The sequence below is a fragment of the Watersipora subatra genome, chromosome 8 (genome assembly GCF_963576615.1).
Source record: "Watersipora subatra chromosome 8, tzWatSuba1.1, whole genome shotgun sequence".
In the NCBI taxonomy this organism is placed as follows: Eukaryota; Metazoa; Bryozoa; class Gymnolaemata; order Cheilostomatida; family Watersiporidae; genus Watersipora; species Watersipora subatra.
In genome coordinates, this window is record NC_088715.1 from 45773176 (window position 1) to 45875975 (window position 102800).

General features: G+C 36.6%; 6 protein-coding genes across 7 annotated transcripts; 2 read left to right on the forward strand and 4 right to left on the reverse strand.

Moving 5' to 3' along the window:
- Positions 1-2181: 2181 nt before the first annotated feature.
- On the forward strand, positions 2182-5322 carry LOC137401713 (uncharacterized). Its single transcript, XM_068088170.1, has 6 exons — positions 2182-2402; positions 2642-2927; positions 3121-3340; positions 3718-3819; positions 4262-4475; positions 4943-5322. Exons 2-6 carry the CDS (start codon positions 2643-2645, stop codon positions 4977-4979), a joined length of 858 nt encoding a protein of 285 aa, XP_067944271.1. The 5' UTR covers positions 2182-2402; position 2642; the 3' UTR covers positions 4980-5322.
- Positions 5323-7912: 2590 nt separating this feature from the next.
- On the reverse strand, positions 7913-24145 carry LOC137402010 (coiled-coil domain-containing protein 160 homolog). The gene is made up of 7 exons (XM_068088478.1): positions 24050-24145; positions 17886-18060; positions 17610-17763; positions 16603-16706; positions 15853-16011; positions 14835-14937; positions 7913-8690 (listed from the first exon to the last, which is right to left on the reverse strand). Exons 1-7 carry the CDS (start codon positions 24113-24115, stop codon positions 8528-8530), a joined length of 924 nt encoding a protein of 307 aa, XP_067944579.1. The 5' UTR covers positions 24116-24145; the 3' UTR covers positions 7913-8527.
- A 1424-nt stretch (positions 24146-25569) lies between these two features.
- LOC137401462 (arfaptin-2-like) lies at positions 25570-49419 on the reverse strand. 2 transcript variants are annotated; one of them, XM_068087811.1, is made up of 10 exons: positions 49405-49419; positions 43642-43873; positions 40830-40859; positions 39417-39499; positions 36478-36610; positions 33556-33656; positions 32400-32517; positions 29731-29824; positions 28650-28818; positions 25570-26539 (listed from the first exon to the last, which is right to left on the reverse strand). In XM_068087811.1, exons 2-10 carry the CDS (start codon positions 43865-43867, stop codon positions 26387-26389), a joined length of 1107 nt encoding a protein of 368 aa, XP_067943912.1. In that variant the 5' UTR covers positions 43868-43873; positions 49405-49419; the 3' UTR covers positions 25570-26386. The 2 variants fall into 2 exon arrangements, with proteins under 2 accessions (XP_067943912.1, XP_067943913.1); XM_068087812.1 differs by lacking the exon at positions 40830-40859 and having other exon boundaries at positions 25573-26539.
- A 1247-nt stretch (positions 49420-50666) lies between these two features.
- LOC137401854 (uncharacterized) lies at positions 50667-66684 on the forward strand. Its single transcript, XM_068088328.1, has 12 exons — positions 50667-50770; positions 52209-52431; positions 52657-52764; positions 52860-53082; positions 53411-53794; positions 53951-54082; positions 56859-57024; positions 58525-58859; positions 61430-61596; positions 61967-62178; positions 63772-63921; positions 66220-66684. The coding sequence occupies exons 2-12, from the start codon at positions 52218-52220 to the stop codon at positions 66556-66558; spliced, it is 2430 nt and encodes an 809-aa protein (XP_067944429.1). The 5' UTR covers positions 50667-50770; positions 52209-52217; the 3' UTR covers positions 66559-66684.
- A 2731-nt stretch (positions 66685-69415) lies between these two features.
- LOC137401687 (uncharacterized) lies at positions 69416-76408 on the reverse strand. The gene is made up of 14 exons (XM_068088146.1): positions 76262-76408; positions 75850-76144; positions 75516-75738; positions 75289-75384; positions 74976-75198; positions 74435-74818; positions 74093-74224; positions 73819-73975; positions 73246-73592; positions 72930-73096; positions 72358-72566; positions 71498-71635; positions 70054-70350; positions 69416-69637 (listed from the first exon to the last, which is right to left on the reverse strand). The coding sequence occupies exons 2-14, from the start codon at positions 76135-76137 to the stop codon at positions 69602-69604; spliced, it is 2697 nt and encodes an 898-aa protein (XP_067944247.1). The 5' UTR covers positions 76138-76144; positions 76262-76408; the 3' UTR covers positions 69416-69601.
- A 15895-nt stretch (positions 76409-92303) lies between these two features.
- Positions 92304-99736, reverse strand: LOC137401730 (uncharacterized). Its single transcript, XM_068088190.1, has 13 exons — positions 99605-99736; positions 99193-99487; positions 98859-99081; positions 98632-98736; positions 98319-98541; positions 97778-98161; positions 97382-97513; positions 97103-97259; positions 96530-96876; positions 96214-96380; positions 95677-95885; positions 94824-94961; positions 92304-92730 (listed from the first exon to the last, which is right to left on the reverse strand). The coding sequence occupies exons 2-13, from the start codon at positions 99478-99480 to the stop codon at positions 92398-92400; spliced, it is 2706 nt and encodes a 901-aa protein (XP_067944291.1). The 5' UTR covers positions 99481-99487; positions 99605-99736; the 3' UTR covers positions 92304-92397.
- Positions 99737-102800: the final 3064 nt, after the last annotated feature.

The following is a 102800-nucleotide window of genomic DNA, read 5'->3' on the forward strand; positions in this document are numbered from 1 at the left end:
TGACTTGTTGGGACCATTGCCAAATGGCGACTACCTGTTTGTTTTAGTTGACTATTATAGCCGCTGGTACGAAATAGAGTACATAAAAACAATCACTAGCACCAAAATCATTGAGATCATGTCCAAGATATTTGATGTGCATGGCCTGCCAGTATACATCAAAAGTGACAATGGTCCTCAATTCGTCTCGCATGAGTTTAAGCAGTACATGACTTCCATGGGTATCCACCACCATCTGGTGACTCCTAGGTGGCCTGAGGCAAACGGAGAAGTGGAAAGACAAAACAGGTCAATAATGAAGCGCATAAAAATTGCGTATGCTGAAGGAGCAGATTATAAAGTCGAGGTACAAAAGTATTTAGTGGCATACCGCAACACACCCCACAGCATTACAGGTAAATCCCCGGCTGAGATGTTATTTGGTAGAAAACTGCGTACTAAATTGCCACATATTAATGACATTCACAACGCTGAACTGCAATGCAGAGATAATGATGCTGAGCGTAAGCACAGCATGGTAGAAGAGAAAAACAATGGGAGACATTTTCATGAAACAAAATGTGGGGATCTAGTGTTGTTAAGGAGGGAAAACCCTAATAAAATCCAGGCTCCATTTCATAGTGATCCATTTAGGGTTCGTGAAGTCTGTGGGCCTGTACTAGTTCTTGAGTCCAGGGATGGTAGAATCTTTAGGCGCAATATCCATCATACCAAACCGTATCTGCCGCCTGCTACTGTTGATGTTTTAGATAGAGGCAGAAGACAAGTCCCGCAGAATAGGAATGAGCAGATACCCATTACGAGGACAAACGTGATGCCAGTGATGTCACCAGGTTCGCAAGACCCTAGGCCACAACCTTACCAGATGACACATGTTGATGATGAGCCAATTGATGGGGCAGAGGGATCTAATGCTAACACTGATATTGATACGCCACCTAATGCAGACTATCCTAATCCTGGGGCAAATGAACCCAGGAGATCCAGTCGTCACTCCCAGCCCCCGCATTACTTGAAAGATTATGTGACAGGTTAACAGAGATGCGGACAGCAGTCTAATTGTAACATGAAACTAAGTGGTCTGGTTGATCACTATTTTATACAGCTGCGTTCTATTTGTTTGATAAATGTTTTGTTACGAATGAACTATTCGTCTATAAACGAAAGGAAGGATGTAATGTCGGAGTTGTCTACTCAATATGTATATTGACATTGCATCATCATTTCATCAGACTATGTATTGCATCATCTTTTCATCAGACTATGTGTGATGATGACAGTGGTAATAAGGAGTTGAATCACTTAGAATTGGATTGTGTATGCGTATAGACATAGTTACATACAGAGAATAAACTGTACTTTAAACTGCAAACTTCTACACTTATATATATATACACGCAAGAGACATTACAATGACACCGCTTACTAACATAACAAATGACTCATACTCACTGGACTCATTAATCACAACATATTCACACAAAAACTGACACTTAACTGACATCAAATCACATACCAATTCATCTGACAATCATTATTTTAGGCTTTGCCATTTTGAGTCCGTGCAAGAAAAAACTATAATTATACGCAAATTCGTTAGGAAAGTAAAAATCCAACAGGTGATTACTTGCCATAATTTTAGTTTAGGGTTTCCAATTTAATTGCATCACAACCAGCAAATTAACTTAATAGGACGTGACACTTTTGTAAGAAAATGAAGCTATTTCCAAAAAAATGTTTTAGTATAGCAATCAGAAAGTTCTGTAAGTTATATTACGATGACTAAATGTCCTGAAAATAGCATAATTAAAAAGATCTCACTGTCGACAAGCATTACATTTTTTAACATCAAATCCTATTTATGGTAGAACAAATGTTACGTTGTATCGCCTTTGTACTAGATGCGTTCAAATTGCGTAGGGATTTTCCATTTTCGCAGCCGATATTGATTACGCAATCAGGAGAAATTTAACATTTATCTCGGCCAATTAAATCAAGCGAAACAATTAACAGTATTTAACAACACAGCAAGCACTAATCGCTGTGTGCCGTGTTTTTACAACGTTGAAGGTGTGCTCATTACAAACACACTTCAACTCCAAAAAAGACCTTAGGTTTTGTTGGAAACTTCGTGGTGCAATCGGAAAGGCGGAGCTTAGTACTGGAGACCCCCGTTGTAAACGGTTGCGTTCCAGTATTATCAACTGGTGGTGCAACTACGCTTAATCGTTCATCAATATGAATATAAAGCGTACAGCTGATAGTTATTAGCAGACTAGTAGTTTAGAGTCGAGCAGAATATCATCTTCGAGTGAAAACAAATCACTACCAAGGTTCAAATATCTACTTTTTTGTCTAACAAGTTTTAGCCAAGGCCGCACAAGCTTCTTGACAATTAAAAAGTAAGTGGCGTAAGTGATATTATGTCACTACTTTCATTATTCTTTTGTTTTATAATTAAACGTGAAATTTTGTTAATGTATTTTTGTGTGCAAGTCTGACGAGTTTGACCAATGTATATATCCTCAAATATATACTTCGGCTATTAAAGTTTAAACATTTTGCTTGAAATATGTTTGAATTTTGTTTACTGATTTGTTTGTTGGTAAAATGCAACAAATACTTGTGATCTGTGTTTTAGAATGGTGAAGAAAGGGTCTAAGAGAATGCTGAACACCGGCAACACTATTCGACAGTATCATAGAGGTCCAGTCCTCCGACAGTACCAAAGGTATGGATGTCTGGTGGTGGGTAACAGCATTGAAAGAACAGACACGCGAGCTGCAAAGGTCATGAAGGAAGTCATGAATGTGCTACCTAACAATACCACTGGTGTAGAGCTGTCACTTAACAAGCAGCGTCGTTGGGAGCTTCCATCTTATATGAAAAACAAAACTGAAATCGAATCAGATAACAAAGATGTACAGGTACATTTGCCATGTTAGCTTTCGACTACTAACTGTTTTACTGTATTATGACAATGATTTCTAGAGATAGTACCGGTGTGCTAAGTTTGCTCTCTCGCTTTACTTTTTTTAATATTCGAACTAAACTGTTAACAAGTTTGTTTATAATTGGCACTGTGATGACCTTATATGACATACAGTTTTCATTTTTCAGATCACCGTAATGGAGCATCGAATGAGTGTGCCAGTTTTCCGACCCATTGATGAGTGGGATAAGTGCACATCGTACTACAGTAACCATGGTGCTGTTCGTCAGTGTGTGTCTAGTACGGAAATGAATGTCAAATCCGCCAAACAAGGCCACAGGGATGAAGATCACCTCTGTAAACTTGAGAGGCGAGAATTCAAAAAAGCTAAACAACGAGCTGGATTTGGTAACTCATTTATACTTTCTAGAAAAAAATTAGGCTGATTAGCTGAAAAAAGTGAGGTTTTTGTATTTTACATTCTATAAGCTAGATGAATTTATGAAAAAATACTTCTGTCTATTTTATTGATCTCAATTAGTGATGAGCTGTTTTTATTGTTTAGCAGTTCATCAATAGTATCAAAAGCATTTGCTTTATGGAAATCAGCTTTTGCAACATTTTTTGTTGGATTTTCCCATTATGAAGTTTATTGCATCATGTTCAAAATTTCCTTGTGCTGACATGACTGTTGCAAGACCAAATGTATTTTCCGTTTGACATTTAATAGGCTGGTTTTGAGTGCTTGTTATGTATTCTTATCTTTATTTGTTTGTATTTGTTAGACTCGGAGGTGGTGCAACAGGCCTCACGCCCATCATATGAGTGTCGTATAGCTTATGGTGCTAAGACTAACGGACAGTTCTATATGGAACTTGGCACCAAGGGTAAGTTACACATAATATTTTGGAATAATCTGTATGGGTTACGTAAAATCACTTATGCTTGAAAACGGTTCTATGATGCATTCAACTTGGGTTGCATAGTGGAGGCGTCTGAACAATCAAAAAGGGCTTCCATTCACCTTGCCTACACTTTTATTCTACTTGTCCACTAACCTCCGTGACCTCTTGTAACACATGACTTTTGAAAACTTCCCAAGTTCCAACAACTTCAATTATGCAGTAAAAAAATTAAACTTCGCTAGATTTAGCATCATAATAGTTGAACTTCAAAAACAGAAAAAGTTTTCAAAACAAAAGACAGCCTTTTGAAATGAAACCAAAGTGGAATTTTACTGAAATATTTTGGTTAAAAACTCTTAAGGGTTTGCGTTTATAATTCATAATGTATGCCCTAGTTGAACTGACTCAGTTGCATGTACTGCAGGGTTTGCTCAAACATCAAAGAAGAACCGAAGTCATACATCAGGTTGCTCTAAGAGATATCTATCTCGCACTCACTTCTCAGACGATGACCTCTCGATGCATTCAGATGCTGACTCATTCGGAGACTTTGATGATTATGATGATGTCATCACAGAAATTCCATCCGTTTCTCTCTCAGACTACATAGTTCCCAGTAGGAGAAAAATCAAACAAAGGTTTGTATTTGAGGCACTTTTTTTATTCTAAATATGTGATATGATGTCTCCTCTCTGTTTTGTCGTGGGCAAAGAATGTGCACGTCCTTGAAGGTTTTGCTTTGTGGCTGATTCATCAAGGTCATACTTGAGTTGAAAACATAAAAACTGTTGAAAACAGAACTATTAGCAACTGTTTTAATTATCAACATCACAATTCAACAGCTTCGTTTACTATTATAGTTTATATCTTGAATATTTATCATTTTCCTTGCGATCAGTAAATGTAGGTATTTACACTATGTTTACTTCATATAATTTTGAAAAGTAGACGATTAACATTTTATTTGTCGGTTCATTAGCTGATTCGATGATCGCTGAATCTGTAACAGTGTGTTGTTTCTCTTGTTTGTACAGTATTGTTTGAAGGAGTAATTGCTGGTAATCAAACCATTGTATTCCAAAGAACCTTTAAATTTACATTGTAGGAAATCTGAACTAAAGGATTTTGTCTTCATACAGTGATACAGATTGAAGAAGCCTCAGGAATTCTCTATCAATATTGACAGTATCAGTTTATTCTTCATTAGGTCTCAGTCTATTTTTAACATTCTTAAATATTGTTTATGGCATATTGAAGTTTTATTTTTGTACTACTGTACTTACGGATCAGCAATATGTTCCTCTAATATGCTCCGATTTTCCATTTTTTGTAATGTTATGTTTTCATCTTGACATTTTCAATTACTGTTAAAATCTTCAAAACACAAGGTTATACATGCTTTTGTACTGATATTTTGATATTTGTTATTGTTTAAAAATTATATTGCAGTCTCCTTTGCAAGAATATACAGCCAATGCAAAAAGTTTAAAATACCAGCTGGTTATAATTTAGTACGTAAATGCAAGCTCAAAGAATATTCTGAACAGTTATGGAAATGAAGGACCGAGGACTCACACTACTCAGGAGAAGGCAACTCTAGACGGATCATAGAAATAGAAAATTGAGCTACAAACTAATTTTTGAGATTCATGAACATAGCAAACATTAATTAATTGTTCAAATTGCTACCCATAGTTCATTGCATAAAATCAAATTATAAAAATGGCATCATCAGATCTGTCAACGCAATGGAAAAATGATACCATTTTATTTGGGGTTGTTTCAAAAGTTTACACCTGCTCACTATACATTATAAATAAACCATTATAAAAAAGAATTGTATTTCTAATTATTATAAAAAATTTCATCAATTTTCATATTGAAGAATGCAGTGAATTAGTCAAGATATTTCACTTCTGGTCTACAGTAGATCGTGTATTGAGGCGCAACTTACATGCATAGAGCAAAAAAATTGAATTAATAATCCAGCTTTTTTGCGATTATAAAATTATTAGATCGGCAACATATACGACAACTTAAATGTAAAGAAAGAATTTGCTCTCAAAAGAATTATAATCATCACTATAATAAGACTTGTGTCCATCCAAGCATTCGGGAAAGGATTGCTGTATTAAACAATGGATATTAGAATTCAAAGCCCAGTACCTACCACTGCACCACTTGACCACATTTCCGCATCAAATAATATGTGTGTGCATACCTATTACGCATGACGATCTCGCACGGGGCTGCCAATGTACTTGTGAATATTAACCAGGATCTAATATTTGCCTTTTCTCTCCGATTCTCTTCTGTTCAGATAAAGTCAGAATTATGAGTTCAAAACCGACCAGGTGTAGTGAGTCACCAATGGTGATAGTCACCCAGACCCATTGGTGATAATATGTACTACTATATGCAACATCAACCTTCCGGATGAAATTATGCAAACATATAGAGCCAAGATTATAGTCCACATTTATATTAAGAAAAACAGTGTATTTGCAATCAATAAGGAATAAATCAATAAGGAAGATATGTTACTATATATGCGAATCTCAAACATTTGAATTGCTATTGAGGATCACCATTAATCCTAAAAAAAATTTCAATATTTGCTGATTAGAATTTCCAAGAGCAGTACAAGGAATATTTTGATAACTTTACAATTATCATACTAATTAATACATCATTAATCGCTCAAAATGCTATATAAAATGCAAAAAGAAAAAGTAGCTACATCTGGTTGGACGGATGAATTGGAAGGTCAAAACAATGAAAAATTCCATCATCACATGTAAAGCAGCTCTATCAGAGTGAATTATCAAATGATGTCATACACTAGCGACAATATTATTAAAATAAATATATGGAAGATTTACCAAAAAACAACAACAAGTCTTCAAACTATTGAATCATGCATATGTTAAAGCTATCCATGTACCCAACCATGAATTATTCCAAGACTATGCAGAATTTTAGAGTACAATTGCAATGATGAAAAGTTAGCTTTCTTTAAAGGAAGTCAAGAAAGATAAATACTTAGGCCCTAGAGATATGTTTTGCAGCAAGGCGAGTAATGTTATGACAATTGATATAGCATCTAATTTAAGCTACTATCAGCAATTAGGTAACTCATCAGACTACTGATTGTGCTTTGGACGACTAAGAGAGGCGATACTGCCAAACATATTATATGAAAAAACTACAATTTGAACATCAGAAAATCAAAAGTATGTTCAACGATTGTCTCGAATAGTTCATTCGGTTTGCCATAAAAGTGACAAAGAATGGTGTGTGACAGAGAGAGGACAACTACCAATTTAACAAAAGATGTGGACTTACATGTTTTTTATGTGAGACCCCAATCTTTTTATAGAATTGAAAGCATGACTTTTACACAACCAAAATGTTGACTTTTGACATGCGGTTTTAAACATCAATCCGACTAGAAACTCAAGAATGCGCATACACATGCATTGAAGACAATTGCCCTGCGCATACACATGCATTGAAGACAATTGCCCTGCGCATACACATGCATTGAAGACAATTGCCCTGCGCATACACATGCATTGAAGACAATTGCCCTGCGCATACACATGCATTGAAGACAATTGCCCTGCGCATACACATGCATTGAAGACAATTGCCCTGCGCATACACATGCATTGAAGACAATTGCCCTGCGCATACACATGCATTGAAGACAATTGCCCTGCGCATACACATGCATTGAAGACAATTGCCCTGCGCATACACATGCATTGAAGACAATTGCCCTGCGCATACACATGCATTGAAGACAATTGCCCTGCGCATACACATGCATTGAAGACAATTGCCCTGCGCATACACATGCATTGAAGACAATTGCCCTGCGCATACACATGCATTGAAGACAATTGCCCTGCGCATACACATGCATTGAAGACAATTGCCCTGCGCATACACATGCATTGAAGACAATTGCCCTGCGCATACACATGCATTGAAGACAATTGCCCTGCGCATACACATGCATTGAAGACAATTGCCCTGCGCATACACATGCATTGAAGACAATTGCCCTTCGCATACACATGCATTGAAGACAATTGCCCTGCGCATACACATGCATTGAAGACAATTGCCCTCGACGAAAGCGTTCATAAAATGTTGTCTTGAAAGCAAATTAGTGTAAAGTGTAGCATTTTGCATTGAAAATTTACAGGCGAGCTGTCTGATTGAAAATCAAGGAAATTCTGGGCAGCACCAGGCTTAATGCTAGCAATCAGTAAAAGGAGGGTTTGTTAGTATTCTACGTCCACAATAAAACAGCTGAAATAAACGAAAAACTGTCTATTTAGTTTATAGAGCAATATGCTTCATGGTTTAACAATAGGCATCGGTAGGTTTGTAACTCGACTAACGTTGTGTTACAAACCTACCGACGCCTCTATCAGACTATATCATAAATTATGGAAAATTTGTTTACATGTAAACCTTAATGGCAAGATCAAAAAAAGTTTAATAAAACGAATTTTAATCAAAAAAAGCAGTTCTATCTGCTCGAAAAAAAGAACAGGAAGCACACCACATCCAGAGTAGTTAGCCTCACTCCCCAGTTTTCGCCAACCCAAACCTCGTCTAAGAACAATACTAAATAAACCAATACTGAACAAGTACTCCATCTACCTAAAACCTTAGCCTATTTCTTATTAACTAACGCTTGAACTGCGTTAGAATGTGAATAGTGTAGCCTCAGAACTTCTAGACCTTGCTTGCACCGACTGTGTAACTCTCGTTCAACGTCCAAACTTTCTGTTAAATTGTTTATTCGGTCAGTCAAATCTGCGACTTCCTTGTCACATCTACAAAATGGCAGAGAAAACTCTTAAGCCGGCATCACTAACATCCATTTGAAACTGCACGGATAAGAACTAGTCGAACAAGTAACAGCAGTAGCACTCAAACTGTTACGACTCAACTTCCTAAAAAAATGGTTGTTCAAGGTTTGCTTTATTGCATGATGACGAGTAATGAATCATTCCAATCCAAATAATGAGTATTGTGAGGTTTTTATGATACATACTGTCGAAAAATCATAGAAATAGCTGATAGCAGTATCGCCTTCAAAGGAAAGGCAGACTCCTTACTCTGCCTATGCTAAATGTTTATTTTAAAACAGTTACAAGTTTCAAGTACATTCATATTTGGTATCCTTATGTTTGACTTGGCCTAACAGCTACAGGTTTTCAACTTGAATAGTATGAATGATGTACAGCATCTAACATATATTTTGAAAATATCATTGCTAGCTCCTTTAACAACCTTCCAAATAATATCCATTCTCTTAACAGAAAAAGGTGGTTAAAATGTCTTTTACTATTCTTGTATGGCATAATTTGGAAAACATTTCTGTTTGAAGTACAAGTGTTTACATTAAAGTGATATAAATATAATATATGTTGACTATAATATATTTCACATGATAAAAGGCACTTGTGGATTCCTAAGTCTGGAATGAGCCTGATAAAATCTATTGCTGGCAGAGAATACACTAGCCTGTCTTGACAAGCTGTTGTTTTTGCGTAGTTGTCCCCCCCCCCCCCCCCCCCCGTCGAGCGGCGAGCAACAACAGCTTGTCACAAGACGTACTGCACCTGATGCATCAGCTGCACTTATAGGGAGTTGTTCTCTTCCGTCTACGCGACTGGGCCGCGATGTTATGTCGGTCGCTCCATTGGTAATCATAACGGATTTCACGCAAAAATTTATGTAGAAAAAAACAAGATTACAACGTTTAACCAAAGACCAGTTTTTGCAATAAACTTTAGTAGAACTTAAGAATAAAATAAACTCAAAATAAACTCAAAATAAAATCCATAAGAACAAATAAAACTGACTGATACAAAAATAGAAATAAAACTGACTGAGCGCACAAATAACGACTTGTTTAGTCGCTGTTGTTGCCTAAGTTCTCAAATTCTAATAAAGTTTACTGGAGAGAGGGGTCGCCAGTTAAACGTTCTTATCTTAATTTTTCTACATAAATTTTTGCGTGAAATCCGTTATGATTACCAATGGAGCGACCTGAATAACATCGCACCCAAGCCGCGTAGACGGAAGAGAACAACTCCTTATAAGTGCAGCTGATGCATCAGGTGCAGTACACCTTGTGACAAGCTGTTGTTGCTCGCCGCTCGACGGGGGGACAACTACGCAAAAACAACAGCTTGTCAAGACAGGCTAAGAATACACATAAAACAATGGTAGAGGTTTATGCATGTCCATACAATTGGAGTTGTCCTCTACTTGCAACTTTCAACAATATGCATTTGACACAGCTGTTACAGCCATCAAACTTCAACATACGAAGTTAGTCCATTTTGATACGAATGTCAAAACATTGTATTCTCATAAGAATACAATGTTTTGTGTTTATTTTATTCCATGACTTAAAAAATTAGTAATAAATAAAGAATTAGAAAGCATCACGTCAAAGCTAGATGTAAAAGGAAAGATTTTTGTAAACAAAGATAAAAATTTAGATTAATTAAGCCCACTTTGTCATTGAGTCTGTCTGTCTGAGTAAATGCTATACATTTCCACATTGTTTTGAATAATTTCGTACAAACTTCTCACACTTATGCTCTGTGCCGTCAGTAAGAACGCCTTCTCACACTTATGCTCTGTGCCGTCAGTAAGAACGCTAAAAGTATTTAGTTTTAAAGGTCTGTCTGGTTCCTGAAAACCTGGCTTTTAAAGACACATCTGATTAAAAACTGGAGAAGGGCCCTTTGCATGTTTTATGGACAATTCCTTTCAATGAATGCGTTCATGGATTGTTGCCGTAAAAGCGGTATAGCAATTTCCATTGATAATATGCATGCTGCGTGCTATCTGATTGACATTGAAAGAAATTCTGGGCAACACCAGAATCAATGTCTGTAAGGTCTGTAAGCAATATTGCCTTCACACTAAATGCAGGGCAAATAAATATGCAGAATTTACAGTGGGGTAGTAAAAGGCAGAAGTGACCATAGAGATACAGACCACAGACTTATATGTGATTGGTGTAGTAAAAGGCAGAAGTGACCATAGAGATACAGACCACAGACTTAAATGTGATTGGTGTAGTAAAAGGCAGAAGTGACCATAGAGATACAGACCACAGACTTATATGTGATTGGTGTAGTAAAAGGCAGAAGTGGCCATAGAGATACAGAGACCCCAAACTTATATGTGATTGGTGTAGTAAAAGGCAGAAGTGACCATAGAGATACAGACCACAGACTTATATGTGATTGGTGTAGTAAAAGGCAGAAGTGACCATAGAGATACAGACCACAGACTTATACGTGATTGGTGTAGTGAAAGGCAGAAGTGACCATAGAGATACAGACCACAGACTTATACGTGATTGGTGTAGTAAAAGGCAGAAGTGACCATAGAGATACAGACCACAGACTTATACGTGATTGGTGTAGTAAAAGGCAGAAGTGGCCATAGAGATACAGACCACAGACTTATATGTGATTGGTGTAGTAAAAGGCAGAAGTGATCATAGAGATACAGACCACAGACTTATATGTGATTGGTGTAGTAAAAGGCAGAAGTGACCATAGAGATACAGACCACAGACTTATATGTGATTGGTGTAGTAAAAGGCAGAAGTGACCATAGAGATACAGACCACAGACTTATATGTGATTGGTGTAGTAAAAGGCAGAAGTGGCCATAGAGATACAGACCACAGACTTATATGTGATCTAACTTAGACTACATAAACTTTAAAGTAATCTAATTTGTGTTTTGGGGTTTCTATATGAAATATTGTTTCAATTTAATCATTAATAACCATGGCAAGCCCGTCCACATTCAGTAGTTTCCAGCTTTCTTTGCGTCTCATTATTTTAATTTTTTTCTCATGTAGACTACCGGATGCTTTCAGAGATGTTCTAAAGAAATTATTATCTACCAATGTTTGCTCATGTCTTTCCATTATTGTGTTTTTTTATTTAAAAAAAAGCATTGCGGTTTGCTTTTTTCCCATCACAACTAGGACTCGCGTTAATTGTCTGGAAATTCAAAATTTTAAAAATAAAAAAGAAGTACAAGTCTTGTTTACTATTATGCATACCAGTATTCATAATACTAGTGCCCTAGTACTAGTGTACCATGAGTGATCGACAGGTGTAATAACTATATGTACAATTATTCAGAAATGTGGGAGGGCAGTTGATTGGTGCAAGTGGTAGTGAGTCAGTCTACCAAGCTGAAAGTCAAGAGTTTGAATCCCGTTAAAGGCAATACTTTTTCCTAACATCTAAGCGTGGGTACAGACAGATGGACACAGATTTTATTATAGCAAAGACTAGTTTAATGTCGGGCATTGCACAAGTAATAAGAGAGCAGATTATTAATGGTGACAGGTAGCGAGTTGATAATTTGGCAAATGGTTGAGTTGGCTGATAGTAACTTAGCCATTGGCTAAGTTTGAACAGGTCGCAGTTGCCATTGGCTAAGTTGACAAATTTGCCAATATAAAAAATAGCAAATTGGCTAATTTAAGTAACTTAAGCTAGTAACTTAAGCTAGTCTAAATCTCTACATTGATAAGAGTTGTGAATCAAGCTTGTAATCGTTACATATGATGCTATGCGTTACACAAAGCCATTATGAGTATTTTAATCGATGCAATGAATATGACGATTATCACGTTGTATAAAAATGCACCCGTTTGGCCTAGTAGAGAAAATGACTGCCTGAAGACTTGGGGAATCGAAGTTCAAATCTAGTGCGAAGGAAATTTTTTTCATCCTAAATTGTTATCGCTGTAACTGGACACACGGACAAACAGACAAATGACAAACACTGAGATTTATACATATAGATTATTATTATTCGATCACCATAAAGTCACATGATGGGATAAAGAGATGCACACTGATCTCTTAAACTTCAATTTTAAGAATAACCTCGATGTCTAATGCTGAAAATTATTTTAGATGTTAAAGCAAATTATTAGCCAACTTTTATGATAAACATAAAAAATTGTTTGCTTAAGTGGTCATAAGCTTAGCCATGTAGTGTAAAGCAAAATGTGTGCTATCACGAGTGTGCGCTATTACACGAGCCTGTGACAAGTTTTTCATTTAGTCCAGATGAATCTGTCTACCTCATCACTGACATATTTGCCTAATTGGAAAGTACAACATAAACATAGGCCATAAAAAACGATATTTCAGCAAGGCTTTTGTCTGACAGTTAATAAGTGTGATTTGCTTTCTCAGCACACCTTAAAGTTCTGTAGCAGTGAATAAACTGGTATTCAAGGGTTACTCACAAAAATATTTTGAAAAAAACATGAGAAAATTTAGATATTTTTCTACCATATGAGATAATGGTTACTGTTTTATGTGATCTGCTGCCAGAATGGTCAAGATTAAAAAACTTGATCGACAAAACATGGTCGCGGTTAAAACGCTCGAAAAAACACGTCATCAAAAATTATGTGAAATGATGTCAGTAGACGTGTTTATGGTTTTTTCATCTCGTTATGACATCGACTATCGACAAAACTTGATTGCAGTTAAGACGCTCAGAAGATGAAAACTTCTTCAAACTACATCAATAGTTGTGCTTCCTGTTTTTTCCTGTAGTTATGACATCAGCTATTGCGATCAAGTTGCAGCGTTACACATCTCTATTGTCATGTATTTTATGTCGTATTTGATCATAATTATTAAAATAAAGATTCAGATACAACTTTGGATACATTAGTATGAATGTTTCAAATAATTTAAAGTAGATTAGAAATCGTCCCATTTTTGTTCTCTAAATGCTCTGTAAACATATAGGCAGCTGATACGGATGAGACCATAAATCTATCACTTGTAAATAGTATACACTACTACTGACATCATTTTCAAAGAAGTCTGAGCATGTCTTTCTATTCTGAGCATGTCTTTCTATTCTGAGCATTTTTCAATTTATGTCAATACAGACGGTTCCCAACCTACGAACGAGTTACATTCCGAACGATTGTTCGTAAGGTAAAATTGTTCGTAAGTTGCTTCAGTGCTATATTTTGTATTATAATTTATGTTTAAGGCCTATATAAGTATATTGAAGGTTGATATAAGTATGTTTAAGACTTGTATAAGTAACCTGTATTGGTTTGTACTGAAAAAAAAATTTAATAAAATGGAGATAATACTTCGGTGGACGCGGGCCATGACACTGCATTTCTTATAATTATGTCTTGTCCTTTTTATTATATTGTTGTTTTAATCGTTATGCTATCACTTATCGTTGTTGTCTTATTTTTTGTATGTGTTGTCCGTTTATTATATTGTTGTTTCACTCGTTATGCTATTGTTATATCTAATATACCGTCATAACACTATCACTTATCGTCACTTAGACTGTTGCCATACCAACGCGCTAGCAGTCCTATTTATTCACCTTGTTAGCCGGTGTTCTTACCGTTTGCCTTTAGCCGGAACGGTTGATATTATTGTATATAAATGAGTGCACTCATTTAGTTGAGCAGAGCAGATAGCCGTACGCTCCTCGGCTAGTGAAATTTCCTTCGCTAATTAAAAGCTGAATGAAACTACACGCACTCTCTTCTCTTTATTTATTAGTAGAGATCGTGCCAAGTAAAGGCCGGCAAATCCCTTTACAATACGTATGTAAAGTTCAAACAAAGTTCAAACAAATAATTCGAAAGTTATTCGAGTTACGAACAACGGTACATACGTTCGTATGTACCGTTGTTCGTAACTCGAATGTTCGTAAGTAGGGAACCGTCTGTATTCTGAGCGTTTTTCTGAGCAATTTCAATTTTCAAAAGATCTTGGCAGTCAGATCAACTAAAACAACAACAAAATCTCAAATGATAGAAAAATATCTACTTTCTGAAAAAAAATTTTAAACTTTGACGTGAATTAACTTTTAATGACGAAGAGATAGTATGATCAAACACAAAGTACTCTACTCTCACATACTGGAGTTTTATAGCGGTGATTTTCCTATCAGCCTCAACAGCAGCCTCCTCATGCACGCTGTCCAGCTTGACCTTAAGTAGCTTATGCTTGATGGAGAGGTCATCTACATCACAAATAATCATCATTTAGATTAATCAGAACAGAGACAAAGGCCTCCCAGAGCAGAAGTGACCAGATTTATAGTAACCAGCGTGAGATAACTAACAGGTGTATGCAAGTATTCAACCTGGTGGAGTGAAATATCATGTACATCACTTATCTGCCAACGAAAGCTGAATTAGCAAATAGGTCATTCAGTTGCTTTCCACGAAGCAAACTTACGCAGACAAAGATGAACAAAGATGCATTACCTACTTTGATCCATGTTTAGTCAGCTAGGATTTGGTATTTTTGACTTGATTTTTAACACTCAAGCTGTTTGGGTGTCAAGAGACATGTTAAAAGGCATACGATATTTTGTGAATTGTGATCCAAAACACTCGGAGTGCAACATATGCAATATAAATCAACATAGCTTGAGGATACACTCAAGTCAAATCGCGCAACATTTGTACCATATAATACAATTGTACTACATGTATATTTCCCTGTATTGACTAATGGAGCCTTTGCTGGAATGTCAACACCTAGAACCTTAGGAATAAATTAAACAATGTACTAACAAAAAGTGGTTTATATAATTTAATTTAAATTGCTAGCTGTACCTTAAGAAAAGAAATATAAAATAATAAAACTTAAGTTCTATTTCCACTAATTCATAAACGGCTCTGATTGGTGAGTGGCCAGCAATCTGGAGTGTTTTTTTCTACGTTCCATCTGCTTACTCCTTACATATAATCTATAGAACAACAAAATTCGAGGCCCACAAATAATAGTCGTAGAAGTTGCTAGCCTGACCAAAAACTAGACCTGATTTGCATTTGTTAAATTTAACCACAAACTCTGAAGAGTTTAAAGAGCAGGATTATTGACAGTGCCAAAGAGATAATCCCTCAAAGATAAAGAGATAATCCCTCACTGATTTCAGCGGAAGTCTTTGCTGCTTCCGATGCTTTGAGATTATACCTCTGTGTGAGGTCTTTCAGTTCAGCCTGTCTGTCCTTTAGTTGTCTCATAATACGTACTATTTCATCTCTAAGGCTGGCATTGACAGCACGCAGTCGACTGAGGTCAGCATCTACATAGACCATTATAGAGAATAAATGGCTTTTATAAATGTCGCTGCCACGGTGATGCAACGACAGATTTGAACATGTACTTTATTCACTGTATAAGATACAGAACAACCACATTTTTGCGGTTAATTCGCCCCAAAATTGCGTCATCCACACACAATAAAAAATCTTAAAATAGAAACTGATAGAATTATATCTAATAAAGCCACTTTATGATTAATCATGAGCATTTTTTTTTCTAGTTCATTAGACAATGTTGACGGTCGGGGCGTTTCAAGAGACATGATGAAAACAGCGAACCACAACAACTGCTATCACATTGAGGCTCGCAGAGGGTGTCACTAGGTAAAAGAATGAGAGAGATTATGTATTGTAGTATTTTTATTTATTTGCTTTAATTATTTAATGAACATTTTGACCGCACCATGTAGTACTGAAGGCACTAAACCAGAACCACTAAGCAACAAAGAATTACTGAACTGATATTTGATGAGTTCAGTAGGTGGGATGGTATTATTAAAAAAGTACCAGAATGAAAATTCCTTCTAAGATTTTATTACGATGTCAGCATAACTAGATACTAAAAAGCAGACCTTTTGATGACAGCTGATCTTCCTTCTTTGCAAGGTCAGAGCAAGCCTGTTGACATTTCTCCTCAAATCTGGCCTCATCAGCTCGAGTAGCGAGAAGCTCTGTTCTGGGAAAAGGTGAGAGGCCAAAGGAACTTTTTGTGTTTGTAGTCAACAATGTGAACTGAGAAGTGAAGATGTGAAAGACAAACCAAAGCATGTGAAACAAATTTAGGTAAAAGAAAGCATGTGATTTGATATTATTGACTAGATCTAAGGTTTACAAGGAGTGCATAGGCTAGTAAACCTACTAAAAATAAGAAAATAGAAAAATGTAAAATTGTAGTTTATACCTAAACCTATATATATAAAAAAATGTTTACGATCTTACATCTGCTCACCATGAATAATCTTAGGACTTATATGAGCTGTAAGAAGCAGCAAGCTTGTACATTCGACACCTCATGAATAATAAACTATGCGTTATAAAGCAAAAATAAAGTGTACATGTCTTATAGGAGACAGATGCATAAATAAAATAGTTTTAGTTCTAGCCTAAATAGCCTAACATTTAGTTTCAGCATGAACAAAATATGAAAGTAGCTTATGCAAAAATTGTATTCTCTAAATATTATAACATTATGTTTATTGAGATCAGCAAGTTTTGTTTCAATTAATTGTTGCATTTGTGTTGCAACTGACAGAGGTATTTCAAATATGGCATGGCATTCAAATAGAGGTTTTACGGTATACTGGCGTTAATAATTGACAACCTTGATGCAATGGTAAACATTCAACAAATGACAGTAAGTTAGACGCTTACATGTTAGAGATTGTAACAGTTTTCTTGATTTTTAGAGACAAAGTTATGAAAAGAAACCAAAGTAATTGTACATAAGCCTTTGGGCACATCTTCCAACTGAGACCAAAGAAATGTCTGCTATTCATATTGCCGAGAAATAAGGTAGGAATGAGCAATATTTGAAACAATTAAGAATTTTTCCAAGTTTCAACCCAGTTTAGTCTCTAACCTGGTCGCCAAATACTCTTCATGTTGTTTCACATAATGATCTCTCAGCATCTCATGCTCCATTGAGGTCCAAAGGCTTTTCCCTTTGAGATCTTCAGCGCCAGACGTCTGAGCCGTGACAGAGAGGGATTTAGTCATGAGTGCACTAATGTCAGCTATAAATAGATATATATATGTATGCTGTGACAAATTGTAATGCCGCAGCATCACTGAAGGTTTATTTAACTGCAAGCAACAAAATGGAATGTCAAAAATTTTTTATCAAATGTGGACTCACTCTGTGTTGAACTGTTGACCATTCGAGTAATGGGATTGGAGCTGGCCCGTTCCTGAGCAGTTACCATGGCTAGCACGTTTATATAAATGTCACGAATAGAATCGGTGTCTACTCTAGTTACACGGTCCAATAACTTGTCTAGCATTGTTCTAACTTCTCCAATCGGCTGAGTCAACTGTATGATATAATAATAATAATAATAATTTTATCGCAAAACAAGGGTGAATTCACAGCGAAGTGACAATTCTTTAATTAGCTACGAAATCAATTTTAAAGGTTGACTTGCAACAAAATTCACATTACCGTTGTTTGATATCAAAAGATTCACCATGTCTTAGTCTGTTGTGTTGCAGGTGCAAAATATGTGGAAAGGTGATTACAAGCTCTTAAAAGCTAAAAAACGAACAGAAAATCGCAGCCACACGAGACCGCCGTAGTTTGGATTCTCTTTTCAAAACAGCTCAAATGTGATGTAGTTGTGAGAGATGGTTTCTGTTTACACTTTCTTGCAACCTTATTCGTGGAAATATTTTCACAAATATGCTTCACGCATTCAATAAAACTATGTCTATTGTTTTTACGAGTCTGTTTTATCGTCATTGTAATGCTGTCACTTTTAGCACTGATATCGTATAACTTACCGTAAAAATTCGTTTAATTTTTTAGCCTTAGCTTGAAGGAGTACATATCATTGTCTGTTAATCATGACGAACCTTTTGGTCACTTGTGATAATCGAAAAGTGCTGCAGAAATTATTTGTGAAGTATTGGGTCACATGATCAGATTACGACTTGTCAATTAGACAAGGCCGAAATAAAACTGTAAAGTAGCGAGCATCTATATTTGATATGGGGTCTCCGGTAAAACCCGAAGTATTTGTCATAAACTAGTACTATGATAAGTTTTATACTGAGCTTTGTATTGGCCTTTCAATTCACGTGAGAACATACGTGACAAGACGATAACCAAATTTCGTAGTTGCGTCATTAAAATGAAGAGATTCCAATCTACGGCGGCTTTTCATTTTTGAGCTTTTAAGAGCTTATAATCACATTTCCACATATTTGGCACTTACTACACAACAGAGTAAGACATGGTGAATCTTTCGATACTAAATAACTGTAATGTGAATTTTGTTGCAAGTCAAACTTTAATATTTAAAACGTCAGAACAAGAAAGTAATTGGGTCAAGAATACATATTTTTACTGAGAAATGCATAGTTTGTTGGTAGTTGGCTTGTCAGACAAGTTGAGCGAATAGATTGCTTTATGGAGATAGATGAGAAAAAAGTTGTATCATGCATTGATAACTACAGCTGAGCTGCAACGTGGTGTTCAGTTTACATACAAAATGACCTACTGTTGTTTAGATATAGAGACCAACTCTTGGTGGTGAGGTAGATAATCTCATTATTCCAAATGGTCGATCACAAACATCGTCACAACATCGTAAGATTTGTAGAATTATGAATTCTAGTTATGCAAAATAATAAATTGTGTTTATCATCAGTGCATCTAAATTTTCGACAACATTGTATCTCCACATAGAAAGGAAGCGCTCTTGGCAGAAACAAAAAGATAAAAAATTTACTGATTGAATATTAACCTTTGACTCAATGCTGAAGATACAGGTGTTTAGTTAATTTGACAATTAGTTAATATAGTGACAATCAGTTAGTTAGACAATTCAATAAGCTAGGTGTGTGAGCTAACTCAAACCTGATGGCTCTAAATCTGGACATAGCTGTTGAGGTAGACCATACAGGTTTTGTCTAGAATATGCGAGGTTACTAATATTATAGGCGTAGGCCTACCTATTTCCATACTTTGTAGGTTGTATTACAATGTTATATCTGTTCTATCTTTACTTCAAAGGTTAAAAAGTAAGCTAAGCTATTGTTGTATAGAAATATTAGCAAAAGCAGATAGCATAATGGAGAAACACCTAAACCACCAGAGATATGCACAATATTACAATGAACATGACACCAGATGACCAGGAAAGACAGTCATCATGAACCCATCTACAAGCAGATTAGAAACCTCCAGTGGAAGTAAGCCATGAGGAAAAAAACATCAACTCGCCTACCAAAAAAACCATCAAAAGAAAATAGACCTCTGCCAGACATGACCAAAACAATTGGAGTTAGTAATCATTTCCAACCACTACATTTCCGTGATGTACTTAAGACAAGTCCACACAATTGCTAACCCTCTGCAACATAAAGAACAGAACCTGAGGGCTTGAACACCTTCCCACAGGCTTACAGAGATATTTATAAAACAGAATAGGTCCAATGGTTTGACCTCTCTTTTCCCTTTGCCTGCTGATGATCTTTCCTCTGTCTATGGAGCCTTTTTCTCCCCCCTGCCTGTGGAGCTTTTTTCCCCACCACCTGCTGAGCTCCCTTCTCCTTGCGCCTGAGGAGCTTCTTTCCCCTGCATTTGAAACCTCTTCCCCCATCAATAGCCGAGTCTCTTCTCTTTCACTATCTCAATTGCTGAGCCTCTATATCTATGGACTGGCACGACACTCGTTAGACTGTTGAGAATCACAGTCGTAGGGGGCTGAGCAACAAAGATGAACGACCATTCGAGTACAACTTTTATTGGCTATTTTAACCTTTTATCATTTTAGAATTGTTTCAGTGGTGTATTTTAATTGTTTGACTTGTAGATTAAAGCATCTTTTACCGGTAAATACAAGTATTGCGTACAATAGCGTAACACTTTCACTAGTACCTGTAACAGTAATAATCTAATTAGCTCACACAAGCTAAGCAAAAATGCACAAAACAGTCAAAAAATTCAAGAACAAAGCAAACTCAAAACTGCTGTGTGTGGCTTTGGATTAGGCTAAATATACATAACATAATTTCTCCCCATTCCACCATAACACTATGTATGAGTTACGTAACTATTTCAGTTGAATGCAAAATATTTCTTTGTTGTTGCTCAATCTACCCTACAGGATGAATTTATTTGCGGAGTTAATTTTCGCGCAAATTGCCATTTCATGCATATTCGCGGATTAATTTATTCGCGGCTGAAAACTGTCACTCTCTATGAAGAGTTAGCTCTATTACGTCTAGCAATAGAGTTAACCCTATGCATGCGCGCATTGCGTGTTTCATTTTCTATTTAGCTTACAACTACGGGTCAATCGTGCTAAGCTATAAATTCTTTGCTGCGTTCAGAGGTTTTCACGATTATTCATAGATTTGGAGGCCTTTGATGAAACAACAACTTGTGGTAAGTAATGAGTTTTTTCAAAACCATTTACTAAATTAGTTGAATTTTACTTTGGTTCTTCGGTAAAACGCAATATTTATTTTTTCCATCCTTACCGCTTCATTATCTGTTTTAGTGTGAGAGAGATTTTTCATCATACACGCAATCACAATGACTGCAAGGGTGGTATATGTCATTCTTAGAAGATCACCAATCATTCAGGGAGGTCTGGAAATCGAGGTAGAAGTGACCGCAGCTACTTACGAGGAGAATATATCTGTTTTAAAAAAGGAACAAAAACGCCTTCACGAGCACAAATCTTTGGCCAACCGGCAGAACTTTGCAATAGTAAGCCACGAGGAGAGTTCTGATGATAACTTCCTAACCAGCCATGTAGTAGCGAGAGAATCGCCTTTAACATCTACCCAAGACAGTGACAGCGATATAGAGCTGCTATTACCAAAATAACTAGTCAGAGAGCACCATTACACACTAGTATTCACTTACTAAGAGTATCAGTTTAATTTTATTGCTCTAGACAACCGCCACATAGACTAAACTGTTTATATTTACTCCATTCATCATTTGTAAAATTTTATTTGTATTTGAAATATTTTATTTGTACACTCAAGTTTGTAATAAATTATAATATATCTATACATGAAATAAAATATATAATTTAATCATGTTTGCTGCAGCGATATCAAGGAGTTGTTGTCATTGAAGGGGTCTAGGTTGACTGGTTGCTTCTCTGCCAATATTCCTGCCTTGATGAATATTACTACTTGTCTCTAGTTTCCGTAATCGGAGTAGGTTGTTTCATTCTCAATCTGCAGTAAACACAAAAAAGAAAAAATATTAATAAGTGTTAAGGAAGTACGAAAACAATAGCTGAAGTATTTAATGAAAGCGATCAGTTTTTAAACAAAATAATTAACTAATTCAGTTAATTATGGAAAAACGTATCTGCACTGCAAATCAAATACATACCATAATGTCCAGATCAGAATCATGATCGTCCTCAACTTCGGTATTAGAGATTGATGGAGTTGATTTCAATGTAAAAAGACTAGGAGAGATTTTTTTGCGATGACGAAGCCATGCCGAATGACTTGTGAAAACCTTGAATAATTTTGTAGAGTTTGATACAATGGCAATAAAACCCGAAGCCCGGCGATGATTTTAAAGAAGTTTTGGAACTCGGCTACGTTTAGTACTTCTGCCTAGCGGTTATTTTTGCGATGACGCCATTCTGCATATCTTGTGACAACCTTGAATAATTTTGTAAAGAAATGTGATGCATTGGCAATGGTGTTAGCTCAAAGCCCTGGCAAAGATTTTAAAAATGTTTTGGAACTCAACTACGTTTAGTATTTATATTAAAAACTAGCCTAGCAGCTAGTTTTTAATTTGATGCAGTAGTTATTCTCCCTTGTGATTAAAAATAGAACTATTTTTTCACGCCTTTAATAATTCGCAGAATTGACTGTTCACGAAATCGCGAATTTTTATAACCAACGAATATTTTCATCCTGTAGGGTACTTTGAAGTTTGAGTCGCTATAGATGTAACTAACAGTACCCTAACAAAACAATTTACTTCTAAACTACCTGGCTTAATCATCAACGACTCTTTATCATGGCTAGACCACATCTCATTCATTTCAAATAAAATATCCTCTAACTTACGTTTATTTTATAACATTCGTCATCCTATGAACTTTGATACTGCCAGACTATATTACTATAATTTTATCCATTCCTATCGTATATATGGCCTACATGTGTTCTACTCTACAACACCTGTAAAATATACAAACACTATTTATGTTACAAAAAAAAGCTTTACGACATATGCAAAGACCTAAACATACCCCATAAAAACCATCACTTACCACCTACCAACTTAATAACAAGCACTACTGGTATTCTTCCCATACCTAAGCTATCACAGTACTTTACCTGCCTCACTGCTCATTCAATACTCCATGATAACTGCCCTAAATATCTCAGCTATAGCTTTCAAACCGTAAACCATGGTCACAAAACCAGGACCAGAATTAAATCACCTAGTGCCATAAACCACAACAAACGCAACAGTAACCTGCTAAATTCATTTAATAACCTTTGCCCTCATTTAAGAACTCTTCCTCTGCAATCTTTTAAAACAAAACTCAAACTACACCTACTATTCTCTGACCAATAGTACCATTCACCATATAGCCTTTCCCATTTTAACATTTTTATATTACACTTTGTTTTTATAACTTGAAATTTGTTGTCATAGATAGGCCTAGGCATAACTATCTTTACAGAGCTTTTATCTGTCCACTTTTTGTTTAAACAATACTCATATCAATCCTCAAGCTTGTGCTTTACATATTTTATGCATTCAGTTCCAACATTATTATATTAGTTAGACTATTCACTAGCCTTTTAGTTAGACTATAGTTTTTTGTGCTCTTTTTAAGTTTTTATTGTAGCCTGCCTTCTAGTTAGTTTACCTGCTGTGGTACCTTGTGAAAAACATATATATTGTAAAATATGACTATTGATTACCACAATAAAGATTGCTCATATATAACTAAATGAGCGCTCTGTTGTATGATGGGATTTGTTAGGCTCAGGCTATATTGGTGTCTGAGCTCAAGGCAGTACAGGTGGTCTTGGTAATTACGGTGAGTGCATAAAGCTGGATAAAGCTAGTGGGTAAAGCTAGTAGATTAGCTAGTGTAAGGCAGTATGGGGGAGGATATAAGGAAGTGTAACGAAAGACAGAGGCTCTTCTTCATCTTCACATCAGTACATGTGAGTACATTGATTTATACAACACGCTCCTTTAGTATCAAACTTCAAATCTCATATACATAGGTGGAGTTTTTATCATCAAGCGTTATGTGAACAAGCTCGTAATAAAACATCCTTGTCATTTACCTGATCATAATCCTTATAAGTAAAATGAGCAGGGTATAGATCTTCTACCCAATGCGAATCTGACATTTTCGTTAACAGTCGCCTTTTACGGTGTTCAAAGCGTTTTTCAAACATTCCCGTCTTCAACCTCGCAGTTGGACGAGTTAGCCTAGCAGCTAAGGTTAATCTTGCGCTTGAAAAGTAACGAATAAAAATACCTGTCTCGTGTATCGAACCAATCAGATGAAGGAAAATTGAAATAGCCTCTAATTCTCTCAAGATAAATAGACTAATAAATAGACAAAAATAATGCAACAAATAAAGAGGACAACTTCAACTGACTGTTGATGAACTTTTGAAACCGTTTATTAGTTCTTAACTCTTGTTGAATTCAAGCTATAGCCTCCTTTTTAGAATTTACTGTGTTTATGCTGTCATTTTTCCTATCTTTAGTAAAGCGTTACAATTCAACAACGTAATGAAATACGTATATAAACAGGCTGCAAACTACACAAGATGATCATTCAGAAAATCTAATAGCTGATCGATCATAGATGGACGCTGTTGTAGCTTATTTTGTTGTAAATGAGCTATCTACCTTCAGTATTAGTATGAGTCCAAATCTCCTTATATATGGATCGTCTTCAATTCAGTTGTGTTTGTCGTTAGGTGCAGAGGACTCTGGTTAGCTGGTGATATAGTGTTATTCACCGTCTATGTGAGTGTCGATGCCGATAGGTGGAAGGTAGTCTAGTGATGGTCAGGTTACGGTTCTGCAACAAGGCTAATCCAATGCTATAGTTCATGTAACGATGCCTCATATATACTACTGTACGTACACCTCCAACCAACCCTCTAAAGACTGGGTTGGGGTTAGATTATCAGTCTAGACATAAGATATTATGATAAAATATACATGTTGATCAATCAACTATTAGTATATAATTAAATGATGTTGCTTCCTTAGTTGCTAGACATGGAATGAATATACACTGTAACTATAAAGCTACTTCTATATACATGTAAATGGATAGACTGAATAGGAGTTGTGTTCATACTATAGTGTTGCTATGGACCGAGTAAATAATTCCCAACTCCACAATCAAATGGTAAGAATATTGTACACGTATGCAGCATGTAAGCAATGGTTGTTGATGCATACTTGTTTCCGTTAGTGGGAGATAATATATGCTGTAGGAATGTATTGTAACTGCTAAGTTTCCTACCTATTAACTAATCTCTTGACATTTACGTTTGTGGGAACATTGCTAATATACAGCTATTTCAAAAACATGATTTTCAGCTATAACAACGCTAGACGAGCTTTTGAAGCGTTGTGGAACGTTTTAACCTGAGCTAACTTATTCACCAACCAATTTATAAAAACCAAAAACAAGTGATTGCGCTTCATTACAGGACCTCCAAAAATAATGTTCACCTCACACCTCAGAGATTTTTTACGAACAAATGCAAGTTAATTGTTTTGTTGTTCTACGGAGTTAAACCTTAAGCAAATAATTCCATGTAGTCATCACTAAAGAAAAATGGAGCTCTTACCATCATCTAGGTCATGTCACAAGAAAATAAAAAATACATGGGGTAACAACTCTAAACAGAGCCCCGTTAGATTTGACAAAATTTATTACAACTGATTATCTTTAAACAAGCACAAACAAAGAATAAATATGACAAATATTTTGTACTTAAAAGAATTTATATGCATTTCGGAGAACCAATAATATAAAGAGACAATGCTAAGCTACCGAACAGCCTGATATTTCAAATGCACCGGTTAAAACACCAATAAATACACCAACAAGAACTATGGTTGATACAAATCAATCTATAACCAATCAGTCTACGTCTATAGAAATGATTTTACAAATGTCTAAAGGAAGATTAGACGAAAAACAGTCAGGTATATGAGCTAGGACAGTCAACCAGTATGGTGTAACAGTTTGCCATAACTGCAGAATAATGAGATTTGTATTTACAAAATTCGAGCAATTCAAACACAGAAACAGATGACGAATATAATGAAACAGAATTTGGCGATCTGAAAGGAGGACAGATCACCTCCCAACAAAACATCCCCTTCCACATGAGGAGACAATTCTAAAATCGAGAAGTTTTGCAAATGACTTAGAATAATACATCTTACTACTGCTAAAGGATGCCTTGCCCCAAATGCTTGCAACAGTGGTCTTCAAGTACATCATATTCTGTTATTGACTACAATCTGGCAAATGCATATTTTTAGTTTGCACTTTACAACCCACCAAAAAAAAACCACTTAGAATATCAATTCAGATCAATCAATCAGATCAATTGATGAAGCATTTATTGATTGTCAAGAGCTCATTTTTCGAGCCATGATGGTGGTTCCGAGTTGGGTCTCCGCAAGCTGACACTGAACTGACCGAGGACTGTCTCGAGTTGCTTCTGATTACCAGAGAAGTAGGCAGCAATTGCGTTGTGTAGCAGCATCATCTGCCGGTGCACCACTTTACTCTGCAAAGTATGTCAAGGATGAAATTTCACTCATTACCCTACTAAAAAGATCAATGGTACAACCTCGATTTTACTGATGCATTCTACTGATTTTACTTTTCAGTGGTCAAAAACTACCTTGACCTATTAAAGATGTCAAGTTTCTGTCACATTATAGAGCACAATGTGTTATGCCTCTTCGCTGTATGGACCATTATTCCAGCAAACCTTTTTTTAAACACCAACATAGCATAACTCAGTCGGCAACAATTTAACGTCGAGAATAAGAATGAGATAATAACTCCAGCTCTTTCCTAAAGTATCACTTTTAAAGAGAGGCAAGCTATTAAATACTTCAAATGATGGATGGTGTAACAAAGATGGTCATCACTTGACAGGTCAAATGGTACATGCATCAAATCTTTGAAACCTGCTCCTGAGATAACTCAGGGAAACATTCTCTGACCAGATCTTACGCCTGAGTAAACTCGGTTTCATAGTTTCGCTTTGCTTTTTTTGTAACTTCCAGTTTATGTGGAATTACGAAGTTTTTGTCACTTCAGTCGGTATACATTTTCAGTACAATTCTGAAGTTTCAAGTTGATTGAACTTTTTGAGATATTGCCGGAATACCAAGAACCCTTCCAACCAAGTGAGAAATGAAAAATCGCTACCCTTCAGAACTTGAGTTTCTAAGAAAATACTGACTGGACTTCTTAGTAATGAAGTTAAAAAATAGAAAAAACTAGAACACTTCTTTCTCTCAGCAACAAGAGCTTTACACTAAAGCCATTTGTTTTTCTATTCTTGAAGAATCCACACACTCTATTAGGCTCGCCGTACATCAACCATTAGGTTGCTCCAGTTACCTATAAAACATCCCATTTTTGAAAAATGTGAAAGAAAACTATTTATGACATAGTAGGTGCACCTACAACATAAATACAGGTTGACCCTCGCCATACGATTTTAATTCATTCTAGTGTTGGCATTGTAAGGCGAAAATGTTGTATAGAGGGTTTCAGAAACTTATAGTAATTATTTAATGCAAACCCCCCTGGTGAAATTCCTCAAAATTATCTATGCGTTCTGTACATATTGAAACTTGTTAACAAAATAGTATGTTAACCGTAGTAACTATAGTTACCTACAGTAACTTTAGTGTCGAAATTGGAGGTTATGATCTGCAATAAAATGTAACGTTACAATGTACTAGATGTGCAGTATATACCGTAAGAAACTCTTACCTTCGAGGCAGATGTATAATATAAACATTGAATTTAACTTAAGTGAATTTAGCTTACTAAACACATACTTAAAGCTAAGTTTTAGTATGTCTTTTTTGTTATTTTACTGAACTTCAAATTTTCAGCTAAAATTTTATCACCTGTTTCTGGTTTCGTTTTCACTAAAGCTAATAACGAATAATGCCAAACGGAGAGAGATCGAGCATCGTATCTCTTTCATGTGTTGTGGGAGGGATTTCGGCGAATAGCATATTGGCATATTCATTATTCCGATGTAATCAGCGCACCAACTGCCAAATTTGAATTTTGAGACCAATTTTTGTTGATGGCATATGCCGAAAAATATTTTGTATGAAAAGGGCAAAAAACCATTGTATTCTACATCGCAAGGCTACATGGCAAAAAAATCGTATAACAGGGTCATCGTAATTCAAGGGCGCGCTGTAATCCGTTCAAAGAACATTTACGTTTATAGGGATTTTATGCAATACGAACAGTAAAATACATGTTAATTGCCTAACCCCTGCCAAAATCATTTCAAACACACCCATTTCATTTCCAGTTACCTCCAAAGCATCACATCTTTAAAAACATGTGAAAAAAACTATTCACTATATTTAATTTCTATCTTTTTCATTGAGTTCTACTTGGAGCTTCAATATGATCTTCAGTTCAAAAGGAATTGTGTTATTCTAAGTTCAATCGGAGTCGATGGAAAGGGGTTAATATGAACCAAGGGTCTTGCTCGTGTATACAAGGTTAGGCTTCCAGTGTTAGGAGGAACAATAGAATATGATGATGTAACTAATATAGCCATCAGATAAAAGCACACAGTCAATAATGATAACGCTAGACTAACACTACCTATAAATACAAAATATTACCTTGTTCTCTTCTAAGAACTGCAATTTTATGACCATGTCATCTTTTAGTTGATCGTATTTCTTCTTTCGTTCTTCAAACTTCTGTCTAATTTCTGCAGCTTTGGTTGATCCTGTCCCACCAGAATGAATCGTCTGCTCATGTTCGGAGCGGTATGTGTCGTATTGTAACCTGATATTGAAATGATACACCATCTCAGCATAAAACCTGACACACAGGTATGCGTGTGATGAAAAGGACAGGAAGACCTAGCTCAAGTCTAAGTCTAGGTAGGCACAGTCTAGGTCCAATATAAACTCAACTTATTCATTGCAGACAGCAAACAGTTCAGCAATATTGATACCAAAATCCAATCAGATCCAATTAAATATGTACAAACACACATACTGACACATTCACATATTCCCATATGCGAATACGTACATGCCTACATATATATCTACACATATACAGGTAATATATATATATACATGTACAGACGCTCCCCAACTTACAAACGCGTTACGTTCCGAACGATCGTTCGTAAGGGGTATTCGTTCGTAAGTAGCTTCAGTGCTATATTTTTTATAATAATTTATGTTTAGCCTATATAAGTATATTGAAGGTTTATATAAGTATGTTTAAGGCTTGTATAAGTAACCTGTATTGGTTTGTACTGAAATTTTTTTTTTAATAAAATGGAGAGAATACTGTGGTGGACGCCGGGCCATGACAGTGAATTTCTTATTTATTGTATGTCTTGTCCTTTTTTTGACTGCCACTTGCTATTAGCCTGGCACATTGTCAATGGCTAATTTGAGTAAGCTTACTAATAAGAGCTAACTACTTGCTCTCACGAGAGAGCAAGAATTACGTTGCGCCGTAACGGAGAGAGGTAGCGTATTTTCCCCCACATAGCTACAGATATCGCTCAATGAATTCGTAATTCTCATGTAGCAAAATTGGTAAATCATTTGCCTGGCGAATGGAAGGGTCCGAGATCAAATCTTCTTCATTCCAATATTTTACTAGCTATAGCTGGACAAACTGAACTACATACATACAGACTTTGAGATTTGTATAGACAAATGATGACTGTCTCACCTCGCTGATTCATACTTCTTAGCTGTATCAAGACAGTCTTGGATGGTCCTGTTGCACATGGTTTTCATATTTGAGAGGAAAAAATTCAGTGCACCTGTCAACAAGAACCACTTCTACAATTCTACTCAGACTTAACCGTGTGGTTCATTTGATGAAAGTCTGATGAGCAGAGATGATATGACTTCGGTAAACCAGTCAGAGATGATATGACTTCAGTAAACAAGTCAGAGATGATATGGCTTCAGTAAACAAGTCAGAGATGATATGACTTCAGTAAACAAGTCTGAGATGATATGACTTCAGTAAACAAGTCAGAGATGATACGACTTCAGTAAACAAGTCAGAGATAATACGACTTCAGTAAACAAGTCTGAGATGATATGACTTCAGTAAACAAGTCTGAGATGATATGACTTCAGTCAGAGATGATACGACTTCAGTAAACAAATCAGAGATGATATGACTTCAGTAAACAAGTCCGAGATGATATGACTTCAGTAAACAAGTCTGAGATGATATAACTTGAGTAGCCAATGACATCACTCCTCACAGCAAATCGCACATTTTCATTTAAATGAACAACATAACATATTGATTTTTGGACATGGTTTTTTGTCATGTCTTGAAATGCGAGCAATAGCTGTTGAGTAAATCATGAGTAATAACTATGATAGCATCCCTGAAGGGTGCTATTAACCCTGAAGGATGCTATCAACCCTGAAGGGTTCCATCAACCCTGAAGAGTGCTATCATCCCTGAAGGATGCTATCAACCCTGAAGGATGCTATCAACCCTGAAGGATGCTATCAACCCTGAAGGATGCTATCATCCCTGAAGGATGCTATCAACCCTGAAGGGTTCTATCAACCCTGAAGGATGCTATCAACCCTGAAGGATGCTATCAACCCTGAAGAGTGCTATCAACCCTGAAGGGTTCTATCAACCCTGAAGAGTGCTATCAACCCTAAAGGGTGCTATCAACCCTGAAGGGTTCTATCAGCCCTGAAAGATGCTATCAACCCTGGAGGGTGCTATCAACCCTGAAGGATGCTATCAACCCTGAAGAGTGCTATCAAAACTGAAGGGTTCTATCAACCCTGAAAGATGCTATCAACCCTGAAGGATGCTATCAACCCTGAAGGATGCTATCAACCCTGAAGGATGCTATCAACCCTGAAGGATGCTATCAACCCTGAAGAGTGCTATCAACCCTGAAGGGTTCTATCAACCCTGAAAGATGCTATCAACCCTGAAGGATGCTATCAACCCTGAAGAGTGCTATCAACCCTGAAAGATGCTATCAACCCTGAAGGATGCTATCAACCCTGAAGGATGCTATCAACCCTGAAGGATGCTATCAACCCTGAAGAGTGCTATCATCCCTGAAGGGTTCTATCAACCCTGAAGGATGCTATCATCCCTGAAGGATGCTATCAACCCTGGAGGGTGCTATCAACCCTGAAGGATGCTATCAACCCTGAAGAGTGCTATCAACCCTGAAGGGTTCTATCAACCCTGAAAGATGCTATCAACCCTGAAGGATGCTATCAACCCTGAAGGATGCTATCAACCCTGAAGGATGCTATCAACCCTGAAGGATGCTATCAACCCTGAAGAGTGCTATCAACCCTGAAGGATGCTATCAACCCTGAAGGATGCTATCAACCCTGAAGAGTGCTATCAACCCTGAAGGATGCTATCAACCCTGAAGGGTGCTATCAACCCTGAAGGATGCTATCGACCCTGAAGGATGCTATCAACCCTGAAGGGTGCTATCAACCCTGAAGGATGCTATCAACCCTGAAGGGTGCTATCAACCCTGAAGGATGCTATCGACCCTGAAGGATGCTATCAACCCTGAAAGATGCTATCAACCCTGAAGGATGCTATCAACCCTGAAGTATGCTATCAACCCTGAAGGGTTCTATCAACCCTGAAGAGTGCTATCATCCCTGAAGGATGCTATCAACGCTGAAGGGTGCTATCAACCCTGAAGGATGCTATCAACCCTGAAGGGTGCTATCAACCCTGAAGGATGCTATCAACCCTGAAGGATGCTATCAACCCTGAAGAGTGCTATCAACCCTGAAGGGTGCTATCACCCTGAAGGATGCTATCAACCCTGAAGAGTGCTATCAACCCTAAAGAGTGGTATCAACCCTGAAGGATGCTATCAACAGAATTATTGCTTGAATTCAATTATCATAACAACGACATAATAATTGAAACATATGCTTAAATTATTACGTAATTGGTATAATAATTTAAGTGGTTGCTGCAAAAGATAGTTCTCTCTATAGTAATCGCATTATTAGATCGGCCTACCCTTTATTAATGATGAACTGGGCGGTGCAGAGTAATTAGCAAACTTGCTAAAATCATTCACGACACACTTCGTAGGAAACATTCAATAAAATGTAAATCTAAAAATTCCCATTTTAGATTCACTAAAAATATATCAGCAAAAGCTATCTGACCATGCAAAAAGGGCAAAATTTCCCACTCTTGAGCCAACTCATCCGGTTGTGAATGAAAAAAAATCAGGCCGGTAACTCCCATAAAACTGTTCAAAGACTAGCCACAAAAAGTCTGTTTGCAAATCGGCTGGTGCGAATGCAGCATGACCGACGAGTCCACCCATACCCTAAACAAACACAGTGTGAATATACCTAATAACTGCTCTCCATTGACTATCAGTAACTTCTGACTCTCAGCATTCATGTTGAAATCACTTGATAGCTTAGGTTCCCTCAAGGCCAACTCTCCAAGGACGTTTGTTACACATTTCTACAGAATAAACGGAATGATTATACTAAAAATTTGTTGAATTCTAAAGCATGCGCCTTCGCTGGCCATTCTGGAGAAACGGAGAGATACTGATCTTATTATAGTGAAGACTAGTCCCATGAGGTCATCATTTTTACGGACAAGTTTCAATAGAACTTTTGCTGATGATATACTGACGAAGACATGTTGTGAGTCATCCTGAATAACTCTTTCTGAGGGTATGAAGTTAATAAACGGCGCAAAGAACCTCTCGTAATTACGGACAGTACACTGGCTAAAGAATTAGTTGAAAAGCAAAACAAAATTCAACACAGGACCTAGATTTCGACTCCAATAAAAACAGGGGTAAACGTTTTGCACACAAACATGACATTTTTCTGTGTAATCAGGCCTTATCAATACTTATGACAGACACCAAATACACGAAGTTGCCATTAGCGATAAGGTGAGTGGTAGAGAGAACGATAGAAATATGTGTAGCAAACTATTCCACTGCACAGTACATATATAGTTCAATTAAACATAATTTATATAATTATGTATCATTGATTTTAAATTTGGACTTTGGAGGTTGAATTTTGAAAATTAATTTCAACATTGAGACAAATACTCGCTCAAAATTTCATGCGCCTGTGCCAAAGACCTCAGAATGTAAAAGGGTGAGTAAACTGAAATCCAACTCTATACCAATCGATGTTTTTATCAGCGGATGTAACCTGCAGAAGACTGCTGTAAGACTACAACAGGTTACTACGCATAACCAATGAGAAGGCAAAATCAAGCCTTCTCATTGGTCATGGTCCAAATGGAGCATCCTTATTGGTTAAATTTAATTATCATATACTACAATGCCGTAAACTTTCAATGCTCTTGTAACAACTGATGCTGATAATAAATAACCCTCATTATGTAAAAGATTTTCTCTGATTTGAATTAACCCAGCTACATGTAGTTGGACATTCCAGCTTGCAGAAGGGCATATAAATGATGCAATACAGAAATCTGCTAAAATCTTCTTGACTTCAGAACTTAACTAACCTGAGTGTAGACAAAATTTGAGAAGCAGCTCTGCATCCTCGTCACCTCATCTATGAGTTTAACATAAGTAGCTTGAAGGACCCTCAGCTCAGATATTGCAACTGCAAATAGACAAAGGTTTTCTGTAACAGCATATGAGGTCAAACAAGGGAGAGGCGGCTAGTCCACCCTGGTTAGAGGAGATTCAACAGAGTTTCATGGCATAGGCGTAAATTGATACGAGATCAATCTGTCTGCAGTGAGCAGCTGGAACAATTTTGATGTTCGCTTCACACGTCAATACTAAAGTTGTTTTCTCATGCTTTGGAGCAATTTGCTTATAAACCTAAGCTCGTGTTGGCAGCTTTTGAGTGAGAGGTGAACAGGAAAACTGTCGTGAAGCCAAGATTATTCGACGAATGTCTTGTAAGAATGTACATCATATGATTATTGTTCACTGATATACTAACAGATCAAGTATTTTGGATGGTGGTAGAAATTTGGACCTGTCATTCAACATTTGACAGCTGAGGAAATGGCAGCAAAGAACAGGTAAGAAACTTCTAGAAGGAACCCTGCCGAGAAACATAATTTCTTCTATAAAACTTAGATACACATTAGATGATAAATCTTTACTAATTAAAAACAAATAAATAAAAATGAAAACATCGGGCTATAAAAATAAAATTAAACCGTTAGAAATAGTCACATGACTCCCTTTTAAGATTGGAAAGCTGCTCGATGCCTCGGCCTAATCTTGGATTGGTCTGATTGAGTCCAACCAATGTTCTGTTTAAACATGAAGCAGCCTTAGCAGGCATTCAACAAGAGCATCTACTTTCTATAACTTATCCACCATACATGAAGTCAAGAACCTCCCAAGCACTGATAAGAAAATAATCCATAGCTAAAAATACTACTCAGTTAGCATGCTGTTTGATGGTCAAAGAATCTTACTGTCGAGAAAAGTAAACGGAGGTTTTATTTTGGGAGAACATGACAACTGATGTCTTCTCCTTCAAGCTTACAGGAAGTGTTTGTTTAGCGTTCGTATTCATTCTAGTTCTTCTTGTCAATACCAGCACTTTGGTCTAACCAAATTGAAGATTGATAGTTAAAACATTCAACATAATTGATTTGACACATGTCAAAGGAGCTTGTTTGTTTATATTGAGTATACCACCTATGGACTCCGCGATATGCTGGGTGCATTCAACGGAGCAGATGGCTTAAAAGTCATTCAGTCAAAACCACAATGCCGTCAAGAAGAGTAGAAGCAGGAGCTATAAAAACCGAGTCGACTAAAACAGAGAGCAGGTACTACAAAGCCTGAGACTAAGATACAATATTGTGTAAGATAGACATCTCGCGATTAAAAATTAATTTCTAGGATATTACAAAGCTGCAGCTATAATAAACCCTCTATAGGATTCTAAGACATCAACAGTCTGAGACTACAAGTGACAACAAGAAGGGATACTTGACATGAAAACTTTATAAGGTTTAAAATTTCCTACTAAACTAGATAAAATACAATCACATCACTAGTGCCTAACAGATGCGTCTATACATATACGCCGCAAGCAACGGCGACAGCATAGCAGGACTATCAGCGATGAAATGTCAACCTACACGCTGAGTACTGTTGGTAGTTGCTGGAGGTCAATGCAAGAGTTCAGCGCTGTTCAACTTTCGTGAAGAGCCGCAGACAAAACCTTCTCAAAATGCGCTGTACAGGTGGAGGTCAGCATTTTCAAAATGGCATGACGAGCGAAAAATTTTTATGCGGTGATTAGCGATCCAGACGCATTACAGCCTTGAATTTTTACTAGATTTTTGTACTTTGAGTAATTTTTATTGAACAAAAGTACTACTGAGAGTTATTATTCGTATTTCATCAGTAATAATAATGCCATAAACTGTAATAATATTGATATTAATGAAATATATTATTAAATATATTATTGAAATTAGGTAGAAAATTATTTTTATAGGCCGTGTGGTTCAAAAGTTATGACGATTTATACGTACTTCTGTCAAATATTAGGTTTTACGGATTACGTACCTATGTCCCGGTGTAAAAATTGATTTGATAATGAAAGAGTTAATTTTGCACAAAGGCTACTGCTTACTCATGATGATCTCTCACAGTGCACCGGACTGCTGAGCGGACTAGTAGAAATAATCTACTTTATTTTGTTATTGTCTCAGGGTTTAATTTGCTTATAACGGCATATAACGATGTGAATATAGTTAACATCTATCATTGTTTATCCACCATGGTGCCTCACAGCAACAGAGTCGTGCAAGAGAAACTGTGTAAATATGGAGCCAGTATGTGCTAGGTTGGCATACCAGCGAATCAGTTCGACATTGTTTCAATCACTTCACTGAATAATTAGGGGTTACTAATAGCAAACATCTGTTTTACTTTGACATAAATATTTATGCATTTTGTGTCACCATGGCGACAAGTGTACTAAATGTTGTTTTCAGTAGCATTAACTTCGTTATTAAGAAACCTTCTGTGGTAGTGAGACAAATGTATATCCAGGAGCAAAATGCTTTGGTGTGCTACGCGCACTATAGAATGGCCTGATAACCAGTCTACTCGGGTGGCATTATATTTTTTGTATTATTAGTATTATAACAATACTAAATAATTGTATCAAACTTGGCAGCCACCAAATTGAACATTAAATCAATAAAAGGACACAGGAGCCTGTAATTTCTTGTAATAATCTCTTATAGTCTTGTTTACATCTACATCTATGTCGAACATATGAGCATCTAAACACTACTATTATTATGCATACAGGAAACAGCAACCAAAATAAAGAAAGAGGTTGATAGAAATAGAAGGAGATGAGAGCCATAGATAAACCTTCCTGACTCTCTGCGTATAGACTAATGAAATAGCATTATAGCCAGAGTTCCGCTTACCATCAACTTTAGGGTCGACCGTACGAGCTCCCTTTCCCATGATCTCACTGAACAACTGTTTTGTCGTTCTGAATGTGTCTATAGAAAAATCTTTAACTTGTGCTTTCACCTGGTCCAGCTTACTGCCTCCCGCCTGCAACAAGTACGGAGGTAGTTCATTACTATTCATTACATCGAGAGTAAACTTGAGGTCACATAGAAACCTGAGAGATCTGAAGCTTGAATTTGATTAAATACATTATTATTTATTTATTATTATTTTATTCACCAATAGTTTGGCTGCTGTCACAAAATATGGATTTTTACAAAAATAAAATAGCAAGAATGGCGCAGTTCTTTAGATGTCCACCTTTGTTGGCGGGTTTATTTGAACATTTTACTATCGGCAAACCAAATGTTCCCGATCGTTTCTTATTCGTTGTTAATACTCTTCAGTTGAGGTTTCTTTTGGCAAATCCGTAATTCAAATTAGATATCATCAATTAAAATATGATCACTTTGAAAGCTTGGATTCGGCTAACTGTTATGTGAGAGCTCTCACCCCTCTGCTTCATGGCTGAGTATTACTAACACACCAAATGAACATTAAAACATGCATGACCTCTCTACAAAGGAACATCTCTGCTAATTATAGCTATAGTCGTGAGGACATTGGATGTCTTCGTCCAAAATATAAAGAGGAAACGTGACAGTAGCTAACAAAAGGGGCCTCAAAAGGCTGTTACTAAGTCTCCATACAGCGATAGTGTGGAGACACATGGATGCACCCGTGCTGAAACACTACGTAGTGCCGTCAAGCAGCTAATGTTTCCATAGAGTGCTACAGTAACAGTAGAGCGATGGTTGTACGATGCTCTATGTAAAGGTTGTATCTAGATATCTTATATCAAGAATGTAAGCAAGACACAAGTGAGACACCATTGGTAGATATGATCATTTTCATAGCACAAAAGAAGGCACAATGCACGAGTGTTTCACTTCCAAACAGCAACACTGAATCACAACCGAAGGAGAGCGGCGCGGCCGTATCCATGAAGGCAATGCAGGACCTTATAGGAATGCGCCGCTATGTTAAAATCGTATGGAAAATTAGTATTTATTTCATTATTGACAGAGAATTCAGCAAAATAAAACATACAATCAGACACCAGTTTCAACCCATAGATTCTCCACTCATTCACGGATACAGGCACAAACTGCTTCCCCATATCAAACCATGCTGCTCTGCAGGGCAGTAACTAACCAGAAGAGCAAATGCAAAGGTAAGACAAATCCGAGTCAAGTAGAATAGCTAACATTAGAGGAGCCAGTGCAAAATTGTCTATGCAAATCTACTAGGAGATAAATGAAGTCATATTCTTAACGCTATCATTATTGGTGTCACCGATACATGAGGCAGTAAACAGTAAATGCAGAGGGATGGGATAGAATGAGTGAAGACACGCTATCTAATCTTCAATGACGATTGCTCATGACACGCATGCAAAGACACACTAGCATGGCAACACATATGGCATATTTATAGCCCTCACTAGCGAGCATATCAATAAATGCTTGCAACTCCGTAATCGCCAACACCAACCATGAAATACTAGATGATAGTGAATATTATAATTACTTTATTTATGGCAATCCCATTACTATTTTAACTCCAAACTAAAATAGGCACAGCTAACTGTCTCCATTACAACATATGACTTCAATCCTGTTCAGAGTATCTCCATGGATATGCATAGTCATATAACCAAGGAATAGCAAACTATCCACACTCTCACATGAGCGCGTGAACTGGACTACGCAAATTTCAAATACAGTAGATGCTCCCATAACTGTAAACCTACTGTTACGTACATTCCACATAACGCAAACATCAACAATACAAATCGATAATACTAGAGTTACTGTACAGTAGTTATAATACTAGAGTTACGGTACAGTAGTTATAATAGCAGAGTTACTGTACAGTAGTTATAATAGCAGAGTTACTGTACAGTAGTTATAATAGCAGAGTTACTGTACAGTAGTTATAATACTAGAGTTACTGTACAGTAGTTATAATACTAGAGTTACTGTACAGTAGTTATAATACTAGAGTTACTGTACAGTAGTTATAATAGCAGAGTTACTGTACAGTAGTTATAATAGCAGTTACTGTACAGTAGTTATAATAGCAGAGTTACTGTACAGTAGTTATAATAGCAGAGTTACTGTACAGTAGTTATAATAGCAGAGTTGCTGTATATTCGTTAAATTAGAAAGAATACAGTTTTTTGCTTTTTAAAGGACAAAAGGAATGAGTTTGAAAAGATCTTAGAACGGATTAGGCAATTTAATTGTATTGTTCGGTTCGTAAAATGTAGAAGTCTCAAAACGTAAATGTTCCCAGCATGAATAATTTACTTTGTAGAAGCGTCTACTGTATACCTATCATACCTAAATAATAAAAAAAGAGAATTTGTTTTAAAACAAATTATTTAATGAATAGTTTCGACAGTTTAACAACCACTACCAATATCATGTAAAAAATAATGTCAAAATAGACTCGAATCACAGTTCTTTAAAAGTTGTCAACTATAGAAAAATAATCTTCATGCGTTCCTTCTCATATTATTATGACTCACTAGTGGTCATGAGACAGTGCAGATCTCGACAACCAGCCTGTCTTTGAACTAATCCACATGACTGAGTCATAGCTGTTTTAAAAAATATCTCCCTAAGGTCCAAGGCCAGATGTACATCGGATTGATCGGATTAAATATAAAAAATGTAAAAACACAAATTATGTGGCAGTTCATAAAATCGCTACCATTGATGGAATGATCCGTGTTAAGGGAACACCAGTAGACTGAGAACATATAGCTGGAAAGGTAACGGAACACATTTTTCAGTTGATAACCTCAACAAAAGACAACACAACTCCCATTTGCTCACAGACATACCATTGCAGCAGGAGGAGCAGTGTGTGTGGTTGGATATGTGTGAAACTGGCCTACTCCATAGCCTGCTGGACTGCTATCGATGTCTAAAAAACAGCATGAGCACATAGACAAAGCTGCACTTATTAATTGCCCTTGCATCTAAAGGGTTTACATAATCCAAGTTCGTCAGACATTTGTACTTGTCGGTATAAAGTATAAAACGAGCATGAATCGAATATCTTAGATACCAAATGCATATATAACATGTCTCCTCAAACAAAGCCTCTAATTAAGTTTGTATTCTGATTAATACAACTAAACTATCAACAACATGTTTATGGTTGTGAAAACCTCAGCCACTGAGGATTGTGATGGTACAGAGTAGGACACGACCATCAGCACAGCAAGCTGATTAGAGCCTACTACAGGCTACTAAAAAACTGGTTGCAACATCTGGAACTACACGAGTTAATTTTTTATTAAAAAGTCCAAATGAATGGGTACAACAAAATGACAGTAACATACCGATGAGACAAGAAAATCAGTGTTTTACTTTAATATGTTTGAAATCCAATCAATGAAAGAATTATAGAGTTGTGTTATCATGCACTACTTGAAGGGTGAGAATGAGTGAGCAAGCGCAGCTAAAGCCTAGAGAGGGTAATCAGTGATAATAATCAGTACATCTGTACTCTCCCATAATCCCAAAACAGACTGACAAACATTCAAATCATATAAACAAGAATATTGTGTTCAAATATAAACGTACACAATTCTTTTGTAGATTTAATCAGGAAATATCGCTATTTTTTGTATAATTGAGGTGATTTGCTTGCCAGGATGTTTCAAGATTAAAATCAACAAAACTTAATCACAATTAAAACGCTCAGAAGAAAAATATATGTGAAATTATATAATTAGTTGTTCTCGCTGAGATAGTTGATGTCGGCTATTGACTTAAAACTGAAGCATTATGCGTTTCTATTCTGTCGGTCTCTTTACAGCTATAGACCTCATGAATGCACTTTCGATTGGTCTGAGCGTATTAATCACGATCAAGTTTTATCTTGAAAGATCCTGGTAATCAGATAACCTCGAACATCAAAGCAATCGCAAATCAGAAAAAAACACCGATGCTTTCTGGCAGAATCTAAAAAAAATTTGTGTAATTTTATCTTCAAAGGAAAGAACTTGGAGCTTTTTACATGTAGACAGGGTTCAAAAAAAGACGAGCGAGAGCAAAGGTTCGGAGCTCAGTTATTGAAAGCACATTTCTGTATAACATCTTTATTGGCCAGTTTGACATGAAGCTGCTGATCTAGCGATCCATGTAGTTTATCAGCTTGTATGCAATGAGTATGAGCTAAGCCCAGCATTTAGTTTGATCAGATATCTTGAAGGACATTGATAGGTAAAAGCTTAAATAAAGCATACCAACATCCTCCATGCGACTTGTCTCCTCCGCTAACAGTGACAGAGAGATGTACAAAATCAGCTGAGGTTTCAAATTATAATTAATGCAAGTCAAGTCTGTTAATAATTTAATCTGATAGACTACTACTAAGTCTATAAAAATGTGTTCACTATTGAGTTTATTTGCACACTTTAAATAATTCTCATGTGCGACCAGGATTGGCATGAAAAATCAAACATTCTAACTCATTATATTAAATCATGATCTTTCGCATATAAAACTCATGATTTTTTTTAACCATTTTTAAAAAGTATCAGCGTTTCTGGACAAACATTCCTGTTTAATGCATGTGTAACAAATATTTATACGCTCCTCTGCCGTGAATTAGCAATTGTGATGAAGATAATTGACTGCATGTGCAGTACAATGCTATGGAAGAACGGTTGAAGTTATGACCAGTGAGCTTATTTAGTTACCCTCAAAGGAGGATTAAGTGTAGTAATTGTAGCTGGTACAGTTCTCCCTCACTACTCTGTTTAATAAATGACATTACGATATCAAACTCTTTACTGCAGTCAACTCAAGTGCTAGCATCGAAAGAGTCTTCTCCGCCTTTGGTTTCACTCATATGAAAAAAAGAAAAGCACACCAAGGAAGAATGCTGTTAAAGGCTAGTTCACACTATATCGCCGTATTTCGGCGTTGATGCCACAATACTTCGGTGATCGTCGATGATAACCATGTTCACACTATTACATACCCATCCGCATTTGCATCAGGAAATACTCTGTGACATAGTTTTCATTTATCTTTTTAGATTTTCGCAAAAAAAAACTCTCTGTTTTGGTGAGCTGGAATCAAAAACTAGTCCCGCATCAACTATCATTTACGGATATAAATAAATCCCTATATCTGCTACCGCGAATTACCATCGCTGAAATGGTTCACATTTGAAAGGCGGTCGTCGATGCTCGGCGGAATATCAGAAAAGTTTGACAGCTACAAACTTTCCCGACGTGTCCGTGATAATTCGTCAATGCCATCAATTCACGGTTCACATAATCGACGATGAACGCCGAAAGGGAAACGCTGACAAACAGCGATATAGTGTGAACAGGCTTTTAATCTTTTCTCCGACCCTGCCTATGACTAATGCCTACTCTATTATAAGAGTACATCTATTTTTTCAGGATTCTATGATTTATAGTAAACAGTATAATATGACTACCCTAGGACACTTATATTTCGCTAGTATTTAGTTTCGTGAGTAGCACACAGAGTAAAATTTCGCTGCAACTTAATTTCGCAGCTCTGATGAGTGCGAAAATATAGTGATGTGAAAATAAATACAGTGGAACAGACAAATTAGATTCCTCAGGTCCGGTCCTCTAGTAAAAAATTTTTTTATATTTGCGACTAGTTTGTATTTGTAACCCGCAGGTATAAATGTATGGCAGAAATCGATAATTCAACGTGATCGCTTGCTGCCATTTGTTTCTTGGACTATCAATGACGTCTCGGTCCTTTCCGTCGTGAGCGATATGGTACCAATATTAGATCTCAAGTATTTATAGCAAGCGATGGCCATGGCACGTTTTGAGTTCACAATATTTCAAATTTAAAAAAAATCAAATACAGTACATGTCTCATAAAAAAGAAAATAGATAACAACCAACATCACAACCAGAACTGTATAACATGGTTGGACCTGGTGAGGGTTGTTATCGTTTTTGGTTGGCAGTAAAATTCATCACTACAATAAGTATTATTTAATTGTATGACTTCACCTACCAGACTTTCATCCTCATCAGTTACAAATTCGGTGACTAAACTGATATCATCATCTTCTTCGTTTGTCTTGGCTTTTCCAAAAAAACTTGTTATCTTAATTTGCTTTGCCATGCTGCTCATTCGGTGTATTAACGAATTTACTAGAAATTTCCCAATGAGCTCAATCACACACAAAATTATCTGCATTTCTAATATCACGATTTTGTTGTAGATATCAATGAACTACAGGGCCGTATTCCCTTGGACAGCTGGCCGGCTAAGACGCCCCAACTTTTTAGGAATTTCATAGTCCAACGGCTATAGAAAGGTTTTTATCGCTGTAGAATATCACTTTATTCGAAGCCATAGATACAAACATCAACTTTTAGTAGTTCTTAGGCGTCATTATTATCTTCATCAGCGGCAAAATATTCTTGTTAACGACTTTTATAAAGGTTTGCAAAATATCAAGTTTTAGCAAACATCTGCTTGCCCATATCCTACTTAATGAACTTGAAATAAAATCGGCAAAAATGATCTTTGTTAAAACGCTTAAAAGAAAAAGATGTCTTCTTTCTGAGCTTTTTAACTGCTTACAAGTTTTGCCTGTTTTAATTTTAAAACGTTTTGTCAGTCACATCAGCTAAAACAAAGCAAATCTCAAAAAATAGAAAAATGTTGATACTTGCCAATAAAATTTTTTAAAACTTCACGTGAGAGGCCCGGCTGAGGCCCTACGTAAGAGAAACCTGTTGGGAGCATACAGCACCCCCCCCCCTCCTTCTCCACACCCCAGATGTTCATAACTAGTCGTCTAACATTAGCCCCCCAACTTGCAACCAGTGAATACAGGCCTGTGTAGAACATAGCTATTTAATTTCGAATTTTCGCTAGTTCGTTATGATAGTTTAGTTTCGCGCATGAATTTTTCGCGTGATGATGACTCCGCGAAAACGCGAAAGTTAGATGCCGCGAATACTTAAGTGTCCTAGGGTAGGCCTACTGCCTAACTAAAAGGCTCTTGCAGAAAATGGCTAGAAAACTGAGAGACAAGGTTCTTACGTGGTGGATGAAATGGGCTTTCATCTAAACTCGATGACCGGCCAATGGCAGCATCTGAAGAGCTAAGATCTACTTCTGAGTTTGTTGATGGAACGGTTCCCTGCTGCTGAGATTTACCTGCATCGCTTGGGTAACCACCCTCCGACCCATTACCTAGCATTTGTCTAATATGCTTCTTGAATGCCTCATCCTCTGAACTGTGTCCGTTTTGGTTTTCTGACGCCATGAATACCTAATAATCACAATGAATAGTTTATTTGCACGGCTCACTCTTCATTATAAAAGCAGGTATTGGCCTACTCGAAACCGTTATGTAAAATTGAAAGGCTCATGTTGGCAAACCGTGCATTAGACATTCACACTTGCTCAGAGCCAAAACTGCATGACGAGTCCTCCAAAACAGCTGACATGATTTCAAATCATGTATAATAGCAATGCAAACCGTGCACTTTTATATTTAGTGAGATTTATCTATAGACTCAATATAAATCTCTAGATCGGTTCACCCATATCAATATCAGAAGAAGCCAGAATCATTGGGAAAGGCAATCACTAAGCACTAATGCAAGGATGAGATTTGTGAACCAAGAAGAACGTGTCATGGCAATGCCGAGTAGCTCATTGCAAAGGCATTTAATAACCGGTTTTAAGATTTGTAAGAATACGTTTTTCTTCGTCTGTTCTTCAACTTGGCTTAATTACAAGCATTATTTTGCTGCAGATTAAAGCATTGCACTAATACTTAAAATAATAATGACAGTGATGGTCAAACTGGTGATCCATTGCACAAATACCATAAAAAGGAAAGAGGTATACAGTTAATACCTATTCATATTCTGTGCAGATTCATAACATAAGGTCAGCATGATTAAATCAGTTTCACATGGCAACAAGTAGCCTGTCTTGACAAACTGTTGTTTTTGCGAAGTCCCCCGGCAAGCGCGGCGAGCAAAACAGCAGCTTGTCAAAAGACGCACTGCACCTGATGCATCAGCTGCACTGAAAAGGAGTTGTTCTCTGCCGTCTATGCAGCTTGGCTGCGATGTTATGTCGGCCGCTCCATTGGTAATCATAACGGATTTTGTGCCAAAATTTATGTACTAAAATTAAGATAAGAACCTTTAATCAGAGACCAGTCTCAGCGGTAAACTTTAGTAGAACTTAAGAACTTAGGCAACAATAGCAACTAAACATGTCATTATTTGTGCGCTCAGTCAGTTTTATTTTTATTTTTGTATCAGTCAGTTTTATTTGTTCTTTTTAATTTAATTTTAATTTTCAATTTATTTTATTTTTAAGTTCTACTAAAGTTTACCGCAGAGACTGGTCTTTGGTTAAACATTCCAATCTTATTTTTTCTACATAAACTTTTGCGCGAAATCCGTTATGATTACCAGTGGAGCGACCGACATAACATCGCAGCCAAGCCGCATAAACATAAGAGAACAACTCCCTTTCAGTGCAGCTGATGTATTAGGTGTAGTGCGTCTTGTGACAAGCTGTTGTTTTGCTCACCCAGCTCAACGGGTGACAACTTGGCAAAAAAACAGTTTTTCAAGACAGGCTAGGCAATAGGCAAATTACATCCAAAATAATATTTTAAAAGCAATAAACAAAATATGAGGTGACAAATCAAACAAAAAGAATTGCTTTTAGTAAATGACCGTTATTGATAGTAAAACCTTCTCAAATGTTGTGGGTGATGGGATATGAATAGGTGCTGTGGGTGATGGGATATGAATAGGTGCTGTGTTATGTAACACAATGTACTATTAAGAGAAAAGGTGCGAGTTAGCATTGTGAATTAGTCACATTAACAAGTTCAGAAAATGAGCGTTTATAACACACCCAACATGCGATAATTTCGGTATTAAACCAATTTGTCAAAGAGAAAGTTTCACATTAGTAAACACTCATCTAGCTAGCATTTTGATCTTTACATGCATTTTCTACAGTTAATGATCGTAACATAACTGGCATGAGTAAAAGTTAAGTCTCTCGAAGTTACATCAACTCTTTTTTTCTTAAGGACGCCGAAAATGTAAATTTAGAATCAAGTCATATTTTTAATGTCCTATTTATATCGGTAAGCTCTAGATAAGAAGCAAAGCCTATGCCTGGAAAAATGGTAAAACATTTGTCAACTTACTGAAATTCAGACAGTTACTAGGAAAATCTGATATCAACTGTAACATATCTGTTGTAATCTAAACAGATTAGAGAGGTACAATGGCCATTCATAGTTTAATAAAAATGGTATATTTGCCTGTAGATTTAAGAATGAGTTGCTAAGATGCAAAACCATTATTGAAGAATGAGGCTGATGAACTGAAGGGGCACCATAACATTGTTATCAACCCAATAAAAACTCATTTCAAGTTGTAAAACATCCTTAACATCTTAAACTTCTTTTATCGGTTGCACAGTACTATCAAGCGCTTGCTAAACCAGTCATGCTTTACTGATAGGCGTCCTTGAACCATGGAGGAAATATACACGCTTTATTTGCCGCACCCGAACATGAAGTCATTGTAACAAACGCTTGTATAATTTTCAACTCAAGTTGTCTAAAGCTCATTTATCAAGTGACAACATATATAACAAACAAATTTTAAAAACGGCCTTTGACACATTTGAAAAATGACCTATGAGGGAGAAACAAGAAATTAAATCAAGATCTATCTACAACTTGCATCTGAATGTTCTATGATAAGATCAGTAAAGAAATTGGTCTACTGGAAGTTGCTAATGGCTAGGCAGAAACCAACTATAAAAAATATATTTAATGAGCAAACAAGGTTCAGCTAAAAGTGTCATAAGCTCACAAGTTGTAAAATTTATCAAGCGAATAACATTTGCCACTGTCGTAACTTTTTAGCTTCGACTTGGTCTGGAAGATTAAGTTGGGAAACACCAAAATCTCTAAATGTTACGAATGGTTATACATGTAAAAGGTAAAACAAGAAACCCTTCACAGCATAGAAACAGCTAACCTAAAACTGGCAGAACCTAAAATCACAATTAGATAGGAGTTTGTTTAATTCTTTTGCAACAAATTGTGTAATTACGCCCTCAGATTTATTGTGAAAAAGTGGCATCAAATAATTTCATTCCATTTGAAAGAATATTTTATTGTTAAGCATTACAAGAATATCCAATGAAACAATAAAAACACAAACAGCGAACTTATAAAGAGGTTATAGATTCCTTTAAAACTACTGACATACTATCTAGGATTTTCAGAATGTTACACTGCCATGATGGAAATTCTGGCCAAGATTGAAAAACTAAATACACGACCAGAAATTTAAACTGGTTATAATGTATAAATTCTTGTGTTATTATTAATTAATTATTTCAAATACATCAATAACAAAAAATAGAACATTTATGACTAGTTAACTGATTGTCATTGGCATCAATGTCCAGCCCAAGTGGCTTTATTCAAAGAAATTAACAAGGACTTTTCTATATTGTACCATAAAAATGGTCAAAAGACTTGCAGAGTATACCAAAAGATCTAGTGGTAGCTATTTGCTATTGCATTTGCTATATTATATATCTTATTATATTCAATGATGGGCTACAATGAAATGAATGTACATGATCTCAAAGTACCCTAACTCAAACTTATTCTGTTAAAACAGTGTACCTACATGTAGTAGCGTAGCAGAGGAAAAATAACTTTGGGTAAAATAACTTTTTTACATTATTTATATTCAGTTTAGAACTTCCTTACCAATTCTTATTATAATGAGGGTGTTGCACATCCAGCCCAAAAAGACCTGAATACATCCTTGACCATAAACTGAGCCTTGCTAACCTTTTTTACATTATTTGTAGTCATTGCTTCACTTTTGAATAGCTGTGCACGCTGGACTGGTATTTTAGATACAAGCTGAATAGGCCAAAAATGCGACAAGTGTTATATATATGCCTACTTAAAAAACCTTGGACAGTTAACTCATTAATGTAGGACATATACATTTTTGAATAGGCAAAGCTTTGACAAAATCTATTCAACACTATCTCTTAGCAAATCCATCAATAACTAATTGTAAATCGATCAAAATGGTTGCACTTTTAAATTGCACAGCGAACAGCTTCAGGAATTTGAATACATGACGGATTTTTGAAAGTTGGTAAACTTTTGATACTACACACGCAGAGTGTGGCAAGTTTTAAGCGTAGAGCCTGGAATAAAAAGAAAGAAACACAACAAACAGATACGATATTTTTTGTAAGAGCCTGTATGTTAATTAGTACATTGCTTACAATGACTGCAAAGCATGTTTTATCCACACCTCTAGAGTTATTTTTATACTCTATAGAGATAGACCTTTATAATAGTGTCGATGGTAGTAAAATCAATGTGGTGAGCCGTACACAGAGAAGGCAAAAAAAGCATACTTCCGAGCTGAATCAAGCAGCACTGTATAGTGAAGTTATCACAAGTATTCCTCATGATTATGCCTGCCTATTTCTTACAAAAGGAATCAACCATGAAGCAATTGATGGGTATTTTAAAAATTAATCACTACTACACTATTTGTATCACAGACAAGTCAAGTTTTCCCATTGTAGAAATGAACATGACTTCAGGAAAAGATTCTCACATAGGCCTACACACTAATTCAGTTATTTAGTTATATGGAAAAGTGCAATGAGGTCAAGCACAGATTTTAATCACACCCCTTTATGTTCTGGAAATATATTCATATGCTGATTACACTTGTTTGATGTCATTTCAATTGCTTCTCAGAGTAATAGAATTTTTCCTCCAGAGTGTCAATGTAGCCAGCTAGTCGTGTCACGCAAAATGGGATTTTAAATAAATATTTTTTGATAATATTGACAACGTTATTTACCGAAAAAGTTACCTTCCCAGTTCAAAATTTAAACAATAAGACTTTGATGCTATTAGATCTTTGAACTGAATCTTTGATGCCTGTTTAACTTGCTTACACATTCCCAAGACCTCAACAAAACAGCTTCTTCGTTTGGTTGAAAGTTTTACAATTCTAATTAATCATAAAACTAAAGAGTCTAAAGGTAAACCATCTTCTTAAATCAGGCCTACAACATTCAAATATGTGCCAATTTATCTGTATACTAACATATTCGAATGTTGCCAAATTCTTCCTGAATGTTACTAAAATGAAAGCTGGTAAATAATCAATTACCAGCTTTTAGCAGCTTTGAGAGTGTATAAAAATAACGGGTAGGTTTACGCTTACAAGTAATTTAGGGGTGATTCATTGGTTATGTGTCTTTAGTTACATGTCTATTTAACATGTATATATGAACTAAAATTGCGGAAATAACTACGTTATTAACAAGTCAGTTATTAAAAAGTGGTAAGATATAGCCTACAATACCTAAACAACGCTAAGAGGTTTGATAAACGTTTTCAAATGAAGTTCATTGAAACAAGTTTGCTGACGTCGAACTACTGATAATGGTAAATAACGCGACATGACATAGGCACCATTTCAATATTAACAGCACTAGACTATCTTCAAATAGACCTGTCAAAGACAAAAAGTAAAAACCCATTAAAGAAAAAAGTTTTGTAATTTTAATTTTGTTCAATTATAAAGCAGGACAGTTCTTTAAAATGACTTTTAAAATGATCTATGTTGATTAATCCAAATTCATAACAAATAGTAACTAGCTAATTTTGTTTAAAAGTGCTAAAACTGAATAGGAGTCTCAATGTTTCCTTTTGATAAATCATGGGAAGTTTTGAGTGAGTTGACTTACAGGTGTGAGCAAACTTCCGTTACAACAAAAACGGATGTCTTATAATGTTTCGAGCATTGCCGTAATATATGCAATCAGGCACTAAGTTTTTGCACGGTACCTTTGCGGCGCTAAATTACTACTAACTTTCCAAGTTCATAGTCTACTAGCATTTCTGCACGCATAACTTACTATATTATATCGATCAGATAACAATAAGCATTGGTGAAAGAGCATTCTCGGTTTACCTTAAACTTAGATTCAACAATGTTTTTGCATCGGAAACTTATTCCTGCCCGCCCCTCTTTTAAAAAAGACCGAGAGAATATGCTAGTGGCGCAATCCTTTTATTTAGCCGATTGTCCTATGTTGGTGCAATTGTCACAAGAAATCTTTTTTCACCAGCCAATGATAACGACTCAATCATAATGTGCAGTATAAAACCAGAAAGCCTGCTAAAGCAGAATAGTGAGTTGAAGCCTCCTTAGTGTCAAGACCAAGGACTGTGAACTGTACGGTAATAGCTTGAAATCTTCAAGAGGGTGCTGTGCTTCGGTAGCTTGCAAACTACCTTTTGGAGAGAGACTGAAAGATTTTGCCACACAGGTAAAAAGTATTTGCATGATTTGTCATAGCAAAATGTAGGTCGGTGTATAAACCCAGCTCAAGGTATCGTTTAGTTGCTGTTTTGCCAACTGCTGATATATATTTGAAACTTTAGCTTGATGATAATACTTGCCTAGTAGGCTATACCCTCAAGTTTTAGTAATATTGGTGGTGACTAAGATTTAGTTGAAAATAAGTAACATTATAACTCATATATCTGTAAAACAGTAGCTTGAATTCCAATTATGAAGCTCCAAATTTTACAGGAGTGTCTTTCAAAAATAGCGTATTTGGACTTTTTTGAGTTGCAGTTATGTAACTTACAGATGCATGATATATTGACTAGATAGGCTCAATGTTTGCTACATAAGCTTTGAAGTGAAAATAAAACATTCACGTAGGTACAACTGACTTCAGATTGTTATTTTGAGCTGGAAAATACGGTTCTCATGCATATTGTCATAAATATATCTGATATGGGTTAATTATCTTATGTTTTAGAATTATAATGGTTAAAAAAAGCTCAAAGCACGGCCTAAACACAGGCAACACAATTAGATGCCATCATCAGAGCCTTGCATCACTACAGAAGTATGGTTCTCTGATAGTTATAAATGGTGACAATCATCAGTGCCAACGTTTCAAAAGAGTATCACATGACCTCCAGTTAATTGAAGGCTGCCAGGGGTTAGAACTCTCACTTAACAAACGTCGGCGATGGCAGCTTCCTGAAGATTTGAAAAGGAAAGTTAAGGAAGATTTTAAAAGTTCTGAGGTTCAGGTAAGCTTCCGCAGGTAATTTCTTTTTAAACTGTTTCAGTTTTGTTCTTGGCTCATAGTTTAAGTCTTTTAAGATGCTTTTAAGTGATTCTGGCTGGTTACGTGTGCTAATAATAAGCATAGTATCGTCTGTTCATACATCACACAAATTGGCAGCACGCACTGTTCTGGCAATAACAAGAATGCTGTCTGGTTACTCAAACTTTCATTCAAAAAGGTGTCTTAGATTTGAACTTTTTTGTTGGAAATGTGCTATTAAAACTTTAACTTTTGCCTCAACCTTCTGGCCGCCATTTCGTAACTATTTTTTATGATCCAAAAATGTCTTTTACTCTTTAGTAAGGGGTGACAACTTCTATTTGATTTCAAACCCAGTTCAGATTGCTTTAAAGGTTGACTTGCAACAAATTTCATGTTACAGTTATTTGGTATTAAAAGATTCACCATGTCTTACTCTGTTGTGTTGTAGGTGCCAAATATGTGGAAATGTGATTACAAGCTCTTAAAAGCTCTAAAACGAAAAGCCGCCGTAGATTGGAATCCGTTTATTTCTCTGACGTAGCCATGACAGTTTGGTTACTGTCTTGTCACGTGATGTTCTCACGTGAATTGAAAGGCCAATAAAAAGCTCAATATAAACTTATTGCAGCATTAGTTTATGACAAACACTTCAGGTTTTACCGAAGACCCCGTATCAAATATAGATGCTCGCCACTTTACAGTTTTGTTTCGGCTTGAACTAATCGTCAAGTCGTAATCTGATCATGTGACCCAATACTTTGAAAATAATTTTTGCAGCACTTTTCTATTATCACAGGTGACCAACAGGCTCGTCATGATTATCAGACAATGGTATGTATTCCTTCGAAGTAAGATTAAAAAATTAAACGAATTTTTATGGTAAGTTATAAGATATCACTGCTAAAAGTGTTAGCATTACAATGACGATAAAACAGACGCGTAAGAACAATAGACATGGTTTTATTGAATGCGTGAAGTATATTTGTGAAAATATTTTGACGAATAAGGTTGCATAAAAGTGTAAACAGAAACCATCTACCACAGCTACGTCACAATTGAGCCGTTTTGGAAAGAGAATCCAAACTACAGCGGTCTCGTGGGGCTGCGATTAACTGTTCGTTTTTTAGCTTTTCAGAGCTTGTAATCACATTCCCGCATATTTTGCACCTACAACACAACAGAGTAAGACATGGTGGATCTTTTGATATCAAATAACTGTAATGTGAATTTTGTTGCAAGTCCACCTTTAACTCTTACTGCTTGCACTATAAGCGGTAATCCTGATACGTAGAATTTTTGTTCTAATTTATATATTTCCTTGACTTGAAAAACAAGTAATGGAAACATTTTAAAAGTAGTTTAGTAGCTCTATGACATGTACAGTACTTACTGTTAACTCTATGACTTTTTATGGTCAGATAACTCTAATGGAGCACACGCTGAAACCATCGACTGACACAATCAATGGTTGTTGGGAGACCTGCGACTCCTATTATAGCAATAAAGGGAGAGTTCGTGAATCTGTTTCTATGAAAGAAATGACTATTAAGTCAGCTAAACAGGGCCACAGGCCAGAGGATCATCTGAGTAAAGCAGAAAGGCGTAAACTAAAAAAACTGAAACGTCATCGTGAGGCTGCAGGTAAATAATTCATAGCGCTTCTATTTTCCACATTTTAGTCATCTGCCACAATCAGTCTGTGTACATCTTCATCATTCAGATTAGAAGCTCATCTTTTTAGGTGAGCGAAATTCCTCCTTGGTACTTCGCTTGTTCAATTTGTTTGCAAATTATCGAAAAATGCACGTCTTGTGAACGTAAGCATTAAGGTGGAACTATAGAGTAGTCAAAGACATCTTTTTGCAGTAGAAACAGAAGAGGATGTTAGCAGTGCCTTCTCATCTAGCTATGAATGTCATGTCATCTACGGAACACCAACAGATGGAAGAATACTAAAAAAAAGTTACACCAAAGGTAACTAAAGACATTCCTTTAACTTTCAATGCATTTCCACTGTTATTGATCTTTTTGTAACTTCCTTATTATTTGCTGTCCACAACGTTTCTTAGGTTTCCTTAAATGCAAAGAAAAAGGTCATATTGACACATCAGGATGTGCCAAGAGGTTTCTCTCTAGACCCGTCTATTCCGATGAAGACGTTTTTCTCTGTGCGGATGACAATGTTTGTGGTGCCGAGACTTATGAAAATTCAATTTCTCAGCCACTCACAGCGTCATTATCAGATTTGATAACCATGTCTACCAATCAGAAAAGACATCGAACTAGAAAGTGGTAGGTACATTGCAACAAGTGTTTGAATCGGTATTTTTAAATTCGTCTGCTTTTGGGAATTTTTTTAAGTCCAGTCTAAATTGGAGATTCAAAGGTGTCCAGTGCACAGCTTTGTTTCCTCGTTATGGTGTGTAAATAATAAGATGTCTGTTGACGGAGCCAAAATTTTGCAGTGGTCTGTACGTTGGGATAGTTCCTATTATATAATCCTGCTCGTTTGATAGCCATTCGTGGAAAACATCTAATAAAAAAATTTGCCAATTGCTCGGTTGTTTCAGTCTAGCTCATCAAAGCTGGTTTCTATATATTGTCACTGCATGTTTTGCAGCAGTAACACAAGCACAGACTCTCAGAGTAGCCTTTCATCCACTATTAGCTTGGACTCTTCAATTGTCACTGACGGAAAAGGAAAGGTCACCTATATTGACCGGCCTGTAGTTCAGCACATGTCATCCTTTCGAACTCAGGCTAAAAAAGCTCTTACTCCTATCAAACCATTTAGTCCAGAATATTCCGAGATTTCGATTAAACCATGCGATGTTGACATGGAAACGCTAAAGCTAAATTTCGGTGATAACTATAGGGAGGCCTACAGCAAACCCCGCACTTTCACACTTGATTTTTCTGATCATCTTGAGCCATCTGATAAAAGTAACAGGCTCTATTTAGTTATGGTGCACAAGGCTGTGGGAAAGGACTTCGACAAATACAGGTATTTAGCAGTTCTCTATCATCATTAAATGTAACGATTATACCTCTGCTCATTTGGAGTTGTCATCTCTTGTTCATTTTGCTTGCAAGCATCTATTTGTAAATCCATATGTTTACTATAAGTTCTACTGAGCTCTGTATTGCATGCTATTCTTAGGATCTATTGCACTGGAACTTGCTTAAAGAGTGGATCAGCTACAATTCCTACCGTCCAGGAAAATAATGTCTTCGATTTGGTCTCCCTCGAGTCTCTTGTCCTCTCGTGCTGGGGAACTGGGAAAACAGCGGGGTAAAATTTAACTACATACTGTAACCTTAACTCATGAAAAATAAGCATTGTTTTAAACAGTTGTCATTTATTCCTCTGTTTTTGCTTTTCTAGTAAAATTTTACTACCAAAATTTGTACCTTTTTGCCAGTTCAATATCTTAACTTTTTAGTGTTCATTCTGTGAGTAGCTCAGTTTTTAGCTTTAAAACAGGTCAATGTCAGGCTGTATGTCAAGTTTTTAAGCTTTTTAACTAAACAATTTTCGGAATATTGCACCAGGCTTGTGTTCACAAACATTTGAAGATCATCAAAGTATATATTTCAGGGATACAAATGATTTTTTGCTTTTTTAATCTTCATAGAATATAAGAGAAACTTAATTTTTATTTTTTATAAGTAGGAATGCTTTGTGGTTTGTAGTTTGTAGTAGACAGAATCAATGTTGGGATGATGGCAGAAATTGCAATTAAAATGATAATTAATTGGTGGTTTAAAATGGCATTAATAATTACATTCATTCATTTTGGGTTTATGAGCTTGCATTAATAATTGAATTGACAAATTATTTTCTGTTTAAATGCATTAAAAGCTTTCTACTACCAAATTGATTTATTGAATTTATATTTATGTGTCTTCCGTTTTTAGTGGACAGCTGTGGTGGGATAGTTACACATATACGTAGTATAGAATTATTAGTGGACAGCTGTGGTGGGATAGTTACACATATACGTAGTATAGAATTATTAGTGGACAGCTGTGGTGGGATAGTTACACATATACGTAGTATAGAATTATTAGTGGACAGCTGTGGTGGGATAGTTACACATATACGTAGTATAGAATTATTAGTGGACAGCTGTGGTGGGATAGTTACACATATACGTAGTATAGAATTATTAGTGGACAGCTGTGGTGGGATAGTTACACATATACGTAGTATAGAATTATTAGTGGACAGCTGTGGTGGGATAGTTACACATATACGTAGTATAGAATTATTAGTGGACAGCTGTGGTGGGATAGTTACACATATACGTAGTATAGAATTATTAGTGGACAGCTGTGGTGGGATAGTTACACATATACGTAGTATAGAATTATTAGTGGACAGCTGTGGTGGGATAGTTACACATATACGTAGTATAGAATTATTAGTGGACAGCTGTGGTGGGATAGTTACACATATACGTAGTATAGAATTATTAGTGGACAGCTGTGGTGGGATAGTTACACATATACGTAGTATAGAATTATTAGTGGACAGCTGTGGTGGGATAGTTACACATATACGTAGTATAGAATTATTAGTGGACAGCTGTGGTGGGATAGTTACACATATACGTAGTATAGAATTATTAGTGGACAGCTGTGGTGGGATAGTTACACATATACGTAGTATAGAATTATTAGTGGACAGCTGTGGTGGGATAGTTACACATATACGTAGTATAGAATTATTAGTGGACAGCTGTGGTGGGATAGTTACACATATACGTAGTATAGAATTATTAGTGGACAGCTGTGGTGGGATAGTTACACATAGTATAGAATTATTAGTGGACAGCTGTGGTGGGATAGTTACACATATACGTAGTATAGAATTATTAGTGGACAGCTGTGGTGGGATAGTTACACATATACGTAGTATAGAATTATTAGTGGACAGCTGTGGTGGGATAGTTACACATAGTATAGAATTATTAGTGGACAGCTGTGGTGGGATAGTTACACATATACGTAGTATAGAATTATTAGTGGACAGCTGTGGTGGGATAGTTACACATATACGTAGTATAGAATTATTAGTGGACAGCTGTGGTGGGATAGTTACACATATACGTAGTATAGAATTATTAGTGGACAGCTGTGGTGGGATAGTTACACATATACGTAGTATAGAATTATTAGTGGACAGCTGTGGTGGGATAGTTACACATATACGTAGTATAGAATTATTAGTGGACAGCTGTGGTGGGATAGTTACACATATACGTAGTATAGAATTATTAGTGGACAGCTGTGGTGGGATAGTTACACATATACGTAGTATAGAATTATTAGTGGACAGCTGTGGTGGGATAGTTACACATATACGTAGTATAGAATTATTAGTGGACAGCTGTGGTGGGATAGTTACACATATACGTAGTATAGAATTATTAGTGGACAGCTGTGGTGGGATAGTTACACATATACGTAGTATAGAATTATTAGTGGACAGCTGTGGTGGGATAGTTACACATATACGTAGTATAGAATTATAGATTAGGTTTTACTAAACTTATGAAGAAAATTACCAAACTTGTTTCCGAAAAAATGTCATCAATAATCAAGCTAACAATTTCATTTATAGTCAAATTAAGTTATGCATGAAATTAACAAATTAGTTTTTTTAATTAGCTCATTGATAATTTGATTAGTGAATAATTAAAAAAATAAGGAATTACTTGCTAAATTATCCAATTTGCATTTGAAAAATGGCATTAATAAATTATTTGCAGGAAAAGCTCCATTAATGAAGTTTTGAATTAATATAACAGAAAATTTTACATTAAATTAAATTGCTAATTAATAATTCAATTAGTAATGCGCGTTATTAGTTGACCACAACCCTGGGCTGATTGATTGACACAGTAAAGTAAAGAATTACGTGGTTTTTGATGTTAGACAAGAGAAGCTGCTCTATTCTTTGAGGCAGCCACTAAAATGCATGAAAAATCTAAAAACCTTGATAGCCATTTTAACAGCTAGACATTTTCTACTAAGCCTTTTCATAACCTTCGTGTTTTGTTTAGGCCAAGTATTCCAATACAAAAATCTGCTAGCGCACACACTATAACTACTAAAAGCAGGCTTGGACTGGTTGTTGCACCCCATTGGAACGTTAGCTCTTCAGACATGTCGGAGCTTGCTCAGCAAGCCATTAGCAGTCAGTATAAGATGCTAAAGAACGGCTGTCAGGTACGCTTTCTTGTTGCCATTCTAGGTTTAGATTAGTCTTTTTAGCGATTAGCTTTGGGACAACTTTTTGGGGTTCTAGCCCTTATAGCGCTGGAAAAATCTATTTTAATTTTTATGGATCACATGCTACAAAAATTGCTGCATAATTATATGTGCCTTTACATAAAGGTAGAGCAGTGGCTGCATTAGTGATCATTTTCATCATTCTTTTTACACCAGCCTCCCTGTTTATAGATTATGATTAACAGCTTTGGAGAATTGGAACCAATGCGTGAGAGCTTAGCTTCTATCTGTGTAGCTTTGCAAGTCACAGTATGTGCACCTCTTTTCTTGATCAATCTCCGTTGTTTATTTGGATGATGATAAAAATAGGAATAACCAGATAGATAAACTTCCAGCGTCATTCATGTGATTTTTATCATTAGCCCGTGATTAGGTTTCATGTTAGCAAGGTTGTAGATTAACCAGTCCTTATTAGTCGACATGTTTATTGGAATGAAATCATCATTTGATGTCATCCATTATGTCATCCGACATGGTGACAAGCTATTGTAGAGGCTTTGGGTTCACTTTTCATCTTTCAGTTTTTTCATAGCCAAGAGTTGTTATCGTTATTATTTTTAATGAAGTTCAAGATTGGAATTTAAATCTTTCCTGTTGTTTTAATCATATTTTTGGTTGTCTATTTGTGTTGAAGGCTGGCATAAAAAGGATAATTGTTTTTAGGCATAAAGCAATTAGGATTTAAAAGTTGAGACAAACCTATAAGTCCACAAACTAATCTGCATCCAACTTAGGATCTTACATCGCGTGTTGAACTGTGGTCCATAGTTTAGAATGTTTAGAGTAAGGCTGGTAAAGTGAATGGCTCCTAAATTATAGTCTTATTCACAATTCCTTTGCTACCCATGGAATTGTTAAGTATGACTAGTTTTTACAAGTGCTTGGCTTGCTTTCCTGCGTAGTCTTGTGTTATAAAAGGTGTCTTCCTGTCTACTTGGAGTATTACCATCTTTTGATTTCTTATTGGATTTTGATTTTCAAATTTCAAATAAATTTTTGATTTTGAATCAGAAGATTTACAATCTTTTGATATTCCAAAGAAGATTTTCCAAAGATATGTAAAAGAACCTTTTGACCTCAAAAGTGATATCATTTGAATCACTAGAAAAATGATTTTTTGTCCAAAAATTGGATCAAAGCTAAATCCCACTTTTGATTTACTAGATGAATGAAGTAAGCTAGAGAATTTATTCTGTTCTGTGAACAGTATAAATATAAAAAGTATAAACAATATATAAATATATATATGTTTATATATATATAGAATATATATATATATAGAATATGTATATCGAATATATATATTCTATATATATATATATTTATATGTATATAATTCTAATATATGATTATAAATATTATATATTTTTATTATATATATATATAATTCTTTATATATATTTTTTAAATTTAGCTCACTGCTGCCTTTATTTGCAGAGTGACAGGACTGCTGTGCCGAACACATCAAATCAACTACAACAGTCTCTGCAGTGTGGAATATGCTTTGAAGAGCTCAATGATAAGGCCCTGCACTCGGCTTTGTTATCTTGTCATCATTACTTTTGTAATGACTGCTGGTCTGTGCATTTGACCACCGCTGTCAAATCTGGTCTCGTACACATCACTTGTCCCGAGTATGAGTGTAAGAAGGAAGTGGACTCTGTATTTCTTATGTCAATGCTCGAGTTTTCTACCTACTGCCTTCATGAAATGCATGTCGCTGAGTATTCACTCTTCAGGAATAAACAGGCAGTCTGGTGTCCAACTAAAGGGTAAGCGGTTAAAATTATGTTTTACGTATTTGTCTCCTCCTTCTCAAGTAGTTGGACAACTCCAACAAATCCTTGATGGGGATCGATTTCATTATGTTGGATGGTGTGATGAATTATAATAAGTTAATCTATTCACTTAGCACTTGTCTTTTTAAGCATTGAAGATTTTTATTAGTGATTATATTTTAAAATCATATAACGTGGTGTGTGCATGCGCGCATATTTTATTTCATCAATTAATAGAAATATAATATTAAGCAAAATGAAAATATGGTTATAATATTGATTAAGTTAAACAAAACAAATGAAAGCTTAGTTCCTACTTGTTAAAGCATGATGGGGCCCACATGCGCAGTAGCATTGCAGCTAATCGAAACGTTGGGCCCACAGGAATTGGCACACTCAAACAGCAGGTCTGAATTAATCTAGGCTTAACAATCTAGGCTTTCAGCATTAACTCTAAAACTAGTGAATGCAGAGGTTTTGCGTAAATCTCTTGGAAGGCTTCCGCAAAACCTCTGCGTAATTTCACTTACGCAATGAAATTTAATGAATTACGCTGTAATTCATTTCATTTCACTAAATATCCACTGAGCACCAAATAGTTTTTTTTTATTAGTTTACATTATGGGCAGCAACAGCTACTCTTGCTGCCCACTGAGTAAAATATGTTAACACTTTGAAGCCTGGTCCTGAGATTATTCAGAGAGTTGTCTTTTCTTCAGATCCCACTTCCAGAGAAAACTAGGCTGTAGTTTCATTTTGCTTTCCTTTGCTTCGAGTTTATGTAGGATTATGTTTTTGGCCTCTTCGTGCAGTTTCAGTTACATAGTTACTATGTTGGTACAACCTCAAGTTAATTAGACTACTAATGCTCGATATAGCATCAAACTACTCGGGCATTTCAAAATGACAAAGAAACTAAAAATGGCTGCTAACCGGACATTAGTTTCTATTGAGATACTGATTGAAGTTCTTGATAATGAAGGCTCGGTGATAGACAAAGCGTTAAACATCTCCTCAGCAACAAGAGCTTTGCATTAAAACTAGCTGTTTTGCTATTTGTAATAAGACCAACACCATTTACCAGGTTTGATGTATTTCAGTTACGTTTCTTCTTTAAAGCACCACTTTTTTAAGAGAATGTGAAATAAGAATAAGAACTATTCACTATATTTGATTTCTGTTTTTTTTCATCGCTTTCTACAAGCTCGGAGCATTAAAATGATACACAGTTCAAAATGAATTTTGTTATTTTGAGTTCATTGAAGTCAATAGAAGGTTGGTAATACGGTCTAGAATCAGGGGGCCCGCTTGTGTATACAGTGCTAGGCTTCGAATTGTTAAAAGGATGTCGGTTCACAAAGAAGTTTGTCATATTTTTAGTTTGTGGAATGTTTCACTGATAAAATGAGTACATCTTCAGACATGGCGGAAATAATTATTGTGGAAATTTCGTTCGATGAATGGGACTGATTCACTCGATAGCTGAATAGCTACCATTATACAATCTTATTAGTTTTAATGTAGTTTCATTTATCTGGCATTTTGTTCTTTTTTGCGCTTCTTTAAAGGTTGGCTTGCAACAAAATTCACATTACAGTTATTTGGTATCAAAAGATTCAGCATGTCTTACTCTGTTGTGTTGTAGGTGCGAAATATGTGGAAATGTGATTACAAGCTCTTAAAAGCTCAAAAACGCACAGTTAATCGCAGCCACACGAGACCGCCGTAGTTTGGATTCTCTTTCCAAAACAGCTCAAATGGAACGTAGTTGTTACAAGATGGTTTCTGTTTACACTTTCATGCAACCTCATTCGTCGAAATATTTTCACAAATATACTTCACGCATTCAATAAAACTATGTTTATTGTTTTTACCCATCTATTTTATCGTCATTGTAAGGCTGTCACTTTTAGCACTGATATCTTATAACTTACCGTAAAAATTTGTTTAGTTTTTTAACCTTAACTCGAAGGAGTACGTATCATTGTCTGATAATCATGACGAGCCTGTTGGTCACCTGTGATAATCGAAAAGTGCTGCAGAAATTATTTGCAAAGTATTGGGTCACGTGATCAGATTACGACTTGATGATTAGATCCAGTCGAAACAAAACTGTAAAGTAGCGAGTATGTATATTTGATACGGGGTCTTCGGTAAAACCTGAAGTGTTTATCATAAATTAGTGCTACTATAAGTTTTATATTGAGCTTTTTATTGGCTTTTCAATTCACGTGAGAACATCACGTGACAATACAATAACCAAATGTAATGACTACGTCAGAGAAATAAACAGATTCCAATCAACGGCGGCTTTTCGTTTTTGAGCTTTTAAGAGCGTGTAATCACATTTCCACATATTTGGCACTTACAACACAACAGAGTAAGGCATGGTGAATCTTTTGATACCAAATAACTGTAATGTGAATTTTGTTGTTGGTCAACCTTTAAAGCAATGGTCTTGGGAACTTCCAAGTTCTGCTACTTTTATGTTTTCAATATGACTCGCGTAGTTAGTTCAACTGTTTATAGTTTTAGACATTCACAGTTATTTGCATTATTTATAGATGTTCCAAGTTACTCCATTGTGACGCTGAATTGGCAACGAGCGATGAGCCAATCACGGCTAGTTGTACATGTGGAGCGCAATGCTGCTTCCGATGCCTCAAGGAACCTCATTGGCCCCTCAGCTGTGATCAGCTGACCAATTACCATGAAGTTCTTCGGAAGCATGGTATTTATTAGATTATAATTTGCATACATATAACATATGCATATAACATTCATTTTTATTTGTTGGTTTTGCTTCAAATTTGCTGACTTTTATTTGAAGCTGCTGACATTGATTTGAATCTGCTGACTTTGATTTGAATCTGCTGACTTTGATTTGAATCAGCTGATTTAGATTTAAATATGCAGATTTTTATTTAGCTGGAAAATGCTGAAAATTAATTTGGTCACTGGGACTACTTACATGTGTTTACTGGTTGGGATAATTTATTTACCAGTCGCGTTCTTTGCCATCTTGACTGCACAAAGAGCCGGTTAGAGATTATTGTAAATAATGATTATTACACTCGCTACAATTAGAAATTTTCCTTCAGGATTTTCTGAACTGATAGACTCAAAGACTCTGCCTGCCACGTCAGTAAGTACAAGGAAGTGTCCGAGATGCCGAACACCGCTAGCGAAAAACGGTGGTTGTTCTCACATGATTTGCTGCAAGTGCTCCGCAGCTTTTTGCTGGAAATGCCTACAAGAGTTCTTGCCAGGAGAGTATATGCATCGCACCTGTCAACCAGCTAACTTTACCATGGTAATTACATTTGTTACTGTATTTATGTTGGTTGCAAAAAGGCTGCTGGTCTGTCAGCTGTATTGGAGAACCTTCTGGTCATTGTCACGTGGACAGACTTAATTAAGAATGGCTATATAGAAACCTTCACAATCTGTTATCAACATGTTGCAAATCAACAGGATGCTAAATGAATTTAGACTCAGCCAGAAATGTAAGTGGATATCTTATAGCCTGATGGGTGGTTGACTTAACTCTTTTGCTACCAAATTAATATCGTTTTCAGGACAAATAAATATTCGATAAAACTTAATATTTACACGGGCGCACAAAAGTTGTCATAACTTTTTGAACCACACGGTCTATAAAAATATGTTGATACCTAATTAATCAACATAAAATTTTACATCAGCTGTTACCATAGAAATACTACAAGTGTTGCAGAATGAGCTCGAACACTTTTTAGCCATTTTTGCCACCACCATAAGCATGTCCGAGTCGTATGATTTATCATTATTATTCCATCTTATGACATTATTACTGATAAAACTGAAATAGCCACACTCAGTTATACAAATCAGTTTAATAAAAAATCACCCAAAGTCCATAGAACTAAATTTAGTGACACCCTCGTAGCTGTAATGGGCCTGACACGACTGGTCGATGTAACAAGAAATTGTGATAAAAGAATGTTTTTGCAAAGTGAAACTATGCTCAGCATGGGATGTAAACATATTTTTTATTGGTTCAACGCATGCACATAATTGTTTACTTACATTCAACTACAGATACGATTGGTTGATGAATCAACTACTCATTAATCAGAAACTTTTTGTACAAAGGCTACTAAAGCCTCACTTTGCGGCTCTTGGCTATATGCAAATGCTTTGCCAAGCCCTACTGATCTGCTTGTGGCAGCGAAAGATGTAAATGACCTTGAACTATTCGGGCTAGCTGCAAACTCATTTTAGAAAAGGTTGGTCTTAGATCATCTGAAAGACTTGCACCTATTTTGGCTTTCGGGAAGCATTTTCCAAAAAAATTTAACCCAGGAAAGCTCGAGATCTTTGGTTATTTTAGCACTCTTCTTCTAACACATTCTATAAGAACTTAGGTTCAGATATTGTAAATGATTTGATTACTTCGAGGTCCATGGAAAATAGTTTTAAGAAAGCTTGACCCATCGATCTAAAAGATTTAGCTATTAAAATTTGCAAAACCTTTGCTGGGAAGGTTTAACCACATATTCAAAATGGTTTGTCATTTAAAGTCTTTTTGGTCATGTGACCTTTTTGAGATGCAAATAATTTCAAATGTTTTTGCAATCCTAAAATACGGATCATTGCTGGCCTCCAGTTGTAGCATGGTCATACTTTCAGCTTAGTAGGAAGTGTTTTGTAGTACGGAAGTTATTATTAAATTATCTCTGATCTTGTAAATAATACTTTCCTTATTTTGGCGATAGAATTAATAAAATATTATTATAGCTTCAGTTACTCTTAAATATTGGCATAATGTCGTGTAATCAGCAAACGTTTTTGCATGCTAAAATATTCGTTTACTTCGAGTTATCATCTAATTAGTGCTTTTTGCTAATTAGCTCTGCTTTTATAGGGAAAAGTGTCTTTCAAGTATGACCTTGACCTTCATCACAGAGCGAACAATCAGCAGTTGGCGGATGCCTGTAAGCACAGAATGTACAAGTCGACACGTTGTCAAAAGGAGCTCAAAGAACTCTGCAAGCAGTTAATTGATTCCACCAGTGTGAGAGTCTTTAGATTGCACTTGTACTGCCTTGTTGGCTATGACTTTAGATTACACCTTGTTGTAATTGGTCCCGGATAATCGGTCTAAAGCCCATTGGTCCAAAACCATTAAATTCTCGTTATTATAACTATCACTATTTTTCTTATCGCGTAAGGCAGAAAAACTTTGAAGCTTCGCAATACCGGATATGCTAGCAGGCTCTGCGCATGTTGAATACCGGATATGCTAGCAGGCTCTGCACATGTTGAATACCGGATATGCTAGCAGGCTCTGCACATGTTGAATACCGGATATGCTAGCAGGCTCTGCGCATGTTGAAATTTTTAAGCTAATTTCCAAATTACAAAATCAGCAAAAAAGTGAATTGCATTTTTGTATTTTTAAAGTTGTTTGTGCACAAAAAGTACCTGAATTTTCCTTTAATCTAATAAAATTGCTGTTATCTTGACCTGTCAGCACTAAATACTAGTCTCGGATTTGAGTTTTCGTATTTCTATCCTTGTGTTTATATCAGTTTTAAACTAATTGTCAATAGACCAAATGGTATATTGGGCGAATCAGTTAGTTTAAATAAATGTCTTTGGACAATTAGTCCATTAGACCAAATGGTATATTGGGCGAATCCGTTATAGTTTAAATGTCTTTGGACAATTAGTCCATTAGACCAAATGGTATATTGGGCGAATCCGTTATAGTTTAAATGTCTTTGGACAATTAGTCCATTAGACCAAATGGTATATTGGGCGAATCGGTTAGTCTAAATGTCTTTGGACAATTAGTCCATTAGACCAAATGGTATATTGGGTGAATCCGTTATAGTTTAAATGTCTTTGGACAATTAGTCCATTAGACCAAATGGTATATTGGGCGCATCGGTTATAGTCTAAATGTCTGGACAATTAGTCCATTAGACCAAATGGTATATTGGGCGAATCGGTTATAGTCTAAATGTCTGGACAATTAGTCCATTAAACCAAATGGTATATTGGGTGAATCCGTTATAGTTTAAATGTCTTTGGACAATTAGTCCATTAGACCAAATGGTATATTGGGCGAATCGGTTATAGTCTAAATGTCTGGACAATTAGTCCATTAAACCAAATGGTATATTGGGCGAATCCGTTATAGTTTAAATGTCTTTGGACGATTAGTCCATTAAACCAAATAGTATATTGGGCGAATCCGTTATAGTCTAAATGTCTTCGGACAATTAGTCCATTAAACCAAATGGTATATTGGGCGAATCCGTTATAGTTTAAATGTCTTTGGACGATTAGTCCATTAAACCAAATGGTATATTGGGCGAATCCGTTATAGTCTAAATGTCTTCGGACAATTAGTCCATTAAACCAAATGGTATATTGGGCGAATCCGTTATAGTCTAAATGTCTTTGGACTAATCAGTATTAGACCAATCGCCGTTAGACCAATTGTACCAGATCTGTTGTGGATGTGTTTGTGTAGAAAACTCTCTGGCATTGTCGATTTATAGTGGAGCAGTTGTCGTAGCTAGTTTTCTGTCCAGCCAGTTTTAGGCAGCAGACAAGGAGTATCTTATTTTCTTATGCAACTGCTAAGTGCTTGTTTAAACATCTAGCCTTAGGCTCCTTAGTTTTTCAAAAGATTTGCCGTTCTCAGGGCTTTCTACAAGTCCAACCTAATTATACAGCCAAATTGTGTTTCCTTCATACCCAATTATTTGAAATAAGCAAATAAAAGTGTATGTGATCCTATCTATGCCGGTTGTCTTCTTTAACCTTTAAAGATAAAATGTTCAGAATTTAACATACATAATCATTCAAAAACATAATTTTACAGCTTTTTGGTTTGCATACTGGAAATCAGGACAAAATGAGAATTAATTTAATATATAATTTATGGCTATTGACTAAAACCACAATGAGTGCCAATATTGTAAATGAGAGTTTTAGTTCTCCAGCGAAGGGGTCCCAGTTTATTCCGCTCACCACTGTATGTTTATTCATACCTAATCAAAAACCAAAATAGATCCAAGTAGTTTTCATTAACTCTTTGTTCTCCGTTTTTGGGGCTCAATTCTAAATTCTAGGCAGACTGTTCCAATTGAATGCCTGATTTGGTTGATTGTCTAAAACATACTTGATAACAGGGAAATATTTAGCTTGGCCAAGAATTGTTGTCTATATCATGCATTTCACTCCTGAATGCTGACTTGCGTTAACCAGACTCAAAGATTAGGATGTCACTTTCAGATTGTACTTATTTGACATGTGACAGGTGACATGTTTTACAACTTTACCTTAAAATTGCTTGTAGGGAAAGCACCAACTCATCATCCAATCAGATTTCCGAAATCAATCGCTGCGCCGCTACCTTCAGCAGGTAGTATACCAGATGTTGGCATCTCACAATCTCCTTGATTACTGTTGCGCTGTGAATATCTTCAAGCAAGGACCAAAGAGCTGTGTGCCTTTAATATCACGCCTGTCCTATTCGCTAGACGTCTTGGAGAGGCAGTTAGCCAGTCTCACCTGTAACCAGGCTACTGTTGATAAAATCACTAAGTACTACGGTATAGTCAAGTCTGACACTCTGATGCTAGTATTTAGTATGTCTCAGGCTTTATCACTAGTCACCCCTTTGGCGACTGTTTAGTTGTGTCTACTCGTGTTTGTTGTTGGTCAGAACAGTATTTATATTTAATTTATTCATAATGTTTTTTATGCTAAACATGCAGGTTAATTTTGTAAAAATACAGTATATGTTTATTAGGAACTAGCAGTGAGTCCGGCACTGACTGGGATTCCTTTCATTCTCAATCTGATATTCCACAATTTGGTGTTTAAGAAGCTGGTTATATGCAACCAAACAAGTTTTTAAAACCAAATATCTTTGGCAACCCGGTGGAAGGTTTGGAGCGAATGTATGTCAAGTTTGGTCAAAATTTGAGGAAAAATGTGGAAACGCATAACGTTTATGCAGACTAACAGACACACGGCACAAACAATAGCAAAGCGAGGATTTATCAATGCATGAATAGGTATGATGTACAGTTTCAAAACTTAAGATTAAGACCAATGATTGGTGCCAATATTGATAAGATCAGATAACTCCGCACTATGGTTGGCTCTTAAAAGTTAGATATAGACTTGTTCAGAAAGTGTTTCAATTTTATGACTAGTTGTCTTGTCATCCGATCTTCCGAGTCCTTAAAACTAAGTAATTTTACTCATCTATTGATTTCCTTTATACTGGACTGTCAACCATTTCAACTCAAAGTAACAGAGAACTGTTGCTGCGAAACAGTCTGTGTTATTGAGAGGTGGGTCACTATAATTATTGTAAACTCACCTTGTCAACTGAGTCTTTCTTGTTGATCAATATGCCGTTGTAACCTTGCAAACTGCAGTAGGGCTGCTTAGCTCAGCTTTTGGAATGATATGAAACCTTTTGACAAGGATTTTAATGTGGTGCATAATTGTATGGAGAAAACATACATTATTTCCTCGACATTATTTAGCTAAAAATGATCACAGCAGACAATTTTCATCTTGTTATGGTGGAATGTGAGGGTTCTCAATGACTCGAGTTAACCAAAGGGGTGAGAGTTAATAATAGAATTAAACTCGTCCACAATCCACTATATTACAGATTACTAATGTTAGAACTCGCTTGCAGCAAGAGTTGATTCGTTTATTAATTTCTTTCTAAGACATTAATTATTATTGTTTTAATTGAAGAAATATTTAAAGGAACGATTATAACATGATTTTGGCTATTATTAAATTTAAGGACATGAAAGTATACAGGATTTCATAATACCTGTTTAATAAAGAGAGAATGCTGCGAGTTGGTCACTCCTTCTTGGATGTACACAATCCGCCACGACAAACATAGATTTTTGGTTGTTGATGCAGCCATCAGTAAGATCTCACGGCCATCTCACCAGGCATCGTAGAGAGATCTGATTTCCCTGAGCTTCAGCAAGGGTAGACGTGATCACCTATTGCTCTCAATCAAGGGTAAAGAACAGTATCAGTAAATTACTCTATCAAAAAAGAACCTGGCTATCATGTGTGACCCAGACCTGCTGGCATCATTTTATTGGCTAAGGAGAAATCGCTCTGTCGTTAGGTCGATTCAAACACCAATTGCGTAATGGGATGATAAGTACCAATACCGTAACACAGCATGAGCATTGCAAAATAACTCGGCTGATGCGCAGGGTGTTATAAGTTATTCAAAGCAATATGAAAACAACAAGTTCCAAGTGACAATTTAAAACTACTGAAACTGGATATAACGGTCTGTTCCAAACCCTTCAGAATATGTACTAGCCCATTGAGTGTGTTCATGTGCTATGCACTCATTAATAGTAATGATATCATCATTATTATTATTAGTGAGTGGATTTTAGATCATTTAAAAAAATAAGACAAGTTAGTTATTTATGGCCTGCAGACTACATGGAAATATTCTAGTTAAGAATAAACTCAATATTACTATAAAAAGGCTAATTTTGTATTGGAGTTGTGCTTTCTCCTTTTTTGGTAAGTAACTAAATCAGAAGAGAAAAAGAAGATAACTCCATGAAATACATGTTGCATCATCGAATAAATTGGTTTTTACACAAATCCAAGTAAAGTATATTGTAAAACTGTTGCAATTTAACAAAAGCACATATTTATAAACGCATGCCAGTAGGTTTGTGATAATGGTAACTCTATGTGCCATAGACCTATCATGAAGTACTGTGAGAGACACTGAGGTGATAAATTTATATGGAAAATCTGCTTACGACTTTACTTCGCCTTGTGTATGTTCTACTAATTTATAACAATTTTAATCACGCTGTGCTTATTTTGCTTACTGTTTAAATAACGGATAAGCATTTTGCCAATGAAAAAAGTTGTCTTATCTCATAGCATCGATTATAACATTGCAACAATAGTATTATAATGGGGTGTTTTGGTAATAAGCTGCAATTGATATCACCTGTTGATCCATCTGTGATGAGCAATCTAGCTTCAACAATTATCAGCTGTACTCCGGAGTCTTACATAATTATTCTAACCGGTCTTCAAAATTACGCAATCAGTTTGGTTTAGATCAACCAATTGCTTGAACAATGACCTTTATTTGATTGTGTGCAGCCTTTATTTTATTACTTTTTGTTATCTTATAACTTGTAACACTACATTATTCGAATGACGCAAATCAAGAATAATAATATTCAAGTTAAAATGACTAGTTCTTAATTTCAAACCAAAATTTTTTTAACACTCAAGTCCCTTTTTTTCACTTACAACCACAATCATAAATGTGAAATCATAAGGTATTTTTTAAGATGACGACAAAACTTCACCGGTGGCTCCTACTGTTTTTGACATCTGCCAGACTGTATGCCCTGAGATAGGTGAATACTTGGGTAATGATGAGTTATTTAAATTTAAACATATATTCCTGGTTAATAAAAAGTGTTGGAAGCACTAGTTATTAGAGAATACTGACATCACAGACATATATCACAGTTTATTAGTTCATAAAATATAATATGTAATTTCTAAAACACTAGAAATAAAATTTATTAAAATCAAGTAGTAATAAATATGGCTTAAAAGTAAGCAAGGAATGTAGATATCAAAATATAATTTAATTAAATATGAAAAAAGGTTCAGTAGAAATGAATCATGTCTGCTTACTGGCACACAGTTGGCTCAGTATAAGACAGAACCTGAGATCATGTCTGCTTACTGGCACACAGTTGGCTCAGTATAAGACAGAACCTGAGATCATGTCTGCTTACTGGCACACAGTTGGCTCAGTATAAGACAGAACCTGAGATCATGTCTGCTTACTGGCACACAGTTGGCTCAGTATAAGACAGAACCTGAGATCATGTCTGCTTACTGGCACACAGTTGGCTCAGTATAAGACAGAACCTGAGATCATGTCTGCTTACTGGCACACAGTTGGCTCAGTATAAGACAGAACCTGGGATCATGTCTGCTTACTGGCACACAGTTGGCTCAGTATAAGACAGAACCTGAGATCATGTCTGCTTACTGGCACACAGTTGGCTCAGTATAAGACAGAACCTGAGATCATGTCTGCTTACTGGCACACAGTTGGCTCAGTATAAGACAGAACCTGAGACATATTACGTACAAGCAACAATGTGTTAGACTTGACAGTATCATAATATTTGGTGATCTTGTCCACTGCGGCCTGGTTACAGACGGCACCAACCAGCAGTCGTTCCAACACACCAACCGAGTATGACAGAGACGATATTGCAGGAGTACAGTACTTGGGTCCTTTTTTGTAAAGGTTAGTAGCGGAGCAATACTCCAGGAGATCGTGCGTAGCCAAGATCTGTTGCAGTACTTGGTTCATGTACCTTCGGAGTGATTGAACGCCACCTGCTGACTGAAACCTGAGTCCATGCTGCAAATAAAATGAAAACCAACAAAATCAGCAATGCTAATTATTGATCAAAATGCTAATTATGACACATAAGATGTCAATGACCTAATGCTGTTTGCCAGTACCAAGTTGCAATCTAGCTAGATACATGTAGGACGCACATGATGAGCAGGTTTGACAGGCATGATGAGCAGGTTTGACAGGCATGATGAGCAGGTTTGACAGGCATGATGAGCAAGTGTGACAGACATGATGAGCAGGTGTGACAGACATGATGAGCAGGTGTGACAGACATGATGAGCAGGTGTGACAGACATGATGAGCAGGTGTGACAGACATGATGAGCAGGTGTGACGGACATGATGAGCAGGTGTGACAGACATGATGAGCAGGTGTGACAGACATGATGAGCAGGTGTGACAGACATGATGAGCAGGTATGACAGACATGATGAGCAGGTGTGACAGACATGATGAGCAGGTGTGACAGGCATGATGAGCAGGTGTGACAGGCATGGAGATCAGGTGTGACAGACATGAAGATCAGGTGTGACAGACATGATGAGCAGGTGTGACAGACATGATGAGCAGGTGTGACAGACATGATGAGCAGGTGTGACAGGCATGAAGACCAGGTGTGACAGGCATGAAGACCAGGTGTGACAGGCATGATGAGCAGGTGTGACAGACATGATGAGCAGGTGTGACAGACATGATGAGCAGGTGTGACAGACATGATGAGCAGGTGTGACAGACATGATGAGCAGGTGTGACAGACATGATGAGCAGGTGTGACAGGCATGAAGACCAGGTGTGACAGACATGATGAGCAGGTGTGACAGTCATGATGAGCAGGTGTGACAGACATGATGAGCAGATGTGACAGACATGATGAGCAAGTTTTAATAAAAAAAACAATCCAAAGGAGATGTCAGCGACATAATTGAATTATTTTATGCACGGTGATAATTAAATGCTAACAGGATCTCAAATGTGACAATGCCTCTACTCACTTATTCCTTGACTTTAAAACAACAAAGGCATGCGAAACCTTGTCTCAGTAAGGACAGCGTTTCAGTAAGACAGTTACGCAGAAAGACAGGCAGTACATTACACTGCAAAGGAAATATTAATGTACATCAAGGTAAATCTAAGGGCAAGCAACTTACCTTAATAGTAGAGAGGAATTTCCGAACAGAAGAGTGAAGTTCAGTCTGCTTGTACCCTGACTTATAAAGTCGATGAAAACATGCCTCCTTGTAGAAGTGCGACCTCCGGTCAGAAGGGCAGTGTGAGAACTCCTTAGTCTGAAATGAAAATACCATTTATCAAGAATGCCCTAAAAAGCTTTAGCGAGTTAGCGAAGAAGCAAAACTGGCAAAGATAGATTAGATTCGAAATTTCATGACCCTCTTCCGTATCAATTTAAGACACATTTACACCAGAACATTTATCGGAGTTGCTTCCACTTTGACAAGGTCGTCTTGGTGTAAAACAAAAACTGGCAGTTAAAATGGCTTTGTCCCGGTCTCCAGCAAAAAGATTGGTAGAATGCTGCATACTCGGTTTGTTCAAATTTGATGGCCGTTATTGACATAATACAACACGGATTTGACCAATAGCGCCGGACAATACAATAGCAGTATATTGTTCTCCCAAAAACTCAGTTGATGCACTTATACAAAGATGATTTAAAAACAATTCTAATTACTACAATTATTACTATTACTACAATTACTACGCGTACAGGCGCATGGCACAAAGCGACACTTTTTTGTATTTACGCTGATAGGCATTCACAATAGAAGATGGAATTAGTGTAAAGTCTGAAAAAAATGTATTTCAAATCATAAACAGACTACAAGCCTTTTAAGCTCCAACTTTCTCGACACAAACAAAACTTTGACAAACCGTCCTGGTGTGTGGGTACCTCTAAATAATGAGTTCATATACGTAAAGGAATTAAGCACTAATTAATTTCTAGAGTGAGACATAAGAGCGATATTTCTCGAAAGTTTATATATCTTACCTCCGCCACCATTTCCTGTCCTTTGCAGTCATGCAAATACTGGGTTCCTGTATATGGCTTACAGCACTTCCAACAGAAGGCTGTGTTACACTTGAAGCACACCATAAGCACGCATCCACCATCCTTCTCCATTATTGTTTGGCATTTCGGACATCTTTTGGTGGAAACTACTAACATTGATGCCTCGAATCTGTCTATCTTTTCAATGCCTGAAACAAACAATAGAGGAATGAGCTTAATACTAGTTGCCAGTACACAGAAGTCATTTTCTGCCCTTGATAGCCAGGTGTAAATGACTTGATATCAAAAAAATAAGAATGCCAGACGCAGTCTGCAAGTCTGCGCTTTTTAGTTCTGTCACATCGCCATATATCATAGAAATACACCTTGAGCTTCAATTCATAAAAATAACATGCAAAAGATGGATATCACGAAGTCGATTTGAAAAACAAACAATCATGCAATACCTGTAGAACACTGTAGAACTCACCGACTATGTATGGTCGACATCAATCGGCAAATAACATAGTTTTCAGTTGACAAAGTTTAAGAATTTCAAAATTTAGACTTACCATCTTTCTTGAGTTTCTCCTTGTATTTATTCGCCTGATCACAAGTGAGAGGCCAATGAGGTTCCTTGAGGCATCGGAAGCAGCACTTAGTTCCACATGCACAGCTAGCCGTGATTGGCTCATCTTTTTCTGCTAGCTCGTCACCGCAATGAAGCACTCTACCACAGCTGCAAATAACAATACTAGCTATAAATAAAGACTACAACTGTGTATAACAACATTAGGAAGTAAAATTGGACTATGATAAATGAAACAGCAATCTATTAGAAGAGTTGTCTAATCTTTCAAGGGGAGAAAACTAAATATAAACACTCACCCTTTAGTTGGACACCAGACTGCCTGCTTAGTCCTGAAGAGTGAATACTCAGCGACATGCATTTCATGAAGGCAGTAGGTAGAAAATTCGAGCATTGACATAAGAAATACAGAGTCCACTTCCTTCTTGCACTCATACTCGGGACAAGTGATGTGTACGAGTCCAGATTTTACAGCGGTGATCAAATGTACAGACCAGCAGTCATTACAAAAGTAATGATGACAAGATAACAAGGCCGAGTGCAGGGCCTTATCATTGAGCTCTTCAAAGCATATTCCACACTGCAGTGCACAACTCATTGACCTCTGCAGTTGTGTTGGTATGTATAGCAACTCGTTTTTACCATTCTACAAAGGGAGAAGTCATAGGAAGATTATTTATAGCTATGCAGCACCCGAAAAAACATTATATGGGCATGAAATAAAGGATTCAATGCAAGAGACAAAATTGGTAAAGTTTACAGAGATAATGCAGCTAATCAGGAACAAGTTTACTAGTGGCTCCTATCAACTACTAACATCGAAAACCCTAAACAGCTGTCAAGTGAAGCAGTCATTTTTATCCCAACTCTACCTGGTAGTTCTTCAGGTTAAACTCAGTGGGTTTGTGCTGATCACTAACTGTCTGTTGAGCAATCTCAGACAAGTTTGCTGAGCTGACATTCCAAGAGACCTCTCCACGCTGAATTGACTTCTTGAGAAGCCGAAATGAACAAGTAGCATTGGACTTTCTAGAAAATACAAAAACAAGGGGATATTAACCGACTCTCCAAATCCAAAGGTATCATAGAAAGCTTTTCATCAATGGCATGTTTAAAAAATGGGATTGGTAAGTCATATGGTAATACCGTTTTGCACCAACATTTGTCCAATGAGAGAGAACGATGGATTTGAGGGTGATCAGATCATAGATGTTGTCCTCCTTGATATTGCGAACTTTAGTTGACTCCACATCTATGCAACTTCCAGTGCAGAAGAGCCTGAAAATTGTATACAACAAATAAGCATTTGCGTACTTACGACTAGTTATCAGCAGTAGCAACTTGTGACAAGTTATCAGCAGTAGCAACTTGCGACCAGTTGTCAGCAGTGGCCAATCCAGAAATGCCAATTATAAATAGAGTCGGACTATGAGAAAGTAGTCGGCTAAAGAGCTGAGACACAATTTTCAAACAAATTGTGAGTCAAACCTGTATTTGTCATATTTCATTCCCTCAGCCCTGAGCACCATGACCATATAGAGCCTTTCATTTCTAGCAGTAGCTTCCAGATCAGCGGAGAGGTCTATTGTGAAAATGCGGGGTGTGCTGTAGGCCTCTCTGTACTTATCACCAAAATTCAGCAGTAGCGTTGCCATGTCAACATCGTTTGATTTGATCAAGATGTCCGAATATTCTGGAATGAATGGGTTAATAAGAGTAGATCCCGTGCTAGCCTGAGTTCGAGTTGAAGAAACAATTGGAACTACAGGCTGGTCAATGAAGATGATCTTGGCCTTTTTATCGGATTCAGTGGATGAGTCAGAGCTTATCCCCGAGCAACTGCTGTTACCAGAGTCAGTGCTTTCCCCACTACTGCAAATAGAAATTCAGTTACACTGCACTTCAAGCTCATATCTAATAAATAACCACAGATAAAGTAATTTTGTTTGTTTGAAAACAACATGCTTTTAGGAACAAAAAAATTATTTCGTATAAAATCCATCATCTCTAAAGTAAAAATACGACATACCACTTCCTAGTTCGGTGTCTTTTCTGACATGTGGAAGTGCTAATCAAATCAGCCAGGGACGCAGTGATTGGCAAAGAAAGAGAATTCTCATGAGTCTCGGCAGCATGACCATCATCATCCGAGTAGGGAAACATTTCATCATCAGAATACACTGGTCTAGAGAGAAACCTCTTGCCACACCCCGTAGTGTCATTGTGACCTTTTTCCTTGCACTTGAAAAGACCTGGAAAATGCCCCTATGAATGAGTGAAATGAGAAACTAAAAGCGTAAATTAAAGCCATTGGCATAATAAAATTTGAAATCGTACATTACCTTTTGTGAAACTGTTTTTGAGTAATCTTCCATCTGTTGGAGCACCATAGATGACATGACATTCATAGCTAGGCAGGAGACTATCCGCAAGATCCTCTGCAGATTCCAAAACAACACGTTAATAAAATCTGATTTTTTACTCTTATAAATATTTCGCTGTCTGAGTGGTGACAACTTCTCATGAAAAACTAATATAATTGCTGACCAAGGTGACTTCATGTACATACCTGTAGCATTATCCATGTTTTTCATTTTTTTGCGCTTGCGCCTTTCGGCTTTACTAAGATGATCTTCTAGCCTATGGCCCTGTGTAACTGATCTGACACTCATTTCCTTTTTAGAAACTGATTTGCGCACTTTACCCTTGTTGCTGTAATAGGAGTCGCAAGTCTCCCAACGATAACTGATTGTGTCAGTTGATGGCATCAGAGTGTGCTCCATTAAAGTTATCTGAGCATAATAAATCCTAGTGTGAGCAAAAAGGATGGACCAAAATTCAAATTGAAGCTCATGTCACGTTCCTAATTCGAAGAGACTGCTTAATATGAAAACTAAATTTACCTTAACATCAGGATTATCTTGTTCTTCTTCTATTTTGCTTTTGAATTGCTCGGGAAGTTCCCATCTTCGTCGTTTATTTAGCGAAAGTTCAACCCTCTGATATGGGTTAGATGGAATATAAGAAGAAACCTCTGCAACAGCATTTCTAGCATTTGATGAATCATTTCCAACATCACTGTTTACAACTAAGCAGCTGTATTTCTGATATTGGCGAACTGTTGAGTTGCTCGAATAGTTTCGAATTGTGTTGCCCGTATAACGGCCTTTTTTATTCTTCTTCTGCACCATGATGCAACTACAATCACAAACCATGCGTTGGTTATCGCTCAATAAAGAAAGCCGCTTCATGCACAAATCATTATGCACAAATTACAACAAACACTGACTTGCAGTCAAAATTCTCCTTACATACCTTGTAAAAAACTGTTGGTTGCAACTCACAAATTCCCAAGATTCTGAAAATAATCCCACGAGCCGATATGCACGGAAAGGAGCGCTATGTAGAAAAGTCGGCTAAAAAGCTTTTCTCTTGCTTTGAAGAGACTTTGCCGCGGGGACAATGCTTGCAAAGCTCCCAATCACAGCTATGACGCAGAAACGCAATCGTGCCTGCTTTATACTCCATTTCGATTATCAATTATTGCACCAGAGAATGTCAGATAACTGCTGTCAGCAATTCGATTTATACGACCGATGGTGAAATCACAGCCTGGGTGGTTATACGTGCTGGGGGTCTTGAAGGTATTCGTAGGAAGATGTACTGTGATGAATCTGAGTCTAATAATCCAGCGATCGTCCAATAACAGCGCCATGCAGATCAAAGCCTTCAGTCCGATTCAGATACATGTACACTAGCGGACATTAAATACCTATGTTGGTTATGATTATCATCATTAATTTAGTATCAGATCTTCTTTTTTAAAGGCAAATATTTTGACAACATACAAATAAAACATTTATAGTTGTACAATAACATGGGAAGCGTAATCTAGTACTTAAGATTAATTGAGCGGCTCAAAATGACAAAGAAGGCAACTCCAAATACATGTATATGGAGATGAGTGCACAACTTCAAAAACTTAGATTTAGTAAAAAAGAATAATTTATAATTTAATTCAGCCTCAACTCGTGCCTATTCTACCATAAAAATGTGTTGCAGTACATTGAAATTCTGTAGAAATAACTTTGAGTAACCAAAAACTAAGATCTGTTCTGACATATTAATAGCATTACTGAAATTTGAAAAAGTCCAAATTGATTAATAGGCCTATTGACTTTGATTGACAAATTAAATTGATTAATTTGATTGCCATGAACATGTAGTTTTAACACAACCAACTCAGTTTTACACAATGGTCTTGTACAAACTAATCAAAGAGTTGCTTGGTTTGCACAAGGCTAGTCGGTAGATCTTCCTAAAATGTCAACTCTGCTGAAGACTTATCTTCTTTTCCTTGTAGAGAACAAGCCTGTACTAGCTTGCTCTGTTGTAGTATTTACAGAACTGGCATAATACTCATTAGAATTACAACATGTTGATTTTACAGTTTTAAGGTCGTATAAAATAGGTGATCAGATTTATCTTATGACAAGAAAAAAAAGGCAGTAGTTAGAACAATAAAATGTAGCAATAGTAGGAATATATACAAGATTATATTATAGTTATATAATACATGTAGGTTATATTATGTTAGTTATTATTTTTATGAACTATTTATTGAAGCCTCTTTTTGCAGGTAGATGTTTTGATAACATAAAAACAAAACATTTAAAATAAAAACAGAATATTTACAGCAATATAATAACATAAGATATGTAATTAACTATTTGAGACTAATTAAATTGCTAAAAAATGAAAAAGAAGGCAACTCTGAATCTGCGAAGATCAGTGTAACTTTTAAAACTTGTGTGTAGCAAAAATATTATACTTTGTAATTTAACGCAGCCATAACTTGTGCCTAAAATTATGTTAGTTAGTAATTATGTATTTTGTTAGTAAAAAATACCAAAAAACGTTTTTGCAAGCATATTGTATTATTAAATAAAATATAAACTGTAAAACACCCATAATGCCTTATAGGAATGAGCAATTTGTGTTCAGTTTGAAATTACGTACGCCAAAAAGTTCATGAAAGGATTACTCCGAATAAATTTGTGTGGAATAATATAACACAAATAAATTGTTACTACATGTAAATGCCTATGTCTGAAGGCTAAAATTAGACTGTTTATGAGTTTTGATTGTGGTAAGTTGATTGTTAATCGATTGTTGATTGTTTATAATATGGTCTGTATAATTTCTGTCTGTGTCAACATCATCGGTATCAACTATTATCCTTTATCTGTAGCAAATTGATTATGTTGTTTAGTTAATTGAACTGATCACTCTCTTGTATAAACTCAAGCAGATGTTGATAGCCGTGAAGGTCAAGGTCTATTTTCTTCCTTAGGTTGGTGTAATTGCGACATCTGTAAAAAAACAATGGTTTACAGTTTTGTGTTCCTCCAGGCATGAGCATTTTGGAGTTATTATTAAATTGAGTCAATATAGGCGGTATTGTTAGGTTTTGTTGTCTATAAACAGCATGATTAGAATTGATATTATTTTGTCTCCTTGGTCGACTGAGGGTTTTCTCCAGGTGGTCTGCTTTTAGATTACATGTATTTAATAATCCTGCCAAGCAGTTCTTGTTATCAGATGAGTTCTCCCTTGCCGTTTCTCATCATTTATTAGTTGTTTTTGTCAAGTGTGCTTTCAAAAATCACTTTCTGACAGCATTAAATAGCATTAAGCAACAACACAAAAATATTTGTAAAGACATTTTTAATTTTGACGCATAAATTGAAGAAAAAAAACAAGAATGTTTGACTAAATCTAACTTTTTCATCTGCAGCGCTAGCCTTACAGCCTTATAGTCTGTTTGAGGCTACAAATTATACTTCAATTATACTTAATTATACTTTAAAATGAGGCTATGTATTCAGGTTGTGTATTCAGGATGACAGCATGGCCATGCATGACAGTCATGCATGAGCTGTCACATGTCTGAGCTGAAAATTGATTTATCTTCATCTATAGCTAATCTACACTGGTAAATTGACCATACAGCTTATTATAATCCCATGAAAAGTGACCACTGTGACCCAAGTTTAGCTATTTGAAATCATTTGACAAATCAAGGAAATTCTTTTTAAACCTGTATAAATCATCGCAGAATTTTAAAATTTGGGAATGACAGACTAGTCGGAAAAGCACAATTTAAAAATTTTTGTTACAAGTGCTGCGTCGACTTATCGGTGAATGGTGGTACAATGAACTATATATTTGAGTTATAATATATAGTAATGTCATATGCTTCTGTCATGTGGCGACAACACTTGGTAGTGTACACACGTTTTAGCAGAGAAATACACCACCAGGACTGGTCTTTTTATAGGCTACCGTGGGTGGTCCTAAGTTCTAACGCGTATCACAGGCTTCTTCTGGAACTGTCCGATTAACCCGAAGAGATGCATTTTGCAACACTGTCCAGTCTGACAGAGCAAGGTAGTCATTTCACCTGTCCAATATGCGAAAGACAAAGGTGGATCTTTAATGTGCCCACGTTGTCAGTGTAGTACACAGGGCCTCCAAGTTATGGTATAGATCCAAAAGATCCAGCAATTTAGAGTTGAAAGCTTGCTGAGAGCTTTTTGTCAGATTGGTATTAAGGGCTCGAACCATCAACCCCATGGTTGATAAGTCAGAGACGCTACCACCAGGCCCACCTGACACCCCTAATAGTTGAGTTGTAATACTGTCATTGGGTACCACCCTGACACCCTTTAAGTTATAATACTCTCTATTTATTGAATCGGGAATGTTAACTCCAAAGAAAAGATCACTTTGAGACATAATTATGATACTCTGTAGGATCCAGTTGCTGTTTTCATTATAAGATGAGTAAGATTGCGATAACTTTCCATTTGTGCCGAAAATAAGTCACGAAATAAAACTTTTCAATGACATCTGGTAATTGTTTCATGGTTGCTTTGAGCCAAAATCTTCGGGTGATATTTTGCAAAGTACTTTTGGGCGTTCTAATGTGTTTTTTTAATGATTATAATGTAGACATGAATAAACAGATTATACTTGCGCTAGTGTGCAAAAAGTATTATGTGACTTTGCCATGTACTAGCTCATATATAGATAACCATTCTTCTGTCTAGAATTTGCATTTAAAATCAAATGGGCTGGACTTGAACTTTTCTTCCAGGTCGAAATTTTGTAAGCAACCATTATACTCTGCTAAGCTCCATCCATGTCCTATTTAATTCAAAGTCAAACCAGAAAATAGGCACTTTCTGTCACTCTTTGTAACAATAGATACAAGCTAGAAAACTACCAGCCTACTCTATCTTTCTTGCTCTTTCCCTCCTTCTCTCTCTCCCTCTCTCCTTCTCTATCTCCTTCTCTATCTCCCTCTCTCTTTCGCTCTCTCCCTCTCTCTCTCTATCCCTCTCCCTCTCTCTCGCTCTCCCTCTCTCTCTCCCTCTCTCTCTCCTTCTCTCTCTTTCGCTCTCTCCCTCACTCTGTTTCTCCTTCTCTCTCTTTCGCTCTCTCCTCTCTCTTTTGCTCTCCCCCACTCTGTTTCTCCTCCTCTCTTCTTTCTCACAAAAAGTGCACCTGCCTAAAAAACAGGGCACACTTACTAACACAAATAGCTGAGCTTGACAATAGCCTATTATATGGCTCGAACCAAAATTCCATTATGTATCAGCAAGTCACTCGCACCAAAGAGTCATTCGTGACAGCAATCTAACCAGATACACGAAAAGGCAGACACAACATTTATCAATTGTATTAGCATAGACACATTTATTGCTCTTACTGCCTCGCCTGTAGCCTTGATAATTTTCTCTTGTCAAACCCAGGAAAAGTCGTATATTCTTACGAGCCTAACCAGTTTATTTCGAATTGTCTTCTCTTTTACAAAGAATATTAGTTCTCTTCAGAGTATGGTGTGTCCTAGACAAAAGTATCTATCTAATATCATATATAAGCTATGCTACTGATGATACAAATATGCCTGCAATACATTTTACAACATCTCCTTTTAGAGTGCGAGCCAATCATATATACTAGAAGTTTCACTGTCATACAGCCCACGACCAAATTGATATCGGAAAAAAGAAAGGGTACTGATGGTTGAGAAATGCAATATTAGCAGTCAAATGGCACTGCAGTGCAATAGGATAACTGCAATGGTAGCTGTAATGTACTGGGTGTTATTATGTACAATAAACAGCAATAATGAAAGGAAAAGATTATATGTTTATATCTCTACCCCGCAATAGGAGAAATGCAATATTAGAAGTAAAATGCACTCACATTATTAGAATAACCAATATTATTAATATAGTAATACAGTAATAATAGAAAACCAATGCACAATTTTGTTTACATTTCAAAACGTCATAGCTAACAATATCAAGAAGTTGTGATATTTATATAGATTTTTAGAAAATCTATATAACAAAACTATTTAGAAAAAATAATAACAGTAACATACTGCCCAACATTGGTCACTATATACTTTGATCTTGTAAATTCAAATGCTTATTCTTATAATTAAATCTTAAAAAATCGAATAATTATTATTATAATTAAATATTGTAATAATCCCATAAGAATCGTTAGAAACAATCTCATCGCTATTTCCATTACTTTCAATGCTTTGGACATCAGTTGGAATACCAAAGTACTCCTAAGTGTCCAAAATGTCAGTTGCTTTGAAATTGGCAAAAAAGAAACAATAACTTTTCAGTACTTCTGCGTTAATTACAGAAACCTTCGGCAATTCGACAATGCTATAGACTGGTGAATTGTGCACATTTCTTTTTTGTGAAATGCGCACGACTTAATGGTTCTATTCTCTGCCGCTCGGCGTTTCGTTTGCCGGTCTTAATTTTGATAAAAGAAGGCTTGTCAAGTTTTAATAACGATTTCAGGCCGAAATAATCTGTCTATTTATGTATAATCCGATCAGATGGGTAAGGTTTAGGAAGTTTTCTACAAATAATAAAGACTTAGTAACATATTTAAATAAGTTTATATGTGTTTTGTATTGTTATTATACTTAAACGACTCCATTGAAAAATGGTTAAATTCGTTGATGAGATTTCGGTACAAGAGTTTGCGACGGCCGTTAATGAATAATTTTCATGAGTTGTGTGCACATATGCATTTATCATAAATCTCCAAAACAATTGCTTCGCTCGTGTTTGGTCATGGGACAAACAAATATAACTAACAAATTTTTTGGAAATAATGAAACAAAATACATGACGAATATTTGAAGTGTTTATTATAGTGTAGAATTTGCACGGGGTCTAATTACTATATTGATATTTGCATTTTTTTGGAACAAAACTGGAAAGAGTTTGTTTAAAATCACAAGATTTGTCAGCAGCTGTCTCTTTATAAACTACTCCAATGGTTATTAGCAAGTGGTGTGAAAATGTACATGAGTGGAGAGAGATATTGGTCTGTTGACCGCTGTTGCTTTATAATACTGTTGGTCACGAGGTAAGTCGGACACAGAGGTAAATTCGTATTCTGTCGCTAACTTCACAAATTATTTACATGCAAATTGAGCCTTTTTGTTGAAGTTTGGGAATAGTTTAACAGCATGGACTGAGAAGTTAGATTTACTGTAATTGCCATAATATATTGAAGTTTTTGAACCATTTCTGCGCCAGGAAACTTGACCAAATTCTGGATGAACTGTTTTGACCAAATAAATAGGTTTGAACTTTGGATTCATACAACTTGGTGATTATTTTTAAAGCCCAGTTTATTAGCAGGATCATGCTAACTCAGCATTATTGCTTTATCTGAGTTAATATGATGAAGTTTATTGATTTAGAACAGTTGTTAAGTTCAATTTAATATAAGATTACAAATACATTGATAACTGCTTTATATCACTGTAGCCTACGGCAAACTGCAGACTAATTATTGAAGGAGAACAGAATAAATATTGTTGTTTTATGCCGGGCACCCTGCTACTGATCGATTAAAAAAATTCTTTTTATGTATACCGCAATATATATATAGCGTATATACCGCAATATATATATTTACCACACTATATCGCTATATATATTTCTTAATGTTTGTATGTGTTTCTGTGTATTCGTGTATCTGTCGCTATGTATGTCCAGCTATATCTATTAAAATCTTCGAATTAAAACTCCGCGTCCTGTTGAATTTGAACTCAAAAAGAATGCATCTACAAGTTTTGTAACCACGAGCTCTACCACTGAGCTACACAAGGCATATTGATCACAGACGTTATCTTATATACTTATATATCTTTAGCGTATGCACACGCTAAATGATGTATTACTTGAAACTCTATGAATTCTATTAACTCTATGAAACACAAAGCTTTTTTCATTTTCGTTAATTTCTATTTTCGACTTTTTGTAAGGTTCAATTGCTAAATCGCGGAGAAGGTCAATATTATTATTAGTATAGTCAAGGTATTATCTCTGTAGGAATGGCCTCTACATTCTCTCCGTTCGGTCAGACAAAGACAGTACGATATCTCATTTTTACATTTGTACAAGTATCGAGAGGTACCAGTATCGGCGTATTCAAAGCTTTGATGGATAGCTTCTGGTGGAACAGTAACCTTTTTCATACACACACTTCTATGCAAGAATTGTTATTATTAATTGTACATATTCAGGATTTTTATTTTGTTTTCTCAGTTTTTATTAATTGGATGTATCATTACCGAATCATCTTTTATTTTAATCCTAGCAAAACTGACTTAATTTAGCTATTACTTGCTAATTATTTACATCTACATTTACATTCTACATTCACATTTACATCTAAACCTTTTTATAGCCGTTTTATTATTTTAATCTGTTTGACGTGCAGGAAACACATTTTTCATGATATAAAATTTAAAAGTTAGAATGTTGTTATATGTTGAATACAAATAAATTTTCTGACCAAAGACGTTTTTCTTACCCGAGCGACGCCGAGTAGCACAGCTAGTATATATATATATAAGAAAGTTGTTATAGATATATATTTTAATTGATAAGCAGGAGGGTACCCAGTATAAAAAATATATAAGAAAGTTAATATATATGTTATATATATGTAATTACATTTTTTCTTGGTATAAATATACCAAGAAGAAAGTTATTGTTTCAAAAGTACAAAGCAAAAGATGTCTTCAATGGGCAAAACAACATAAAGATCGAGCAATTGGCCAATGGTGATATTTAGCGACGCGCTCAAATTTTTTACTCAAAATCATTGCAGCAAATTTATGTTCAGAGAAAAGCTGGCAAAGCTCACAAACCAGAGTGCTTGCTACCCACTGTTAAACATCCCTCTCATTTATGATCTTGGGATGTTTTTTCATGAAATGTGCTGGCCGCCTTCACAACTGTGAGAAAAAAATGACCCAAATAAAGTACTTGAAAGCATTGGAAGACAAGCTTCTAAAGCCAGTCAGAGACATGTATCAGACAGACAACAGTGAATAGGTTTACCAGCGGAACAACAGTCCATGCCACACTGCAAAAGTTGTAAAAGATTGGTTCCCAAGGAAAGGGCTGAGACTACTTCCATGGCCTGCTCAATCACCAGCCCAATTAAGAATTTGTGGCGCTAGATAAATCTGTTAGTCAGTCAAAACAAGTCTAGTAACAAAACAGAGCTAATAGAAGCAATTATCCAGGCATGGTTTAGAGCAGGAGTAGCCAAACCTTTCTGCTAACTGGCTAAATTTTAGAAATCAAGCATTCAGGTAGGCCATAATTTTTTCGTTTTTGTAACCACATGTACATGTATTTTTTCATGAAACAATAGTAAGACGAGTAATGAACAGTCAGTCAGCAAAATTTATTCTACTTTCAAACAGAATATAAATTACTATAAATGATGCATATACACTAAAATACATCAAAAATGTCTAAGTATACATACCCTATTGTAATGCACACAAAGTACACACTTACACAAACAATTGTAATCCCTAGGATGGAATTGGGTTTTAGAACTCAAAATTTTGTGTTGGCTGGTTTCATCTAGGTACAATTATGTTAACCTCATTGATTGATGAAGGGGTTCTTGCATGACGACAGATCATTGGGTAAATTTGATAAAATTCATCTTGACTTAACGCAAAATTTAATTTGATTTAATTTGTCACTTTTATTATAAAACATATAATTCCTTCAGAAACACAAACCAAAAGGTTAGAAACTGGTTGTAGATGCAAACCTATCAGAATTGGAGCTATATTGTAATTTAGGTAAAACTTGTGCTTTGACTTGAGCTTAAAAAAGTTTATCTTGTCTTAGATTATATAATTAGTGGCATCACGGAAAGGGAATTTTGTCTTCTTTCAAATGGCATATAAAACAGCAATAAATTTCAGAACTAAAGTTATTTTTGTTTACTTATGTTGCGGTCTCTCCATTAGATATTATATAAAATGGTCGATTTGTTTGGAAACTGTCGCTTTTGTTTTCTGCTCTGGTCACAGGACTTTCCTCTCTACTTGGCAGTGCTCTTCCTTAAAATTGATTACCGTAGTACATGTACTCGCCTCACAGAGTCATTAAAGGCTGACTTGCAACAAAATTCACATTACAGTTATTTGGTATCAAAAAATTCGCCATGTCTTACTCTGTTGTGTGGTAGGTGCCAAATATGTGGAAATGTGATTAAAAGCTCTTAAAAGCTCAAAAACAAAAAGCTGCCGTAGATTGGAATCTCTTGATTTCGATGACGTTGGTCATTTCGATGACGATGAATTTGGTTATTGTCTTGCCACGTGATGTTCTCGCGTGAATTGAAAGGCCAATACAAAGCTCAATATCAAACTTATCGTAGCAATAGTTTAGGACAAACACTTCGAGTTTTACCTAAGACCCCGTATCAAATATAAATGCTCGCTACTTTACAGTTTCAGCTTGGCCATTCCGTCCGACAGTTCAACATACGTGTACATGTCCGAGTTGCGATCATAAAAAATGTCAAATTCTGAGGAGTTAAGACCCTGGCGTTTCGAGCCTGAGGCTCTATCTGAAGAAGATCCTCAACAGAATCAAACCTCCCAGCAAGTAAGCACTGCCACTAGCCAGCTCTTATGTGCCAAGCTAGCTAGTAGTAATAGTTTTAGCTTGAGAGTGATAGAACGAATATTATTATTATATACATGTATATGATTTTAATGACGATAATTATCGCTTCATATTGCGAAAAAATAATTACAGATTTTTCTCGAATGACAACATTAACAATTTTAATATTTAAATCTAATGCTGCACTGATATACTGTTGGATAACATCGACCTGATGTGTTAGCTATGGTTGCATAGACATATCTGTTCATTTCTTTAGGAGCTAATACCAGCGGCTACAGAGTGGTGTGTCTGCAAGCACTGTCAAGACATGCCATCTCTTCCTGAATGTTTGTGCTGCCATGATGCTGAGTTTGTGCATCGTCTCCATGACCGCGGGGAGCATGAATGCTTGTGTATGCATCCTAGTGTGGACGAACTTGTGGCGCCTGGACCCCTTGAGTTGGGGTAGAATAATTATCTGCGATATCATAGTGAGTTGGATTTTCATTTAATGCCAACAACACCAAAGCTATGCTAATGTGTCAAGCATTATCTACAATTCTTGTGTTACACATTTAATGCATCGGTTGAACACACATATTCTGAACTCGCGGAACACAATGAGAACTGTTATATTTGGCTTGTACACTTACTACAGTATAGAGTGTATTAGTTTTATGATTTTATTTTATAAAGATCGAAATTATTTTGATGATCAGCAATTATTGTTTTTTCAATAATTGTTTTGGTAGATAATCTATTCCCATTTGGAGAGCCATCGCCAAATGCAAACTTCGACAAAGTGCTGGGGCCTAGTAACCGATGGTAAACGGTGAAACCAATATGCGTTCCTCTTTGTATTTGTTTTTATTTTATAAAATCAGTGATGGCAGATTTATGCACATTAATCATGTGATTTCAAATATGGAAGCAATGTAACAGCAATTTACTAACAAAAATTAGTTTGTTAGCTACATGGTGTAAAGTCACCATGTGGCTTAGCCTGAATAAAAGTAAAATAATAAAATGACAATACAATAAAAATGAGTACCACCTACATGTATGATATAGAGTTGATCTAGAATTCTCAATCAAAGTCGTTGAGTCTCTTCATCACCATAGCAGAAGCCCTTGAACACATAGTCTGCAAACTCTTCTTCATCATCTGTTGATGGGAAAAGAGCCCGAATCTTAGACACCAAGCAGGCAGGTAGAGGCCGCCGCTCATCGCGACGAATTTGTGGCATAAGCCAAAACACAAGCTTGCGGTATGCACATAACCTTTGTAACAACATCCGTTGTAATGGACCTCACTCTCAGGCTGTGGGAAATTAGATCGGACTGGCATCGCTTGAAGCCTTCCAGCTCCATGGCGTTAGAGCTGATGGTCTTCGTTGACTGCAAAGTAAAAAAAGTTATGACCAACAATCACTTTCACATTATTTGAATGAATTATTTAGCTAGATCAGCAACTTCATGTTTATGTATTAATAACTACTAAAAAATATGGGTTTTTATTAGGCTGTGAAGTAAAAACTGTCAAAGTTTTACCTTGACAAGATGGCTGCTGACTATTAAACCGCAGCTCTGATCCATCATAGTGTAAGCCCCGTATAGTGCGCAATGCCCCGGACTATCGCATCTACCGTCACCTGCCAAATCAAGCTCCCAATCGATTGCTGCCATCGATCCCTCGTTATGCAGGGTGTACTGCTCAGCAATACACTGTAAAATATTGTAAAACTTCATTATACAAGATTAATTTGTATCATTATCATTAGTCTAAGAATGTAGAATCCTCTTCCCCCTTTTTGTGCTATATTATGATGAAGAATCAGAATTTTAAATTATAATATATTTCGCTTGAAGAATGACATATTTTCATTTCAAGAAAAAAATTGTTTCTAAATGTTGTTATTCAATTAGTTTGCCAAGCTTTTACTCACATTTTCCAAGTTTATGGGTAAATATTAACACTCACACCATGTAAGTATTCTCTTTGTTGGTAGAGGCAAATGCTGTGGCTTGGTGTCACGATGTTCAGGAGCGACAGAAAACGGAGGTTCTGCGTATGGCATCCGCCAGAAAAGAGTGATGCAGCTGCCAGCTGGGGGTTGATGACGTGAGCTCTGTTCACCCTGGCAGTTGTTTCCCAAGTGTACGATTGGTGACAGGAGGCACACGTAACCTTGAACTCTATCCATCCGCCTTCTCGCACCATCGTGAATGAGCAGGGGAGGGCGCAGGCGTGGCAGTGAAATAGTCGCTGGAGTACTGTCACACTTACTATTATTTTCTCCACTTTGAAGGAGGATTCGGGTCTGAAATCACAACACAAAAGATGACTTGCAATAAGATTTGTACCACATCATTTCCTGTTATTATATCATATTTGCTTGATCAGAAAAAGAATAAATTTATAGCTATGCAATCATGACACAGATTTTACAAAACCTTATCAGAATCCATGATATTGTAAACATAAAAATGTGAGTAATAACTCTATGGATATTCTTTATATTTTGTCAAGTTTGGTTAAGTTCAGCTCTATCTTACATGTAATTGGAGAGCGTTTGACGCTGGCCAACATAGCGCTCAAACTCTTCCCAGTCTTCAGTGGTTGGCACAAACTCTTCATCTAATACTAATAATAATCATCTAATAATACTAATATCCTATTAACGATGATACCAGAAAATGACAATAACTATTTTATATAACATATCTATAAGTGAGTGGGGTTAAGAAATTTGGCAAAATTAATCGTGAAACTTATAACATTATTTTATCAATTATAGATTAATATATTACGTTTTACAGATAGATATGCAGTATGAAATAGTTTTGTTATTATAATAAGAATAATACACATAATTAAAAAGATAAAATACTAATAATATCATATTACAATTAAATGACATTAATATTGTAATATTAAATATAGATTAATACAGTAGGATTAGGAGAATACTAGAAAATAACCTGAGTTACTACTACATATACAAGTGGTTCATAAAATGAATTACTCACGTGCTTTGGTGACATGTGGAGTATTCAAACAGGTTAGAAAACATGTCGTCTTTGAAATGGCGAAAACAAAGGTAAGAGTAAGCAGGTGAATAAATAAAGTTTGTCACATCCAGCTTCACCCAGTTGCTCCACGCCCGGTGAAGGTCTGGTCTTTTCTCTGCTCTTGGCCAAGAAAAAAGTTGGTTCTCAGCTTGCCAGCTGCACAAACACGATGTGGCGCGTTAGAGATTATGACGAATTGAAATTAACAAGTTTAATACGAGAAAGCGTATCTGTTATATGCGATAGATCAAACTTGAACTGAAACTAACATTATCTGATCATGTGACTTACAATTCTCGCCATATGGCGCGAACAACTTCTACAGCATTTTTCGACCATCATAGCGGACCAAAAGGCTCATCATTTTTATCAGAGGATGATATGCAATCGTTCAAGCTAAGTTTAAAAAATTAAACATATTTTTATGCTATGTTTTGAGATATCAGTGCTCGAAGTTGCAGCATTACGATGCCGATAAAATAGACACGTAAGAACAATGGACATGGTTTTTATTGCAAGCGTGAAGTATATTTGTGAAAATAGTTCGACGAATAAGGATGCATGAAAGTGTAAACATTAACCATCTCCCACTCATATGTCACATTTTAGCCGTTTTGGAAAACGAATCCAAACTAGGGCGGTCTCGTGTGGCTGCGATTTTCTGTTCGTTTTTGAGCTTTTAAGAGCTTTTAATCACATTCCCACATATTTGGCACCTACAACACAACAGAGTAAGACATGGCAAATCTGTTGATACCAAATAACTGTAATGTGAATTTTATTGCAAGTCAACCTTTAAACTAATTGTCATTTGACCAAATGGTGTATTGGACGAATCGGTTATAGTCTAAATGTTTTTGAACGATTTTTCCATGAGACCAAATGAGGTTTGGACTAATCGTCGTTAGACTAATTGTACCAAATCTGTTATGGATGTGTGGGTGTAGAAAGCTCTGGCATTGTTGATTTATGGTGGAGCAGTTGTCGTAGCTAGTTTTCTGTCCAGCCAGTTTTAGGCAGCAGACAAGGAGTATCTTATTTTCTTATGCAACTGCTAAGTGCTTGTTTAAACATCTAGCCTTAGGCTCCTTTGTTTCTCAAAAGATTTGCCGTTCTTAGGTTTTCTACAACTACAACCTAATTATACAACCAAATTGTGTTTTCTTCATACCCAATTATTTGAAATAAGCAAATAAAAGTGTATGTGATCCTATCTATGCCGGTTGTCATCTTTAACCTTTAAAAATAAAATGTTCAGAATTTAACATACATAATCATTCAAAAACATAATTTTACAGCTTTTGGTTTGCATACTGGAAATCAGGACAAAATGAGAATTAATTTAATATATAATTTATGGCTATTGACTAAAACCACAATGAGTGCCAATATTGTAAATGAGAGTTTTTGTTCTCCAGCGAAGGGGTCCAGTTTATTCCGCTCACCACTGCATGTTTATTTATACTTAATCAAAAACCAAAATAGATCCAAGTAGTTTTTATAGTTTGTTCTCCGCTTTTTGGGCTCAATTCTAAATTTTAGGCAGACTGTTCCAATTGAATGCCTGATTTGGATGAATGTCTAAATCAAATTTGATAACAGGGAAATATTTAGCTCATTACTCACAATCGAGGGGAAGGAACAGCATCAGTAAATTACTCTATCAAAAAAAAACCTGGCTATCATGCATGACCCAGACCTACTGGCATCATTTTATTGGCTGAGGAAAAATTGCGCCACCATTAGGTCAATTCAAACGCCAATTGCGATGTGAAATGATAGGTACCAATACCGTAACACAGCATGAGCAATGCAAAATAACTCAGCAAATGCACAGGGTGTTTGTTATAAGTTATCCAAAGCAAAATGAAAACAACAAGTTCCAAGTGACAATTTAAAACTACCGAAACTGGATATAACGATCTGCTTTAAACACTTCAGAATATTTACTAGCCCATTGAGTGTGTCTATGTGCAATGCACTCACTAATAATAATGATATGATCATTATTATTAGTGAGTGGATTTTAGATCATTTAAAGAAACAAGACAAGTTAGTTATTTATGGCCTACAGACTACATGAAAATATTCTAGTTAGGATTAAACTCGACATTACCATGAGAAAGGCTAATTTTGTATTGGAGTTGTGCTTTCTCCCCTTTTGATAAGTCACTAAATCAAATGAGAAAAAGAAGATAACTCCATGAAATACATACTGCATCATCGAATTAATTGTTTTTTTTTTACATAAATCTAAGTACAGCATATTGTAAAACTGTTGCAATTTAACGAAAGCACATATTTATTGGAACATGTTAGTAGTTTTGTGATTATAGTAACTCTATGTGCCATAGACTTATCTGGAAGTACTGTGAGAGACACTGAGGTGATAATTATATATAGGAAATCTGTTTTCCAAGCAGCAACTCACTTCGCCTTGTGTATGTTTCACTAACTTACAACAGTTTTAATCACGCTGTGCTTATTTTGCTTACTGTTCAAATAATGGATAAACATTTTGCCAATGAAAAAAAATTGTCTTATAATACAGCATAAATTATAACATTGCAACTATATAATGGGGTGTTTTGGTAATAAGTTGCAATTGATATCACCTGTTGATCCATCCGTGATGAGCAATCTAGCTTCAACAATTATCAGCTGTACTCTGGAGTTTTACCTAATTATTCTAACAGGTCTTCAAAAATATGCAATCAGTTTTGTTTAGATCAACAAAATGCTTGAACAATGACCTTCTTTATTTGGTTGAGTGCAGCATTTATTTTATTACTAATTGTTATCTTATAACCTGTAACACAACATTATTCGAATGACGCAAATCAAGAATAATGATATTCAAGTCAAAATGACTAGATCTTAATTTCAAGTCAAAACTTTTTAAAAACTCGAGTCCCTTTTTTTCACTTATAACCACAATCATAAATGTGAACTCATTTGGTCTTTTTTGACCATATGAAACAAGAAAGATGACCAGAAAACTTCCTAAAACTACTCTTTCTGACATCAGCCAGACTGTATGCCCTGAGACAGGTGAATACTTGGGTAATGATGAGTTATTTAAATGTAAACATATATTCCTGGTTAACGAAGTGTTGGAAGCACTAGCTATTAGAGAATACTGATATCACAGACATATATCACTGTTTATTAGTTCATAAAATATACCTATCATGTAATTTCTAAAACATTAGAAAATAAAATTTATTAAAATCAAGTAGTAATAAATATGGCTTAAAAATAAGCAAGGAATGTAGATATAAAAATATAATTTAAATAAATATAAAAAAAGGTTCAGTAGGAATGAATCATGTCTGCTTACTGGCACACAGTTGGCTCAGTATAAGACAGAACCTGAGATATATTACGTACAAGCAACAATGTATTAGACTTGACAGTATCATAATATTTGGTGATCTTGTCCACTGCGGCCTGGTTACAGACAGCACCAACCAGCAGTCGTTCCAACACACCAACCGAGTATGACAGAGACGATATTGCAGGAGTACAGTACTTAGGTCCTTTTTTGTAAAGGTTAGTAGCGGAGCAATATTCCAGGAGATTGTGCGTAGCCAAGATCTGTCGCAGTACTTGGTTCATGTACCTTCGGAGTGATTGAACGCCACCTGTTGACTGAAACCTGAGTCCATGCTGCAAATAAAATGAAAACCAACAAGATCAGCAATGCTGATCATTGATCAAAATGCTAATTATGACACATAAGATGTCATTGACCTAATGCTGTTTGCCAGCAGTAAGTTGCAATCCAGCTAGATAGGACACACATGATGTGCAGGTGTGACAGACATGAAGAGCAGGTGTGACAGACATGAAGAGCAGATGTGACAGACATGAAGAGCAGGTGTGACAGGCATGAAAAGCAGGTGTGACAGACACGATGAGCAGGTGTGACAGACATGATGAGCAGATGTGACAGACATGAGCAGGTGTGACAGACATGATGAGCAGGTGTGACAGACATGAAGAGCAGGTGTGACCGACATGAAGAGCAGGTGTGACAGACATGAAGAGCAGGTGTGACAGACATGAAGAGCAGGTGTGACAGGCATGATGAGCAGGTGTGACAGGCATGATGAGCAGGTGTGACAGACATGATGAGCAGATGTGACAGACATGAGCAGGTGTGACAGACATGAAGAGCAGGTGTGACAGACATGATGAGCAGGTGTGACAGACATGAAGAGCAGGTGTGACAGACATGAAGAGCAGATGTGACAGACATGAAGAGCAGGTGTGACAGGCATGAAAAGCAGGTGTGACAGACACGATGAGCAGGTGTGACAGACATGATGAGCAGATGTGACAGACATGAGCAGGTGTGACAGACATGATGAGCAGGTGTGACAGACATGAAGAGCAGGTGTGACCGACATGAAGAGCAGGTGTGGCAGACATGAAGAGCAGGTGTGACAGACATGAAGAGCAGGTGTGACAGGCATGATGAGCAGGTGTGACAGGCATGATGAGCAGGTGTGACAGACATGATGAGCAGATGTGACAGACATGAGCAGGTGTGACAGACATGATGAGCAGGTGTGACAGACATGATGAGCAGGTGTGACAGACATGATGAGCAGATGTGACAGACATGATGAGCAGATGTGACAGACACGATGAGCAGATGTGACAGACACGATGAGCAGATGTGACAGGTATGATGAGCAGGTGTGACAGACATGATGAGCAGGTGTGACAGACATGATGAGCAGGTGTGACAGACATGATGAGCAGGTGTGACAGACATGATGAGCAGATGTGACAGACATGATGAGCAGGTGTGACAGACATGAGCAGGTGTGACAGACATGATGAGCAGGTGTGACAGACATGATGAGCAGGTGTGACAGACATGATGAGCAGATGTGACAGACATGATGAGCAGATGTGACAGACACGATGAGCAGATGTGACAGGCATGATGAGCAGGTGTGACAGACATGATGAGCAGGTGTGACAGACATGATGAGCAGGTGTGACAGATATGATGAGCAGGTGTGACAGACATGATGAGCAGGTGTGACAGACATGATGAGCAGGTGTGACAGGCATGATGAGCAGGTGTGACAGGCATGATGAGCAGGTGTGACAGACATGATGAGCAGATGTGACAGACATGAGCAGGTGTGACAGACATGAGCAGGTGTGACAGACATGATGAGCAGGTGTGACAGACATGATGAGCAGGTGTGACAGACATGATGAGCAGATGTGACAGACATGATGAGCAGATGTGACAGACATGATGAGCAGATGTGACAGACACGATGAGCAGATGTGACAGGCATGATGAGCAGGTGTGACAGACATGATGAGCAGGTGTGACAGACATGATGAGCAGGTGTGACAGACATGATGAGCAGGTGTGACAGACATGATGAGCAGGTGTGACAGACATGATGAGCAGATGTGACAGACATGATGAGCAGATGTGACAGACATGATGAGCAAGTTTCAATAAAAAAACAATCCAAAGGGGATGTCAGCGATATAATTGAATTATTTTATATACGGTGATAAAGATGATTAAACGCGAACAGGATCTCAAATGTGACATTGCCTCTACTCACTTATTCCTTGACTTGAAAACAACAAAGGCATGTGAAACCTTGTCTCAGTAAGGACATAGTTTCAGTAAGACAGTTACGCAGAAAGACAGGCAGTACATTACACTGCAAAGGAAATATTAATGTACATCAAGGTAAATCTAAGGGCAAGCAACTTACATTAATAGTAGAGAGGAATTTCCGAACAGAAGAGCGAAGTTCAGTCTGCTTGTACCCTGACTTATAAAGTCGATGAAAACATGCCTCCTTGTAGAAGTGCGACCTCCGGTCAGAAGGGCAGTGTGAGAACTCCTTAGTCTGAAATGAAAATACCATTTATCAAGAATGTCCTAAAAAAACTTTAGCGAAGAAGCAAAACTGGCAAAGATAGATTAGATTCTAACTTCTATGACCCTCTTCCGTATCAAGTTAAGACACATTTACACCAGGACGATTTATCAGAGTTACTTGCACTTCGACAAGGTCGTCTTGGTGTAAAACAAAAACTGGCAGTTAAAATGCCTTTGTCCCAGTTTTCGACAAACGATCAGTAGAATGCTTCATACTCCGTTTGTTCAAATTTGATGGCCGTTATTGACATAGTACTACATGGATTTGACCAATAGCGCCGGACAATACAATAGCAGTATATTGTTCTCCCAAAAATACAGTTGATGCATTTACACAAAGATGATTTAAAAACAATTCTAATAGCTACAATTATTACTATTACTACAATTACTACGCGTACAGGCGCATGGCACAAAGTGACACTTTTTTGTATTTACGCTGATAGGCATTCATAATAGAAGATGAAATTGGTGTAAAGTCTGAAAAAAATGTATTTCAAATCATAAACAGACTACAAGCCTTTTAAGCTCCAACTTTCTCGACACAAACAAAACTTTGACAAACCGTCCTAGTGTGTGGGTACCTCTAAATAATGAGTTCATATACGTAAATGAATTAAGCACTAATTAATTTCTAGAGTGAGACATAACAGCGATATTCCTCGAAAGTTTATATATCTTACCTCCGCCACCATTTCCTGTCCTTTGCAGTCATGGTAATACTGGGTTCCTGTATATGGCTTACAGCACTTCCAACAGAAGGCTGTGTTACACTTGAAGCACACCATATGCACGCATCCACCATCCTTCTCCATTATTGTTTGGCATTTCGGACATCTTTTGGTGGAAACTACTACCATTGATGCCTCGAATCTGTCTATCTTTTCAATGCCTGAAACAAACAATAGAGGAATGAGCTTAATACTAGTTGCCAGTACACAGAAGTCATTTTCTGCCCTTGATAGCCAGGTGTAAATGACTTGATATCACAAAATTAAGAATGCCAGATGCAGTCTGCAAGTCTGCGCTTTTTAGTCGTGTCACATCGCCATATGCCATAGAAATACACCTTGAGCTTCAATTCATAAAAATAACATGCAACATATCATGCAATACCTGTAGAACACTGTAGAACTCACCGACTATGTATGGGCGACATCAATCGGCAAATAACATAGTCTTCAGTTAAAAAGTTTAAGAATTCCAAAATTTAGACTTACCATCTTTCTTGAGTTTCTCCTTGTATTTAGTCGCCTGATCACAAGTGAGAGGCCAATGAGGTTCCTTGAGGCATCGGAAGCAGCACTCAGTTCCACATGCACAGCTAGCCGTGATTGGCTCATCTTTTTCTGCTAGTTCGTCACCGCAATGAAGCACTCTACCACAGCTGCAAATAACAATACTAGCTATAAATAAAGACTACAACTGTGTATAACAACATTAGGAAGTAAAATTGGATTATAATAAATGAAACAGCAATCTATTAGAAGAGTTGTCTAATCTTTCAAGAGGAGAAAACTAAATATAAACACTCACCCTTTAGTTGGACACCAGACTGCCTGCTTATTCCTGAAGAGTGAATACTCAGCGACATGCATTTCATGAAGGCAGTAGGTAGAAAACTCGAGCATTGACATAAGAAATACAGAGTCCACTTCCTTCTTGCACTCATACTCGGGACAAGTGATGTGTACGAGTCCAGATTTTACAGCGGTGATCAAATGTACAGACCAGCAGTCATTACAAAAGTAATGATGACAAGATAACAAGGCCGAGTGCAGGGCCTTATCATTGAGCTCTTCAAAGCATATTCCACACTGCAGTGCATAACTCATTGACCTCTGCAGTTGTGTTGGTATGTATAGCAACTCGTTTTTACCATTCTACAAAGGGAGAAGTCATAGGAAGATTATTTATAGGTATGCAGCACCCGAAAAAACATTATATGGGCATGAAATAAAGGATTCAATGCAAGAGACAAAATTGGTAAAGTTTACAGAGATAATGCAGCTAACCAGGAACAAGCTTACTAGTGGCTTCTATCAACTACTAACATCGAAAACCCTAAACAGCTGTCACGTGAAACAGTCATTTTTATCCCAACTCTACCTGGTAGTTCTTCAGGTTAATCTCAGTGGGTTTGTGCTGATCACTAACTGTCTGTTGAGCAATCTCAGACAAGTTCGATGAGCTGACATTCCAAGAGACCTCTCCACGCTGAATTGACTTCTTGGGAAGCCGAAATGAACAAGTAGCATTGGACTTTCTAGAAAATACAAAAACAAGGGGATATTAACCGACTCTCCAAATCCAAAGGTATCATATCATAGACAGCTTTTCATCAATGGCATGTTTAAAAAATGGGATTGGTAAGTCATATGGTAATACCGTTTTGCGCTGACATTTGTCCAATGAGAAAGAACGATGGATTTGAGGGTGATCAGATCATAGATGTTGTCCTCCTTGATATTGCAAACTTTAGTTGACTCCATGCCTATGCAACTTCCAGTACAGAAGAGCCTGAAAATTGTACACAACAAATAAGCATTTGCGTACTTACGACTAGTTGTCAGCAGTAGCAACTTGTGACAAGTTGTCAGCAGTAGCAACTTGTGACTAGTTGTCAGCAGTGGCAACTTGTGACAAGTTGTCAGCAGTGGCAACTTGTGACTAGTTGTCAGCAGTGGCCAATCCAGAAATGCCAATTATAAATAGAGTCGGACTATGAGAGAGTAGTCGGCTAAAGAGCTGAGACACAATTTTCAAACAAATTGTGAGTCAAACCTGTATTTGTCATATTCCATTCCCTCAGCCCTGAGCACCATGACCATATAGAGCCTTTCATTTCTAGCAGTAGCTTCCAGATCAGCAGAGAGGTCTATTGTGAAAATGCGGGGTGTGCTATAGGCCTCTCTGTACTTATCACCAAAATTCAGCAGTAGCGTTGCCATGTCAACATCGTTTGATTTGATCAAGATGTCGGAATATTCTGGAATGAATGAGTTAATAGGAGTAGATCCCGTGCTAGCCTGAGTTCGAGTTGAAGAAACAATTGGAATTACAGGCTGGTCAATGAAGATGATCTTGGCCTTTTTATTGGATTCAGTGGATGAGTCAGAGCTTATCCCCGAGTAACTGCTGTTCCCAGAGTCAGTGCTTTCCCCACTACTGCAAATAGAAATTCAGTTACACTGCACCTCAAGCTCATATCCATTAATTAACCACAGATTAAGTAATTTTGTTTCTTTGAAAACAACATGCTTTTAGTAACAAAAAATTTATTTCGTATAAAATCCATCTACTCTAAAGTAAAAATACGACATACCACTTCCTAGTTCGGTGTCTTTTCTGACATGTGGAAGTGCTAATCAAATCAGCCAGGGACGCAGTGATTGGCAAAGAAAGAGAATTCTCATGAGTCTCGGCAGCATGACCATCATCATCCGAGTAGGGAAACATTTCATCATCAAAATACACTGGTCTAGAGAGAAACCTCTTGCCACACCCCGTAGTGTCATTGTGACCTTTTTCTTTGCACTTGAAAAGACCTGGAAAATGCCCCTATGAATGAGTGAAATGAGAAACTAAAAGCGTAAATTAGAACCATTGGCATAATAAAATTTGAAATCGTACTTTACCTTTTGTGGAACTGTTTTTGAGTAATCTTCCATCTGTTGGAGCACCATAGATGACATGACATTCATAGCTAGGCAGGAGACCATCAGCAAGATCCTCTGCAGATTCTAAAACAACACGTTAATAAAATCTGATTTTTTACTCTTATAAATATTTCGCTGTCTGAGTGGTGACAACTTCTCATGAAAAACTAATATAATTGCTGACCAAAGTGACTCTATGTACATACCTGTAGCATTATCCCTGTTTTTCATCTTTTTGCGCTTGCGCCTTTCGGCTTTACTAAGATGATCTTCTAGCCTGTGTCCCTGTGTAACTGATCTGACACTCATTTCCTTTTTAGAAACTGATTTGCGCACTTTACCCTTGTTGCTGTAATAGGAGTCGCAAGTCTCCCAACAGCCATTGATTGTGTCAGTTGATGGCATCAGAGTGTGCTCCATTAAAGTTATCTGAGCATAATAAATCCTAGTGTGAGCAAAAAGGATTGACCAAAATTCAAATTGAAGCTCATGCCACATTCCTAATTCGAAGAGACTGCTTAATATGAAAACTAAATTTACCTTAACATCAGGATTATCTTGTTCTTCTTCTATTTTGCTTTTGAATTGCTCGGGAAGTTCCCATCTTCGTCGTTTATTTAGCGAAAGCTCAACCCTCTGATATGGGTTAGATGGAATATAAGAAGAAACCTCTGCAACAGCATTTCTAGCATTTGATGAATCATTTCCTACATCACTGTTTACAACTAAGCAGCTGTATTTCTGATATTGGCGAACTGTGGAGTTGCTCGAATAGTTTCGAATTGTGTTGCCCGTATAACGGCCTTTTTTATTCTTCTTCTGCACCATGATGCAACTACAATCACAAACCATGCGTTGGTTATCGCTCAATAAAGAAAGCCGCTTCATGCACAAATCATTATGCACAAATCACAACAAACACTGACTTGCAGTCGAAATTCTCCTTACATACCTTGTAAAAAACTGTTGGTTGCAACTCACAAATTCCCAAGATTTTGAAAATAATCCCGCGAGCCGATATGCACGGAAAGGAGCGCTATGTAGAAAAGTCGGCTAAAAAGCTTTTCTCTTGCTTTGAAGAGACTTTGGCGCAGGGACTATGCTTGCAAAGCTCCCAATTAGAGCTATGACGCAGAAACGCAATCGTGCCTGCTTTATACTCCATTTCGATTATCAATTATTGCACCAGAGAATGTCAGATAACTGCTATGTCAGCAATTCGATTTATACAAGCGATGGTGAAATCACAGCCTGGGTGGTTAAACGTGCTGGGGGTCTTGAAGGTATTCGTAGGAAGAAATACTGTGATGAATCTGAGTCTAATAATCCAGCGATCGTCCAATAACAGCGCCATGCAGGTCAAAGCCTTCAGTCCGATTCACATACATGTACACTAGCGGATATTAAATACCTATTGTGGTTATGATTATCATCATTAATTTAGTATCAGATCTTCATTTTTAAAGGCAAATATTTTGACAACATACAAATAAAACATTTATAGTTGTACAAAAACGTACGAAGTGTAATCTAGTATTTAAGATTAATTAAAAATGGCCGCGCACGCGAAAAATATTGCTCTCTAAAATATCCGAGATAAAACGCCACCATCGGTGGTCATCAATATCATTCTCCTATCATAAGGCTATTATATAATTATTTTTGTATTACATCATATACTAGGTATAAAATACAAGAAGTCTAAGTCACATAAGAGGCTAGAGAGCCTGCGAATAGTAAAGCCAGCCACATGCATGGTGTATTAGAGCACCATAAAGATACAGGTGGCTTTAAACTGCTTGAGACGGCTCAGTTTCTTGATGAAGATTTTTTGTCATTTAATCCCTACTCATATCAGCCTCTAGTATTATATTCATACTAACCAAATCAAGACCAGCAACATGCAAAATACACAACAAACCAAACCCACTTTATTCAACAATATAGAAAATTATTCAGATAAACATCACTCTACTCACTCTCATGTCACCAAAGACCTATGCACTGTTACAAAGCAATCATTTCAAACCCATTACCCTGACAGCAGTATGTCAAAATATGAGATCCTTATACTGCAGGATGTAAAAATCCAGGAAATGGACCACACAGCTAGAATGGCCACAGCCAAAAATCACTTCAGTATACTATCACAAAAATTCCACCCTGACAAGAACAACAAAGAACAGAAAGATGAGTGCACTAACCTCATGAGCATCATCAATAAAGCGTACAGTGACATAATTCAAGACTTATTCATGGAAGACCCTTTCTCAAACATGGTTGTAAAGGAGGACATGGCATACCAGAAAATTAATAGCTGCACAGTTACGTGCCAGCACTTTCAATCTTTTTCGGTTTATGGATTCCCTGACCATACAACCAAGTGGACAGCTAAAATAAGAGAGCTATGGAATACAACTCCGAAAGCTATACCAAAGAGTAATCAAAAAGAAAGCCCCGGAAAACAGTTTGGCAGCAAAACCCACTCACTGTTTATCTCCATATACAACAATGGGACAATATTCATCCAAGGCTGTATGGCCCTGTCCTATGCTGAAGAGGTTATTAAACCATTACTAACTAGCTGGTTCCCTTCAAACTGTTCCATGTTAACAGTAGAAAGCGGCAGATTTTCAGATAAGTTAAAGAAGTCTCTGCTATTCTTTCAGTCAGATGAACACTCAAATAGGACCTCTGCTGATGGCCTACATATGATTACCAATTCCAATTCTCTTCAAGAACACAGCACAGCTTCAAGTCCAGTAAAAACAGTAGAGAAGGCACAGGAAAGACAGTCCGAGATGATCCTGGTTGAAAAACAGTTTATGGTAGACATACAAAATCAACTCTCATTAGCCATACAAAGAATAGAGAAATTAGAAAAAGAAATATCAGGTATTAAAGAAACAAGCACTCAACTTCAAATGACAACAGGCCCAAAAATAGGAAATCTTAGTCAACGGGTAGATAACCTAGAACACGGTAACAGAGAACAAAGAGAAGAACGAAAATCGTACAAGACTGCAGCTCTTTCCCAAACAACAGACAACCTAAGGGGAAATTTACCTATTAGAAACTCAAACAGCACAAACAATGCCAAGCATGTCTCAAACAATCCAACCAGAATTTCACCCTACAGCAATGCACCTAGCAGAACTGATGTTCGACCTACTACAATTACATCAAACATGCCAAGAGTTACATTTGACCCAAACAAATGCATTGTAATATACGAATGCAATGACAAAACCCACCTCAGCAAGGATAACAATATCAGAAGAATAATAGGTAAAGACAAAGAAATTACCATCGATAGGATTTCTCATAGCGCTAACGGCAATGTTCTAGTTCAACTTAGCGAAGAGATAATGGTCGACAAAGTTATCTCGCAATGGGAGCCAACAAACTTTGGAAACTCCAAAGTAAGAAAGACCATTCCACCAACTCTAAAATCAGGTGTATTAAAGGGAGTTCCAACCGACATAACCGATGAACAGATACAGGACGACTTACGACAACAGGGCTATAATGTCACAGAGGTTAAACGGTATAAGAGAGGCAACTCATACACTACAGCCGTGAAAACCAGATTTGAAAGCAAAACTGACCTCGAAAAGGCTCTACACACCAGAGTCATTATAGACCATCTCGCTATCAAAGTAGAACCAGTAGGTGGACGGATCTCAGTGACACAATGCTATAACTGCATGAAATTTGGTCACATAGCTACAGACTGCATGAGCCAAAAAATATGTCGTCACTGTTCTGACCCCTATGAAGAAATACATGATGAATGCCCAAATGAAAAGAAATGCATTAACTGTAGAAGGAAGCACAAATCCATAGATAAAAACTGCCCAAAATACAGAGAGCTCTTTCATCGGCAAAAACTAAGACAAAAACAAATGTTACACTCCATCAACTACTATGGCTAATAAGTCGAACAACAGCCTAAATATGATGCAGATTAACATAAATGGTTGTTCCCACGCCTCACTACTAGCTCTAGACAAATACATCACCCAAAACAAAGCAGATCTAGTATTCATTTCAGAAACTAAAACAATGCAGATTTCAAATGTTTACTTCAGAAACTACAGCGTTCACTTAAAACCAAACCACAAGAGCCCCTCTAGACAAGGCGGTGT

Bases quoted from the DNA above. Each gene is read 5' to 3' on its own strand.
- LOC137401854 (XM_068088328.1), top strand. From the start codon at position 52,218: ATGGAGCACACGCTGAAACCATCGACTGACACAATCAATGGTTGTTGG. The intron at 54,083-56,858 runs GTAAAATTTAAC...TGTTTTGTTTAG, and splicing joins GGAACTGGGAAAACAGCGGG to GCCAAGTATTCCAATACAAA. The intron at 61,597-61,966 runs GTATTTATTAGA...ATTTTCCTTCAG, and splicing joins TGAAGTTCTTCGGAAGCATG to GATTTTCTGAACTGATAGAC.
- LOC137401687 (XM_068088146.1), bottom strand. From the start codon at position 76,137: ATGGTGCAGAAGAAGAATAAAAAAGGCCGTTATACGGGCAACACAATT. The intron at 75,385-75,515 runs GTATGTACATGA...TGGAATCTGCAG, and splicing joins AAACATGGATAATGCTACAG to AGGATCTTGCGGATAGTCTC. The intron at 75,199-75,288 runs GTAATGTACGAT...GGCATTTTCCAG, and splicing joins CAAAAACAGTTTCACAAAAG to GTCTTTTCAAGTGCAAGGAA.
- LOC137401462 (XM_068087811.1), bottom strand. From the start codon at position 43,867: ATGGCGTCAGAAAACCAAAACGGACACAGTTCAGAGGATGAGGCATTC. The intron at 36,611-39,416 runs GTATGTCTGTGA...TACTTGTTGCAG, and splicing joins CTGCTCCTCCTGCTGCAATG to GCGGGAGGCAGTAAGCTGGA. The intron at 29,825-32,399 runs GTATATTCACAC...TCTTGTTGACAG, and splicing joins CAATGGAGAGCAGTTATTAG to GTGCACTGAATTTTTTCCTC.
- LOC137402010 (XM_068088478.1), bottom strand. From the start codon at position 24,115: ATGTCAGATTCGCATTGGGTAGAAGATCTATACCCTGCTCATTTTACT. The intron at 17,764-17,885 runs GTGAGTCCACAT...ATCTATTTATAG, and splicing joins GGTCAACAGTTCAACACAGA to CTGACATTAGTGCACTCATG. The intron at 16,707-17,609 runs GTTAGAGACTAA...ACCTTTTCCCAG, and splicing joins GAAGAGTATTTGGCGACCAG to AACAGAGCTTCTCGCTACTC.
- LOC137401730 (XM_068088190.1), bottom strand. From the start codon at position 99,480: ATGGTGCAGAAGAAGAATAAAAAAGGCCGTTATACGGGCAACACAATT. The intron at 97,514-97,777 runs GTTTGACTCACA...TACAATTTTCAG, and splicing joins ATGGAATATGACAAATACAG to GCTCTTCTGTACTGGAAGTT. The intron at 94,962-95,676 runs GTAAGATATATA...TTTTCATTTCAG, and splicing joins GACAGGAAATGGTGGCGGAG to ACTAAGGAGTTCTCACACTG.
- LOC137401713 (XM_068088170.1), top strand. From the start codon at position 2,643: ATGGTGAAGAAAGGGTCTAAGAGAATGCTGAACACCGGCAACACTATT. The intron at 2,928-3,120 runs GTACATTTGCCA...TTCATTTTTCAG, and splicing joins CAGATAACAAAGATGTACAG to ATCACCGTAATGGAGCATCG. The intron at 3,820-4,261 runs GTAAGTTACACA...CATGTACTGCAG, and splicing joins TATGGAACTTGGCACCAAGG to GGTTTGCTCAAACATCAAAG.